Here is a 141,926-nt window from a genome sequence, read left to right as displayed (position 1 = left end):
ATAAGGAGGGGGGGAGGGGCAGGTAGAAGAGCTTTCGATGGTCTTTTGTTAGATGCTAAAAGAAGGCCATTGGTTTGACCCTTAATATTGCACCAATCCTTGTTTGATTTGAACTCCATTTATTGTCAATGACGAATGGTCTTAACCTCTTCATCAAAACCACTTCTATTTGTATTTCTCTTTTGACATTTCACCCTTTGCTTTCTTTAAACTAAGTCCCTGTTTGGCTTGTGGCTTTCCAAGAAACTATATGTCTATACAACCACACAGAACTTTCCTTTTGGTGCAACAAACAAGAAAAAGAGGAAAACGAAGAAGCGCAATTTCTTGGAATAGTTTTGTGGGATTGAGGGCACATGCACGCACAAATGGGTGAGTAAGAAGGCCTTTTTGTCTAGAGGTAGTTTGCCAAACACAGCCTCAGCCAGTTGTGTGTGAAAAGCATGATAGTGAGGGCGTAGAAAGTGGGACTCTCTTATGTCATTCGACCCCCAAAAAGGAACTCTCCCCTTCTTCACGTATATAAGGGCCCCATGAAAAACAATGCATGGCCATATCAAAATCAAACAGTTTCTCTCTCTCTTCCTCTCTCTCTCTCTCTCTCTCCCTCTCTCTCTCTGTGAGTGAACAGTTGAGGGGAACGCTGTCTGGTTCGAGATCACTCGCTTCAAGTACAGACATAATCTGAATGATCTCGGACCAGGCTTCATTCCCCCCAACTCAACAGTCTTCTACCTCTATATGCAGTAAGCCCATTCTGTTGGCAAACCTTCATGCTTTTCATTGATCAATGGCTCAACTTCTCAACCTTCCCATGTCTGATCTTTCCTTCCTCAATTGGGTTTTTATTCCTTTTTCTCCTAAGAACTCCAATCCAAAGTTCCCGACGAACATATGCTCATACTGAGCTAAGGGAGGAGGCAATCTGCAGCGATTTGAGCAGGTACATGTTTTAGTTTATTTTGACGCAAATTCAATTAGAATTTATGCCTCATACAAGTTCCCAATGTGATTTTCTTCTTGTTCAGAAGAGTTTATACCCCCCAAAAGGCAACCTGAAAAACCTTGATCACAGAGGATATATTCCATGAGAATTTGTCCATCAACAGATTTAAACTGAGTTCTAATTTCAAGCAGATTAAGAAAAAACTATTGGTGTAATGTAATTTTTTCTTGTCGGTTGTTACTGGGTGCTTTATCATGCAAGTTGCTTAAGAATATTGACTGTAGAACAAATTTGTTATGAAAAGCTAAATAGGACTGTTTCAAAAGAGTATCTGGTGGAAGTTATTTTCATCAAGCTTCACTTTTTGGTCAGAGAAAAACCCCATTAAAAATAATTTTTTTCCTGAAGTTTGTTTCCAGCTACATCCATAGTCCACACTCTCTTTCGTCCTTTCCACCAAATTCTTTGAAAAACAGGGATGGGTTAGTGTGAAAATATGACTGAGAAATTCTGTAACAAGAAAAACTAATGTCAATCAAACCCATATCGAATCTTTTTGGGGTTGAATTTTTGGTGAATGGTCTTTGCTTGTGGGGAGTTACAAAGAATATAAGTTAGGAGCTTTCACTTTTCTCTCTTTTTTTGGTTGGTTTCATTTCATGAGAGAGGAGATATTCTCGGGGGGTACCCATCAAAGGTGATCTTTGATTTCTACTCCTTTTTCACCTTAAGACTGCCATCATAACAATCTCCCTTAGTCTTAGCCCATTCCACACTCTTTACCACCATGTGGGTCTGTTCTAGTAGACATCTTTGTTGGTTGCCCATACCCCACTTGCTGCTACTATGTGGTTCAGATCTCTAGTCCCAGCCCCCATGTGGGCCACATCTTCATGGGCATCTTCATGCTTCCATGTGGGGTTCAGCCCTAAATTTTGCTAGTAGTGCAGATAGAGGGGACTTGAAGATGGTGTCTACATTTTTGGTTAGCTCTTGTGAATTTGATGCCCAAAGTTGGGTTGACAAAATGGTACTTCCGTCTTTGGTTTGATAAGACTGGACAAATGGAGAAGAAGTCATTTGAAAGCTAATTACAATTTCACATAGAAAACTACAAGGAAAGGGAATATTTGCATGTAGAAATACAAGAGTTTTGTGTCCATGACTCTATCACTTTATCTATATAGAAGATGAGGGCATCTTATTCACAATAATGGTTTAGTATTTACTTGCTCTAAAATTATAATTTTTTAAAAATAATACTAATATTAGAAGTTTTTATCAATCATAAAATAATCTTTTATATAAGATAAAATAACGCTTTCGTATGTCTGTTTTATTAGGATTATTTTTCAATTATAAGCTATTTTGACAAAGTGTATGAAATAAGCATATACATAAATATAAACATGTGCATGTATACAAGGTAAAAGATGAGATTGTAATCATCATTTAATAACATATATGCCATGATTCCACAATCATACAAAATTGCATTATCACGAAATTTTATATGAAGCTCTTAGAACTATATATATAAAGCAAAGGGTAAATATGCCGGGGTTGTAATTGCACTTTAGCATTGTGGAAAATAAAGGTCCCAAAGGCTCAATCCAACACCCAAGACACAACTTTTTTCACCCTTTTCATTGAATTTTGAACCAAGAATGGTCCGTACAAGAATATAGAATGGATTGGCATCATTATGCTTACATAAGATGCCAATGAGGGGGGAGAGATATGGGGTATGGTACAGTACTTTGTGATCCTGGAAGGGTCAAAAGAGAGGAGAGACAGCTTGAGTATGTATGACAAAAAAGTAATTCCTAGGCTCGATAAAGCCACCCTGAATTCCTTCTCCATATAGTAAATGGATTCCCAAATAACTTTTGGGTACTTTTCTTTTGGGGACTTGAGCAATTTGAAAACTCTAAAAAGCATTTAAGAGCAAATTACAAAAGAAAAGCTTAGAAAAGTCCATTTAAAAGAGTGAAAGATGAGATTTGTTGGGCATCACAACCACAAAGGTATTGCAAAAACATAAAAGTTGTTTTAGCCTAAGAGCATCTCCTTTTCTTTGTTGCATTTAATATTCAATTGTCAAATCACATTGGTGGGTAGAGACTTTGGGGACAGACGTTCATCTTTAGTGTCAAATTACCTCTCTTTTATATGATTCCAGTATTCATGTAGAATCAAAATTCAATACTTTCCTTTGTGGCACGTGGAATTAGAGTTGTATTTGCTAATAATTTTGAATTCAATCTTATTTTCCTCCATTTGTTTGTGGGATCTTACCACCTTAGACTTCCTACGAATGCTTGAACCCTGTGGTCATCATTATCCTATGAGTCCACAATCAATTGCCAAAGCTTAAAAGGTAGCATTTAAGATTATTGTGGACTTATAATATATGCTACCTTTTAATTATGGACTAATGTCATATATATCTTCATAATAGATTTTTTTGCTCTTGGAGCTTAGGAGTGTTACTGACATTGTAATTGTATGCACCAGACCAAAAAGAAAAATGGTATGGATACCCTCTTCAAAATAGCAAAAACTTGAATAGAATGTTGGATAAATTAAATTTGAAAATCCAACCTAAGAAATAAAAAAGGTAGGCAAGTGTAGCAAAACAACAACCATTGTTCTTTTCAAGAATAAACTCCTTTCTACATTCGAACTTTATCATTTACTCACCAAGAAGTCACCAACATCTCTAGATAGTATGTTCACTTAGGCTAGGAGCTACATCATGTTGGAAGAAGATCTAAGGGTAATGGCACCAAAGGTCATTATCATCGAAAGTACGATGACATGTAAATCAATTAAAGGAGGAGAACCTTATGCCAAAAGAAGAGAGGGCACAAAGCATGGGTGATGAGATAGGGATTGAGAGTGGAGATATGGCCATTCTAGGAAGCAACATTGAGAGAAAGGAAAACACATGAAAGATAATTAGATAGAATAAATTCTTCTCACCAAGCTTTATAGAAAGATTTTGCAACAAATGTGGAAGAAGGATATGTCAAACTTACTCCCCTCCCTAAAGTTTCTAAGTACCAAGCCTTTAGTCATTACCAAGAAAAGGCATTGGACTAATGATGACCAACACTTGAAAAGGTTGGTGGAAAACCTCTTGAAGCAAGGGCAACTACAAGAATTTGTTAAGTAGAAAGTGAAGTAAGGAAGTTAAGGGTCATCATAATTGTTGGGATAGATCCCTTAAAAGTAAGAAATGATGTAACAAGTTAGACTTGAGTTTCTATTATTCTATCCATTAATTACATTAAGATTTATTTAAGCATTCAAGCTTACTTCACTTGTATCATTCATGATTTGGGTGCATTAGAAATTGCACTTAAGGTCTAAGTAATAGGTTCCTTATAAGTTGATGAGTTGTTTATAAATGATTTATGGATTTAGGCAATCCATCTAAGATTGTAGTGTACTATCTCCTAATTGAATAGATACTAGTCTTGGGCATTGAGTTCCCATAGTGAGTGCATTAGTGTGTATGGTTACATATTGGATAAAACCTATGATGAATCATGACATTGACTATTGGATAGTCACAATTTCACCAAGCTACTATGGTGCATATACTCTCAACTTTGAAAGAATATTGAGCTAGTATTAAGGCCTTCAATGACTTTGACCTATAGATGAGACTCTAAGGTGGCCATAGATTACCTATAGATTGGGTCATTATTGATTAAGATGAGTAACAATGGGTATTATCAAAATAGATACCATGATATCACATGGGTTTAAGACATTATGTCCCTTGGGTGATTCTAAGGATTGGTGATCATAAAATTTGTGGTGTTGTAGTAATTCCTTTAGTGGAATTTGACATATACTTTTGATATGCTATAATATATTTGTTGATCACATAATATAGAAATTTGAGGCTTAAGGATTATAGAAGTAATCTTGAGATATTAATAGCATCTACCTCGTTACATTATGGACACTAGTTCATGAGGAATTTACATGCAGTGAATGGTATTATCATGGATCGAAGGAATTAATTAAATTAGATTTAATCAATTTTTATCTTGATGATATGGGATATTAGAGTGTAGTTGAATCTTTTTAGTGGAATGTTGATTCAACTTTATAATTAGATCATGAGGGAGTCAATATTTTCATATGGTTCCCAATAGTCCCCACTTGAACTCATATTCTTTGTTGGCACAAAGGTTTTAAGGATTTATAAATAATTAATCATTTATGTATAGGAAAATACTTTGGTAAAAGTGCAAGGTTGCACAAAATTTTATGATTAATTGATTTTGACTTTTTTATTAGGCTAATTAATTAATTAGAGCTGATTAGGGTTAACTAACTAATTATGACCCATTGAGTTAGATTAAGTGACCTAAGCCTAAGTTGGATCAAAATCACTTAAGCTCATAAAAGAGTTTATATAAACCCCATTAATTTTAGGATTAGATTCTTAACTTTTCAAACTATTAGTTTTCTACATACCTAGTCTTCTCTTCTCTCTTTTCTCAAGATGTGTAACCACTTTACACATGTGCTAAGGACCAAAAAATGGGCCATTAGGTGGAAGATTGCCAAATTTTAAGATCTTTTCTATGAAAGGATATGGGTTGGAAACAATCAAACCCCAATTATGATTTCTAACACACCCTATGAGAGCAAAGTTTTTATTTTTATCATTTCTATTACACTTAGGATCATAGACACATGTACCTGAAAGCCCAAACGGATATCATATCCCTACCAACCAGCCTATTCAGACGGATAAATGCATTAGAAGAGTATGGTAGACAAGACCAAAGGACCCTGAGGTAGCAAACCATGATGGTCAGGAAAGTTCTTACCATGGTCAAGAAAGTAGGTGCCTTTGTACATCATGAATTTTTCCTCATTATTTCTTTATTTATTGGATTTCATGCAAGAAAAACCAAAAACGTAGATGATATTAGCACATTTTTCTACAAATGAACTATTTAAACAATTTTCTACAAATTCTTAATAAACACATTAAAAATTAGAAAATATCAAGTAACTAGGATATAATTTATTTTCTCACTATTTTAAAAAAATTATTTAACTTCAACTCAATCTAATTTAAGAAAGTTATTCCTATCTAATAGAAGATGATTAAGCTAAGTTGAATTAGTTCATTATGATTTATATATCTTTTTGCCTAACTCCAAAATTGAAGCTTGAAAAAAATCCTCAAAAAAAGGCTAATTACTCATATTTTTTTAGCAATCATAGGCTTTTATAAAACTTCTTAATTATGTGGTTGGTAATTTTTCAATGTAGGATGGTTTCTTGGGTATCTTTGCTATTGAGCACCAAAAACCTTTACTAAAGTAAGGATGGAGATAGGAGTCATCTAATGGTGGCATGTAAATATTAAATGTTTTTTTTTTTTTTATGATTTTTGAATTTAATCCTCTACATCTACTAGTTTGTCATTAAGCTTCTTATAATTGTCACTTTAATTTATAAGGTTCCACATGGCAAGAGAGGTCTTACATGTCCACAATTTCCTCATTTTCTATATTGCTTGGAGTTCTATATGCAATAAAAGTTTTTAATTTTGTTGTCACTAATAGTTACCTCGTGGTACCTTCTTCAATTATTCTTTTTCTTTGAAAAAAAACAAGGGTGTTGTAATTAAAACTTGTCTTTTCCTTTTTCTATTTTCTACCTTGCACTATTTTTGTTCTTGTCTACTTGAGAGTCTTATCTTCTTAATATTTTAAAAGGTTTTTCTTCTATTCTTCTTTTTTATCTATTTATAGCCAACAATCTAAATAAAACTTCATAAGTTAAGAAACTAATATTTAGCCCTCAATGCAAGGGTGAAAAAAAATTGTCTTTCAGTTGCCAAATGTTGATAAGGATTGGGAAGGTAAAAATGTATCTTCTCCTATTAAGAGGTTGAAATTGTTTTGAACATATGAGCCAACAACAGTGGGTCCCTTATATACTGATAGGCAAGGTATTATTATCTAAATCTTTTTGTTGTTATTTCTCATATTTTTGGTTTTATTTTATACTATGTCTTCTTTTTTCTATGTGATAGTAACTTACAAATTACAAGTATGGTACCTTTCCCCAAATTGTTTTTTATCAACTAAGAAAGATTATTCACCTAATTAAATCCCTTTCTTGCACCTCTTACTTAAAAGAACATATGCTTTTCAAGGCGATTTAGAGGCCTTAGATTTAGGAATTGGTTTTGGTCATCATCTACCATGTGGTATTCTCTTGAGTTCAAAAGCCTCTTATTATCTCAAATTTTCTTTAAATGGTTTTTAGAAAGATAGCAAAAGGTAAATTCATCACTTAGCAAAAAGTCATTCTTCATTTTAACCAATAAGATCACACCCACCAACAATTATAAAGTACCCAAACATTCCTTCATACCTAGTCCTAAATCTCCCTCTTTTTGAGTTATAAGATAAGGATGAAAAGACAATCAAAGAGGATTTAAAGCATTTTAAATCACAAAAAAGACTCCTACAAAAGGTGGTCTTTTGGAATTTGGGATTATTTCCTTAATACAAATGTTTTACTAGAGCATTAGGGAAAAACTAGTTGGCTAACTGTTTGGTATCATAGATGATATAGTAAGATTCTTGTTCTTCTTCTTATTAGCTGTTTTTTTTTCCTTTTTAGAATTTTTTTTTTCTTTTCTCAAAGTGTACCCATGTTGTATTGTAGTTGCCAAATAATGTTACTTGGCTAGATGGTATATATAGTGTATAAAGGCAACTATTATAGGTAAGGATATCACGCTTCAACAACTATAAGTGACATCGATGCTTACTACTTTGATTTAGCAAACTTGGAATCAATATACACCATTTTGGAAAGGCATTCCTAAAAAAAGGCAATGATTTTCATCGAGAGATTCAACTCGAGGATTGTGTATCGAGCTATGTTGAATGTGGATAGGTTTCTATTGGCAGATCGAAGAGTTGATTGTGTCCATCAACTCCCCATGTGTTCGCAAAGGGCATTTGGGTGAATGCAATATAAGATTAGAGTATGCACCTTTCCTAACAGCAATTGCTTTTAGGAGAGTTGGTAGCGTCTAAGGTCCTACAAGTGGTATCAAAGTTGAGGCACTGGTTCGAACCCCAAGGGTATCGCTAGGGGGAGATTGTTGGCAGATCGAAGAGTTGGTTGTGTCCATCAACTCCCCTTGTGTTTGTCGTGGGTGCTTGGGTGAATGCACTATAAGGCTAGGGTAGGGAGTTGGTAGCGCATGAGGTCCTACAGTTTCAAATTTATGAAAAAGTAGAGAAGACAATAAAGTATAAAGGGTCATTCTAAATGTGTTATAATGACTATGCAAGGCAAATAGGGAGAAAGTCAAGGCCCTCTTATTAGATGATGAGTTGTCTTGCCTATATAGTAAGGTTGAAGAAATAAAAAGTGTTTTCCAAAGTTAAAAGTTCAAGAGCCAATGAATGTTGGAAGAACAAGAGGTTGCATTTTCCAATATCAAGGAGAAAAAAACTGCTTTCTTCCAATGGTAGGTGAACCATATTTATAAAATAGAGAATTAATCCATTGTGGTTTAAGTTGATGTCGATAAAGGATAGACAACATTGACTTTAATGCTATTTTTCAAACCTTAGGGAACAATCATATAGATAGGAACAATGTTGATGGCTTAAAGGTTGCACCAAATTCTTAATGGTTCTTGTATTTCGATTTTTTTTTAATATTTTTGTAAATAGTAAATGAATGCCATGATATTTTTTGTATAGTTTTTATGCTATTTCTTTCTCTTTCTACATTTTTTTTTCTTTTAAAATTCTTTTAAGGGAGACTTCAATTCAAGGAAGCCTCTATTTCATGGTCATAGGATGGAGTTTTCCAAGCTTAAACACCTTGGAGTGATTTAAAGCATAGGAAAATCTTGTTAAAGGAAGCCTTTAGTCTAGGGCTATGAGACCGACCCTTCCAAACATTTATGCTTTAAGATAATAAAAACAACAATTTCTAGTTAGGAGAAGTCCTCAATATGGAGCCAAGGGTTAAACTTATTCAGTTTTTTTTTCATTAAGATAATATAAGGAAAGGTTCAATTACAAGAAGTCTTCAATCCAAAGGCATGGCTATAACTAGTCCAAACCTTCATGCTTTAAGATAATGTGGGGCAAGAGGGGTTCTAATTAGGGAAAACTTCCAATTTAAAGTATGAGTAGACTCATTCAAGCCCTCAAGCCTTAGGAGAATGTAAAGCAAAAGAGATTCTCACCTACAATCAACCTTAGTTATAGAGTTGTGAGGTAGGCCCTACCAAACCCTTGTGTTGTAGGATAATTTAAGGCAAGTGAGGTTTCAACTAAGGAAAGCTTAAAGTGCAAAACCATAGGGTAGGCTTATCCAAACCTTGTGCCTTGGGATAAGGGGGATTTATTTTGAGGAAGCCTTCAATCTAAAGTTATAAGGCACACTCATCTAACCTTTATGCCATACATAATGTGAGGAAAAAAATATTTTAGTTTTCTCAAAAGAAAAAAGCTTCATTATCTTAGAAAAATGGTTGTAGAGTTTTGTTTTGTCCTTTAGTGGAAATATTTTCTCATCTTATAGGCATCCTAGAATTAGGGCATCTCTATACCCTAATACATCTATGTTGAGCATGTACTCTTAGTTCCTTAATTTCTAGTGAATTGATAGGGATTTTCTTATTATGTAACTTCCCATTGTCTAAGATCTCACATGTTGTCAAAGATGGCCCAAGGAACCAAGTCACTTTATGGAAATCTTACCTTCACATTCTTATTGTAGTTTTTTGTTATTTCACTTTGGTAACCTATCTTCAAATGGATTTCATTTTTCTTCATTTTTCAAAGAGGTCAAGGAGACAAGATATGTTTTACTAATTAGCTTATCTTTTGGCTTTTAAAGTCATTTGAGTAGGGATTTCGATTTCCGTTAGTATCAAAACTTTCATGCTAATGGCTAGCATATAGGTTGTTTCTTGAATTGGTATATTTTAGGTGGTCTTTTAGACTAATAGGATAGTTGATACATGTTAAACCTAATATTGTTAGATTTTTATAGTCTCTTTTTCAATTTATCCAATAGGGTTTTATTAGTGCCCTCCACTTGATCATTGCCTTTAAGATACCAAGAAGTTGAATAGAGGTTTGGGATTTTTATATCTTTACAAAAAATTTAAAAGTTTTCAACATTGAATTGTAGTACCACTATTAGATATTAGGGCTTTGGTATCTTAATCCAATAAACTATATGTTTCTATAGAAACCTTTTAATATTTATAGTAGTCAACATTGGATATTTTTTTCATCTAAACCAACTTTTGAAGCAATTGATTATCACCAGAAGGTGGCTTTTTTGTACATAAATCCACTTGTAATGGTCTTATGATGTCTAAGCCTCATTCTTCCAAGGATTGTGTGCTACTTTATAATAAGAGTTCTCTCTTGGAACCTCTAGCATTTATTACGTTTTTTTAACATCCTTTTGTATTTGAGGTTAGTAGTATCCTTGAGTAAGCATGCGGTTTGCCAAGGTCCTCCTCCTTAGTATGACTTTTGCAAGTTCTTTTATGGATATTTTTTAGTATGTAGGTTACCCTTTTTGGGTTAAGACATTTTAAGTTTGGACCATCAAAAAATTTTTAATATATATTTCCTTTAATTATGGTAAAACAAGTGGTCTTCTGCCTTAGTCTTTTTGCCTCTTGCTTGTATTTGGGTTTTCCCCAATTTATAGGAATCTTATAATAGGGTTTCCACATATTTGAATGGTTTCTTTAGATGGTGGATCATGACATCTCATTTTGGTAGCTCCTAGCTAGGATTTGACAGGGCTTCCATTGGTGTTATGAATCCCTTGGTGGCTTCCCAAGTTAAGACATTGACTTCTTCATTTAATCCTCAAAGGTTTGAATTCATAATTACCTTTGTGGCATGGATGATTGCTATATGTTTTTCCAATGCATGGGTCTTTAGCTTTAAGCTATCTTACATTAAGTATCAAGTCATAATTAACTTCAATTTTATGCACCTCTATTCTTGCTCCTAAATGCATTCCAACAAGCAAGGTTTTCTATCTTGTTTCATTATTTATGTGGCTAGTTTAATCGAATGAATTAGTCTAACTTAATTATATTTTTTACTACCAATACTACTTCTATTATGGATCCTTTAGCTTTTATTGGTCCCTAACCAATAAGACTTGGACCATACTTGACATATTTTTCATTAAGGTTAGAAACAACATGGTGCTAGAAGAACACTAAAAAACCTAATGAAAACAACTTTGCAACAACCATCTACTTATGCAATCTTTAGTTAAAATAGAAAAATGTAACCCTTTCAAGGATCATCTAGTGTTTTTTTTTTTTTTGTTTTTTTATTTTAGAGAGCATGTCTAGGCTTTTCTTTTGCTTAGTCAAATACATGTATTAACATAAATAAAAATTTAAGCAATCAAAATCTCTCACATTGTTTGAGGGTAAGTGATGAAACTAAGTGAAAACAAAACATTATAGGTTGGACTAGAATAACTCATAAGTCGATCATTGTCTTCATACAAATATACAATTATCAAGAGTAAATGAGATGGTCAATGGTGTAAAAAATCCATGGATCTCTCCATTCCCAACCTTTGACCATTTAGGATCATGCTATTAGTCCGTGGCTCTCTAGATCTAATTGTAGTGGAAAAACATGGTAATAAAAACCATAAATAATATAGATCTAGAGAGAATTGAGATCATATCTATGATTTGGATATCCCCATATCATTTCCAATTCAATGAATTGTGTAAAGTGAATCATAAGCCTCACTAATCAAGCAATTTTCCTTCCAATCACTCTTTCTTATGGATCTACACACTAGAGAAAGGTGGTTTTCTCTTTAGAGGAGAGGGTTAGGGTTTCTATTTAGGTTATCGAAGTGAAGATCACAAAAACTAAAGCCCTAAACCTCTAAGAAGGTTTATATAAGTATCCATATGGGCATAAGTGATAAGTCCAACTTGGGCGATCACTTAATTTAACCTACTTGAGTCCTAATTAATTAATTAGCTCTATTTGGTTATAATTAATTAATTAGCCTAGTCTAAAAAGACCATATATCTCATGATAAATAAATATCATCACAATAAAATTTGTTATTTTTGTATTGATGAAAGACAAAACTTAGAAAAATTTAAAAATTGATTTCTCATTTAACATGAACAATTTTATTTTGAAATTTAAAATTTTCTTTTCTTTAGCTTTTTTTTAAAATATAATAATGTTTATATTCAAATAAGAATTGATAATTTTATAAAGTTTGATTTGAAATCTTTAATTTTTTTTCTCAACCTTATATTATTCCATTGATATGACATAATTCGATATTAGTATAAAGATAGTTATTTTAATTAGAAGTATAGGATACCTTTTTAATCATCAATTGGTTTGTAGATGAAATAGCAAAAAAAAGTACTTTTAGAGTGAAAAACCATGAGTTTGAATCACAAGAATTGGCAAGTTAATATTATAATTATTAAAAAATTCCCAAATAATGAACCATTAAAGATACCTCTTTTATGATGAAAGCCTTAGTTCTAAAAAATATGTATTTGGTGACGAAATTGCATTTTTTTTTTTCACAAAAAATATATCTTTTAGTGATGAAATGGCAGGATCTAGTGACAATTTTTGTAATTTTCTATGATGATGTTTTCCACATAAAATGTGATTATGCAATGATAATTCCAATTTCATTACCAACGCTTAATTTTTCATGATGAAACAAAAGATTCATAGATTATGACTTTCAGTGATAGACTTATGTCTACAAACCTCATGACGGAATTTTTTCATTACAATGCACTAATAGTAACAAATTATTGTTTATCTATGACGAATACTTTTGTGGCAAAAACTACTATTTGTTGTAATGTAAGGTGATCATATATTCCTTATGAATTGGGTCATTGTTGGTTAAGATAAGTGTCAATAGGGATTCTCAAGATAGACATCATGATATCTTATGTGTTTGAGGGAGTATGTCCTTTGTGTGATCCTAAGTACATATAATCATAAAATCTATCACACCATGATAATTCCTTTAGTGAAATTTGAGATATGCTCTTAGTGAACTACAATATGTTAATTGATTACATAATCAGAAGATCTTAGGCTCAAATATTATAGAGAAAATCTTAAAAGGTCTATAACATCTACTTATTTAGATCACAAACACTAGTTCATGAGGAGTCTACTTGTTGTAGATAATAGATCACAAACTAGAGAAATTTATTTAAATTGAATTTAATAAATTTTTATCTTGATGTAATGACATAAGATACTAGAGTACAATTGATTTTCTTTAAAAGAATATTGAGTCAACTTCAAAATTGGATGATAAGAGAGCTAGTATTTTCCTATGGATTTCAGTGGTCACCGCTTAAGCTCATATTTTTTTCTTGACACAAAGGTCTTGAGGATTTATGGAAAATTAATCATATATGTGCATAAGAGCATTTTTTTAAAAAAACCACAAGGTTGCATAGGGTATTATGAATAATTAATTTTATTTTTTTAATTAAGCTAATTAATTAATTATGGTCTACTAGATTAGATTAAGTAACCTAAGTCCAAATTGGGTTAAGCCACTTAAGCCCATTGAAGAGTATGTATAAATCTCATGAGTTTTAGGGTTAGACTTTAACTTTTCATACTATTAGTCTTCTATATACCTACCCTCCTCCTCTCTCCCTCATCTCAAGATATATAGCTACTCTACATGTGTGCCAAAGACCAAAGGAGTCATTGGATGGAAGATCACTAGATTTTAAGATCTTTTGTATGAAAGGATTTGGGTTTTGGAAACAATCAAATTCTAAGTATGATTTCCAACAAACCCTATGAAACCAAAATTTTTATTTTTATTACTTTGTTATGCTTAGAATCTTAGATGCAAGCATCTCAAAGTCTAAACAGATATCAAATCCCCAACAACAATCCATGTTCCTTGTGAAGCTTCTCCAAGTTTACATTCCCTTGTGTTAGCTGCTTACTTTCTTTGAACAACTCCTCCATTTGCCAATTATCCATCATCATTCCTTACTCAAATGGCAACCAATCGGTCTTACTAGGAGATTATTAGTGGAAAGTCCACTTCCACTCCCTTGTTAATTTAACTTCGCACCATCTTTTACCTTAGGTTTTTCTTAGGTTCCTACAAGCAACACTTTCTTGTTGGAAGCTTTATCTATACCTCTAGATATCCAACCCAACATCCACAATAGTAGACAATTGTCAAGTCCTAATGGGTGAAGGTCAATGCATATTTGATGCTAAGTAAACGATTGTGTTTTTGGAGAATAGTATGTCAGAAAATCAAGTATATAAAATCTTTTATTTATAGTATGATGAACCAAAATAAATCCACAAAACTTACCTTCTATGACAAAGATAACCATACATAAAGTATTTATGAAATTATGTCATTTTAACAGTGCTTTTTTGCCTTACAACCTTAGGTTAAATGAAGAGATGAACTAAAAACCCTATCAAATGACCTTATCCATCAAGAGTCACAAATTAATGCTTCATCCTAGATTTTATAGGAATCCACCTCTTCCACTCTCATGTAATTTTCATTATATATGAAGATTTAACGTGGGTATATGATTTTGGCCATTATACCTTATATATAATTTGCTAGATCCATAACTATAGTCATGATACCTTATATTTTCTATATACATTATAATCTTCCCATATATATATATATATATGTAATATTAAAAAGTAAATACATTAGATTTAGGGCTTTGGTCACGAACCCTTGAAATATAGGAGATATAATTTCATTCGGTAGTGTTTGTTTTTTTTGCTTTTTACTAAAAACAATTTGTTTTAAGAATTTAAGTTTTTTGTTTTTTTACTTTTTACTAAATAGAAAAAATCAAACTATTTAGTTTTTTCTAAATATAAAAAATAACATATTGATTTTTCTTTACTTTTTAATACTTAATAAAAATAAAATACTATAAAAACAAACAACCTAATATTTAACACTATTAAGCATTAAGGTTCTATTTAAAATTAAGTAAAAAAACAAACACCATCATAGTCATAAAAGCTAAAACAATTTTCGGCCATAGTATACTTAGCAGCAAAACACTAGAGTTGGCTACTTACTTTCCCTTGCACTGTGTTGGGCTTTTAATTTACAAGGCCCCTCTTGGGTAGTTGGTACTCGGTAAGTGTATGTTGGCTTTAGATTCCAAACCAATGCAGATTTGTCATCATGGCTTCCCACAATTGTGCCTTTGTAGTTCCATATAATAAGTGGGCCATAAGCTTATTTATACATGGGTATGCCTTGTGAAATTACGATATTTTGACTTATGATACTTCTTGCTCAAATAAAAAAGAGTGTCTCTTGCGTCCAATCCTAGATAACATTTTCGCCTTGACATAAGGTCTTCAAATTTATATGGTTGGTGGGTCAAACTATTTCTTGAAACACATCCAATTAATATCCATAATAATAGTATATAAAATCTCCATAATTTTCTTCATGAATTAATATTAGGGATGAGAGTTGGGTAGGTTCTAAACGAGTCAACTTTATCTATATTTCCTTCAATTTTTTTTTTAAAAATAAACATGATATGTCCCATTTTCTTCATGTATTAATATCAGGGATGAGAATTGGACGATTTGTGATAAGTCAACTTTATTTATATTTCCTCCGATTTATTTATAGTTATATCCTTGATAAAATAAATAAATAAACATGATAGGTGTTACAAGTCTAAATAAGATATATTTTTACTAGTCTTGTCTCATTCTCTCAAATTTTTAAAATTTTAAAACTTTTAATTATATTAAAAATAAATATAATTTATAAATAAATATTATAAATTCGTATAAGTTATTTTTATGATTTTTTTTTTTTTTTGCTTTATATATGTTAAAAAGAGGTGACAAAAAATTAGTTTAAATATTTATTTTTATCTTATATTATATATAATTGGGGTAAAACGGGACGATGTCATTCTCAAACCCATTCAACTTTACTCTAAACTCATTTTATTAAAGATGAAGTAGAGCATATACCTTTAAAAACTCGTCTTATTACCATTTCTAATTAATATATAAATGGATAAGTGAAGTTACCTATTAATCTTCACCTCCAACAAATACCATTCCTCTAATTTAAGCTAGTGATGGAGTCCACCATTATAATCTAGATAGGAGCTAAACATTTTATTGTTAGTGTCGAGAAAATTCTAAGATACCAAATTGGTAAATATTAAATTTGTAATCTCATAAAAAATATAAATGTATAAATATATGGGAATATGGTAGAAATAAATATAATAAAAATAAAGATATACACAATCAAGGTATAAAATAATAAAATCTAAATCATACATAAAATAATAAGGCATGTTTGATTAAAAGGGTTAAAATACTTATAAAATTGGAAAATAAATTTCTTCTTCCTTCTTTAGAAAAATGATCTATTTTGGACATTTTTATCCCTCTTTTTTGTTTCCTTGCCATTTTTAGTACTTAGCTCTTTCATTCTCTAAGTTTACGTTGTCCCCCTTTTTTTCATTAAAGTCTAAGCCCTATAAAAAGATGAATAAATAAAGAAAGATAAAAGGGATACAAATGAAAGGGAGGTCATTTTTACAATTTTATAGCGGAAATACCAAATTACCCACGCAATAAGACAAAATTTTACACAGACTAAATGAGATTTACGGTTTTTTTTTTCAACGTATACTCGGCTGATCTCAAAAGGACGGCTGATCTCAAAAGGAGACTTTGGTTTTGTCTCAAAAGAACGCGACAATTCACGATGACCTGGAGAGAAAATAAAATAGAAAGAAAAACTAACCTGCTTTTGGAGCACGCAATAGCCGTGAACCCGTTCCTTATCTCACACTTGTGTTTTGCTTCCGCCATTATTTTACCCGGTTTTGCTAGATGATTGGTTGAAAATCCTGCAGCCGGGTGCACCTGATCCATTATCCGACCAAGGGAATATCAACCCTCACGGGGTCTAAATAATCCAAACACCATCTCGTCACGCTCACCTTTCAATGCGTGTATTCCACCTCCAATGGCACAGTAATATTTCGAACAATACTAATTCTTTTTATTGATATTTCAGATATCACAAATAGTTCTCAATTTATTTTCAAGCAAAATATAATGATAATAAATAATAATTTTAAAAATTAATATCATCTTAAAACCTCCGAGTAGAAATGTTAATGACGCGCCGTTGATTCGCGTGGGGGAAGATTTTATCTTAAGAAATAAAATATAAATGAGCGGTAAAAAATTAGCCACGTCGTATTTCCGTACGCAGAAGGCAAACAGGCCAACACCACCACCCACCGCTACTGTCCTTTTCTCTCTCTTTTCTTTCTTTCTTTCTCTCTCTAGAGGCCTTCCTCTCCCTTCAGGCACCGAGCCTCTTGGATCTATCGGCTGGTCCATGTAGATCGATTGCTTGAAAGAAAAAAATAACCCCTTATTTTCTAGGGCTTTTTCTCTGGGAATCCTACTAGGAGAAAAAATGGAGGACATCTTCTTTGATTTCATGGACTTCATGAAGAAGCCATCAGTCATCGAAACGCTCCTTGACATTTTGCTGTGCGCAGTACCGATTTGGGTGGCGGTGATGATCGGTCTGGTCATTGGGTGGTCATGGAGGCCGCGGTGGACTGGCCTGGTCTACCTTGGCCTCCGGAGCAAGTTTCGCTTCCTCTGGACGGCACCGCCTGGGTTCGGGGCTCGCCGCCTCTGGTTGGCTTTCACAGCGCTCTCCGCGTTCTCGGTTGGTAGGACGATTTGGTCCAATTTTAAAGTGAAGAGGAAAGGGCCGACTGCTGCGGCGGCTTCGAGTTCGCCGGCGGGGACGGCGCGATTGGTGGAGGGAAATGGAGGCGATGTTAGGTGAGTCTTTTTTTTTTTTTCTGAATTTTTTATTCTCTATCTGCTTCCTCCGTTTGTTAGTGAGAAAATGTAGGAAGGGGAAGGAAATTGAAATTCATAAATGGTATATATATATTTATTTATTTTATAGGTAATTTTTTTGTCCCCACTGCGACTTGAACCTGGAACCTCCCACAAACCCTCCCCAAACCTTTACCACTTGAGCCAGGCCTCAAGGGCCATAAATGGTAGATTCTTCATTGCTTGTGACGTAGGAAAATAAAAGCAGAAATCGTGTAAGGTGGGATTTTCAGTTTTTTTGTTTCTTTTGCATGATAAAAACACCAGAAAACGTGAGAATTCAGTTTTTTTTTGTCTCTTGGCATCTAAAGAGAGTTTGGGTCTGCTATTAAAGTCGTTTGGTCACTGTAGGTAAATTCACACCATTTGATCTCAAAATTATTCCTTCTGAGTTTCATAATTTAATGCATTGATCTTTTTACTTTTTTAATTCATAATTATCTGTCAATTAATAGTATTTTCTCAATCTATTGAATGTATTTAGAATATTTTTAACTATAATATGTCATTGTTTCAAAATGAAAAGCCGAATGATTCAAGCCAAAGTAACAATGGATGGCTCTTGCGTTTGTTACAGCTCAATAGTCGCAATAGAAATATTGATACCATCTTCAGATAAATTTGATTGCTAAACATCACAAAGCATGCCTACAAAGATTTCCTAGAAGCCTTAGTTATAATCCAAACTATCATAAAAATCTTACGCAAAATTGTGAAATTCTTTAGTAAAAATATTAAGAAAAATCTTACGGCATGGTCTAGCCTCCACAGGATGCTGTAAGGAGAGCTAAAACAAGAGTAGCATTTTTCCTTTTGTCTTGTTATAGTGGACCACCAGAAAGCCTGTTAGATTGCTGAAACATTTGCTTTTTATAGGAATCATAAACAACAATAGGGTAGATATGCTTTGGGCATATGAAATAAGAGAAAGATTTTATAGTCTTGTGTAGTACTTGCTGAATTATGTGATTGGCTACAAGACAGAATAGATAGGCAAGCATCCAAGTTCACAAGAAGAGCTCAGCAGGTGAGAGGTTAGAGAGGGTTTGGAGGGTATAAGTGCCCGTCTCAAGAACGTCTAATGGAGATGCCATGGAAATTTTTGAATAATTCTGAGGGTGATCTTAAGAAGAAAGTTTCTAACTTCTTGTATTATGAATTATTGGGCCTTTATATATTTTTCAATCTTAGCTATGCTACAAGCCTATGAACCAATAGGTTGACTATACCATTGCAGCCAGTTTGGCTTTTCAACATGAAATTCGATGAAGACAACATCTATGCCATGGATATTAGTGGCTCCTTTCCTTTTCAGTCCAACCAAAGGCTTGCCACTGTTTGGGTTGTTTACACCTTGAAAAATCTCCAACTTTAGATGCTAAACCAAGAGGCTTGTGGATGTTCAAGCCAATCATGGAGGTGCATCAAGTTCATGTTGAGTTCTCTACCTTGGCTTACGACTTGGATAGGGGTGAAGCATCTTGGTATTGTACAACTAAGCATCGTCAAGGGAAGCAAGTAAAGGTAACCTCTTGACATGATTAAAACATCTTTAGATGAGTTTGATCTTGACTTGAATGAAACTTCTTCAATTGACTACCCTCTTTGAGGAATGCAGTGATGCTGAGAGTAAAGGTACCCTTTTGACCTTCTTCAAGAGTTGATATAGGTGACTAACTAGCTACCTTTCAAAGGTTCTTTTTGATGAGTTGAGTAGATGGTTATTGCTATTGACCTCCTTGGAAAGGATGTTGATGTAGCTGAGCGCTTTCTTGGAGGAGTGTGGAGAGGAAGTCATTAAAAGTGGCTTTCCATGTTGGTAGGTGTTGGTGCCAATTAGAGCTTACAAGTGAAAGTGAAAAAGTGAGCCTCCTGCGTAGGCTTATAACCCTATGTTACAACATCCTGTATCTAAACTGACATTTAAAATTGTAACCAACAAAAGGCAAAAAACCAAATAGTTGGGGAGTACAAAAGTTACAATTGAATCACATACTATTCAAAAGTTAAAATCCTTTGTGTGATTTATGTAACAAATCGGTCAAAGAGAAAACCTTATCAATAGCCAAAATGAGGAAAGGAAGGAAAAAAAAAGCTTGTAATTATTTTTAATATTGGTGCTTATTTTTATGCTATGGATCACATATTATTGAAAAATTAAAATCCTTTGTCAGATTTGTGTTTGACATCTGTTGGTCAAGGGAAAACCTTATCAGTAGCCAAAATCAGGAAATGAAGGATAAAAAGCTAGTGATTATTTTTAACGTGGGTGTTTGTTTTTGATGTGATGGTTTTAGAAGGATAATTAATTATTTTTTTTTGTTTTGTTGTTGTTCTTTCTTTTTTCTCTAGGAGGATAATTAAATTTGGCTTATAAAGCTGTGCCCTTAATTTGAAGGTCTTTTGCACTTGACTTCTTGTTGATGTTGTAACATGCTGATACCCAATATGACCTTCGACATTATACTGATTTTCTCACCTGATGCATCACTAAGAGTATCATATATGCATGGACCAAGATTATATGTTTTCACGGTCATTTAAAACCATTTATGGAAGGATTGACATAAGTAATTGCTTCTTGTCATGTCATGCCTTCTGAGCGAAGTTGCAAGAAGCAGTAGGATTTCTTTTTCTTCTGACTTAATAAGCAATTGAAATTTAAAATCTCTTTTAAATGACTTTGGGTCTCAAACAACAAACCATAATTCTATATAAACATGGGTGAATAGGTTACAATCACTTACTCTAGATTTTATGCTGGTCAATATACATACCAGAATACTTAATTGTAAGTACATCTGTAGAATAGTCCTATATACCTGTCATCTTGAATTGTTAATTTGAGTTCTCAGGGATGCTGTAAAAACATTTACTGAAATTGTATTGATCACAACTGCTGGATCAGTGGAGTTCTCTCATTCATGGATGAATTAATTTGTGTTACCTCCACTTTTCTGCAGTCTTGATACTAGACCTGCAGAAATAGAGCAGGATATTGTCACAGAAAATGACTTGGATCACCTTTTGCATCTTCTCGAAAGGAAGGATGGAGAAATGTCATGGCAAGGTATGATGGAACGGTCAACCCCAAATATGTCATACCAAGCCTGGCGCCATGATCCCGAGGTAGGTTTTTACTTTGTCTTTGACAAATATGTAAATGCTAGCTTTAACATGCGGACAATGTGTTAGGGCAAATTATTAGCTTGTACAGTATAATTCATTGATGAATATTCTTACCAATGAGGGATGCTTGATTTGTATGGTATTTGCATTGTATATTCAGCTTTACTGGTTTCAATTGAACCCAGGGATGAGAAATTTTGGCAGGTTTGGCCAAGGTCCGAATAGTATAAATCAACTATTTGTGAAATGGGCTGGCTTCTAAAGGGTTCATTTGGCCTGGGCTTTATTTTGAGCTAGAGAGGGAGTTCAAACTTGTGTTTGGGCCAAAATAAAGCCCAGGCCAAGGGACATCCAACATTTGTATGAGCCTATTGGAATTTTGGATCAAGCCTCTCAGATTTTGCTGCTACACTAATTACCATAAACATATTTTTATTGGCTCTCTCCCGTATTCTAATACTGTGTAAGACCACCAGCCTGAGCTGTTTGGGATTGACTGGGTTCTATCTATATTGTTATAAACCTATGAGCTAGAAATGTTGTTTTAATTTCTGAACAACCAATAGGTGGGGAAAAAGATCTACATGATCACTGTTTTCTCCACTTTTAAATGCTATTGAACCCTTGTCTATGCTTTTGTCATATTCTGTATTATATGTCATCCTCATATACCCATTAAAATTTTATAAAAACACTATTTGCAAGTGTGGAAAAGAATGATTTTTTATTCATGAATTTTGGACAAAATGATGGAGTATTTATAGTATACGATTCTAGAAAATTAGGAACTAAATTACTCAAATAAGGGAGTTGAGTAATTCCTTGAAATCCTCTATAGTCTACCCTATAAATCAGAAAAATGAAACTAGAATGCATATTGTCGTGTAAGCGAAAGCTTTAATGCAAACAATGTTAGTTCAAAAATACAAAGATAAAACAATCAACACAAAGATATACAAGGTTTTAGCGTGGTTTGGCTAGCCATGCATACATCCATAGATGTAAGAGAATCATTTCACTATACCATAGAGAATATTACAAAGGATGTATATCAGATACAACTATTGGATTCCTGAAACATCCCATATTTCCGCATTCTTTATATTTACATCTTGAACCACAAGCCCCTCGTTCCACTAAGTGTCTTTCATTCTTCGTTACATTTCTATCCACCCCGTACGGTCTTTACAATCCCATCCTCATCTCATAACCTTTTCCTCTCATGACCTAGAATATTTGTAGAGATATTCCTAAGAATTTTCCTTATTTTATAAGGAAACCTAATATTACAATGACTTATGAATATATGAAATATTTCATACGATATTCTTCACAAAAAAGGAATCTATACTTATTAGGAATTTGAGACATTTTTCAACAATCTCTATCCTAGATCACATTCCATTTAGTCAATATTTCATCTCTCCATTATACACGTTTTTTTTTTCTTTATGTGGGTTAGGGTGTATATAGGCGATGGGTATACGCATATGGTTGACTTCATAGATTGGTTGGGCCTTGGATGAGGGTGGGAGTATTTTTTTTCATGTTTCCTCCTTCCTATTTTTTGACCTAGTGCACTTTGTATACGTCCTGTGTACTCTTATATGCTTTTAGCACTTATTAATTCATTCTCTTACTTATATATATAAAAAAAATTACATATTTTTTTGTATCATACCCCGACGAGAGAACAATCGACTTTACCTTTGACTAAAACTTAGTTTGTCATATTATTGTGTGCTTTATTCCTTTTTGCCATTTCAGAAATCTTCATCTTGAGCTCTGATACCAGTTTGTTGTGTCGTGGAAGCTTTAATGCAAACATTGTTAGTTTAAGAACACAATCAGAAATTTTCATCTTGAGCTTTGATACCAGTTTGTTATGTCACGAAAGCTTTAATGCAAATAATGTTAGTTTAAGAACACAAAGATATATGAGGTTTTAACGTGATTCAGCTAACCATGCCTACATTTACAGATATGAGAAAATCATTTCTCTATACCATAGAGAATAACACAAAGGACATAAACCAGATACAACTATTGGGTTACCGAAACATCCAATGTTTCCCCACTCTTTATATCTATACCCTGAACCACAAACCCCCTCTTATTCTTCCTCACATCTCTATCCATCACATAAAGTCTTTACAATCCCATTTTCATCTCATAACTTTTTCCCTTCATAACCTAGAATATTTATAGGGATATCCTTAAGAACTTTCCTTATTCTATAAGGAAATCTGATATTACAATGACATGAATATAGAAAATATTCCATACAATATTCTTCACACAAAAAGTATCTATACTTTAGACATTTTCCAACACATACAATTATACAATTTGGGAAATTAGGGAATTAATTCCATACAGTTAGACAATCTTGGAAATCAGGTGATTAATTCCCTGGTATTTTCAATCAGATTGTCAATATCACCAATCCACTGAATCAATCCATCATATCTTCCTGAAGTTGACATTTAATCTGTTTATTTAATGCTACTTAACTGAACATCAAAAGAAAAAAGGTTGTACCAACTCTCCCAATCTCCGTACCAGCTCTCACTTTTTCTGTTCAAATTCCTAAATTGCATCATAGATAAATGATTTGTTTTAAGAGTATGATTCTATCTATCAACACAAGTTATATTACTAATTATTCTCCATCTTGGTTTGTATTATAGTGTATGATGTCATGAATTTTCTCCAAGTCATACTAACTCTTCCATATCTCTCCCTCCAATCTCTGTATTTACCAAATCTCAATTTTTCTGTCCAAGTTCGTACATTGCATCATAGGTGAATGACCTGTTATAAGATGTTCTCATGGGATGGGCCTATACATTCTAAACTTTGGATATCATTCAAGACTATTTTGTATTGGAAACTGCAAGCCACCATGGTTTCTTGAAATTTCTGGTGCTTGGTTTAGACATGGATTTATGCATTCAGGCTACATGGTTGCCTAGCAACATGTTTCTTCATTTCTTAATGTGGATACTAGTCTATTTTATTAGGTCAATACGTATTACTATGTGTTATCTATGTATATGTGCGTGTGTGTGTGTGCGTGTGTGTATTGTGCATAATTTTCAATTCTCATTGTAGACTGAAGATAAAATTCATTAGTAACCGATAATGGTGTTTCTTTATCAGAATGGCCCCACTGTGTATCGTAGCAGAACTGTATTTGAGGATGCAACTCCCGAGGTGGTTAGAGATTTCTTCTGGGATGATGAGTTTAGACCTAAATGGGACCCTATGCTTGCTTATTTTAAAATCTTGGAGGAATTCCCTCATACAGCGACAATGATTGTCCACTGGATAAAAAAGGTTTGTTGAACGTAAAATTTGAACACATGTACTAGTGATGTATTGGCTTAATACTTGTTCCCACAATTCTGAGTTGATATCTCAACTCTCTGTTTATTCTGTTTGCAGTTCCCTTTCTTCTGCAGTGATAGAGAATATATCATTGGTCGAAGAATTTGGGAGGCTGGGAAGACATATTATTGTGTGACAAAGGTATGGGTTAAGACATTATTTGCCTTGGGCTCATAATAGCTTCTCAGGCTCTGTTAACTTTTTTTGCGTCTCATCCTACTTTTACAAAGTGGCTTCTATAGCAGTTAGAAAGGTCTATTGACTCACTACAGGTAAGAAAGTAAGAATGGGTACTCAAATAACCGGCAGATCAAAATTTCTCTGGCTTGAAAGCCCCCAGGGTATTATTGTTCAATAAATAGAAGAATCTAAATTTTTAACTTTGTTTTATACTCTAAGCATGTTGACCCGTATCAGACCTGATCTTGATTTATGTCTAACTTGAAACTGAAAAAAATCAAATGTATGAAGTCAAGCTTGCCTGGTTTCAATTTGAATCTTTTTATTTTTATTTTTGGTCTTATCATATTTTTTCAATCAAGCTTAAGGGTGAAATAATTTAAGCTTCGAGGATCAAAAAACTCTATGTTCATGCATTAGTCGTTCCTGTGTGTTGGAGCTGCATTAATATTTACTTCTGATCACCTGTGATCAGCCTCCAATAAGTCTTTATGATTGTTGACACTAAGGGTTCATTTGATTACCTACTAACTGATACGTGTAGTCTAAAATGCATTAGCACAAACATGTCATTGCATTGTCTTTGCTGTCCTGCTCACTTGAGCCTACCTAAAGACATCTGAACTCCACAAGCACACCAAAAATGAATAAATAACTAAAATAAATAAAATAAGGTAAAATAAAATAGAATAAATCTTGAGATGATTTCTTCCTTGTAGCTTGTTCTTGTATGAGCATGGGTTAAACCTTCCTTCCAATTTCTTCTCTGCTCGACTAAGAAATAAAAAAATGCTACCAATATTACTCATAAGCAGTGGTTTTAAGATGGAAAAGACACTTAAGAGTATCAAGAACTTAAGTTTGGTTATCTGCTGCTTTTTATCATGCCTGCCCTATTCCATCTTGTACAATATTAGTTTTTCGAATTAGCTATATTTTCTACTAATCTCTGTTTTCTTTTTAACCCATTGTTAATTCAAAGTATAATCTGCTGCTATTTTGTTATTTTATTTATTTCTGTAATGAATTTACACAAAGATAATACATATGTCAAGCATAGGAATATAAATCGGTAGTTAATGGTGTAACCTATAATATTGCAGGGGGTGCCATATCCAGGGTTGCCCAAGCGTGACAAACCACGGCGTGTGGAGCTCTATTTCTCAAGCTGGATCATCAGGGCTGGTGAGTAATGCCAGTTAACCTTTTAATTTTACTTCATTTTTTTCCTTTTGAGTGTGTGCACAATTTGGTAGTGGACATCAATTAACGGAATTTCTTGGTTATCAAATGAATGTAGTGGAATCCAGTAAAGGAGAAGGAATGTCTGCATGCGAGGTGATCCTTGTACACTATGAAGACATGGGGATCCCCAAGGATGTAGCAAAGCTGGGTGTCCGCCATGGGATGTGGGGAACAGTCAAGAAACTGCATTCAGGTATGAGAGCATATCAAAATGCAAGGAAAACAGAGGCACCCTTGTCCAGAAGTGCACTGATGGCAAGAATCACCACAAAAATTTCTTTTGATGAAACTAGTGATTCCTTAGAGCCCGCTTCTGGTGAAGAAGAAAAAGGTCAAGTGGTGGATATCCAAAGAAAGAAAGATAAGGGCATTGATTGGAAATGGATAGTTATTGGTGGAACTGTAGCTCTGGTCTGTGGACTTCATACGGGTACAATTGGGAAAGCCTTATTAATTGGTGCAGGGCAAAGGTTTAGGCGGAGGTGAGACTCATTTAGCACACACTCGTCCTAGTTCTATCCACAACATTTATACGGATCCTAGCAAACCTAAGCCTCATTTATCAATGCATCAATTGTTATCATTCAAGATTGATTGTATTTTAATTTTTTTTTTTTATCAGTTTTGAGTGAATTTAGTCTCTTTTTCTTGAATATTATTCTCTTTTTCTATTTCTTCTTTACATAAAATACTTGAATTTCATTTAAAAACAAATACTTTACATACACTTGCACCTGAACCCAGCTCTTTTATTTGGCTCCTATGGGCAAAAGCATGAAAACATGAGCCAGGAGGATCCACGTACACACTATGCTTACCACCTCACAGAATTCTTTTCCTGAGAGCCCAAATTGGAATCGCAAAGCCCTTTTTCCTTATCCGCTCCCGGCCATCTTTCCAGTTCCTTCCGGAAGGGAAAAAAATAAAAATAAAAAGGTGAAAGATACCTTAAGCACTTGGAGATTAATCTGCTATGCTCCACCATTCGGGAGCCAGGTTGGGGGTTACAAGTTGAAGGATATATTTCTATATAAGTATAAATATACAAGGAAGATTGGATTGTTTGGAGTGTGGCATTACGAGTTAAGTTGAAATAGAGCATTGAGGTAACAGTGAGAGCTGGCTCTATGAGATTCAGAAGAAGTAACAGGTGGTCTTACCCCATGGACAAAGAAAGAAAGGGAAAGGGACAAAGCCATCGTCTTTTTGGTGGGCTCAAAGGGATGGTCCTGTTTATTCCTCTTTTTCCAACCAAAATCGGATGAGTCTTTCAATCCAACTCACTCACGGGTGGAATATTTATTCTTTACCAACCAATTGGTTGGTTATTTCCCAACTCTTAAGCTTTTTAAGCACAAGGTTCCTGCCCCTGGTGTAAATTGTAATGTGCAAATCCTTTAGCCATTTTCACTTTTTGATTGAAAGGGATATCGTAGCATTCTTGGGTCTCGGGTTCCACTCTGCAACTAGGCTGATTTGCATGGTTGGAGGCAATACATGGACACAATTCAAGATCTCACCTCCTCCACAAATCCACTGGGTGGGTCCTCTGGATGCACATACACTTGAAGCATTTAAATAAAAATAATTTTATTCACCTCCTTCAAATTTTTAATATTTTCCTCTGATAATTTTTACTCATCTCTTTTCCCACTCAAAATCAAATGAATAAGGCTAAGCTTAAAGAACCTTTAAAAAAAATTAAAATAAATAAATAAATAAACCCTTACTGCTGAAAATAGTATACTGCACTACCTTTTTTCTTAATTCAAATTGCTCAGTTCTTTCCACCCCTCAAAAGCCGGTGGTAGATACAAATTTTCTTGGTGATAACAGTATAGTTGGGTTTGGATTTCGCTGAACTCCCATTATTAAATGTGATGTTGAGGGTATCACTATCCTACTTTATTGACTTTTATAACCCTACATGTCTTGGCAGTCGGCACTAGACCTTGGATTCTAGCCTGATGTTGGTGTTGCTACTTACTACTCTCGCCCTGTGTACATTGCACATTGCACCACAACCAAGATGGGATCTGCACCCTTCAATTATATGCAGTCTGAAATTGATGCGATGGATTAGAATTAGCTTTCATTTGCACGTGCACAATTTCATCCCAATTTCCCATTTTTGTCCTTTCTCATTTTCATTGCTGGTTACTTGAAGACGCCTCTTTTATCACTGAACTCTCCAGAGGCCCCCCCTTCCTCTAAATAAATGAGAGAACAGGTTTAATAATTTGATATGACTCTCTTTATGTTAAGTTATGAGTAAAAGTAGTCAAATTAAAGTAATCATATAAACAATTGATTACCTTGATAGCATTTTGATAGCATTGTGAATGTGGGTCATTATCATTGATAACGTTCATGAATGGGAGTCTTATCAGAGTCTTTATGACGAAAGAAACATTTGGAGTGGATTCTTCCCTAACAACAGGGGAGTGGTGCTTGGCTAAGGCATTAGAGCTCGTGGGTTGCCCTGCCTTTGCGGATAGACATGTTGAAAAAGGCTACCCCACTTTGATTTGCTGATCTAAATGTATTGTTAGTGATGGTAGATGGTCCAGCCCCTCAAATGGTGGTTGGTCTCTTATTTGTTATGGCTGTCTGTTAAGCCCATTTCCCACAAACCCAAAAACCCTAAACAACAAATCTGACATGGGTTTTGTGGAATCTGTGGTCCACCCTTGACAGTGACTAGAATTCAACATCATTCAAATTGTCAAATTGCCTACTTCTACTGTTTTTTCCATTTTCCCTTTGGTGTTTTTTCTCCTTCCTATTGTTTAAGGTTCCTCATTCACAATAAGTAAATAAATAATGGGAGATTTTATAGTTTTCAATATTCCACCCTAACCATCCTCTTCTACATCTAATTGGACAAGTCTCATCAATGGTGATCATGATTTTTGTAATTGCATGACTAATATGAGACAGACGCCATTGATGAGGGTGGCCATTCTTGTTAAATCAATTCCACTAATTCAGGTTCACACATAGTTTTCACACCAAAAATTAGGTTCATAAGATGCAAATATACACTAATAAGATCAGCCAAAATGGAAGAAGGGTTATAAATTATAAAGGGTATTTGTTTGAAGAACCTGTCAAGCTCACTTTAATTTCCCACACCCTAAAATGCAGAAGCCTACTTGCCTTAAAACGTGGGTCCAAGTAAAGGCTAGGGCATTCTAGACTTAAATTGAGTGGTGTAGAGAGATTCCCAGAGACCAATTTTATGTTAGGATAAGGATAATTTCTGGACACAACTACAAAATTGATTGGTCTAGATTCCCTTTTCCTCATTTTCCCTTCTTCTTCTTCCTTTTACTTTTATTTTATTTTATTTTTCTAATTTTTTTTTATCAATTTCCTGATGCTCCAGAAGAAGAATAATTACAAAAGAAATTTATTGGGAAGCCACATTTATTTTTTAAATAGAGGATTGCATAATATATAGTTGAACTGACCAAAAGTAAAACCAGAAAGATGGATTGCTTTGAAATTATTTTCAATGAGGTGAGAGTGGGAAGTTGGAGTTATTCTTGTTGCTCTCAGGGTCCCAAGGAATCAGCCTTTTCAATGTGTGCCAATTGTGTGAGGATGAGGCCTTTATCATATATATAATATATCTAATTCCTCATTCTAAAGATTATAATGCTTTTTTAAGTATTATTTGAGGATTATATATTCTGAAAAAAAGGATCACGGACATGCCAATCTCATATCTTTATTGTATAATAAGAGATTTAAGAGGACAAGACAGAAGAAGAGTGAGTTTGGTTATGGATTTTGACTCCAAAGTTGGAAAAGGCTGCAATGTTTGACGGAGCTTTTTATATTTTATCAGAGGGAATGGAGCTATAACTCTGACTTACTGCTCCTTTGTCCACGTGGCTGCTTCTTCACCTCAAACACCATAAACTTTTGGAATTGTGGTGCTTCATGTAACTGTTGCATCAGAGATCATTGCAGATTTGCAGGCGACTTACACTGTTACTGACCTTTCTTCTTTTTCTCTACTCTGTTTTTCTCCCTCTCTCTCTCTCTCTCTCTCTCTCTCTCTTTCCTCTGTTGGTTTGGGTTGATTCGTATTTTGTTTGTAGACTAGCTGTATCTGATAATAAGGGAAGAGGATGGCTGGTGACGATGGAAAGCACCTTTCATGAATTTTGAGGGGTATGAGGTATGTGGGTCTCCGTGAATCATGTTTTTCTTCAGTGGGTATGGATTATTTTCGAAGTGTTCTATGATCTTCTTGCTCTTATCATGGGTTACTTCGGAAACTTGAATGATAATGGTGTTGGTTTACAATATTTCCCTAATTGCTGAATGCTAGTTTTACTGGATTCTTGTGGGGTTTTTCTATTTTTCTTTTTCTTTTATTAATTGTGTTGCAATTTGTGGTTTGGTAAATGAGAGTGGCTTTTGCTTTGTGTGAACTGCAAATTGTACAGGAACATATTAGGGATTTTCTTTCTTTCTTTTTTTTTTTTTTTTTGGGAATAGTTTTCTAGGATGGTTAAGTATGAATTCATTGAGAACATCTCTACCAGAAACCATGTGAGGGAATAACTCATTCTAGAATTGGTTGCTATCAGGAAATCATGGACTTGGTGCTAATTTTGTTTAGAAGTCATGTTCTGTTTTTTGCCTCTTATATATAATATATGAGTGCATATTTTGATTAGCTGATCCTAGTTGATAAATCTAAGAAAATTTGTGGATATTTATCATAAATTCAAGGTTTAGATATGGCAGTATGGCAGGTAGGCTCCTCATATTGTTTACAGGAGTTATATGGAAGAGTTAAAGAGTTTTAATCAACCTTTTCAAATGCATAGAAATCCGGTATCCAGTTGCTGTGTGTGGTATAGCATATTGAAGGAGCTTGTTGTTTTCAATAGGATCAGGTCTTTTGATTTGTGAATATTTTATGACTGAAGTAGTGAGAGAGTTCCTTGTATTTGTGGATTCAGTTGCTTTCCAGTGTAACTTTAAAGTTCTATATTGCATAAAGAATAAAAAGAAAATTTTAAAAAATACTGGGTCCCGCCAAAAACATAAGTTATATTTTAAGTAGTCTTGCAAGTAATTTGTGTGTTGCATTTATAATGTGGTGAGAATCAAAAGGAAAAAAAAGGTTCACCAAATGGGAATTTTAAAACATGGGAGAAAAATTATGGGTTTAACATGCAAATTTCTATGGCTGAAAAAAAATCCTGAATTGATTGTAGTGTGCGTATAATGATTAAGCATGATGGATTAAGTGTTTCAAATGTACCATATTGATGCCTGCATCTTGCGCAGATGGTGCCTTAAATTCCTGGGTACCGGGTAATGCTAGCTGATAGGATTGTTGAATTCATCTATTCCTAGTAGCCTGTGTGGCTGGTTTTAAAGAGGGAAATGGATTATATCAGTTTTTTGGTTGCAAATGACCATTTATTTGTCTATTTATTTTATTCTTTTCTTAACTTTTTCCCCTTATAATCCATTTTCACAGACTGTTTTTGGACCTTGTTCAGTCTTTATTTAACAAAATTCCAATTGATTTTGTGTTGTAAATGTGCAGTTTCCTCAGCATATACAATTAGTTACTCAAAATTTTTGGCAGCCTGGCCTAGGACTGGCATAATATTCAGAACCATCCAAATGCTTATTTGTATTGCTTTTAAGATTATTTTGTGTCTCTGTGGTTGTCATTGTTTCTGACTGTTTGCGAGGGGAGGAGGCATCCTCTTTTTCTCTCTTTTATTTTATTTTATTTCATTTCATTTTTATTTTTATTGTTTTGCATTTATAATTTAAATCAGAAAGAAAAAAATTGATTTCATGTCTCCCTTTTTGTTGACATTTAAATCTTCCTAAGAACATGGCTATAGGCATCAGAAATTACCTTTACTTTTCCTCGGTTTATGTTTCAAATTCATTTCTTGTTCTTCCTGAAAAGTTAATCCTTCCTCACACCATATATCAAGTTGAGAACATTTCCCTTTCTTGGTGTCTTTTATTACTTGAACAATATGATTAGGTTAAGTACACATGTATGTGCATGGTGTGCACATATTTATACATGTGCATCTATTTATGGAATACCTAAGGACAATGGCTTTGAATAAAGACTTATGAGAAGGTATCACAATAGATAAAGTGGAATGGTCAAAAGGTGGAGCAATAATATTGGTAAGCAATTTAATAATGCTAACACAAGCCATTATGCTCTTTGTTGTCATTAATTTAATTATATATATATATATGAACCTTTAACCTTAAAACTCACTTTTCTTTTATAATGCGATGACAAAGGAACAATGCACTCTCAACTTTCATATGACTGCTGAATCAATTATTTTTTCTTTCAGTATGGAAGTTGAATAGTTTCCACTGCTTTACAACTCTTGACATTGACTAGGATGTAAATCTGAATAAGTAACCCTTTGAACCTAGCAGTTGGGGATAGACATGATCAATGGTAATAAAATGCAGAATTCATTTAGATTTTTACCATTTATTAGGTATGGTTTACATATGCATCAACTAAGAAGAGAGCTAGTAGCTGATGAAGCAGTTGATTTAGTGGGTTCTAGCTAGGTGGTATCAGCAGAAGGAAAAAAAAAAGAGGTATTTAATATGTTTCATATACCTGCTCTTGGAAAAAAATTTAAATCTTAATGCAGAGTGACTTAAGGTATAAGTACTACAAGAGCCACTTCGGAATTCAACAATCATTTCACTTGATTGGTGTTACTTCTGTATGTTTTTGGAAATAATTTTAATTCTCACATGGCTTTAAAATTTGCACCCCATATTTATGCAACTTATGTGCCAATTGATGAAATTAGTTTGGTTATGTTTGTTCAAGACAAGGTTGGCATGTTTAGGATTGTCCGGGACTCGGATAATATTTCAGGGCTGCCTATTGAAGAGATTATCCAGCCAAAGATGAATGCAGACAATGACAACAAGGAACAGTTGTTTGATTTAGGACTTGCTCTGGGTTATTCTAGTCAGTGCATTGGGAAAGCATTGAACAATGATTCAGGTGCAGGTGCAAATGCAGGTTCAAGGGTAGACATGACACTTGTAGCCACTGATCCCCTGTCTGAACTAGTTTGGTCTCCTCATAACGGTTTGAGTCTCAAGTGTGCTGAAAACAGTACGAATGAGAAGAGGCCCTCTCTTTTATGGGGTGCAGGACCGAGCAATATGATTTATTCACCACCACAAGGCATTACAGCCAGGAAAACTATTTCTGATGAGCCTATGGGTGAGGGAAATTTGGTTACCTCACAAGCAACACTTCATGTGAAGAATGAAATGGGTGAAACAGAGATTTTGACCTGTTCTCCTAGGAGCAATGCTGGCATCATGACAGTACATGGATCAAGTCATGAACCCAATGCAGGTATGATGATTCTTATGGAGATTTCCAGCTAAATAATGTTGAAGGTGCAAGCTACAGTTTTAATCAGTATACTTCTTGTTTCAAGTTCTCTTGTAGGGAATCTTTTTCCTGTAGTTTGGGAATTCCAATGCTGAAAGATTCTTCATTTGACAGGTACTAGAGATAACAATGACAAAATGATGGTGGCAGTGAAAGTATCTGCCCTAGATGTTAATCAAGAGCGGGATCAAGGAGACAATGAAGAAAAAGGCATATATGTTCCTGTCCATATTCCAATGGATGTTACTTCTGAGGCCAGAGGGAAAAAGGTTTCAGGTTTCTCAGGTATGTGATGTTGACTTTCAACTGTGTTTGACACTAAGATAAGTAGATCTTGGAGATGTTTTAGAGAACTTCCATGCTTTATCTCTGGAGAATGATTAAATGCTTCTGTGCATGTGGGCGTGAAGGAGTTCTCACGAATATGGGCCTGGTGACATGTTTCTTTATACCATCTTAATTATTTAAAAAATGATATTAAATCATTAACAACAGCTTCAACACTCACTAGCCATGTTTGGTATATCATGCATACATATTCAGAAAATGGTTCCGTATTGTGGGGTTGGGAAGGAGGGGAGGGGGAAGGGGAGTGGGGGTTGGTGGGGTGGTGTTTGGTTGGTCTTTGTTTTAGCTCTGGGTGTGGGTAGCCGAGTGGAACTTCTTTCAAATAATTAATTTGGACATGAGTATTTGGAGGATTCTGAAATCATTTCCATCATCTATTTTCCTCTCACTGAGGGAGAATCTCCTGAGTCTATTTTTCATTACAACAACTGAATCTCTCATTTTATTTGTAATGTATGGCATCCCAATAAAATGATGGGTTTCTGCAGGAATGGAACTTGGATGTATGGCGGACTCTCTATCATTCAAAATGAATGAAACTGAACCTGATATGGCACAAATTGAACCCTTGCCTATGCAGCTCAAGAAAATGATAAGCTCTAATCCCAATGGTGGAATTGAAGATGATGGTAGCGGTAATCAAACATTGGGAATGGAAGTTGTTTTGACTACTGAAGTTCCTCTGGTGAAACGGTGTAAAACTCCTGATACTCCAGTGCTGAATTCAACATCTCCATTCAGAAGAGATGAGGGTTTATCTTTAGCTATTAAAGAAGAGAGCAATAATGAAATGAAGACACCTGGTTCTACTAGTACCCCTCTTGAGAAACTAGAGTCAGCTGCTGAAAATGATTTACGAACTCAGACTGGTGAAAATGCTTGTGGTGCAGTGAGTAAGATAATGGCATCATCATCTGACCATGATGTTAAAATCATCTCTCAGCAAGATGAAGGGTTGCGTCCTAAGGCCAAGGCTCTTCCTGTTAATAATTCTCCAAATGAGAGTGGAATGTATAGGCATCGAAGGAAAGGAAAAGGAAAAGGAAAAGCTTTATCTGATGATTATCGTAGTGGAAGAAAGTCAAACAAAGAAGATGACAGTGATGAGAGTGTTGAAAGTTGTAATAGTGCTGCTTTATTTTCAACAGGAAAAAAACGGTGGGGCTATGAACAACAGTTGATAACTGGCAGTAAAAGAATCCGAAAACAAATTAATGGAAGTCCTGGCTCCACATCCTTTGTCAGACAAGACAGCTCTTTTATGAGCTGGATATCAAACATGATGAAAGGGCTATCCAAATCTAATCAAGACGAGACACCTTCTCTTGCTCTAACCCTTGCACGTCCTAATCATGATAATTATGATCAGAAGCTTGTAACATGTAACAAAAACCAAGACCCTGGGTGCAGAAATATAGGTTTCCAATCTATTTTTCAGTCCCTATATTGTCCAATCACAAAGGTACAGGAATCAAGAACCTTGAATGCTGATAACCAAACAGGGGAAGGATCCAAAGAATTTTGTCTGGCTAACAAGCTATGTGATGTCAATATTACTCCAATAGCTTGTCATGGGGAGAATAAAAGCTTCAAAAATGCACTCCTATCAAATGAGAAGTTTAACCAATCCACATTTGGAAACAGAGCAGGCCCTTCAACCCAGCCTAAAGTTCTGTCTGCCAAATTTGCTGCCAGTCAAGAGAACTACAAGACCAGCTCTTTTGAGAATAGAAGTGCATCCAATCCAGTGTGCAGTACAAAGAAAGATGGAGTGAGCTCCTCCAGTTCCTCTCTGGGTAAACGAAAGGCCAACAGTGCTGAGAATAATGACTCTGATCCACCATCTGAAGGAAAGACAATTCATAATTTTGGTTATAAAAGTGATCTTCTGGGAAGCCTGTGGGTAACTCGGTTTTCTCCTAAAACTTCAAGCCCCACTTTTAAAGTAGACCACTGCAACCAGAATACAGGTGGAGCTACTGAATTGTCCACTGATTGCATGGGGCTTATTCCTTATTCTCAGAATCGTTTTGATTCTTGTAAGGGCCTGAAAATTTTAGGGACCAGGGAGTATTGCACTGAAGAACCATTGACTATTGTTGGTGCAGAATTACAGAATTGTTCTGGAGGTACTGAGGTTTCCTTTGGGTTCAAAAAAAATAATGTGCATAACAATCAGAATTCCATATATAAACTGAACCCTAATTCACCTTCGCAAAGATTCAAAAGTTCAGAGGCAATGGCTTCCCTCTTTGCTAGGAGATTTAATGCCCTCAAAAACATTATAACATTGAATCAAACAGATACCGAAGCTCGGGCAACTCCAACCTGTTTCTTTTGTGGCATAAGAGGTCACAGTATACATGACTGCTCAGAAATAAAGGAAACCGAGCTGGAGGATCTTCTAAGAAATAACAATTTAAATCTTGGGGCAGAAGAACCACCCTGTTTTTGCATTAGATGTTTTCAGCTCAATCATTGGGCTGTTGCATGTCCCAGTGTCTTGAAAAGGCAAAATCAATCAGAATGTGGTGCTTCTTTGGTTAACCGATGTAGTTCTGGTATGATGCTGCATGATACTGGAGACAAAAGAAATGGGAAGCTGCTGGGAAGTAAGGAAAATCCACCCCAAGTTGCTGCTGCATTTGGAGTTTGCAGTGGGAGAAAGCCTACAATGCAAATTGGCTGTAGTTTGAACAAGAAGGGGAATGGAAATATGACCGCTGTCAAATTGTTTTCGAATTCAAATCTGGTACAAAAATATACCGCTTCAAGTTCTGGGGAAATTGAGTCAAAAGAACATCAGATAATTCCTTTGTGCAATTTTGTCAATCCACAGATTTCAGATGTACCAAAAGGAATCTTTGATGCAATAAAGAGGCTTCGTTTGTCTCGCGGGGATATACTCAAGTAAGTAGAGCATACTAATCATCCTACCTGTAAGTTAGTGCTGTCTTGCCTTTTTAGCCTGTTTTTTCGTTGCATATAGCATGTAGCTTGCTCAAGTAGGCATCATGTGAGATCTGATAATCACAAATACATCTTAGCACACATCAAAACTAATAATTGTCATAAGGATCTTTAGATTATGCAAATTTGAATAGAAATGTTTGTCTAGTATCTTTATGCCATATCGATTTTGGAAGTCCTTGCCCTATTTTAAATCCTCAAGTTCATAGGCAACATCCTGTGGGTACTTCTATACCTGGAAACTGTGCCTACACTCATGAGAACATATTTCCTAGAGGGGAATGTAAAAGACGGTTAAATTTCATATCTTCTCAAATTGCTGCTGAAGAGTTGCTTCAACTTTGGAATTCTTCTGGAACTCTGGGTGATAATTGTAGCAGCTACATACCATTTGCTCCCATTTCTTTATTATTTCATTCTGACATATCTTGATGAAACTCCTTATTTCCATAGCATAATTTTAGTTTCTAGGTAGTACTTCCAAGGGTTGACTTTGTCCAAAAAAAAATGACGGTGATGTGCATATAAGGTCCCATGTCAATTCAAAAACACAGCTTCTTTATTTTGTGCAAAAGCTTTTGCTAAAGCTTCATTTGCTTACTGTAACCGAATCAAGGTACTTCTTAATTTCTCATTTTTTATCAGAGGAGTAATACATATATATATATATATATATACAATTGAGAGACCTGATTAGGAAGGTGTTATCCCTAAGGAAACAACCACATTATGGTATGTACAGATATATACAGCTAACACTCCCCCTCAAGCTGGAGCATAGATGTTGATCATGCCCAGCTTGTTACAAAAGTACTCAACTCGAGTTCCATTTAGAGCTTTTGTAAAAATATCCCCAAGTTGCTCTCCAGTCTTCACATAGCCAGTAGAGATTAGATTTTCCTCAATCTTTTCACGAATGAAGTGACAATCAACTTCAATGTGTTTGGTTCTTTCATGATAGACTGGGTTCGCAGCAATATGAAGAGCGGCTTGATTGTCACACCAAAGCTTTGCTGGCATTGTGCACTTCAATCCCACTTCACATAAGAGTTGATGTATCCATATGATTTCACAAGTAGCCTATGCCATGGCCCTATACTCAGATTCTGCACTCGAACGGGATACAACACTCTGCTTCTTACTTTTCCAAGCCACTAGATTCCCGCCGAAGAACACACAATAACCTGTAGTAGATCTTCTATCAAACTTAGAACCTGCCCAATCCGCATCAGAAAAACACTCAATACGAGTGTGTCCCTGACTACTATATAGTATGCCTAGACCAGGAGCCTTCTTTAGATAGCACAAAATCTGCTCTAAAGCCGCCCAATGCTTTATTGTAGGCGCAGATGTGAACTGACTAACAACACTTACTGCATATGCAATATCTGGTCGCGTCACGGTGAGATAATTTAGCTTCCCAACCACTCTCCGATACCTTTCAGGGTTGTAGAAGGGATCTCCATCATCCTTCATAAGTTGTACATTAGGCACCATCGGGGTAGTACATGGCTTTGCTTCTATCTTACCGGTCTCTTTAAGCAGATCAAGCACATACTTCCTCTGTGATAAGAACATCCCTTTCTTGCTCCTTGATACTTCTATTCCCAGGAAATACTTCAGTTCACCCAAGTCCTTTGTATGAAACTTGGAATGCATGAATGTCTTAAGATCAGAGATTCCTGCATGATCATTTCCTGTAATAACTATATCATCGACATAGACCACAAGAAGTATGATACCAGCAGCTGTTTTCTTGTAGAAAACGGAGTGATCTTTCTCACTCTTGTTCATGCCAAATGCTTAAATCTCCTTACTGAATTTTCCAAACCAAGCACGGGGACTCTGCTTCAATCCATAGAGAGCTTTTTTCAGACAACAAACCTTCCCATACTCCCCCTGAGCAACAAACCCAGGAGGTTGCTCCAGATAGACCTCTTCCTCTAGATCACCATGAAGAAAAGCATTCTTGATGTCTAACTGATGTATCATCCACTGTTGGGAAGCAGCAATAGAAATAAATAGTCGAACTGAATTGAGTTTGGCAACAGGAGAGAAAGTATCAGAATAGTCTACTCCATATGTCTGAGCATATCCTCTAGCTACAAGTCTGGCTTTCAGTCATGCCACAGAGCCATCAGGATTAACTTTTACCACAAAGACCCACTTGCAGCCAACAACTTTCTTTCCTGGAGGCGAATCAACAAGTTTCCATGTATGATTATCCTCCAATGCACAGATTTCTTCAAGCATTGCATTCTTCCACCCAGGATGATTCAAGGCCTCTGTAACAGTTTTAGGTACTGAAATAGAATCTATAGAGGCTACAAGGACACTTGAGGAAGATGACAGGTGATCATAAGACACAAAGTTAGCAATGGAATAGATAGATTTGCAGTGTCGCTTACCTTTTCGAAGGCTAATAGGAAGGTCGAGATCACTGGAAGGATCAGATGACTAAGGAGCTGGTGCAGGACATGTATCTGTTGTCACTGGGCGCCGAGAGTACACCTGGACAATGGGTGGTTTGTCTGGAGCAGGAGGAATATTAACAACAGGACCCAAATGAGCAAGAGACGCATCAGAATCAACCACACTTGATTGTCCAGCAATTGGTCTTGAATGAACCACTTGATACACGAGCCATTCTTCATCCTCCTCACTTGCAGAACTTGTGGGTGAAGAGAAGAAGGATGTGTCTTCGGAAAACACAACATTCGTTGAAATTAGATACTTATTGAGATCAGGCGAGAAACATCTATAGCCCTTTTGCAGTCTTGAGTACCCCAAGAAAACACACCGTAACGCCTTAGGATCAAGTTTAGTAACAAAAGGCCTTGTATCTCTAACATAGCATGTACATCCAAAAATTCTTGGTTCTAGGGGAAAAGGTGATTTCTGTGGATGTATTACTTTGTACGGAATATCACCTTTAAGCACTACAGTGGGCATACGGTTGATCAGAAAGCAAGCTGTGGAAACGGCATCAGCCCAAAACTGTTTCGGAACCTTCATCTGGAACATGAGTGCACGAGCTGTCTCAAGTAAATGCCTGTTTTTTCTTTCAGCAACCCCATTTTGAGAAGGAGTATCAACACATGATGTTTGATGAAGAATCCCATGGTGACTCATGTAATTTTGAAATGAGTTAGACACATATTCTTTTCCATTATCGCTTCTTAATATTTTCACAGACACATCATATTGGGTTTTAATCTCAGCAGAGAAAGCACAAAAATGGGAAAACACTTCTGAACGATTCTTCATAAAATAAATCCAAGTCATTCGAGAAAAATCATCCACAAAGGTAACAAAATATCGAAACCCAGTTTGAGAAGTAACAGGGCACGGACCCCAAACATCAGAATGTACTAACTCAAACAAAGACTCAGCCCGTTTATTAATCCTTGGGCCTAAAGAACTACGATGATGTTTCGCAAAATGACACGACTCACAATCTAATGAAGGTAAAGTATCAAACTGAGGACATAATTTCTTCAACACCGATAGAGAAGGATGTCCTAACCGACAATGAGCTTCAACAGGAGAGGCAGTACTGACACACGCAACTGGTCGAGGTACCCACTCGTCAAGAATATAGAGCCCATCAGATACATGTCCTTTACCAAATGTCCGTTTCGTCATAAGATCCTGAAACACACAATGATCAGGGAAAAATGAGACACTACAATTCAGATTTTTGGTAAGTTTACTGACAGAGATTAGGTTAAAGGCCAAATTTGGTAAGTTTAACACAGACGATAACGTAATAGAAGATGTTGGTTTCACAGTCCCAGACCCTTTAATCTCATAGGTAGAACCATCAGCAACAGTAACAGGGGGAGCAGAATGTGTTCTGAAGGTAGAGAAAGTTTTATGATTACCTGTCATATGATCTGTGGCACCTGAATCAATTATCCATTTGTTTGAGGAGGAGACAAGACATGTTTTACCTGACTCTGCCAGAGCACTAACAGGAGTAGATGCTTTCAGTGCGTCTTGATACTGTGAATATTTGGCAAACTCTTCTGCTGTCATAGTGATGATCTTGTCTGAGGAGTCTGAAAACGTAGCAGTATCAGATGTAGCAACATTGGCAGTTTGAATCCTCCGATTTCGATTTTGCAATTTCCTGCAGTTTCTCTTGGTATGGCCAGCCTCATGGCAGTAAAAACACACAATAGTACTTGAATCATTGCCACGATTTTCGAATGCCCTGTTTCCGCCCCTATTATTCACCCTTCTTGTATTTTCTGCATTTCCTCCTTTGGCAACAAGAACATTGGTGTGCTGAGAAGATGAGACATTCTCAGTTCGTAGAACTCTACTGAAAACTTCCTGAAGGGAACCAATGTCAGAACCAGAAAGAATCTGAGATTTGGCAGTCTCAAACTCAGATGGGAGACCGGATAAGAAGCTCATAACAGCCATCTGTTCCCGTTGAGCCTGTTGGACTCTAACATCCGGACTGAAAGGCATAAGTGCATTCAATTCCTCATATACCTTCTTGAAGTCCATAAAATATGCATTGAGGGATTTAGCTCCCTTTTCAGGACAATGGAAGGCATTCCATACATCATACATCCGAGAGACATTTCCTTTTCCAGAGTACAGAAAATCAAGATAATCCATTAGCTCTTTAACAAATTCACAATGGCTCAGCAGACCAACAATATCACTATTAATAGAGTTTTTCATCTGCAGAAATAACCGTGCATCATCTTGCAACCAAAGTTTTCTAGTGATATCAGTAGGAGGTTCCTCAGTCAAGTGATCATCTTTAGCAACACTTCTCAAATAAATTTTGATAGTCTTGCTCCATTCAATATAATTAGACCCATTTAATTTGTGTTCAGTTATTTTTGACACAATGGGCACTATATCAGCAACAAAATTCTTATTCTCTTCCATGATAATAAAATTCAATCTCCAAAGTAATCAGCCCAGACCAGAAATTACAATTCACCACACAGCAAGAAGAAAGAGACAAGTACCTCTCTTACACGAAGGCGTCAAAAGCGTCAAAGCTTGCGTCAAAAGCAACTATAAAACCCCTTGACAAAATGGATTGCTGTCGTGACTGCCAAGGTGGGCGGAAGGAGACTCACAACTGTCGGTTTCCGGCGACTGTGATGTATAGGGAACAGCCGGCCAGATTCGGAGCAAAGTGCGAATCTAGGGTTGCGGCGGAGCAGGAGGAACGCCGGTGATCAGCGTCGAAGAGAAGGCGTGAGAGGGTGTCGGGATCTGAGACCGGGGTTCGAATCCTGGAAGAAGAAATTAAGAGAGCAGTGAGGTTTGATTTTCGCTAAACTCGTGATGGCTGGGTCTCATCACCAACGTCTGATGTATCGGACGACAATACGCGCATCTGAGAAGAAGGCGTCTCAAGAAGGTGGATCGAGGGGCAGGGTGGATCGAGGGGCAAGGTTCCGGCGATGGTGACAAATCTGACCAATCTCCGTCGACGCGTCCCAATGGCAGAATCTCAACACTATCCACAAATCTCTCTCTTTCTTTCTCGAGGATTGCAGCGATGACTCGCGGTAACCAGAGAGATCGGGATCGGGAAAGGGTTCAGTCACGGAACCCCAAGGGCAGAATCTCAAAGAACAAGAGCGGAGCGAGATCACCTTGGCCAGAGAACGGGATTGCGACACCCACGCAACTGATCCTTGGCCAGAGAACGGGATTGCGACACCCACACAACTGATCGGAGGTCAACAGAAGCTGCTACGCTCCTCCACGCGCCGGCGCGTGAGTTGATGCGTCCTGCTTCTCACGCGTTCAGCTTCAGGTCGCCGGACTTCGGGTACCGGCCGATCTTGACACCTCCCAGACTTTGAGCCAATGGCTCTGATACCATGTAACCGAATCAAGGTACTTCTTAATTTCTCATTTTTTATCAGAGGAGTCATACATATATATATATACAATTGAGAGACCTGATTAGGAAGGTGTTATCCCTAAGGAAACAACCACATTATGGTATGTACAGATATATACAGCTAACACTTACCAATTTCCAGAAGGTTAAAATTCATTGAGATTCAAGAATAACTTCTAAGGGGGGCAAATTTTTTGAGGTGATGTTTAGCTGCTTGGAATGGTAATTGGATTATGATTTTATCGAACAACTGTTTAAAACATATGTAGCAAGGTTAGGGTGGATCCAAGAGCCAATTAAATGTTAGATGCCACATTCTAAGAAAAGCAGGACCAGCAATAGGAGGAGATGGCATAGAAGGCTTCAGTTATTGGTAAATAACTTCTTGTTTTTAAGTTGGTATTATTCTGGTTGAAATAACCCTAAATCACACAGTTATCGCTAGAGAAGGTAAGAAAGCGGATTAGCTACCTATTTCTCGCATATTGTCCCAGGCTAGAGTGAATGATCAGAGAGGACCCAACTATGAGATGATAAAGTGGTATAATATTGTCTACTAAGTCTATAAATGCAGAGACTGGACTAATATGAAATAGCTAGCTGCCATCATCCATGCTGGCTCTTGACCTGATCAAACCAGAGTACTTGTGGGAATCTGTGATGGAACTTGGTTGAAAAACTTCCTCTCTACCTGTATGATGGTCTTCCTTCTGAACTTTTAGACAACAATGCATCCATACAGCAAAAGGATGCATGGGGTTGTCAATAGATACATTTTGTAAATTTAAATAACAATTCCTTATCTTCCAGTGGTATTGCATATGTGAAGTTTATGATCTAATCAGTTGTTTGCTACAAGCCTACAATGTTATTGCTATTAAAAAAAATGGTACAGCCAACATGATAGATCATATGGTTAGTCACTGTACATTTTTGTTTTTCTGGTATCATATGCCATTTTATGATTTATTTGCTTCATATCTGTGAAACAAACACCCAACTATTACCCTTTATTTCCATGTAGCTATCAAGTTGGATTTTAGAAACCGTTCAACATATAGGCAATTCTTCTGACAGTGTCCTCATTTCAGATTCACATGCATGTGTGGCCATGTAAATTATGGCAGCATCATGTCACGGACTTAGTCGTTCACTAAGCTCGTGCGGCACTTAGACAAGCCAAGACACTTGATCTTGCTAAGTCAGCCTTGCTCCCCCAATGCTTAGCTTGCTCGGCTAAGACACTTGCGACTCGAAAGCTCAAGAAGCTTGGTAAGCAACCCTTGAAAGAATGGAAGCTCTTTATTACTCAAAGAAGCCTTTACAAGTGCTTGGATGCTCACTTGCTTGGTTAGGAAGTGATTTGGGTGGTGCCTTGGCCAAATGAGGCCTTCACCTATTTATAGGCACCAAGGGAACTCTCTGGAACGTTGGAGGGTTCCTTACAAATCAAGAATATTCTAGAACATCCTATCCTATTCTATGTACAACCCTATGTACAAGAATATACAAGAGATTCCTAGAAGTCTCTAGAAAGCCTTGGACTCCTCCCATGCCTTCCTCCATAGTGTAGAGATGTGTGGACATCTCTAGGCATTTCTAGAACCTTCCACACTCTTCCCACCAATGGATTAGTGTAGATGGCTCCAGGAGTCTCTAGAAGCTTCCCTCCTCCTATATAAGCCCATGGGGAGGGTTATTTAAAGCATCCTGTGACAATCAGCTGTAGATCCCTAGTTTCTTTTTTTCTTGTTAGACATGGCATATTTTCTTGATGAAAATGGTAAAATTTTCAATCACAACAGAAATTAATCTGAGTAGCTGTCACCAGGATGAACGTAAAATTGTAAGTCTTCATTCTTTTGGATCCTGTATTGACGAAGAAGGAAAAATTGGGGAAATGGAGTAAAGAACTGGAATATCTGAAAATTACTGGAAGTGAAATGTATGCTATCTTAGTCCTATTACTATACCAATTGCAATATGTCCCATAAGTCTCAAATCAATGCTTAATCACTGATCAAAGCAGTCACGATGTCAATTAAGAAGTTCAATAATGATTGATGGTAGACCTAAATTGGCTGCAGCTTTTGCTGCATCCGCTCTACGTTGGTATATATGAGCAGCTGCAACCAGAAGTATATTGGAAAGAGCCGCCTATATTTATGATGATCATGAAGCTTAAAAGTGGGATTTTGAACTCATTGCAAAGGTCAAATGGATACACTTTAACAATCAGATTGCATTGTTGGGTTTTCACAATTTTTATCAGATGTGTTTTCTTAATTTTTAACTTTAAAGCTTCCCTCTGTTCCAATTTTTGACTTTCTGCATAACTGATTGCTTCTATTTTACATGATTCTCAGATGGATGAATTCCGTTTTCCCATTCTCACATCTCAATGGTTTTTTCCTGCGCTTGCGGCTTGGGAAGTGGGAAGAAGGGCTAGGGGGAACAGGCTATTATGTGGCTTGTATATCTGGTATAATTAGAATTGTCCATTCCTGCTTATGGACTTGTTTATACTGAATTTGTTTTGATGCATTTCTTCAATGAACAATTTCTTCCATGTTCCTTTTTCTTTGCTTAATTTACAGGGGCACAAAAAGAAATACCTTCACAAAGTTCCAAAAATCTAATCGCTGTGAACATCGGGGGTGTCAAGTGCTTGGTCCAAAGTCAATACATCTCTAATCATGATTTCCTTGAGGTAGGTCATGACTTTATTTTCTAACCTTCTGGGCCCACAGTTTGTTCTATATGTTTATGAATCTAAGCAATAATCAACGTCCTCACCTCCGCATTTCCACGATTTTAGAATGTGAACATGGCTATTTAAACCTTTTCTCCCTCATTGAGTCATGTGAGCACATGCCTCATAGAAGCATGTGAGAATTAGTGGTAATGGTAATGCATCTTATGAAATCACAGGGATTTGGTGTGATCTGAGTTGGTTAAGTGGAGAAGTAGTGTTGTCTGGTAAACCAACCCAACTCAATGACCAATCTCATGTAGGTATAAAAGGATTATATATTATATAATTTAGTTTCTTTGATAACGATCTCCATATATTTTATCAATGAGCAAACCTAGTAGACTAAATGGGAAATTCCTTTGTTAACAGAAATGAGTAGAATCATAGCCTCCTTGATTGTGAATTGATGTAAGTTGATCTCTTTGATATGGTTCCATTTGCAATCTGTAGATCATTCCTTTGGCTATAGTAGAGTGGTTGTATGGAAATCTTCTTCTCATATACTTCTTGATCATGATATCATTGAAATTGGAAAGTAGGAAATGATTTGAATGGGCAATGAGTTCAACATCTTACAAACTACAGCTGGGGGGCTGGCTAATCCTACTATCTTTCACTGACCCTCTTGCCATGTTTTGGTTTTTCAGGATGAGCTTATGGCGTGGTGGGGCGCAACCACCAGAGCTGGTGGCAAGATTCCATCTGAAGAAGATCTGAAAGTGAAACTTGAAGAGAGAAAGAAGTTTGGCTTTTAGGCATTTGGGATGGGTGTCCCCAATTTCTGCTGGCATAAACCATTTAAAAATATAAAGAAAATAACATCTGTGAATAGAATTTTTGAAGTTATCTAATTTGCTTGTATAGTTCAGTGATATTCAAGAATTTAGAAAATCATTTCCAATATAGCAACAATTTTTTTTTTCTTTTTTGAAAAAAAAAAAAATGATTATAGGGGTGTATTGGTTTTCCACGAATTGGTTGAATTTGAGATTGGAATATTGCTTGTTGTGTGTCCTTTAGATATTGTAATGAACAAATACTTTTGGACTGAAGAAATTGACTTGAGGAGTTGTTTTGTTTGGTAAATCAATTTAACAATCTTATATGATTTTTAATAATTTAATTTAAGTTTTTAAATAAATTAAATGTGTTTTATAAAATAATTTAATATCATAATTTAAAAATTAAAAGTAATTTTAGTTATTAAATTAAAATAATTAATTTATTCTTTGTCTTTTTTATTGATATATGACATGGGTATATTTTGTATTCATGATTTATTTTTTATAATAAATATTTGTGATTATTTTATGAATTTATAATATTTTATAAATGAATTTATTGTTTAAAATTAATAGAATAAATATCAATCAAAATTATTGACCGTAAATATTAATTAAAATTGGTAAGGAAAAATATATCAATTTAATAATCAAGAATAACTTTTATGTTAATTTCAAAAAAATAAGTTAAAAATATAAAAAATAAGTTTAAAATCTTTCAAATTCTCAAATAAATTTTTATTCTAAGAAAACATGAGGGGATTTTTTTATTTTAATAATAGTTTCTCAAACAAACCCTAACCTTTTATATGATTTTGAAAAATGTTTTCATTTCTAAAAATAGTTTTTATTTTCTATTTTTCTTTTCTTCAAAATGCATTTAATTAAGTAAAATGAAAAGTATTTTTATAATATTTATCCTAATATGAAAGAAAATACATATTCATTTAAAATATTTAAAAATATAATAAATAAATAAAATAATTAAATGAAACATTTAAGATAATATTTTATTTAAAAAATGTATGATGTAATATTTTATTTATATTAATATTTATTTCACATAAATAATATTCATCTTCCTTTCTTATTATCATTGTAAGTCCTACAAGACTTTTTTAATGTAATTTTATTTTTCTTTTTTATTTTAAAACTTTTAAAAAGGAATTTCATTTAAAAAAAAAATCATCTCAATTTTCTATAAAATAATTTTTTTTAAAAAATAAATAAATAAAACTTCGTCCAAACAATTATTACTTTGAAAATGAAAATAAAAGCTAGGCTATACAAAAGAGGCCTAGATGTGTCATAATTCCGCAAATGCCCCTACCACGAAGCGAATCCCTCATCCCTGTATTATTCTCTCCATTTCCGCAGATTCCTCTGGTCACCCTTTCCTACCCTTCCAATTGTAAATTCCAATTCCTTGTCACCTACTTCTTGGACAGGTCAGGTCATCCGGAACCTGCTGGCTTCACGTCTAATTACTTAATCATTCCTAGTCATTATTAGCAGATTATTTTTTTTAATTTAATTTCAAATATTGTTATTTTAATGCCTAGAATATATAAATTTTTGTTAACACACTATTTATTTTGGTTCATTTAACTGTTTAAAAAAATTATTCTAAAAAATAAATTTTAAAAATTGTTGTCTAATTTTTATAAAACAAAATTATATTTGAAAACCTAAAATATTTTTATATGTTTTTAATATTTTTTATAAATAAATTTTATATTTGATGTTTTATTTTTAATTATTTTATACATTTGTATAATTATTTTAGTCCTTAAAAATATTATTTGAAAACATTATATTTTCTATTTTTAAGAATGAAAACTAAAAAACCATTTTTAATTATCAAACATGTTTTCTGTATTTTTTGTTTTGAAAAACAGAATATTGTTATAAAAAACAGTTTTCTAACCTAAAAAATTTTTAAATATTTTTATTTTAATAGATAATATTTTGTTAAGACACATGTTTCACAACAAGGAAAAAATAAAAATAAAAAATTTAAGAATGGTGGCAAAGATAGAGAGAAGACACAAATCTAGAGGGAGAATGGTAGGTATAAATTATCTTGTTATAGAGTAAAAATGGTATAAACCCCCTTTGCTTTGAAGTGAAACAAATTGTTTTATTATCCTTGTTTAGAACAAACTCTTTCTTTCTATACATATTTTAAATAAGTGCATATAAGGTCTGCACCAAATGAAAAGGAAGTTTAATTTATAAAATGTGGATGAGGATGATGATCCACATCCCTTTAAAATATGGCTGAAAGAATAGAATATTAGATATACTCTCTCTCTCTCTCTCTCTCTCTCTCTCTCTCTCTCTCTCTCTCTCTCTCTCTCTCTCTCTCTCTCTCTCTCTCTCTCTCTCTCTCTCTCTCTCTCTCTCAATATAATATTAAAATGTCATACATAAATGATCTTTCCACGATTCAATATAGCATCTACTCTCTCTCTCTCTCAATATAATATTAAAAGGTCATACATAAATGATCTTTCTACGATTCAATATAGCATCCATATTATTAAAAGATCATACCTAAATGATGGAAGGTAGTACATTTGACCAAAAAATATATGAAATACTAATTATTTTTAGATAACGGTTTAAAATTTGTATTTCATAAATTTGAGTTTTTTATTTTATTTATTTTATGAGTATATGAAAATACATTTTTTCTAATTTGAATGGAATTTTCAAACCATGGCTAAAAATAATATATTGTTTGGAAAAAGGGTCATATTGACCCAAATTGGAGAAATGAAGGGTGTATATGGTAAATATCTTGTCTTCTATAAAATTCTAGAGATTATTGTATACAAAAGCTAAGCTTAATGTTGGCCCATACGCCTATAAATGAAACCAAATCCTCACATCTTCCTTCCGTCTGGCATCCTCTCTTTCAGGAAAAAATGCAGCACCCAGCTGGTAACCCGTCCTCTCCACCTCTTTCTCTCAAGGCGGTAACGTTTTCCGTACTCAACTTCTTTTTTTTTTTTTTTTTTTTCCTTTTTTGCAGAGGGCCATGGCAAAGTCAACCTCACACTTCTCTTGGCTACGACTCTTGGATTCATGGCGCCCATGGCCGCCACCCTTTACCGCCGGTGCCGAAAGAATAAGCCGGAGAATGATCCGAGTATTGCTCCAGGGCTGGAGAGAACGGAGTCCGGCTATGCCGCAAAGCTGGAAAAGTTCTCCCATTACGTAGGTAAAGAAAACCACATCTCCGTCAGTCTGAAGATTTGACTTTGTTAAATATACACTTGTTTTAATGATTAACAAGCTTAGACCCTGGTGCACAGCAAGGCAAATGGGATTTGCAGATCCGGATGAGTGTCCCCAGTTATGCAATTTAGCTTATGATTATCTCAAGAAATCAAAGGGGTGTGATGAAAACATGTATGAGTATTTTTCAAGTCAACCAGACGCCGACTCGCTCTATATAAAACTGGTGGAGGAGCTTGACAGGTGCACCCTCAGCTATTTTGGCTTTCACTGGACCCAGGCTTCTCTTATGATCAATCAGGTACATACATGTATATTCAAAACAAAGAGAGACGGAGCATCAATTTCTTTTTGCTGCCTTCGTAAAGAATTAATCTGAGCAGTTTTTGTGGTATGAGTTGCAGGTGTTGAGTGTGGAGTCTGATAAGCAGAAAACGAAGCTCAAGAACTTTGTGATGGCCGCTACAAGGTACTAATTAACCTGCGAATTCAATTTGCCTTTCTTCTATGTCTTGGTTTCGGAGAAGATGACTGGTAGATGTTAGTATATCATATGAACTTAATTTGTGAAGAGGGTGTCGTTTATTCCCTGCAGTTTATTCAGCCACTTGTTCGTGCTATATTCTACGCTTTATAAAAGTATTTGACACTTTTTAAAAGATTTCTCATGATGCATGTTGAGCTAGCTGTAATTACACCTACTTTTACGTTGAATTTGTCATTTCTATTATAATAATTTATAATTATTTTAGAATTATGGTGCTTGTTTTGTGATGGAAGGAAAAAAAAAGTTTAAATATTTCCCTTTGACCGAATAAATTATATTGATAGTGTTGACTTTTGTGAAACGATTTCCATGAAAAATTAGGGAAAAATGAAAATAAAAACACATAGATTTAACGTGATACGACAAATTATCTATGTTCACGAGAATAGGGAAGAAAACTAACCCTCATATAATAAAATTCAAAAAATACTCATGAACAGTATCGTGGGGAGCGTTGCTCCCTACATCCCCAATCTATTGTTCGCCCTCAATAATAAAAATACAAACTTAAATGATAAATATCATCATTGTTCCGATATTTATCCATTTTTCTTCATATGTATTTTACTCAATATGAGTCACATATTACAACATATAGATATCAATATATTATTTTTAATAGAATAGAAAATTCTAAATTTTTTTTTTTTAATGTCATTTTGTTGGAACGTCCTTCTTAGCTAACATGCCACTTTTTAAATCCAACGGGAATCTATTAAAATTGGTAATAATTATTGACACATTATCTAAATATCCATGTGTTGCCATTTTCATAAGTCAATATCAACCATTATCTCTAGACATGGTTTTTTTTTAGTGGTCCTCTCCTTCCTTTTTAAAGGGTGGGAACTTGGTTCTCCTCTCCTTGGAGTACTCTTTAATTAGAGGTATGTTTGATAAGGAACGAAAAATAATAATAATAAATGAATTTTTTTTTTACATATTAAAGAAAATTAAATAAAAGAAATTGTGAAAAATATGAAAAATGTAAAAACAATGATATATTATTATCAGACAGGTCATATCACAACTCATCTCATTTTATTATTTAAGTATATCCATATCAATAATTGGGTACAACAAAGTCAAAAGGGTCATTTAAATACTTCTCCTAAATTCTGACTACTCTACCATTAATATTGAGTTGATTTTGTGTGGGTTAACAGGAAGCAGAGATTTGAGAAGGTAACAAAGGACTTGAAGGTGACAAGGGTGTTCAATACATTGGTGGAGGAGATGAAAGCCATAGGGGTGGCGCCGTCCGGTGGTTGCACAGAGGTGATGATGCCAGTGGCCCTCAGTAAGAGGAGTCCTGTGCTCCTCCTCATGGGCGGTGGTATGGGTGCCGGCAAGAGCACTGTCCTCAAGGAGATCATGAAAGAGTACACTCACTTCCACTCTTTTATTTATTATTTTCTCACTCTACATTAATAATGATCCCTGAGCTTATCTTGGATACGTGGCTGGCAGAGCATTCTGGTCAGAGGCAGCAGCAGACGCTGTGGTAGTGGAGGCAGATGCTTTCAAAGAGACCGATGTCATTTACAGAGCCCTTAGCTCTCATCACCATGACATGCTTCAAACTGCTGAGCTGGTAACTCTCTTTCACACGCACATTTTACTTTATTCATATATTTTTATCTATATCACATCTTTCCATTATGCCAATATCCTGAAAATTTTGACAAATTTACTCGAAAATAGGTGCACCAGTCATCCACCGATGCAGCATCATCACTCCTTGTGACTGCCCTGAATGAAGGCCGGGATGTAATCATGGATGGAACCTTATCATGGGAGCCCTTTGTCCAGCAAACAATTGCCATGGCTAGGAATGTCCATAAATGCCGTTATCGAATGGGGGTAGGCTACAAGGTGGCAGAGGATGGAACTGTCACTGAAAATTACTGGGAACAGATACCACCAGAAGAAGAAGAGGAAGAGCAACAAAACGAAAATGGACACGTAGAAAGGAAACCATACAGAATAGAGTTGGTTGGAGTGATCTGTGATCCTTATCTAGCAGTTGTTAGAGGCATCAGGTAAAATTTTGTGTGAACTTCAACATTTTTATGTTAAGAGGAACAGGATTGTCTGGATGAGATACATTAAATATGCCATTTTTCAGTTTGAGATGCTACTAAGGCAACTTAAGCTAGTGTGCAAATCATTCAAAACTGATAGGGTCATATATTTTATACTTGAAACAGGAGAGCTATAATGACAAAACGAGCAGTGAGGGTGAACTCACAGTTGAAATCCCACAAGAGATTTGCAAGTGCGTTTCAGAGATACTGCCAACTTGTTGATAATGCCAGGCTCTATTGCACCAATGCCATGGGCGGCCCACCCAGCGTAATAATGCTTAATCTTGTGCCTAGCTTTTTAGTTTAATGTGGAATAGACTCTACTGCTGAATGCTTATACTCTTTTGGTACATACTCCTTTGTTGTTTGTAACTGTCATTTACTAACTTTATTAGTATAAATTAATACAGTTGATAGGATGGAAAGATGGAGACAACAAGCTACTGGTTGATCCTGAACAAATCAAATGTTTGACAGTAGTCAGCACTCTGAAGGATGATGCAGACAACGTCTACGAGCTTTACACGGAGCCAAAAATTTTATATGAAGAGGGTTCAGTTTGGAAAGACATTGTTCTGACACCTTCCAGGGCGAGCCTTCATCTGGACCTGAGGACGTCAATTCAGAAAATAGAAAATGCAAAAAAGTAAACGCCGTATGATCAATGGTGGTCGAACGAACTTTGATTTTACTGCTTCACTCCAATATTTGTTTGTACGTTTGGTATTATCCAATGATTTGTGCTGAGTACATCCTGGTTGATTCCTCAAAAGTAGTCTTTTCCCACATCTTCACCTGATTGTTGTGTCTTGTACCATATACAGTTAAATGATCCAAAATGCTGCATTGGCTCTCAATGATCCTCAACACTTACTAAAGGGCATGTGCTGATTGATTGATTTCCATAATCCCATTACACTCTGCAAAAGATAGTTGAAAGAGGTTTAGTTGTTGCCAAACGGATTCATATCAATGTATATGAATGAGTGGTTTGAGTATGAAGACAACAACGGAAGCTCAGTTGAGAGTTCAGCCTTCTTTGTTTGCCTTTCTTTATATATATTGTAGGGATACTAGAGGTGACATTCGCTACCTCTACTATCTCTGGCAACAAAACCATAAAAATGGGGATTGCCCTTGTTATAGGAATTTTGTTGGTGAATACGGTTTGAAATTGATTTCATTACCGTACTCACTAACTATGATTTCAAATTTAAGTTTAAAATTGTAGTTGATACCTACACTTTTGAACTTGATTTTAAAGTTATAATCATCAATTACGATTTGAAACTTAAATTTAAAATCGTAGTTGCTAATTTTGAACTTGATTTAATTGCATTCAAATTTTATATATATATATATATATATATATATATATATATATATATATATATATATATATATATATATATAAACAACTTATTATATATTAAAATGAAAATACGGTAGATTTTAAACTTAAATTAAACTTTCATATATAAGATATTATATATCACTTATATTATAGTATATAAAATTAATTAATTAATTAATATAAAATATATGATAATTCTAAAGTTGCTTTGCACACCAGTTTTTTCAATATCTTATCCTTAAATCAGGTAATAAAATTTCTGTTAAGACTGAAACCAATTAAGATAAACATCACTCATTATAGTCATAATGCCTAGATCTCGATTTGATATAACACTAAATCTCCTCCTTTAAGTTAATCTAATTATAATAAATGTCAAAAATCATTCCCAAGTATCATCATTTTTACCTTCTATTAAAGTTAAAGTTAGTGGGAATAACTAATTATTTTTATCACAACTTATTATTTCTATTACAACTTATAACGATCATTAAGGTACTTTTATGCTTTCCATACATAAGAATGGCAATGGGACGGGGTTTTTTAAGTACCTGTCTGCCCCTTCCCTAATGGGACAGATTTCAATTTTAACTAAACAAGTTTAGGACGAGTTTGAGAATTTTTTTAAAACCCGGGGCGGGTTTGGGTATTGTCTTGTTCTGCCCCACCCCGATTATATATAAAATTAATTTTTAAAATTAAATTAAATTCATTTTTATTTTACTATTTTTAATATATAGATAATAATAAAATATTTTTTAATAAAATAAGTTATAAAAAATATAATAATTTAATTATTTATAAAATATATTTATTTTAATATAATTAAAATTTTTTAAAATAATTTTTTTTAAAAAAAAGTTAAATGGGGTGGGGATGGGATGGGGTGGGGCTGGTATGAGAAATTCTCGTACCCGTCCCACCCCATTTAATTTTTTAAATGGAATATGAATGAAAATTATTTTGAATAAACGCCTCTGTCCCAATTCTGCCTCGTTGTCATCCTTATCCATACAAATATGTCCATCAATACTAAAAATGCGTTTGTGAGTGATTTTAAAAAGTGTTTTTAGAATTTTTAACACTTAAATAATAAAAATTTTAAAGTAATAAACCAAATTGTCTCTAAGTGCAGGGAGACAATGTTTAAAGCTTTCTAAGGCAATGAGAAAACATGTTGGCCACTAACTCACAGCGAAGGAGGAAGTGGAGCACATCCATATGCCACCTCCCACACCAATTGTCCACCCCTAAGTTTGATTCTTATTGGCGTTGGATCAGCTTTTTATTCTGAAAAACATTTTTTAAAAAATAAATGAAATATTGCTAGAAAAAAAAATCTAATTAGTTAATGTTAAGTATAGAGACTTGAAAAATAGGATTGTGTGTGTGTGTTTTGGTCTTTTAAAAACTTTGAATGAAGTGTACTTTTCTAAATTTTTGTTTTTCAAAGATCTTAGTGGATAAATGCACATGAATTTAACAAAAATAATATCATACTCTAATAACCCCAAATAGCTTGGTGTGATATTTTCACTTTTTTAAATTAGAAAATAATTATAATGTCAATTTTTAAGCTTGGATTACTAGAATCTTGAAATAATAATAAAAATAGAAAAGGAAAAAGCAAACTAACTTAAGTTAAAAAAAATTTAATTGTTTAATAAATAAAAAAAAGTAGGAGAAAATGAAAGATTAATCTTCATAAAAATTTCTAAAAAAAAAGTACTGAGGAAAAAAAATTTAAGCTAAAATTTACATTTTACTTTTCCTTTTTTTTCTATTTTTTTCCTCCTCTTTAAGAAAATATAATTTCCAAAAAATAATTTTTGAATAATATAAGATATATTTATAATAATTTCATAATGAAAAATATCAAAATTAAATTAATTCTTGTTACACATAATTAGCTTGGAGAATTCATAAAAAGAGAAGGACTTGGATAACAATTCATGACTTCTCATTTTCAACTTTCAAAATCATTTTCTCACATTCCAATATTGGGCCATAGCCACAATTATTAAGATCCAATGGTACCATGTTTCCATGCTTAATAATTATTTTTGGGTAACTATAAGATGGTTGACAAATTGATTGTGATATCTTTGATGTTTGCTTCATGCCTATCTTAATTTGACTATTTTATATTTAAGCACAAGATTGAAATACATATAATTTAAAAAGCTTCAATATTTTTTATATATGAAATCCCCAAAAAAGTTTTAAATTTTTTCTTTTCAATATCTAGGATTATTTTTTCAAAAAAAAAAAATCACGCGATAAATAAACTCCAACTCAAGCGAGATTCTTTCACATGTACATTAATTTTCAAAAATTCTTCAAAATATGAAAACTAAGCCGTTTAACACCGGAATATCTTGGAACAAAACTATTCAAGAATAATTGTATTAGTTTCTCTTCGAAACCAATTTTGGTGCATGGAATTTTGATATTAATTGTCTTAGTTTTTGCATTCCAAATTATTTTTAAAAATTGATATATTTGTGAAAGAATCCGATAAGTTTCATTTTATCAAAGTTGGTTTATCTAGTGAAAAAAATTGAGAAAATTTAAGAAAATGTATGGAAGTGTGCTACTCTTTATTTACACATGTATCAACCCTTATTTAAGCCCGTGTCACCCCATATTTAGAAATGTACTATTCATTCTATCGGAAAAAAATGTAATTCGTCCAATGAGTTCGTAAAATTTTTTAAATTTTCTTATTAGGTAAAAGGACTCCAAATGAAAGAAGATTTAATATATTGAATTTTTAAAATGTGTAATAATTTTTAAAAATAATTTAAAACTCAAAATTTGAACCAATTAATACTAAAATTTGTCGAATCAAAATTAATCCAAAATGATTATATCAATTTTTCCTCTACATACAATAATATTTCTTCTAGTTTTTCAACAAGGCAAACAAACTTAAAATCTTATAAAGCTTAATATATTTGATTCATTAATGATTTTAATAATTTTTAAAAATAATTCAAAACTAAAAAGGTATACCAATAATTTAGAGAATTTAAACAAAACCAGTCTTAAATATCATGATAGTAATTGAGGACTTATTTATACATGCAACGAAAAAAAAAATTATTTTTTAAAAGAATTACACTTATTTTCATTGTTTTAAAAATCGGATCGGACGACCGGTAGGAGAACCGGTGAACCGAATGACCAGATCAATTTCGGGTGAACCGAGCTGTTCTCCTCCCCCATCCAATTCAACCCACTTCAGCGCTGCCACCCCCTACAACCCGTCCTTCTTCGTAGCCCCTCGTAATGCCCCCACCCAGATTTTTTTCTTTTTTGGGGCAAAAATGTAGGAAAATCTCGTATCTTCTGATTCTGGTTTTAATTTAAATTTCTAATTTGAAATTAATTTTCTGATTTTTCAAATAAAATTTTAATTTTTAAATAACATATAAATGATTATTATTATTATTATTATTATTATTATTTTAATAATATATAAATTATATATTTTATGACAAGTGTCCGTTCGAACATTGAACCGTAACTTTTCTAATTCAATGATTAGTATGATTTGAAAACATTACTTATTTTATAATAAATTAAAATAAAATATCTTTAATATTTATAAAAATATTATTATTTATATTTAAATAACAAACATGACTTATAAATGCATTAAAATAGTCATATTTATTTTTTATATTTTGACTAAAAATATTATCTTTTTAAAAAAAATTATATTTTTTTCATTATGCATAAAATTTATCATGACATTAATTATTGAAACAATCATCATCCATTTATTTTATATTTATCCTATAGTATATAAATAAAAACATAGTTTAATAATGATATAGAATTTGAATTTATATTATTTACATGATCATCATTCATAAAAGATGAATAGAACTACGTAGTAGAACATTTAGATTTTGACACGCTCTAATACGAGCCATCTACATAGACTGTCATCACCATCGGGTGCGTTGGTGCACTTAAGCCCATATTCCCATGTCTTTCTTCCGATTTCCTTTTATTCCTGGTAACATTTTTCCTTTCCTATCAAATCCTTGTTCGTCATGTGATTATCCTTGTCCGCATCGAAATGCTACCATCCAAACAGATCCTAGTTGATTGATTTTTTCGATTTAGTCGTACGATTCTTGCTTTATGATTTAACAATAAATAATAATTAATGAACCTTACAAATTCATCTTCACTATTTATAATATATGAATCCTCTTAATAAATCAAATGATTTGACTTTTTTATAGTTAAAAAATATTTTTAAAAATTTGAGAATAAAATTTTTTTAATCAATTTTTAAAAAGTCATTATATTTTTAATATAAAATAAAATAAAATAATTATATTATATATTGAAATTATTAGAAAATAAAAATCAAGAAATTTATGGAGACCCATAATTTTTTATATTTTTTATAATGAGATTTTTTTAATAAGAATAGAAATCTTCACTATTAAATTGTTGATTTCTCATCTTCAGTAGGTGAAGCTAGCTGTCTTCACGTCTTGACTTATATATAGAAAGGTCATTCATTATCACTATTTGCATTTTATTTTATTTTATTTTTTAATTTGAAATCTTCATATTTTAACGTCACGTGATTCGATCACTTCCTTGATATCGAAAAAATTGATTGTCGGTGGCATGATACCTTTTCCTTTCTTTCATCGTTTGGTCAAAATTATATTTGATTTTCTTCAAATTTAGTAATTTTTTTTTTTAAGAAAATACCCAATTTTCTCCTCGTGTTAAATAATAATAAAAAAATTAAATTTAATTGCTGTTTTAAATGAGAAGCAACCAAAGCTAAAGAATATGATATAAGTTATAAAATATTGAAAAGGTCAAAAATAAAGTCGGAATAATTACATGGTTGGTCCACTCAATAAAGAAAAAGGTGATTCAATAAATAAAATGAGTTGGATGATTCTTTATAACATGGCTTGTGGGTGTAATGATCTGAACTTTGAATATGGTTTGGGTTTGCAACGGTGACGTTTTGGGACCTACGTCATTGGAATCGGATTTTTTATAAAAGTATGGCAATTTTTAAAAATAATTTTTAAATTACCGTAGTAGGAAAAATGATTCTGAATCTATCTAATTTTGTTCAAATAGAAAAGAGAAAATAATTTGTGAGTGAAAATCGTCTTTTCAAGAGACGACAACAAAAGTGAGAAATTCTCACTTAAAATAAAATAATAGTAATAAATCAAAAAAGCCTAAGTGAAAAATCATCTCTTGAAGAGATAATTTCTTTTAAAAGTGAAAATTTCTTACTTCAAAAAAAAAACCCTTCAAAAATCCATTTTTTTATTATTTATTCTATTTATACAATAATATAATTATTATAAATATATATTATAAAATTAATTAATTTTATTTACTAAATTTAATAAATAAATAACATACTAAATTTAATATAAAATAAATAATCTATTATTTTTTTCTATTACTTTGGAATTAAAAAAAAAACTATTATGTAGTATATTATTTTAAAAATAATTGTTTTTAATTTATTAAATAATTATGTAGTATATTATTTTTAAAAAGCCCAAGACGATATCCACACCACCTTTTAAAAGTGAGAAATCCTAAAGAAGTGCGTGGAGGGAGGGAAATGTATTATTTAAAAAAAAAGTGAAGATGGGATTTGGTTGTAATTTATAATAGAAGGGTGGGGCATGTATGAAAATATCTAACAATTTCCTACTTGGGCTTTTTTTAAATAATATATTAAATAATTATTTAATAAATTAATAACTATTTTTTTTAAAACTCATTTTTCACATATAATAATTTTTTTTTAATTCCAAAGTAAGATAAAAAAAAAACAGATTATTTATCTTATATTAAATTTAGTATGTTATTTATATATTAAATTTAATAAACAAAATTAATTAATTTTATAATATATATTTATAATAATTATATTATTATATAAATAAAATAAAGAATAAAAAAATAGATTTTTTGTGGGTTTTTTTTTGTTTGAAGTGCGAATTTCTCACTTTTAAAAGAAATGTCGTCTCTTAAGTGACAATTTTCCATTTGGGCTTTTTTTAAATAATATACTAAATTATTATTTAATAAATTAATAACAAATGTTTTTAAAACTCATTTTTCACTGGATAATAGTTTTTTTTATTTCAAAGTAAGATAAAAATAATAATAGATTATTTATTTTATATTAAATTTAGTATGTTATTTATATATTAAATTTAGTAAATAAAATTAATTAATTTTATAATATATATTTATAATAATTGTATTATATAAATATAATAAAGGATGAAAAAATGGATTTTTGAATTTTTTTTTTTTTAAGTGAGAATTTCTCAATTTCTTCCCGAGAAGATTTCCCACTTAGGCTTTTTTGATTTATTATTATTTTATTTTAAGTGAGAGATGTGTGGAAATCGTCTCTTGAAGAGACGATTTCCCACTTAGGTGTTTTTTTTTTTTTTGAAGTGAGAATTTCTCACTTTTAAAATAAATCGTTTCTTCAAGAGACGATTTTTCACTTGGGCTTTTTTGATTTATTATTATTTTATTTTAAGTAAGAATTTCTCGCTTTTATGTGGAAATCGCATCTTCTATAAATGATTTCCCACTTAGGTGTTTTTTTTCTCAATTTAAGTGAGAATTTCTCACTTTTGTTGCTATCTCTAAAAGATACGATTTCCCACTTGATTTTTTTTTTCTTTAAAGTGAGAATTTCTCACATATATATATTTTTTGTGTGGAAATAGTCTCTCGAAGAGACGATTTTTCACTTCTTAATTTTTTTATTTTTTACTTTTTTGTAAAAATTGTATTTTGAAGAGACGATTTTTCACTTACAAGTTATTTTCTCTTTTCTATTTGGACAAATCTACGGTAAATTTGGAATTATTTTTCCTACTACTGTGATTTAGAAATTATTTTTTATAATTGTTGTACTCTTATCAAAAATCTCATTAAAATCTCATCTCATTTATTAAGTTAATTCTTATGTTCATTAACAAAAAAAAAAATTGAATAAAAATGAGACAGATATGAGAAATTCTCATACATGTGGTGTTGTGTCGGTTTAATTATTTTAATTTTTTTTTCAATTTGTATATTTTTTAAAAAGTTTACTTTTAAAATATTAAATTTTATTAAAATAAGTATAATTCATAACTAAATAAATATTATATATATTAAAAAATACTTAAAATAAATTTTTATTTAATATTATATATAATTTGAACAAGTTAAAGTCATACATGACTAAACCTTTTAAAAGAATTCTCAAACTTATTCCAAACCTATTTATATTTATCCTAACGTCATCGGTGAACAAAAATAAAATTATACCTGAATCCATCCCGAGTCCTAACAAATTTTTCAAACTTGTATTAAACCCATTTATATTTATCCCAACCTTATCCTAAAACAAATATATGGAAAAACTGTTTTATTACCATTCCAAAGTTTGAATCAACAGTAATAATGTCAGATATGACATCATGAGCTAAGAATCGGATTCTGTCCTTACTATACTCAACCGCATAATTAAAGTGTCGGGGTGTAGGTTCCCATTTTCTTTTCAAATTGAAGTCTGGTGGATAGCGGAGTAGGAGTTGGAGTAAAAAGGAGAGGATGGTGGTTGATATTTATGGTCAGACTTTTCTTTTCCATGGGTGATGTTTGTTGAAACCTTAATTGGTGAAAGGGATGAGCGTATGGGATAATCATCTTTCCTGATATTTCTTGTACACAAGTTGATAAATTTCTTTATTTTTTATGGATTTTCCTAAATTGTGTATAGGTAGTTGAGTTGGGAGGGGCTGCTTCTCACAGTAGGTGAATCAAGGCCCCTTGAGAGACCAAAAAGTAATGTTGGGCTATAAATGAAACCAAAGCCTCATACCTTCCTTCAATATCCTCCCCTCAGAATCCTTTTCAAGATGCAGCAGCTAGGTAATCCGACCTCTCCAGCTCTGTCTCTCTCTCTCTCTCTCTCTTTGAGTCCATCTGATCTTAAACCACTGACAGTGACCTTAACTTCTTTACTTGTTGCAGATGTTCACGGCAAAGTTATTCTCACACTCCTTTTGGCTTCATCTCTGGGATTCATGGTCAAGGCAGCCATCCATTACCGCCGGCGGAAGATTAACCCGGAGAACGATCTGAGTTTTGCTCCACGCCTGGAGAGAACCGGGTCCGGCCGTGTCGGAAAGATTGAAAGGTTCGCCCATTACGCAGGTAAAGATAAAGATAAAAACCACAACTACCTTAGCCTGAAGAAGCTTACTTAATTTGTCAAATACACATAACCGTCTGGTATGCAGCTAGGCAAATGGGATTTGCAGACCCAGATGAGTGTCCCCGGTTCTGCAAATTAGCTTATGATTATCTCAAGAAATCAAAAGGGTGCGATCAAAACATCTATGAGTACTTTTCAAGCCTACCAGACGCAAAGTCTCTCTACATAAAACTGGTAGAGGAGTTTGAGAGGTGTATCCTTAGTTATTTTGCATTTCACTGGACCCAAGCTTCTTTTATGATCAATCAGGTGCATAATTCAAAACAAAGACAGACAGAGCATCAATTTTTTTTTTCTGGGCTTCCTCTTATGGATTCTGAGCAGTGATTGTTGTTGTTGTTTTGGGGGGTGAGTTGCAGGTGCTGAGTGTAGAGTCTGATGAGCAGAAGACGAAGCTCAAGGACTTTGTGATGGCAGCTACAAGGTAAAGGTACTAATCAACCAGCTAGTTCAATTCAATTTGTCTTCTTTAAAGATGGGTTGGTGGTCTTCGTCTCTTGAAGAAGATGACATGTGGATATTATAATTGAGCTAAAGTTACGTGAGGACCATGATGACCATTGCATTTATCCTTTTCTTTCTTTTAGCTAAAGCATCTTCTCGAGGGCATTCTTTATTCCTTGTTTAGTCCTCCCCTTTATGGTGAATCCTTTACACATGTCTGAGCAGCATTTTAATTTCCAAAACACTTTTAGACGAAGTTTCAGATGTGCTACTTTTTTTTTTTTTTTCAATTATTCGTAATTATTTTTTAAAAAACAAGTAAAAATAAATAAATAAAAATTCTCTAAAACATCATGTTTTTCTATTTTATATTTATCACAAAAATATTCTTTCATTTTGTTTTTTTTTCTAAAAATCAAAAAAATTGTTTTTAAAAATAATTGACAATTTTTGAAACCTTGAGGTTGATTTGGGAATGCTTTTAATTTGTTTTTAATATATTTTAAAAATATAATTTATATGGGATGCTTTATTTTTAATTATTTTATATATTATAATTAAATTAAAATAATTAAAAGATAATATATAAAAATATTTTGTTTTCTATTTTTAAAAACTGAAAACACTATATTTTGTTTTTTGAAACAAAAACTAGAAAACGATGTTTTGATTTTCAAAAGTGTTTTCAAATTTTATATTTTTTTTATGAAAGCACTTTCAATTATTGACATCCACACAAGTTATTTTTAGTTAAATAATTTGCTTTCTTACAAATTTTCTGACATTGACAAATACTTGTGAATCATATTTCAAATATTCTTTATTAATATTATAAAAGAATTAAAAAAATATGGCTTCCCCATTTATTAAAATTATGAAAAATATGTAATTTTTTATGAAAGCATTTTCTTTTCTTTTCTTTTCTTTTCTTTTTTTCTTTTTTGGTAAAGAGTCACAGAGCCCAGGTCATATCTCAACTCACCTGATTGTTAGGTGGACAAATCTATCATTTCAAATTATTCCATGTCAATAATTGCAAAATTAAGAGTCATTTATACACCTCTCCTACCCACTCTACTGTTTCCATACATTATTATTGTTGTTATCTTTCTTTGTATGGGTTGTCGACAGGAAACAGAGGTTTGAGAAGGTGACAAAGGACTTGAAAGTGAAGAGGGTGTTCCATACACTGTTGGAGGAGATGAGAGCCATACGGGTGGCGCCATCTAGTGGTTGCACAGAGGTGATGATGCCGGTGGCCCTCAGTGAGAGGAGCCCTGTGCTCCTCCTCATGGGTGGTGGGATGGGTGCCGGCAAGAGCACCGTCCTCAAGGAGATTATGAAAGAGTACTCTCACTTCCACTCTTTTATTATATTCTCAGTTTTACAACAATGATCCCTGAGCTTATATTGGATGTATGATTGGCAGCGCATTCTGGTCAGGAGCAGAAGCAAACTGTGTGGTAGTGGAGGCAGATGCTTTCAAAGAGACCGATGTCGTTTACAGAGCCCTTAGCTCTCATCACCATGACATGCTTCAAACTGCTGAGCTGGTACTCTCTTTAATTAATTCACACACACATTCTTATATAAAAGAGCCCATTGCCTACAAATTTTACCTATGCAGTCATATGTACTTTGAGTCTAGATCACAATATTCTGAAACATTGACAAATTTACTCAAAAATAGGTGCACCAATCGTCTACTAATGCAGCATCATCACTCCTTGTGGCTGCACTGAATGAAGGCCGTGATGTAGTCATGGATGGCACCTTATCATGGGAACCCTTTGTCCAGCAAACAATTGCCATGGCTAGGAATGTTCATAAACGCCGTTATCGAATGGGGGTTGGCTACGACGTGGCGGAGGATGGAACTGTCACTGAAAATTATTGGGAAGAGGTACCACTTGAAGAAGAAGAGGAGCAACAAAAAGAAAATGGACAAGTAGCAAGGAAACCATACAGAATAGAGTTGGTTGGAGTGGTCTGTGATCCTTTTCTAGCAGTTGTCAGAGGCATCAGGTAAAATTTCTTGTAACATTTTTATGTTAAGAGGAACAGGGTTGTGTAGGTAATATTGAAAGAGTAATAATGTCAACTAATAGGAGAGCCATAGAGACAAGAAGAGCAGTGAGGGTGAATGAGCAAGTGAAATCCCACAAGAGATTTGCAAGCAACTTTCAGAGTTACTGCCAACTTGTCGATAATGTCAGGCTATATTGCTCCAATGCCATGGGCAGGCCACCCGCGGTAATGCTTGATCTCATACTTTTTTGGTTACCATACAAGCATCGGTTTTAATACATATCTACCAGTGCTTGAATTCGTGATTGTCTGTAGTGTGGTCTACTAACTTGATTAGTATGATAAATGCAGTTGATAGCATGGAAAGAGGGAGGCAACAAGCTACTGGTTGATCCTGAAGCAATCAAATGTTTGACAGTAATCAGCACTTCAAATGAAGATGCAGAGAACATCTATGAGCTTTACAAGCAGCCAAACCTCGTACATGAAGAGGGTTCGGTTTGGAAAGACATTGTTCTGTCACCTTCCAGAGTGAGCCTTCAACTGGAACTCAGAACATCTATTCAGAAAATCGAAAACTTGAAAGTAAATGGTAGTACCAAGGCAAGTAATACGACCATGGCCCAGCTCATCGAACCAACTTTCTGATTTTGGCCATGGTTGTGATCAGGCTGCAAACTGGTTAATTCCTCTGTTTTGAAAAATGCCTTGATATGGTTTTCTTTCACTGACAGCAAAATCATGTAATGGAGTTTGAACAACCCAATGGCTGCTGGAGTTTGGATCTTATGAGATGAATATAAATATGTACATACAGATCTATGTGAAATTTCTGTTGGTATTTTGCAAATAACTTGAGGGTATACTTCTAATTAAACACATCGATGATACAAAATTACAAAATAAAAAGCGGATTATACCCATTACATGTAGCCTACCGTTTAAAATGGCTATGTACCCGGTCATAATTAATGGTTCAAATAACTTGTCTGTTTCAAGCGCCTATCATTAAGACCCGAATTCACTGCTCTCCCTTTCCAAACCAACTACTTGAAATGCCCCCCCTATCCACCATCGTTCTTTCTTTCTTTTCCTGATGAAAGAAAGGAGTAACCATGGCAACAAAGCCCTTCTTCCAACTCTCATTTCTCGTCCTTTGTCTCTCCTTCTTGACAAAATCACAAGCCAAACATGTTGCAGCTTTGTACATATTTGGCGACTCCGATCTGGACAATGGCAACAACAACGACAAAGACACAATCGCAAAAGCCAATTATCCACCATATGGTATTGATTACCCAAAGGGAACCACAGGCAGATTCACAAACGGCCTCACCATTGCTGATTACTTGGGTATGTTCAAGGTGGACGGTTTAATATATTGACACTCTGGTAAAATTAAATTAATGATTTGAAATGCAGCTCAATTTCTCAATATAAATCAACCACCTCCATTCTTGGGGCCAATGGCAGCTACCGGAAAAAGGCCCAGAGGATATAACTATGCCTCAGCCTCAGCTGGCATCCTTCCTGAGACAGGCACCATTGTGGTAACACAGCATTTGCTTTCAACCTTGTTTGTGTTTTCAAATTTCCTACCTGCAAAATTGTGAATGAAAATCCATGCAGGGCTCCAACTTGAACTTGACAGAGCAGGTGAGGTTGTTCAGAAAAACCGTGGATACAATCCTTCCTCAGCACCTGAAAACCCCAGAAGCAATCTCACGTCACTTGTCAAGCTCTATTTTCTTGGTTCTCATTGGCAGTAATGACTATGCAATGAATTATCTTCTGCCTCAATTCTCCAACAGCAGTCGCTTATACAATCCTGAGCAATTTGCTGAACTCCTCCTGAACGAATTGGGAAATCATTTGCGGGTAATCTAAAGCCATCTTCCGGTTTAGACATATAATTGTAAAAAAAAAAAAAAAAAAAAAGGTTGATATCTAAAAAACTATAATGCATTTGCTGAGATTTTCAGGAGATGTACCGTCTGGGTGGCAGGAATTTTGTAGTGTTTGAGATCGGTCCAATTGGTTGTTTGCCAACTGTTGCACTAGAAAATGCTGGAACAAAGACCCGATGCGTAGAGAAACCAAATGATTTAGTATCCATCTTCAATGCAAAGCTTGCTTCTAACATCAATCAGCTCACTTCCTCACTCCAACACTCCACCTTTGTTCTTGTGAAAACCTTCAACTTAGTGCATGGCCTTGTGGAAAATCCTTCTCGCAATGGTGGATCTCAGACATTGATCAAATTCTTTAGATTGGTCTTTCATGAAAAGTAATGGTAATAATCATTTCATTTTGTTGCTTATTTTTTGATACAGGGTTCAATGATTCAAGAAATCCATGTTGTGTTATTAGCGATAAAACTGGAACTTGCATTCCAAATAAAACCCCGTGCCAGGACAGAAACGGCCATGTATTTTGGGATGGAGCTCACCACACCGATGCAGTAAACAGGTTTGCAGCAAGGGAAATCTTCAATGGGACAAGCTTTTGCACTCCCATCAATGTCCAAAACCTTGTCCATAAACATGCCCTGTAACCTTTTCTATTAATATCCATCACTCACCCCTGAATTATAGCTATAGATAATCCAATTTCAATCCATCTATTTTGCGCGTTGCACTAAGATTCTTCTACTTTCTTGTTTGATGACGGAAGATGCGTTAACAAACCCTAGTTTATCCACAAGTTTACAGAAACCCACCTACCAAACGAATCGATCCCTCACTTCTTGGCCTTGTTCACCGGCGGTCTTATGCTCTTTGGCTTCTTCGAAGCGTTAACAGGAGCTTTCTTCACAGCCTTAGCCGGAGCATTCTTCGCAGACTTCGACGGTCCCTCCACTTTCTTTCTCGCCGACGTTACAGTCGAAGTTTTGGCCGCGGTCTAGCCTTGGCTTTGGCCTCCATGGGAGCTGTCCTGTGCGATTTTGATTTGTTTTTGGTTTTGGGGTTTCACTATACTACTTATGTCAATGTATTTTCATTTTGAACACTTTCAATTCGTGTATGAATTTACACTAAATTTTTTATTTATTTCATAAAGGAATTCAATTTTTACTCTCATATGATTCTTTTTAATTAATGGTTAAATTTGACTCGCCTTCCTTCAAGTTTATCTAACATCGTTACTTTAAAATTTTATCAAATATCTTCATTATTTTGAGTAAAAATAATAAAAAATGAAATCGATAGAAAAGTTATTTAACAAAATTTTAAATTAGTAGTGGTTATATATATATATTAGTTCAAAAATCAAAGGATGCCAATAAAATACCATTTTAAGTAATCTAGGTAATTGTCACAAATAAAAATAAGAAAATAAAATTAATTTTAAATATTAAATTACTTATAAATTTTATTAGTGTATAAAAACTATTTTTTGTTGAGTGGAAAGTTACTATTTACACATTACTTTATGGTATTAGGACTATGAATTGATTGTAAGTTTATAATTTTGTTCCATTTTATTTTTTAGTTCAAAAAACTTTTTAAATAATGACTTTTTCTCTATTGAAAATTCAAGATTGTTGCTCGTTCAACCGAAATGTTACAAATAAATCTAAAATGCTTAGATTATAGCAAGTTAGGTGTAGGTGTTTAAAAGGGTTAAAGTGGATCAACTTATTTTTATTGAATTAAAAATGTTTAAATTATAAGATAAAGTAGCCTATGTGGATCTTAATTTAATTATATGATTATTCCTAATATCCCACGAACTAGAAACTTTTAATAGTGTAATAGAAAATTTTAATTCATCTATAATAAACTAAGGAATTGACCAATTGTACAAATTTTGATTTATTAAATTAAATTACTTTCTAATATAAAAATATAAGATTATTAGTAAAAAAATAGAAAGAAAATAAAAATATTATAATATTATTGGTAAATATTCATATTCTTTTTATAAATTTTAAATTATTTTAATCATCTCTCTTAAAAAAAAATTGAAAACACCAAATTTTGAACATAATTTTCTAAACAATAAAAATAGAAAAATAAGTACCCAAGTATATTCTTCAACTTATTTTCTATTTTCGTTCAAAATAAAAACAAAATACAGAATAAACAAACATGGCCTAATTCCCAAATTCATTTTTGTCAACCATAGCCCTAAAAACCATCAGGAGGGGGTGAATTGGCTATTAATCACTTTGTTATTCTTTTTTTAATAAATTTTAATATATATATATATATATATATATATATATATATATATATATATATAAACTTTGATAAACACAAGAGACAATTTAACCAATTATATAGAAAATAATAATAATAAAATAATTGCTTATAAAATAAATAGAATAGAGAAGATAAAATGGAAACTCTAAATTTTATAATAGGTCCTTCAACCCTCGATAAGATTTTTCCCATCAAGTTTTCAAACCGTTATATTTGAATTATGATTAATGTATTTTTCACAATTTCCTTCAAAAGATATTTTATTCTTGAAAATCCCTTAATGATACACCACCGAGAATCCTTAAGTGATTTCTTATACTTGAAAATAAATAAGGGATACACTTAGATTATTTTCCCAATGATACAAGATTAAATTGACAACAATAAAAACTTTTAGTTTATAATCTTTTTTTTAACCCTTTATGCAATTTTATAAGATTTATAAGATTACACTTCAAATTGCGCATGTATTTGAAAATCCTTTTAAGTTATATAAAAATAATAATAAAAAAATAACTTAAGATTATTTGTTTTCAAAACTTTGGAGATGAATACTTTAAAATGATATTTTTCATAAAAAGTTCAATTTAGGTCTATTTATATTGATGTTAGGAATTCTTATAGGTGGAGCTATAGTGTATTTAGTTCGAGTCCAACTCACTCCTCGATATGGTATATAATTATCAAATTCAAATTTAAATGGTATTTGTTTTTGCCATGAATTGAACAAGTTAAAACATTTGGTTTTATCCATTCAAAGTAATATGTTCATATCAATCAATTTAACTAAAATGAACTTTTTAAAAATAAAATAACAATCTTAATTGTTTTTAAAATTATTATCTCTTTTATTTTATTTTTAAAAACTATTTTCAAACAATAATATCATATTTAAACAAAAGGATAAAACTAATAATCTTATGTTGAGCTATCATTTTAGTTGTTTCTCGTGATAAGCACTATATTTATAAAATATTATAAGAAAATAAAATTATGAGTGCAATCTCAATCCAAAACATGGAAATAAATATTATAGACTTTATTGTTCGTAATGTATATGTCAATAATATTATCCTTCAAATGATTCATTTATTATAATCTGGGATAATCATTAAAATCAAATAAAATATAGAATTCTTTTTACTAATATTATTCATAAATAAAAATAAACAAATTGTCACTAAAATTCCATATAAATTGATAAAATAAAATAAATTAGAGGACATCAAACGTCCATCACTCGATTTTCATGGTTCAAATAACTTAATTGAGCTAAAATTAGCCCCCATCCTACAACGTGGGATGTCCGAGTGGTTAAAACCAACTTCCCATGTGGGACGAAGTCTGCAACTGTGTTTCCAGAACAACCCTATAAAATGCCCATCGTTTCTTTTCATTCTTGTGCCATCCTGAAAACAAAAATTCCATACGCAAAGAAGAAAAAGGATGGCAACAACGCCTCTCCACCTCTCATTCCTCCTCCTCTGTCTCTCCTTTCTGATTAAATCACAGGCTAAGCATGTTCCGGCTCTGTACATATTTGGTGACTCCCTTGTGGACAGTGGCAACAATAATGAGCAGAAAACGCTTGCAAAAGCCGACTATGCACCCTATGGCATTGATTATGTGGTAGGAACCACCGGCAGGTTCACGAATGGCTTCACCGTTGCTGATTACTTTTGTAAGTTCAAAGCTCAAGTAGGTAGTTTTCCCTTGTAATGAAAATCTATTAATGATTTGAACTGAATTGAATTGCAGCTGAATCGCTCAACTTACAACATTTACCTCCATTCTTGGACCACACAAATATTATCGAGCCAAGCTCCGCAGGATATAACTTTGCGTCTGCGTCTGCCGGCATCCTTCCTGAGACAGGCACTACTGCGGTAACAAACTAGTCTTTTTTTGTTTTTTTTTTTCCTTTGTTGTTGAAACCCATATATGAATAAAATTGAGCGTAAAATTATGCAGGGCAAAAACTTGAACTTGAGAATGCAGGTGGGGTTTTTCAGAAGAATTGTTAGTACGATCTTGAAATCGCGCTTTAAAACCCCAGGGAGGATGTCGCGTCACTTGTCAAGGTCTATCTTCTTGGTTTCCATTGGTAGTAATGACTATGCAGTCAATTATCTGGTGCCCCGATTCTACAACAGCAGTCGCGTGTACAATCCTGAACAATTTGCTCAGCTCCTCGTCAACGAATTGGGCAATCATTTGCAGGAGATGTACAGGCTGGGTGGGAGGAAATTTGTGGTGTTCGAGGTGGGTCCAATCGGCTGTTTACCAGCTATTGCACTGAAAAGGGCTGGGCCCAAAACCCCTTGTGTGGAGGAAATAAACGATGTGGTATCCATCTTCAACGCCAAGCTTGCTCTGAAGATCAATCATCTCTCTTCCACACTCCGAAATTCCACTTTTGTTCTTGTGAAAAACTTCAATTTAATGCATGACATGGTGAAAAATCCTTCTCGTTACGGTGAGTAGTCTCGGAGATCATTTGGTATTCATTTATTGGTTATAAAAATGAGCAATTGGAAATCATTATCATTCCCTTTTATTTTAATACAGGATTCAAGGATTCAAGGAACCCGTGTTGCATTGTTAGCGAAGCAAATGGGGCTTGCATTCCAGATAAGACCCCCTGCAATGACAGAGACGGTCATGTGTTTTGGGACGCAGCTCACCCCAGCTCTGCAGCTAACAGGATTGTTGCAAATGAAATCTTCAATGGGACAAGCCTATGTACTCCAATGAATGTTCGTAAACTCATCAACGCACATAAATTGTAATATTTTCCAAAATCAAAGAGAATCGCTCAGCCCTGAATCTGGATGATGTGTATCGATGATTCAATTTCATTCAATCTGCATAATTGTAGGCTCTGGCAATTAAGATATCATGAGGAATCCATAAAGAAGGGAAAACGCTGATCTTTACACCTAAAGATTAACTAAAATTATGTTTCTTTGGAGAGAAATAGAAAAGCACAAATCCTAACACCCACAGATTTACAGAACCTTCCCCTCCCCAATACACATCCCTCACTACTTCGCCTTCTTCACCGGAGACTTTATGCTCTTCGGCTTCTTTGGAGCTTTAACAGGACCTTTCTTCACAGCCTTAACCGGAGTCTTCTTAAGAGACTTTGCCGTTCCCACAGCCTTCTTTCCTGGTGACTTTGCCGTCGAAGTCTTCTTGGCCGCTTTTGACGGTCTCCCCTTGGGCTTTGGCTTAACCACAGCCTTCGCTTTAATGGGAGTGGATTTTACCTTTACAGAAGCAGACTTAGTTTTAGTCACAGCCTTCGGCCTCGCAGCAGGCTTCTTCTTCGCCGGCGCTTTCGCTGCTTCCGACTTCGCTGACGCCACCGACTTCTTAGCGGCGGCAGACGAGAGCTTATATGAATTCTTCACCTTCACAAGCTTTTCAGAAGCCACAAGCTTCTTCAACTGAACGAGCAAAAGCTTCTTAAAATTGGCCGGAAGACCCGATTTTTGCTTCTCTTCAATGAATTTCGCGATGGCGATCTGGCTCGAACCAGTCCTCTCCTTCAGCGCGATTATAGCCTCGTTTATCATCTACAATTTCGCAAAATCCAACCAAAACAGATCAGAACTTACGTAACTCATTATACAGATCAAAAAGCACAAAAACAATTCAAATGACAAAGAATTGACCATTCCCAATCAATTACCATCTCACTGTACGGCGGATGTGCCGGAGAAGCCTTAGGCTTCTTCGTTCCAGCAGACGCCTTCTTAACATTCTTCTTCCCGACCGGGACTACGAGAACAGTCTCTTGCACAGAAGCCATGATCCCAACAAGTGACGGAGATAGAGAAAAAACGATAAGTAGCACGATAAGGATGCAACGTTTAAATACTTAACAGGGTGCTCTCTGATTGGTCCAGAGCGTTGTCACTCGGATCGACCCTCCAGAAAGTTTTTAAATTTGAGGCGTTGGATTAAGCGCTATCGACGGTTAGCAAGGCTTGTTTGAACTGGACGTGGATCGGGAAATGAAAGGAGATTAAGGTTGGGGAAAAAGGGGAGTTATGGGGTGTGCTTTTGAGGTAATTTTAAATCATCATAAATTAGGGAATGTGATATGGATTTTTGAGAGGGCTTGGATGGAATTGTAGCTTATGAATTCAGGATTCTAATGAGTGGTAATATGGTTAAAACCGTGGAGGCATGTGAGAGAATTTTTAATTTCAATTTTATATATCTACATCTTTGGTCGACATTCTATAGGTTCATGTGAGCATATATTAAGGGATAATAAAAATATTAGAAATTCAATTTTAAAAAACCATAGGCATTTAGATAGTATACATTACATTATTCCAAATTGCATTTGATAAACAAGATAATAATGAGATAAAAATTAATTTAAATTATTGTATCTAAAACTTATCAAATTTTAAAATATTATTTACCATTTAGTTTATATAAATATAAATATTACAATTTTTTATTTTTATTTTTTTGCATACCCTTTTACAAACTAAATATTTTGATCACATTTGTTTTTATCCTAATAACATCATTCCTCTTCAAATATTTTTCATAACTTCATTTTTTTGTCACACTTGTCGTATTTTGCATATTATAATCATAACTTAGTTACATTTTTTGTACTTTAGTAGAATTCATCATACTCTATTCATATTTGTGCATCTCAACATGTTTAAAACTACGACATTTGTCCATGCATGGTTTGGTCCCTCGTGATAAATAAATTGCTTCCATTAATCTTCTTTTGTCGAATCCTAGGTCATAACTCTTTAAAATTTTGATATTAAAGCATATTTAGTGTTGTGACCACTAGTGCATCTTTTTTCCTAACCATTTTAAAACATCTATGGTCTTACCCTTCTTCATCTTATCATCCATGTTTCACTTGATTATCTTTAAAGCTCTTTATTATTAGTCTATCGAATCTAGTTTTGAAATATAACACTTCTTTTATGATTAATAATGTTGTATCTTCTTTTGAAGTTGTATGTTTATGTATCATACTTAAGTGGTGTTTGTTTTTTTGGCTTTTTGCTGAAAGCAATCTAGTTTTAGAATTTAGGTTGTTTATTTTTTTACTTTTTCATGACTTATTATAAACTTTTTACTAAATAGAAAAAGCCAAAATATGTATTTTTTTCTAAATAGAAAAAATAACATATTGGTTTTTTTTACTTTTTAATACTTAATAAAAATAAAATATTATAAAAACAAACAACCTAATATTTAATATTATTAAGCATTAAGGTTCTATTTAGAATTAAGTAAAAAAAACAAACACTACCTTAGACACCGAAGGAAACAAATCAAAGCAAACTAATAGTCTTTTCTAAAAAGTCATCATCATTATGGTACTATTATAGTCTTCTACTTGCAACATAGTTGAATTTAGCCTTCATATATTTAAAATTAAACAAAGAATTAAATCTTATTTTTTGTTGGGTAGAACAAGTTGAACAAAGTTTAGGTAAAGAAGATACTTTATATCGTTTTCTAGGACATTATTTACCCTTTGAATAGATTTGTCTTTTAACTTTTCCAATTTTTTTTCAAAGGAATACATGTTGACTGTGCTAAAATTTGTACTCTTCATAAAACCTTACCTCCCATGGAATAGATTTGTTATATTTTGCCAAATAAGGGTCTAGGTCATTTTTTTGATAGAAGGGAGCTTCAATTTTATGACTCGGCCACATATTAGAATCCTAGATGTCGAACTTATTTTTTAACACTTGAGAAATAAAAATATTTTTTTTACTTGAGATGATTTTCTTTCTATATCGTACATGTACAAAGTGACTATAAAGATATTAAAATAATGGTATTGGTACTTAAGCCAAATCAAAAAAATAATGGAAGATGATTAAGAATGTATTTGACAATGATTTTAGAAAGTGTTTTTAATTTTTTTATACTTGAAAAATAAAAATTTTCAAATATTAGAAATAATATAAACACTTCCTAAAATTACTATCAAACACACTCTAAGTGTTATGGAATAAATGTATAATATAATGTAAAAAAAATATTATATGTAAATGAAAGGAATGGGCCTTGTTTGATAATTATTTTCGAAAATGAGTTTTTATTCTTAAAAATTGTTTTGGAAACCAAAGAACATCATTTGATTGTTTTCACTTATTTTTATTAAATTTCTGAGGATTATTTTTTAAAATATATAAATACAAAGAATGATAAAAAAATAAAACCCTAAAAGTTATTTTTGAAAACATAGAGATAGATTAAAAATATTTCAAATTCTCAAACGAACTTTTATTTTACAAAATATTAGAAAATGGTATTCAAAAATTATTTTAAAAAACTGTCTTTTAAAATTATTTTTTAAAACACTTCTCAAATAGAGCTTATGAAGGAAAATAAAGTATCATAGGGTATAAGTGTCAAAATAAATATTTTATGTACAAAAGGTGTGATGACCTTCTCCAAATTGACCATGTAGATATTGTTTGTTCAAAGATGCAAATAGTTTTCATAACTTTAAAATGTGTTTACAAGGTTGAAACGAAAGCATACATATATAATGTTAAGAACTTTTTTCTATATTTGATGTGGGATATCCTAATGACCCCTTCTCCTAAGCAAACATTGTTATGATAAAACCCTTAAAAATATAACATGATATAAAGTTTTATGTATTTAGTATCTATTTAATTTAATAAGATTCCAATTTCTCATTCTATATGTTTGTTCTATGTATTATACTTTATAAACATTTTGACATAATATATTTTGCATTGTACATAATTTAGGTGCATTAAAAGTTGCACACAAAATCTAAGTCATGAATTTCTTACAAATAGATGATTTGTTCAGAATCAATTCATGGACTTAGACAATCTATTTGAGATTGTAGTGCGCTATATCTTAATTTGAGGAATGATTGGTCTTAGTCATCGAGATAGGTTTCCCATGGTGAGTGTGCTAGTGTGTATGGTTATACATTGGACATGACATATTGTGAGTCATGATGTAAGGTTATTGGGTAGTCATGACGTAAGGATATCGGGTAATCGTGACCTTACTAAAATGTTATATTGTATGATTTCTCAACTTTGAGAGAATATTGAACTTATGTCAAAAGTTTATAATGGTTTTAACCTAAAAGTAAGACTATAAGGTGAACATTTATTCCCTATAAATTGTGTCATCCTTGATAGAGATTTGTGAAACCAAGGTTTGGTTAATTTTGATTTTGATGATAACAAAATAAGGTTTAGGATTAATGATCATATTTCAAGTGTGATTAGGCAAAACGACTTCCAAAGTGGCAATTCAAAGACAAATCAAGGCAATGAGAAATCATGAAGAAGAAGACCATCTCAAAGAGAAGAGTTTTTCAAAACCAAAAGTTTCTTAAGATCTCTTTGTCAGGTTGTTGGTGTACTAGGACTTTTATGCATTTCATTCTTTATTTATGCACCAAAATCATCCAAGAGTAATATTGTTTTAAATATCTTAAGAATTGGATGATTTCATGTTTTCAACTAAAACCTTGTGTTAAATGATTTTCAAACTTGTGTTAAAAGGTTTTAAGTTGAAAAATGTTAAGTGTTGAGCCAAAAAAATGGCTCAACCGGTACAACCGATCGACCGGTTGTGCTCATCCGGTCGATGACCGATTGAGGGAGGCAAAAAAGTTTATCTCTCTCCCAGTGGTCTTCTCTTCCCAGTCAAAGTTGAACCTCAACCGGTCGAGGTCCGGTTGAGGCCCAACGGTCACTTTTCCTAACAACTAATCAACCAGTTGAACCCCCAACAGCTAGTTTGACTTTTTTCTTCTATAAAAATGCTCTAATCTTCATTGTTTCACAAGCTTAACCTTCCCAAATCATTCTTAATTATATTTGAGCCTTGGAAGAGTGTTTTTGAGTGCAATGTTGTTTCATAACTTGCATATCTTTAGTGCACCATTCAATCCTAGTGTTTCTTGTATCTTTGAGCCTAAAGTTCTATTACTAGGATTTTGAGAGATCATTATTTGTATATCTTTGTGAGGAATTTTCTCAAGTGTGGGGTATCACTTGAGGGATTGTTCAAGAGTGAGATATCTCTTCAGAAGTGTAAAGGGTGCTTGGAGCCAAAAATCTAAGAGGGTGAATTGGAATCATAATCCAATTGTAAATAAATTGGAAGCTTGGTTGAAGCTTCAAGATAGTGGAACCCTTACTCGGTTAGAAGGTTGAGGAGAGTGGATGTAGGCAAGGAAGTGTCGAACCACTATAAACTCTCGTGTTTGCACTCTCTCTTCCCTAACTTTTTTAAATTATATGCAATTGTCTTTATTTTGTTTAGTATATACTTGCATATAATTGTTTCTTATTTTTGCATAGTTTAAATTGTGAAAAAGAGATCATCACCCTATTTACCCCCCCTCCTCTAGGGTGATTACCATAGTTTGGATTAGCATCAAATTCCTAACAAGATTGATAACAACAGGTATTTCAATATAGACATCATAATATCTTGTAAAAATTGAGATAGTGTGTCCTATTGGGTAATTCTAATGACGCATGTTTAAGAAATCTATGGTCATAACAATTCCTTAATTCGAAATTTAACATATGCATTTTGTGATCTAGGGTATATTATTGATTACACAATAAGAGAATTTGAGACTCAAAAATAGTAGAAGTAATCTTAAGAAGTTGATAATAGTCACCTTCTTAGATTACAAGCATCAGTTCATAGGGAGCTCACATACAATGAATAGTTAGTCACGAACTCAAACACTTGTGTCTTGTTGTAATTACATAGGATACTAGAATATAGTTGATTCTTTGTAAATGAATGTTGAGTTAACTTTAAAATTGGATTATAAGCGAGTTAGTATTTACCAATAGGTCTTAGTGGTCCCCACTCTAGCTTAGTTTCCATAATGACAGAGTTCATAAAGGTTAGTTGTGTTATTTGTTTACTTATGTGTATAAGGACGTTTTGGTAAATATGCAAGGTTACATAGAAGCTTGTGAACACTTTTACTGGATTGAGATGATTGATTAATTGGAATCAAAATGACTGATTAATCAATTAGGACCCATGTGGGCTAGTTTAAGTAATCTAAGCTTAGGATGAGTTTAAATCACTTAAGCTCACCGAAAGACTATTAAGTTTATGTTACTAATAGAAATTGATCTAGGAACATCCAAATCTAAGGTAAACACTTCAATACTAAATCCTAGAATATTTAATATGTAAATATGCTTTCATTACTAGGATCTAAAGGCATAGGAAGAATAACATGCACCTTAATTGGTCTTGAATAAGGAGTGGAGTAATCTAGATATTCTCAACAGATACAATGTCCTTCTTGTGTCACATAAGATTGTAGGGTCGAATAGGTAAACATTATTTGCAGGGTCAAACAAACTCTCATACAATGTTCAATGATTGACTTTCCTTTCGTTCTTTTTTTTAGCTTTCTTTTTAGCTTTCTTTATGATTAGAAAATTGAAGAGCTCCTTAGTTATTATGTAATAACTTGCTTTCTACTATATAAATATTATTTGCTTTATGCCTAAAGATAAGAACCTTCAACGGCAAATGAAGTAGAACATGCCCAATCCTACCATGTCATATTTTGTTAAGCCAAACTAGGGTGTGCCCTAGCTATCCATCTCATCTAATCATCTGTTATAGAATTAACTAAATCCATTGCTACTCTAGCTACCCCTGCTCTAGCCATTTCAGAATTTCATACAAGTACAACTCTTATTTGAATAAAGTGAAAAAAAATACAATTTGTGTTGTCCATTACAACAAACACTTGACTGGTTCCAAAAGTAGCTTGGAAGAGTTGGATTAGTAATGGATCCTTGAAATTACTATTTTCCAACAAGCAAGATGATATACTAATCGAAGTTGGATCTACAGTTGGACTGCTATTCATGGTTTAAAAACACGTTTATATTGTTAAGAGAAGCTATTTATATATATATACACACACATATAGACATGAATTTTTTTCCCCTATCCAATGTGAGATATCACAATTACCTTTTTATGACACAACGAAAGGATTATGGAGTCAAATAAACTCCCACATTGGGGTTGAGGATCAGTTCTGACACCATTTGTAACGATATGATTCTAATCATGTAAATTTTTTCTATTTTGGGCCCAAAGGACCTTGACGACTTTAAAATGCGTAGACAATAAAGAAAAGCTCATACATATATAATTGTGATAACTTACATTAGATAAAGGGAAAATTTTCTAAAGTTACATATGTACGAACTCCTCTTAATTGTATAGACACATTTTAAAGATATGAGGGTCTTTAGGTTTAGAGTGGATAATATTTACAAAGTTAGGAGTGAGTTGGTGTAAATGACATTAGAGTCGATCTCTAATCCTGGTGTGGGAGTTTGTTTAACCCCTTAAAGGGAGTTTATCCATTTAGTTCTACAATCTTGTGAGACATGATGAGGATGTCGTATTTGCATGGGAGGAGGAATAAGGGAATTGATGATTATGATATTTTATATTGGATAGAAGAAAAAGTTTCTAAAGCTATATATGTACAAACTCCTCTTAACTGTATAAACGCGTTTTAAAATCATGAAAGTCCCTTAAATTTAGAGCGAATAATATCTACTTGGTTATGAAAAGTTTATTACAAAAGAAATATAAAAGAAGTTGAAATGAAGGTATTAGTCATATAAACAAAATGATGAATTTGAAAAGGAATGAATGTAATTAAGTACTAATTTGCATATTAAAACATTCGGTACCCATCCTGCCCCACCCTTGATGGGATGAGGCTGTAATAAATATAAACTAGTTTGGAATGAGTTTGAGAGTTTTTTTAAAACCTGGGATGAGTCAAGGTGGGTTCGGCTATAATTTTGTCCCATCATATCCTATTTATATAAAATATTAAATAAAATTTATTTTAATTTTTTTTTTCATTTACAACCTTTTGATATATATAAAATATTGTTTTTTTAATAAATATTTTAATATTTATTTTATTATAAATTATGTTTATTTTTAATATAAATTAATATTTTAAAAGTAAATTTTTTTTTTTAAATTTAAAATTTTAAAAAATTAATGGGGTGGTGGGGCAAGACGAGTATGAGAATACCTTACCTGCCCTATTTAACTCTTTTTTTTTTTTGTTGGTGAGAATATAAATTGATTTAAATAAACAAGACGAGAATGGGATGAGGATGATCCATCTTGAACTTGTTGTATTGTCATCCTAGCCTAAGTCTAATTCTCAACCAGACCTTACTCAAAAGTCATAACAACTCAAAACATAGGTGTGGGCACGATTTTGCCAAGTTGTACCCTTATTTTAAACTATTTAATAAATAGGTTGAATTTGATTTTATCTAAATTGATATGAACAACACAATAACATAAAAACATAATCTTAATCTATTAACACATTTATAACTCATTAACATGATTAATCTCTTAAAAATTTTAAATTTATAAAAGATTACTTTTATCAAATTTTACTTTAATTTAGATACATTTTCTACTTTTTATTTTTAAAATAAGAAACTTCTATATATAAAAATATATAGATTTAGCTTATATATTTAAAAATCACTTTAAAACCAAAATTTTTCAATGCAAACTTCTAACAATTCTTATATCCACATCAAAATGGATAATAAGTTATTTAATTTTTATTTATATGATATTCATCATTCGAAAAGGCATTTTAAACTTTTGTAAATTTTAAATTAAATATATAAAATAAATAAATTTATTGGGTTAAATGGATGACAAATAAATTGTATTATTTTGACATAATTAAATAAACAAATTTAAATAGATTGAACAACAAATGTCTTTGGAAATTCTTGCTCCCTTTGAATCATTGTATCTATATCGATCGATCTCGATTAATGGACCTTCTGGTTTGAAAAATAAGCATAGGATAATTGATTCGATGACATTAGTTGTCTGTATAATTTGCCTATAAAAGGAAAAAAAAAAGAGTGAATTGAAGCTAGACTGGATCCCATCCCGGATCGAGTGCACCAATGTCTAACCCGGATCCCTTACAATTTGTTTAATTTTCGTTTGGGCCTGACGAGAGGCAAACTGATCTTGTGAGTGGGTTTGGGCCCGAAACCAAGGACCAGTTAAACAAGCACCCGACTCTCCACATCGGCAGGGACCTTACCGCAATTTCCAAGATTCACAGGACCCTCCATGCAAACATAAACATTTCTCTCTCACACAACGCTACCCTATATAAATACTAATTCCCTTAGGATTCACAAAACCCTAGCGGCGCGACATCAGAGCCTCTTACGATTAGGGTTTCAGACTCCCATCTCCAGATTCTTCAAGCATGGTGAGTCCAAAGCCACAGTGCATCTGCTGATTAAGCATTTTTCTGTTTCTGACGTTCTTTATCTGCCTTCTGTTTAGGCGGATGTCGAAGTTGATGTGGCCCCAGGAGTGCCGAAGAAGAGAACGTTCAAGAAGTTCAGCTTCAGGGGTGTCGATTTGGATGCACTTCTCGACATGTCCACTGATGAGCTTGTCAAGCTCTTTCCCGCCCGTGCTAGAAGAAGGTAATGCTTAATGGGGATAAATCTGTTTTTAAATCTTTTATTCGGTTTTTATAAAGCAGTGGTTCTGAATCGTTTCTGTCAATTCTGGAATGGTAGGTTCCAGAGGGGACTGAAGCGAAAGCCCATGGCCTTGATCAAGAAGCTTCGCAAGGCGGTAATTGTTTTCTCCTTTTTTTTCATTTTTTCTTTACTATCAGTGGATCTTGCAATTGTGGACTTGATGATAGGGTTCTATCAGTCTCATATTTTAATTCTTTTGAGTTTCTAAAAACAATTCACTCTTATATTTTGCCTTTATTTCATAGAATTTAAGATTTCAATGCTGTGGGGGAGAATTTAGTTTGAAGGGAAACTGAGAACCGAACCTTTTTTTTCAGCATTTCCCTCACCCTGATCTCTTTTTCTGAACCAGGACTGGATCCTGAGTTGTTTGGTGATGCAGTTAGAATGTGTGTATGATTTGAGTGGTTGAGATATCTGAACAAGTATGTTGTTGCCTTTGATTTGAAGAAGGATGGTGGTGTAAAGGGGATATTTCAAAGTTGGAAGCTGTGATATATTGCTCGGTTTAGTTCTTTTATATATATATATGGTATTAGAAATAAACTAAATTAGATGGGTTTCTTTTGGGCAGCCCTCATAGTTAGTTGTTGTGTCATTTATACTGTTAGTATACTGTGTTAGAACCACTCTATTTCCTGTATAGTCTGTTCATTATTAGATATGACTGTTGCGCTGGATATAAGATAAATGTAGTCAAAACATGCAAGACAAAGGTAAAGTAGTGTGCTAGTGAAATTCTGAGAACTATGGAATAGTTCTTGAACTCAAATGATAAAGTGAAAGTTTGGAAGGTAGAATGTGGGTTTGTGTAGTACACAGGCTGATCCTCTGTTTTTTGAAGTTAATGTGTGGAGTGTTGGCCTATGTACGTCTGGAGAGTGTGCATCAAATTCAGTGGACTGTTTTGGTACTTATGGAGCATATGTGGGCAGATCTTATTTGAGGTAATGTTGAAGCATTTTAAGGCAGGATGTTACAGATTGGTGAATTGTTCTCATGAGAACTTTTAGGTGATCAGAAGCTTGAATGATATGCTCTTTGTATTCTGTGCCAAGATGCTTGGGAGATATGTTTGTGAAAATATGCTCAAAAAGAACATGGATGATTTTGGTTCCGATCGAAGTATTCATGTTGGGCATGAGCACTATTTTCATATTTATATTAGTATGCCTACAGTTGTGGAGTGGAGACATCCCAAGCCTTGGATCCTTAGGACAATGAAATTACCGGATAGAAGAAAATATACTATAAAGAGTGCTGTTAATTTTTATTTTTTTTTTGTCTTTGTGAATGTGAAGAGCAATGTGTGAGTAATACGCTTGTGGCTTATGAACAAGGTTCTGTTTATTATCATCATTATTATTATTATGTTGGTGTGTAATTGTGAAGTTAAATGTGTGTGATACATTTGAAACTTAGAAAAGAGGTCTTGTTTGGAGGGGGGATGAGGCATTGATTGGTATTGTGAAGTAAAAGGGCTCTTTAGAATTGCCCTTGCTGGTGGATTTGAAGAGAACACGATCTACATTCCATGCTGAACAGGAGGCTAAATTTGTGAAGAATATCTTCAATAGATATTATTAGAATCTAAATGAATTCATATGTAAAGAGAAATCCTTTACATCATTACAGTCTCTCTTGACTCAATGCTTCATGTTTCTGAGAGGGAGAACTTGGAATGTTCATATAATTTCAGGTGGTAAAGAAATAGTGATGAGCTTTGCTAAGCTAGGATTCATTTCCAAAAGACAATATTTGATATGCAGAATCTAGAAGACTATGAATCTTAATGCTATCTATCTTTTGAAAATCCATTTGAGCTATGTTTCTGTTAACTCTCTTGAATTGTCTTTATTCCCATCGCCACATGGTTGGCATATATGTTAGAATCCTTTGATTCAAAACTCAGTAGGTGCTTTATGGCCTTAATTCAATACCTGGGAAAATGTGCAATGTAGTCTCGATATGACAGTGCTCTTCCATTGTTGCTAGAGATGATAAGGGATGAAATTTTTGTATGTAAGATCCTCAATTTTTGCCTCTTTTAGATAAATTCTTTTTTGATATTATCTTTTAGTATGATTTCTTGCAATCAAATTCACAGAAGTATCATGATTTGGCTTGACTGTTTTTCAGGAGCATCAACAATTTTCTGTAGTATTTTGTTAATAGTCAATTATGAGTTACGAGGGTTATAGAAACTTGCTTCAGCCTTGACTAATTTTTGTGGTAATGTTTTGAATCAGAAACGTGAGGCACCACCTGGTGAGAAGCCAGAACCAGTCAGAACCCATCTGCGCAATATGATCATTGTACCTGAAATGATTGGAAGCATTACAGGCGTGTACAATGGGAAGACCTTCAATCAGGTTGAAATCAAACCGGAAATGATTGGGCATTATTTGGCTGAGTTCTCAATCTCATACAAGCCAGTGAAGCACGGAAGACCTGGTATTGGTGCCACCCACTCATCTAGGTTCATTCCTCTCAAGTGAGATCTTTACCAGCAACCTAGACATTTAAGTTTGTCATTTTCAAGAAGCAGCTTTGTTGATCAAACTTTTACAGGTCCCTGCCAGTTTTGCTTGTTTAGTATTTTTGCAATGGAACTCGTTATTTAGATGATGCTTATTTCAAAGATTTCATAGTTTTGAGAATGTGACGCTGATGATGGATCAATTTTTGATTTGGTCATTGTTTAAATGAGTGCACAAGGATATTATTTGTTTGCCCTATATAAGGTTAGGCTTGGATCCCATCAATCTCTAGTAGGCTTTTACTGCATGTTCTTGAAACCAATTTATAATTACAAATATCCTGTGATAAGTGTCAGGGTGGGGATTCCATTGGTATCGTGCAGTTCAAATTAAACTTGCATTAGAATTTTTTTTCTGGGAATTCTTTTTCCCTCTTTGGGAGCAGTCAGGCAATTGTTGAATGAACCATTTGAATGGCCTGGAACGGGCTTCTAATTTTTGAACAGTCGAGCAATTAAGAAGGGATTATATGGGAGTGATTTTGGTGGCTCGTAGTGCTTTTTGTTGGCAGTGTTTTTATTAGAAACTCCTCTTCCAAAAATCAATTAGCATCCATTTTTAAGTGATTCTGACTACGAGGTGTCATATGAAAATAGGGTGTTTGTAAAAGTTCTAAAAATTAGTTTTGAAGTCTCTTTAATCACTAAAATGATTTTCAAGCATTTATTAATGAATCTGGTGATACTTGTTTCAAATTTCATTTTGTTATTATATAAAATATTACCAATTTTTTTATTTTATTTTATTTTTTTTATATTTCTATTCGGATATTAATTGATTTTTTTTAAGTATTTTCAAAATCCATCTAATATCATCTTTAGTCTTTACTTAGAAAAATATGATGACAATTTGGGAGTGAAGGAGTAAGATAGTTCGATTCTTATCTTTATGTTAGAAAAATATGATTGACAATTTGTTCATTAATTTTTTTTCTGTTTCCAACATTAAAAAAAAAGGTTCCATTTTGCTACCAAACGATCTATTTTCAATAATTATTTTTTAAAAAAAGGAAAATATGTTGCAAATCATCTTTAAACTAGTCAAGAATCAAGAATAGAAATTTCGGATTTTATTTTTGAATTTTGACTAACGGAAAGTACAATAAAAACAAAAATAGAGAAAAGGAAAAGAAAGGAAAAAGTTGTAGAAAATAGAAAAAATACCTTTAAATTAAATTTTTTTTTCTCTTGTTTAAAATTATATAAATATTTAATAATTTTCAATATATTTGATTTTTTTTTCTCTTCTAAGTGCAATGCAAATAAAAGAATTTGAATTCCTTGGAACTCGTGCTTCTAAACAAAACTTCAATGGATTTTGTTATCAATAATACAAAAGGCATAAAACAAAATATCTTTTATATTGTTCTTAATTTCTCTTTTCCGATTCTGAAAGTTTGTGATAATGGAATTACAGGGGGGTGAATAAGTATTCTTTTTTTAATTTTCATTCTAATTTTTTTTTTAATTTTTATATGTTCTTATATCATATTTTTATATATAAAGTGTGCTTGAACACTTATTTAGCGCAAATCCTCAAGGTTAGTGTAAATCTCAAAAAGTACATAGAGTTTATCCAATAACATATGGAATAAAATTGTCAACTAAACTAATTAATCTAATGCACTAACAATTTCCCTCTTTGACAATTTTTGACAAAATAATTCATACATGAACGCCGTAATACTCCTAAATGAAGTTTATATATCATTCAATAATGCTAAGTCTAAACCAAAGATTCTAACCATTAATCTTTAATCATCCAATTTGAATCCTAAAAAGTCTTGAAAACCTATAACCTACATACACTTAAACAACTATACCCATAAAAAATAGTATGTAAGAAAAATAAGTCTTATGATAAAGAGTAAAAGCAACGATCCAACAATCAAATATCAAGAATCTCAATCTAACATCATTAATCAAATATCAATTGTAAGGATAGAACATTTAAAAGCATGACATGATGTAACATTTATTGGATTTATTATTTTACAATATGATTCCAATTTCTCGATTTATATCTATCTTATTCCACACGTTACATTTTATGAGCATTTTGGCATAACATCTTTTGCATTGTACATGACTTAAATACATTAAGATGTACAAAGAAGATTTAAGTTATGAGTTTCTTACAAGTAGATGATTGGTTCATGAACTTATGTAATTCATTTAAGGTTATGGTACACTACTTCCTAATTAGAGAAATGACTGATCTTGGTTATTGAGATGGGTTTCTAATGATGAGTATATTAGTATGTATGGTTATACATTGGACACGAGTTACAGTCAGTCATGACGTAAGACTATCAAGTAATAATAATTTTATCAAACTACTATATTGTATAGTCTTTTAACCTTGAGATAATATTAAGTTTGTGTCAAAATTTGTAGTGACTTTAACCTATAAGTAAAATCTTAAGGCTGTCATATATTTTCTCTAGATTTAGGTTACTATTAGTAGAAGTTAGTGATTACAAATATTCTCAATAAAGACACCATGATATTTTATAAAAATTGAGACGATATGTTTCCTTAAGTGATCATAAGAAAGCATGTTCAAGAAATCATGATCGTAATAATTTCTTAATTGAAACTTAACATAATCTCATTATGAACTAGAATTAGTCATTTAATTAAACAATAGAATGATTTGAGACTTCAGAGGTTAATAACATTTACTTTATTAAATTACTAATACCAATTCATGGAAAACCTACATAATAGGTCACAGATTCTAACACTTTTATTTTATTGTAATTACATATGAAATCTTACCCAAATTTATCAAAATTTTCAACAATTTAATAATTGGATGTGTCTTTTTTTTTTTTTTTTTTTGTAAGTTAAGTCTCTTTTTCATCTTTTCAATTTCAAGGGTTGAAACTTTAATTTTTATTAATTATATTATTATATTTAGCCTCTAGAAACTTTACCTTCTTAGAAAATTCTTCTTTTTCAAATTCTAAGGTTGCAAAGGTCATTGACAAGGTTTAACATTTTTAGTTTTAAGCGATTAAATCAAATTATTTACTTTCACACTTTCAACTTTAATTTTTGGACTTTCTTCAAATGAGACTTCATAAGCACCATGGATACTATCAAAATTGCATTCACTATCACCATCAAACTTTAAATTATGTATATAATCAAAATTAGAATTAATTGGCACAATAAACACTATAAAGTGATTATTTGGATGATTCCAAGTTTTTGTTTGACATTTTTATTTTTTATTTTTTCTTTTGGACTAAAACTTTTTCCTTACTTAAAGAGCGAATGATGTAGGGAATTAAACCGAATTCCCAACCCGTGAGAAACAAAATTAAAGAAAACACACGCCAAAGAAAAGATAATCACACGCACAAGACAGTATTTACGTGGTTCGGCAATTTGCCTACGTCCACGGAGTTGCAGGGATATCACTATTATTAGGGAAATAATTCAGAGTACAACTTGGCGGCTACAATATTCTCTCTATATATATAACATGACAACCCCACCACACTAAAAAACCCTAATTACAAAAGGTGGTTCCACAATGGGCTAAACAGGCCCAACAGGCCCCAATAAATCTCCCATTAAAAAGCCATGCAATATTATTCGGGTTGGGTCGTCAAACCGGATCAAACAAAACTAAGCTCCACAAAGCCCAACAAATCTCCCACTTGGAGACTAGTCCAATCACCAACATCAAACCGCTATCCTCCAAGAAACAATCCCTTATCCCTACAACTCATCCTCCTGTCCTCAAACTAGAAAACCAATTGAAGCTGCGCACAGCTTCAACTTCTCAATAGTGACACCCTTAGTCAACATGTCTGCAGGGTTCTTAGATCCACAAATCTTCTCAAGTATTACCAGTTTATCCTCAACAAGATAACGGATAAAGTGGTATTTTGTTTGTATATGTTTCGACTTTGAATGAAAAGCCGAATTTTTGGCAAGAAAAATTGCACTCTGACTGTCACTGTGTAGAATGCCCATCTCCTGCTTCTTACCCAATTCATCTAAGAAACCATGTAGCCAAATCATCTCCTTTCCAGCTTCAGTTGCTGCAACATACTCAGCTTCTGTAGTAGACAAAGTAACAATCTTCTGTAGATTTGAAACCCATGATATAGCTGTACCACCTAGAGTAAAAACAAACCCAGTAGTACTCTTTCTACTATCAATATCACCAGCAAAATCAGCATCTACATAACCCTGCAATTTCAAACTTGCACCTGTGAAGCAAAGACATGTATCTAATGAACCCTTCAGATATCTTAGAATCCACTTGACTGCCTCCCAATGCTGCTTTCCAGGCCTACTCATGAATCTGCTCACAACTCCCACTGCATGTGCAATGTCTGGCCTTGTACACACCATAGCATACATCAAGCTACCAATAGCTGAGGCATAGGGCACCTTGCTCATATGGTCCCTTTCTTCTTCTGTCTTCGGTGACTGTTCTTTGCTTAGTTTGAAATGACTACCCAATGGTGTGCTCACTGGTTTAGCTTCATTCATGTTGAACCTGCTGAGAACTTTCTTCACATACTCTGACTGTGAAAGTTTCAATGTACCATTAGTCTTGTCTCTAATGATTCTCATACCAAGGATTTGCTTTGCAGCTCCCAAATCCTTCATTGCAAACTGTTTGGACAATTGCTTTTTCAGATTATTAATCTTCTCAATGTTAGACCCTGCAATAAGCATATCATCCACATACAACAGTAATATGATGTAAGAATTTTCAAATGACTTAACATAGCAACAGTGATCAGCTTCACATCTCTTGAACCCAATTCTATGCATAAAACTGTCAAACTTCTTGTACCACTGTCTAGGAGCTTGTTTAAGGCCATACAAGCTTTTTCTCAGTTTGTAGACTAGATTCTCTTGTCCCTGAACAATGAACCCTTTTGGCTGAATCATGTAAAGGTCTTCCTCCAAGTCACCATGAAGGAATGCTGTCTTCACATCTAACTACTCAAGATGTAAGTTTTCTGCAGCCACCATTCCTAGTACAAGTCTGATCGTTGACATTTTCAGAACTAGAGAAAATATCTCTGTGTAGTCAATGCCCTCCTTCTGCTGGAACCCTTTAACAACTAATCTGGCCTTGTAACGTTTACTACCATCATGCTCATTCTTTATTCTGTATACCCACTTGTTGTGCAAAGCCTTCTTTCCTACTGGCAATTCAGTCAATTCCCATGTCTGATTCCCTAACAAGGAATCCATCTCATCCTTCATGGCTAACTCCCACTTGCTTGAATTCTCATCTTGCAAGGCTTCATCATAACACTCTGGCTCACCGCCATCAGTCAACAGGAGATAATTTAAAACAGGTGAATAACGCTGCGGAGGTCTAATGTTCCTGGAAGATCTGCGAACTTCAACTACAGGTGTACTCAGATCTACCTGTGAATTTACATTCTCCTTATCTTCTTCACCCCCCTTCTGGACAGTACTTTCAGTCAATTCATCTAAGTTGACAAACTTAGATTTCTTTTGATCTATCTCTGTAACATCTGACACTACAGTTGACCTGTCCTTGTACATAACCTGTTCATTAAATATCACATTTCTACTTCTGATGATTTTCCTGTTTTGTTCATCCCAAAACCTATAGCCAAATTTCTCATCACCATAGCCAATGAAAAAACATATTTTTGACTTTGCATCAAGTTTGCTACGAGCATCAGAATCAATATGAACATAAGAAACACAACCAAAAACTTTTAAATGTGAAAACTTCACCTCTTTACCGCTCCAAACCTCCTCAGGAAGTCTGAACTCCATGTGAACTGATGGTCCTCGGTTTATCAGGTAAGCTGCAATGCTAACAGCATCAGCCCAAAAAGTTTTTGGTAGTCCAGCATGCAATCTCATACTTCTAGCACGCTCATTGAGAGTTCTGTTCATGCGCTCAGCCACACCATTCTGCTGTGGTGTCCCAGGAATGGTCTTCTCCATCCTAATTCCCTGTGTAGCACAATACTCATTGAACCCTCCATCTATGTACTCTCCTCCATTATCTGACCTCAAACATTTTACTTTCAAACCTGTTTCTGTCTCAACCATGGCCTTCCACTTCTTAAAAGTTTCAAATACATCAGATTTATTTTTTAGAAAATAAACTCATACCTTTCTACTTGAGTCATCAATAAAAGTGATGTAGTACCTTGAACCTCCTAGGGATGCAACCGGAGAAGGCCCCCACAAATCAGTGTGTACTAGTTCCAATTTTTCAGCCTTCGGTGTCCTACCAGTTTTCAAGAAGCTTACCTTTTTTTGTTTTCCTAAGATGCAACTTTCACATATGTCAAAATCAATGGATTTCAATTCTGGTAGTTTTCCTTTTGACAACAGCATCTTCATCCCTTTCTCACTCATGTGACCAAGTCTACGATGCCATAGGCTTGTATCAGTACTTGCATCAGCAACTGCAATTGTGTCTCTTGGACATGAGGTCATATACAAAGTACCAGTCTTCTTTCCACGAGCCAATACCCTAACTCCCTTTGTAACCTTCCAAGTACCACCAACAAATAGTATTGCATGTCCTTCATCATCAAGTTGTCCAACAGAAATTAGATTCCTCCTCAGGTCAGGAATATGTCGAACCTTCTCTAGTAACCAAACAGACCCATTGGGCAACGATATCCGGACGTCTCCCAGACCCACAACATCCAAGGCTGAACCATCAGCCAAATACACCTTACCAAAATCACCTGCAACATAATTCTGTATGATTTCTCAGTGTGGAGTGGTATGAAACGAAGCTCCTGAATCCAAAACCCAATCATCAAGTGGACTGTCTACTGCAAGAAGTAATGCATCACGTACCTCTTCTGTTACAACATTAGCAGAATCATCTTCATTCTTCTTCTTAGGGCTTTTGCATTGCCTTTTAAAGTGACCTGTTTTCCCACAATTCCAGCATTGTACTTGTTGGCCTGATCTAGATTTGCTTCTGTTCCGATTAGAATTTCTGGAATTTGATCTACCCCGATTTGAATATCTGTCATTACCTTTGCCTCTTGTCTCAAGGTTTAGGGCAGAACCAGATCCTGAGGTTTCACCTGCATCTCTTCGGCGAATCTCCTCAGCCAGAATTAAATCTCGTATATCATTGTACTTGAGCTTTTCCTTTCCTGTAGAATTGCTTACTGCCATCCTCATTGCCTCCCAACTGTTTGGCAAAGAAGCCAAGACGATCAAAGCACGAATCTCATCATCAAAATCAATTTCTACAGACGACAATTGATTTGTGATTGTATTAAATTCATTCAGATGTTGTGCTACTGATGCATTCTCTGTCATCTTCAAATTGAACAACTTCTTCATCAGATGCACCTTATTGTTTGCGGACGGCTTTTCATACATACCGGACAAAGCCTTCATCAAATCTGTTGTGGTCTTCTCCTTTACAACATTATGTGCAACAGACCTAGACAGAGTTAACCTAATAACTCCTAGAACCTGTCTGTCAAGAAGCGCCCATTCCTCAGCCTTCATACTCTCAGGTTTTGTCCCCAAAAGAGGCAGATGCAATTTCCTCCCATAGAGATAATCTTCAATCTGCATCCTCCAATACGCAAAGTCTATGCCATCAAACTTTTCTATTCCAGACGCCTTTCCTGCTTCCTCTGCCATTGCTCCTACTCAAACCTAACCCTAGGCTCTGATACCAGTTGTAGGGAATTAAACCGAATTCCCAACCCATGAGAAACAAAATTAAAGAAAACACACGCCAAAGAAAAGATAATCACACGCACAAGACAGTATTTACGTGGTTCGGCAATTTGCCTACGTCCACGGAGTTGCAGGGATATCACTATTATCAGGGAAGAATTCAGAGTACAACTTGGCGGCTACAATATTCTCTCTATATATATAACATGACAACCCCACCACACTAAAAAACCCTAATTACAAAAGGTGGTTCCACAATGGGCTAAACAGGCCCAGCAGGCCCCAATAAATCTCCCATTAAAAAGTCATGCAATATTATTCGGGTTGGGTCGTCAAACCGGATCAAACAAAACTAAGCTCCACAAAGCCCAACAAATGATTCTTTATTTTTATGACATTTAATAAATTCTTTTTCGAAGATGACAATTTTATTGGAAATTATAATTTCTCTTTATTCAATTTGTCAATAATTATCATGAAACTAATTTGAGGGAGTAAATAGATAATCCTTTTAATTCTCATCTACAAAATAAATTTAATTTTTATATATTCTTTAATTAATAAATATTAATTAATAAAATAAAAAACAATCAATCCCACGCTAAACATGCAAAACATGTGATGCACGTGAAAAACCACTTCCATATTCTCTAAAAAAATTTTGAGAGTTAACAACTATAGAATAAATAAAATAATTATAGAAAATCAAGTACGTGCAGATTTACTTAGATAAAAACAAAATCTCTAAATTAAAATTTTTTAAGGCTATGTTTGGTTGTCATAAATTTTGAAGGAAATAAAATAGAAAAAAATGGAAGAAAATAAAAAATAAATTTAAAATTAATAAATTATTTTTATATGTTTTTTCAAAGTCATTTCACTTAATTTTCTTTATTATATAAAAATTAAATAATTTTAAAATATATAAATTTCTAACTAATTTTAATTATATTTAATTTTTTAAAATTTTTTATAATGAAATTAAACTTAAGAAAATTATTTTTTTTTACATTGTTTTTTCTTTTCTTGTTATTTTCCGAACCAAACATAACCTAAATAAAATATGTTTTAATTACAAGTACTTTACTCCAAACAAGTAAGCTATAAAAAATGTTCTAATATACAAATTCTTTACCTCAAAGTTCAAACAAGTTACCTAGCAATAGTGTAGTGATGACACATGAGAGGGATTGGTCGGCGTTGGAGTGTGGGTTTTAGGGTTTTAGTGGGACCCATGCCCTAATATCAACCACATAGAATTTAACATAAGGTCCTCGTGCTCCATTACATTAAAATAATGAGTTTTTGTTTGGGTCAATTGCCCAAAAAATGTAAAAAGCCAAAAGGGTGAGTCCTTTAGAAAGCGCGTTAATTTGGAAAAAAAAAAATGCTTAGCATATGGTTCCCATGGGGGATTGGAGTGAAAAAATAATGTAGGGTGTTGACTTGTAAACCTTAATGAGAGAAATTATTAAATTAAATTAGAAAAGGAAGCTTCATCTTCCATGCACGTGACGTTACTCAGATCACATAACTTAGGGGAAAGGGTGGGTCAAAAGTGGCCAATCTTCTTGGTGATGGAGTCATGGGCTTCACCTTTTCTTCGAGGGCTTGACATTTTTAGCCAAACCATCCTTCCCGGAAATTGGAGTTGAGGTTCCTCTTAACTTCATGTAGGGTTCCAGCTCCATTCTAATCGTGATCACAAGAGGAATAAAATAAATTTAAATAAATTGCCAAAAGTAATATTTCATTCAAAGAAATGGGATAATACTTATAAATTTATGAGGTGTTTTTTTTTTTTTTTTAATTTTAAATAAAACTTAAAATTTAATAATTAAGTGTTAAGTTGTTTGTTTTTATAATATTTTATTTTTATTATGAAAGTAAGAAAAAACTAATATATTACTTTTTTTTTTATAATAAGTCTTAAAAAAATAAAAAAATAAACTATTTAAGGTATGTTTGATCATATTTTCTTAAATTTGTTTTTAAAAACTGTATAAAAAAAATAATTTTTAAAAACAAGTTTTAGAAAACATGATTAAATGGGTCTATATTTTCTTTTTATTTTTTAAAAATGGATAAAAATAACTCTTATTTATTTTCTAAAAATTATTTTTTATTTTACTTTGTTTTTAAAATTTATTATTAAAGAACAACAACCAAACAATGTTAAAAAATTTTAAAAATCGATTTTTGTTTTTAAAAATAAAAAATTGTTTTTAAATCATAGTACCAAACAATCTCTTAAAGTTTGAAATCAAATTGATTTTAGTAAAACACTAAAAAAACAAACACCCTCTAAAAAAATTGAAAAATTTGCAATTTATTTATTTTCTTTTGATAGAAAATGAAAAGTTTCCAAATATGCAAATTTCTTTCATCATATTCATCCTAAAAAATGCATATACTTGACATTAAAAAAATTTAAAAATGAAACAAATAGCTCTCTTGCATCTTGGATTTGTTTTGCTTTTATTTTCCACTCATTCACACATAGGATCATGAAGAAAATTGAAAAGAACAAAAATAAATAAAAATCGAATTTTATTTGTCATTATTCTCTAAAAAACAATGTTTTTATCATTTTTGAGTCCACAGAAATTCAAAAAGAATCCACTTTTCTTCCCTTTTTTTTCTTGTGGACTTGTTTGGATTTCAGGTTGGTCTCCCCTGGTTTTTCTTTTTCTTTATTTTTTTTTAAATAAAAAATCTATTTGAGCTACCTAGAGAAAGAGGACGTAGAAGAAAAAAATATATTATAATTACATCTATCAGCATCTTGGAATTTCTTTCTCTATCCATTTTGAAAGCTTTTTCTATCTGAGGAGAAGGAGAATAGAAAATGAAAGGAAGAAAAGAAAAGAAAAGAAAAGAAAAGAGGGGAAAATTGAAAGAGAGAAGTACCTGGGTTTGTATCTTGACAGCTGCTGAAATTTGCTGAGGAGAAAATTGGGACTGGATGGAAGTTGTTTTCAAGTCCATATTTTTGAGGCATTTCAGAACTTCCTCCATTGAATCAATCCCAGAAGAAGGATTCCCGACCTTTAATCCTATATTGAGCACCATTGTTCCCTCCCTTAATTTCGCATTGAGCTCCTGATTCCGCCTCTTCAGCTCCTCCTTGGAGCTCTGCAGCTTCTGGATTTCATGCTTCGCCATTTCAATGATCGAATTCTTATCACTCTGCAAAAGAGGGAGCCACAGAAAAGGATATCAGATGATCAGATTCAAGAAATACACGAATCTTGATCCAAAACTAGGGATTTCATCAATCAAATACCTTGGTCCCATGGGGCAACAGAGAATGCAGAGCCAAGTAACTCTGCTTCTGATTCTCTCGCCTGGCTCGCTCTCTCATCATGTGCCTGTAAGACCGCCCTCGATCGGATTCTCCGGAATTTCTGATCGCGCTCCAATTGCCTCTCAACAACTCCATCATCCTACTGTTCATGTTCCTCCGATTACTCCCTCCAACCCCTCCGTCTCCTGGAATGGGTTGGCTCCTGTATGGTGCAAAAGCACTGTTTTCTGAATGGAATTCTTGAGTGGGTGGATTAGAGTTCATCGGTGGATACTCAAACCAGAACATCTCATGTTGGTGCCCGTAATCGAAGAAGTGATCCATCATTTTCTGGCTTGGGTGCTGAGAATTTCAAATTTTGGTTTCAACGGCTATATATATATATATGGAAGCTGATCCGTAGTGGGCATAGAAATATTAAACAAGAGAAGAAAGGGAAGAAGGTGTATGGTGTTTAAAACATTTAAAACGTGGTCAATGAATGTGGTATTGGTCCAGATCCAATACAACTTGCAGTGGTCACTGTCTTCTTCCTTGGGCGTGTGTAGTGCATTGGACCCCACACGGCCACACCTCTATACTTTGTCACTCATGTCCAATGAGTGAGCCTTATTCATCTCAACATTTGGGTTTTGAGGACAGTACTAAAGTCAACAAACACTGCAATAGCATGAAGTCAATTTGTTTCAATTTACGTTTGACAAAAGGATTAAAAAGAGAAGAAAAAAAAGAGAGAGAGAGAGAGAGAGAATTAAGCGCATGCTTGTTAACTGTTTTTAAAAATAATTTTTAAAAATTATTTTATGATTTTTTAGAATAAAAATATGTTTGAAAATTAAAAATCTATTTAACTTGTTTTTAATAATTTATACATTTCGTATTTTATTTTTAATCATTTTAAATATTTATATACAATATTTCTTAAAACAATTCTTATAAAACAAGTGAAAATAATATAAAATAATAGAAAAATAATAAAAGATATTCTTTTATTATCAAACTATTTTTTTTTTTGTGTTTTTTATTCTAAAGAATAGAAACCAATTCTCAAAAATAGTTATCAAACATGTTCTAAATTTCAAAATCTTCTCCTTTAAAAAAAATAGAAATGTGCTATAAATATCTCTTAATGATAAAAAAAAAAAAATCCACTAAGAAGTCATTTAAGGGGTGTTTGGTACACGGGAATAGGGAGTGGGAATAGACATCTCATTCCTTTTCTCCCTTATTCCTATATTTGGATAAATGTTAAGAAGGCGGAAATGAAATAAAAAATTATTCCAGCAGAAATCAAATCCAATTTATGAGTCGGATTTGCATTAAAATAACCTAAATTACTATTTTACCCTCTTATCTTGTTCTTCAAACCCGATGTTTATCTTCTTTGTAAAGGTAGAGATCCATTCATCATCCACTTCTTATCTTCTTTGCAAAGCTAAAGACCCATTCATCATCCAATTCTCTGCAATAAGTGATTCTTCCAAATTGAATCAATTAAACCTTCCATGATATTTAAAAAAAAAAAAATCAATTTCTAATTTATAGGGTTTTGGATGTTCATTTTGATTGTTGGATCTAGGATTCGTCATTGTTTGCTGCAACTAGGTTCTGAAAACTCCCTTCTACATCTTCGATCAGGTTTACCTTATTTTCTCTTTCTTCTTATACTTCTTTATATGTGTTTCTTCTTCTCTATAAATCGATTAATTTTTTTTTATTAATTTATGTTTGGAATCTTTTATGTTTCTTTATCTTGTATTAATAGAAACTGGAGAGAAAATTTGAAATGGTTGGAAAAAGATTTTTCGATTTCACGTGTTTACAATATTGAAAATTTTTAATGGTTAGGAAAAAAATAAAAAGAAAAAAACAAACAAAAACAAAACTTTTGGTTTTTTTTCCCCTTTGTTTATTATTATCGGCATCTTCCTTTCCTAGTTAAAGCTATGGATTCTGGCATCTTCCTTTCCTAGTTAAAGCTATGGATTCTGGCATCTTCCTTTCCTAGTTAAAGCTATGGATTCTGCTGTCTCGTAGAAAATCTACTGCGTTTTCGGGTTAAAAATTATTCAAATTTTTAATAAAAATAATAATTGAATATTTGTGCATTAGGGTTATACGATTTTTTATGGTTAATTTTTTATTTATTGAGTATATATATATTTTTTAGTCTTATTATTTAATAACAAAAAACCTCTCAAATTTTATTTTTTTAAAATAAAAGTAAAAATAAAAAAATATTTTAAATTATATGTAAGGATATTATTGTAAATTTATTTCTTTTTCATTTCCATTCCTATTATTATCAAACATTGGAATGAAAACAAATAATCATTCCAATCTTGCATTCCTAAGTTCATCCAAATGCTAGAAATGGAATCATCAAATTCATTCAATTCCACTAAGAAATAGGAAAGGAAACAAAATATTATTTCCATTCCCTATTCCGACGTACCAAACACCCCCTTAGTATGCTGTAATAGAACTAGGGAAAATTCTACAATACCATTTCGGTACCTACCGAAAAAACATTTTTGGCCATTGGATAAAGATGGTTCAATGCGGACCGTCCAACTGCTTATATATATATATTTTTTTTTCAAAAAAAAGGGAATTAAGGTCCTGTGGCTGTTTATCAAGTTGATAAGGTCCTTCTCCCAGGAGCAATCTTTGGCACCGACATTCCTCCTACCCCAGCTCCAGCACCAGCTCCGGACATTAGCCCTGCTGCAGATGCTCCAACTGCCTTAGATGAGACTGGGTCTCCTCGAGCATCTTCAACCCCATCTTCTTCCTATAGGATAATCGGCTTGGGTGTGTGGAGCCAGTTGGTTTTGGCCATTTCAGGTGGGCTGGTCTTGTTCTTATAAGAGAGGATTTGTCAAGTCTTTAATTTATATGAAGAGGATATATCCATTGCTTTGGTTTCAAGCCATTTTTTTATTACATATGTTACTGAAACTATGAGAATCTAATAGTATTACAAGAGTCTGGACACAGGTTCCATACTTGGGGACGAAGACAAAGATTTTGGTTAAAGGGGGCAAAGTTGAAATATATAGGGACAATCGGTTTTGACTCATTAATTTAAAAAAATATAAAAATTAATTTTATCTTCATTCATTTTAAAATATTTTAATATACATACACTTCACAATAAAGATAATTATTTTCTAAAATGATCTTTTACCTGTGAGGTTAATAACACCATTTGGCAATTTTTATTTTTATTTTTATTATGAGAATTGAGATAAATAAAATAAGAAATACCTACAACAATTATATTTAAATGAAAAAAAAAAAATCAAATGTTACCTTTTAATACTTGTAATCACTTGACATCCTTCATATAATGTCTTCTTCAAGACATAAAACTATCTTCAAATTTAATCTCTAAACACAAAAAAAAAAAAAAAGATATAAAAATATTAATAACAATTTGATAACAAAATTTAATAACAAACTCATAAAAACTTCTAAAATCGTAATTTAACATCACATTTCTACGTACAAAATTTATATTTAAATAAAAAAATATCAAATATGACCTTTGACACTTGTAATCATTTGAAATCCTTCATCTTCTTCATATAATACAAATTTTAAATTTTCTCCCTCAAAAAGTTTTAAACTTGATCTTCAGATTTGATTCATCAAAATACATCTTACATATTTTGTAATATGGTAGTTGTTGAAATTATTTAATTTTTATGTTAAATTACTATCCCATTTTATATATATGAATAATGAGAGTATAAGGGTAGTTGATAGGATTTCCTTTTTTAGATAAAGTTAGGTAATTCATTAAATAACAAATTATATTTGATATTTAATAATAAATTATAAAAAAGTTGTAATATTTAGATATGTATGAAATGTATGTGATTATTTCTCATCAATAAGTCATTTTTACCGATATGTTTTTTTTAATGACATGTACTTTGCACATGTCATTTTATCATTGGGGTCAAATGTGGGTAGATACCCCCAAAATGAAGAGTGGGTACCTAAGAACAACCCTAAAACCGGACACAATATCATGTGAAAAAAACAAAAAGGAATAAACATCTTAGTGATAGTAGTTTTTAAATTCCATAAGGATGAATTCTAGTTCTTATTTCTATTTTTAATAAATAATTTCAAAAATCACAAATGAAATAAATTTCTTATTCCCATTTCTTATTTGAAATTTTCAGACATGCCCATGAATACTAATTAAATATCCTAGAATACTAGTAAAACTACTAAGAAAAGTAGCCCAATGGCTGAGTAGCTCACAATGACTGCATGGAGTGGTGGCTTGAATTTGAAGCAGTCTACAAAAGGGGCATAATATTTGACTCTTCACTACCCTATCTTTCTCTCAAACTGTGTTCTAATTTCTAGGGATGTCAAAAGCTGGTCAGTGAAATGCATGGTTGCTTATAATATCAGAAAGAAATGTACATCTCTCATGTATTCACACAACTTTAAATTGATACGCCACACTTCTGCAAGAAGATTCCTACACCAATTTCCCAAACCCAAACTAAAACATGAGGAGTAAACTCTGCATGGGTTCAGAAAAATGATTTCCAGTCAAGGGTGCTGGCTGAGGATCTCTCCAGTCTTCCTCCTCAGCATAATTTGTATCCCTTTTCTTCTCACTTCTCAGTAGTTCAATCATTGTAAGCTAGCATCTTCTGCCTCTAATCTATCAGTTCTGAGGCCCCCGTCACCTGACCACGACATATGCATATGGGGCTTAGGCGCCTCAGGTTCTGTTTCAGACTCCTCATCTTGCACAGCAGCTTCTGTTTCAAACTCCTCATCTTAGATATCATAAGGGAAATTCGTTTCTATGTGGTGATTGTGAATTGAGTTGTCGCTTTCATGTTCGCCATCATTTTCGTCAGCATAGGTTTCAAGATATGCCTCATCTCCTTCCTCCTAACAAAGGAGAACAAGATAAGGACCTAGATCAACAACTTTAAAAAAAGAAAGAAAGAACATTGGGAACATCAGATGAAATACGAACCTCGGTGTGCTCGTCCTCAGTAGCGTATGCAGAATCTAATTTGTCATACAGCTCCTCATCTCCATGGTCTTTCACTATGTCCATTTGCTCCTATCATTGCGAGACATAAGAAAATAACACGAGTGACAATTTAAAAAATGAGGCAGTATTTTTTAAACTCTGCTGTCTTTCAACTCAGCTGAGTCAAAGAATACTTAAAGTTAAAATATGATAGAGCTCGTACAATTTCAGATCTTAGCTTCTCCACATTTCTTTGCAGAGCTGAAATATGATTATACAGAGCCTGTTTGTCAAAACAATGAAAATGTTAGCCAAGATCCCGTGTTTGTGCCAAAATTTCAAGTAATACATCAAGATATTGCATCTACAAAGGGAATCCATGACTGGGACCAAAGATAACACACATAACATGCACAACATGCATATACAAACCCTCACACATGAACACACATATATAAAATCAAGTTAGAAAGGGAGGATAAAGGTGCCCCTTATTCAGGGAAATTGAATTTTGGGGCTGAATTCTCTCACAGATCAAATGGATGATCCCAACCTGGTATCCCGCCAATCAACTGGTTACCAATGAATAAAATTTCACATGTATACAATATCAAGGAGATACCTCTCGCCTTTGAAGCTCAATTGAACGTGCCAATGCCTTCCTCTTTGTTAAAAGATTCTTTGGCCTCAATGTGGAGGGTCGCTGATAGTCCTTTCCGCGGAATACAACTATGGCAAAGCCTTTGGAGACTTTGTCTACTGAAACCAAGACCCCTCCACTCTCAGATTCAAGGGCTAATGCAGTTTTTTTAACCTGGTCAAAGGTTTTGGCCTTCACAATGATCTTAACCAGCTCCCGGTACTTCCAATGCAAATGCATATTCTCCACTGTCCCAGAAAAAACTCCACGCCTACCTGAAATAAGAATTACACCTCCATAGTTACTATACTCTGAAAGACAAAGCATGACAAATTTGACAAGTGGACAGTATTTTACCAAGAAGTAAGAAAGCTTTCATTCTCAAACCAAGCTTGCGGAACATAAACCTCTCCTCATCAGTTATACTTTCTGGGTCAGCTGGCCGGTTTGCAGGTTTCAAGAATTCCTCTACCTTAGATAAGGCATTTTCTGCTTTCATTAGCTTTCTTTCAGCCTGTGACATCATCACAAACATTTCCAGCTATAGAGATTCCGGGATAGAAAATATATAATATGTATGACACTAAGTAATTTGATCTTAAAATACAATTAAAAAGACTTAATGACAGAAACATGATAAGAATTTGGGTGCCAACTCATGTCATTTGAGAATTGCACATTAAAGAGAGTGTTCAAAGTGACAGCAACTTAAAAGAAACAGTGCCAAACAAAAAGCTAATATTGAGGCCATTGAGCAAAGTGAGTAGTGTAAATACTTTAACATCAATCAGAATGTAGTGTCCAAGTTTTCGTAACTTACAAGAGCAAGCCTCCGCTCAAGCTTTCTAACAAGGTTAGCATGCCTTGCTACTTCCGCTTTTTTTAACATCTTTTGTTTATCATGGTCATCCAACCTCTTTCCCCATCGAGCATCTGCCTCCAGAGTTTCCCCAAGTGTACCAGCACTGCCAACTTGTTCAGTTATTCCAACAGTTGGTGTAATCAAGGTTGATGCTCTCAACCGTGCTTGCTCCTCTTCATCTTGCAGAGCCTTCGCCAATCTCTCCCTTTCCAGTAGGGCTTCAGTAACATCTGATGATAAAAAATTCTTTCCCCTATAGAAGACCAAGAAGTCCTTGTTTCTAGAGAGAAGCACACCCCCCGTCAGTTTCTGCATCAAATGTTCAACATGGAGTCTTTAAATATCGAAACTTGAATTCTTTATTAATTCTAAGAATGGTATAGAACAAAAATTAACTGGGAACCTCAATCTGATTCATTTGATTTTTCAAATTATCACATATCTGAACAAGAAAAAAATTTCAATCTTTGATTTTTTTGACTTTATTTTTTCTTTCAAGGAAGAATATATTCTATTCACCATCAGAATGCAGCTTGCAGTTTTCTACTTGTAAGATGATCATGAAACTGGCTTACCATGCAACTGGCTTAGCCATTTGTTTAAGTGATTCCTCTAGGAAGAAAGAACTAACTACTGGTTCGTAGAAAATTCAAAAGAAACACCTCAAATTGATGACAATTATTTATTAGAAATTTCATTTCTAACCACTATATTCGTACTTTCACAATTATCTTTAAAGAAATCCCAGAGAAGAGAGCATCCCCTGCCCCACCCCCCTCCTGGGCCCTTTCTTGCAATTGTAGTTTCAACACTTTAGCTCAGAGGGATTAGTACTATGAATTCAAAGGAAAGATCAGACATGCTTTGTTGGCAACTGCAGGAATCCTTTTTCCAGAAAGGCAAAAAGTCACTGAGTCTGGGGATATGCACCCCAAATAAGGTGCTGAAAATACTTCAGGTATGCTCAAAAATTATTTTCCCTAATGTTGTATTTAACAAGAATAAACAATGAGAATATATAATATCACATAGTGAGAAAAAAATCTGGGAGTTAGGTTCTCAGAAATCTCAAAAACGAAAATAAAAATAACATAGTTTCTTCAGATTCTAGTTCATGGAAGCAAAACATAAGCAAGGTACTGGAGATACATTAAGTCCATTATTGCAAAATTGATTGCCCAGGTGACGGTGAAGAAGTTAGTATTAAATGCGGAATGTGATAAGAATTGTGTCCACTACAACTTGAAAGTACAACAAGCCCACATTCCCAGCTGTGAATAACCTATTATTGTACATACACTGGTATGTTAAGACACTTCTTTCTCCAAGTTTGATGCATCAAACTTTGTCATCATAATACTCATGTCCAACCCAGTCCATCTTTGTTTGGAAACTTATAAAAAACTCCAGCTAAAAGCTTAAAAATGTGTAGAATAACAAGTAAATTATGTCTTTTATTCTCTTGAAACCTATTTTAAAGTTTTTATGTTGTTGATTTTTCTCTGGTAATTGTCTGCATGCATCCACAAGCTTAATCACATACTGTTTGATATGGTAAATTCACAAAAAAGAGACATAAATAGATACATCCCCACTTCTAGATTTTAGGGATTTTTTTTCTGCACCCCTTGTGTCAATTGTGAAAGGAATGCATTACGTTCATGTCACAAATCACAGTACAAGTATGAAACATGGTAATAGGCCCACAACTGTTTCATTTTATTAAGTCAGAAGTTTGTGTTGGTTTTTGTGTCTCTTAATTAAGAGTTAGTCATTGGAAATTGTTATGAGGATTTTTAAATCAGGTCTACCAAGATATTATAATTTCTATCTTCAAGATTATGAATTTTTTAAGTAGCTGTAGAATCGATGAATCATTAAGATGATTAGCACGTACATCAGAAACTGAATTATGAGTCTGAGTGTTTTTTTTGATAAGTAATTATAAGTATGAGCGTTGGATCTGTTTGAACCCCAACCTTAGCCAATAAGGAAACAGAAGAGCTGTTCAGGTGTCCAAGAAATGGTGAACAGGTTTAGAAGGATGTCTCCTTTATCCTTTTTGGCCACAGCAGCTGGGCATAAGATAGCCTTACCATATACATATCAAATACTCATATTAGAAGGGTTTGATTCTACAAGTTTCTAGAGACTTAAAAGCTTGAGTCGCATAAACTTCATGTTGCATCCAAAAAGGAATGTTGGGTACAACCATGAACTCTAATCCTGAAATTGATGTGAAATTTTAATTTGGAAAGATTTTTGCTTCCTTTAATACACGTAGATGCCTGGAATCCTTTAAGTTTTACTGAACAAAAGCCAAAGGAAAATGCACAAGAAGAATTAGAATGGGAAATGAAAACTCATATTTGATTTGTAGGTTGTTCACTTACATGGACCATAATCCATACTTCCTTTTGACAACAAATAAAATTGATTAAAAGGTCCAAGATCTTGGATGCGACATGCATTTATAATCAAACCATCAACCATGAAATGGCTAGCCATCCCTTGAAAAGATCATGAAAAACAAATAGCTGATTACAACCTTGAGGGTGATAGCAAAGAGTATCAAATGGATCGACAAAAAACCAAGCAAGTGGAAAAGCAAGCACACTACGTTGGTAACCAAATCTGATATTTGATAGGAAGGTATACATAAACCATAATCCTCGAGTTATTTGTGCTCCAACCAACCTTTATTGTTTAATAGGAAGACCACATAAGAACTTAGGGAATATGATAAAAATTTGACAAGAAAGGGAAGTCTTTTGAATCTTCTGTAGAATATACTACATTCACCATCCATTTTCCAATGGATAGTCATGGCACATAAATTTGTGATATTATGTGCATCCCCTGGTTTAACAATTAGTTTAATCGATTCTTAAAGAACTACCAACAAGAACCTTGAGTGATAGTAAGCAGTGTGACTGTAAGCAATGAGAAACCAGGATTACTTCTGATACTAAATTAACCTTACACTTACGGGGTGTTCTCCAAGAGAAAAGGATATCAACATTCACACTCCTATTATTTCTCAATTTGTTTCAGTAAAGGAAGCCCTAGGTCCTAACTAACAATTACTATTGCACAAATACAATCCAGTCCAGCAAAGCTACTAGCACCAAATGATCTCTGATAAAAGAGTTTTGTCCCAAACCATAAATGCAATTAAGAAAGGTGCTGCTATTAGTGGGAATTATCTTCTTTTCTTTGAATGATGGATGATTTAATCAGAAAGATTGTTCAGTCTTATTCTGAGAAGAGAAGTTCTGTTGTAGTTATTTTCTAATAAGAGTATCTTTTGGTCTCTTGCTTTTGGGGCTCTCCTGCATGAACAACCACCTGATCATAAGGAGTTCCTAATAAACTAAACAAATCCTTTGTTTTTAGCCCTTTTCTTCCTGACAAGAACCTAAAAGCATCCTTGCTGACCAAAAATTCTACAAAAAGTGGAGAAAGGATTGTGACATCAAGATTCAAAATCCAGATGTATTTTGCAAATGCAGAAGCAACCACACTCACAACCATATTCTAACCCAATGCACTTGTTAGCATGAGATGATTTTTTTGTTTTTAGTTTTAGAATCATGTAGAACATTGGTCTAAGTGTGGTTGAGTACCTTGATATCTTCAGCCATTCTCTCACTAGTAGTTAGCTGAACTCCACGTTTCAGTGCAACCTTTGCAATTGAACTTCTTTCCCATAACTTAGTCATGGCCATGGCCAAACCTTCAAGCTGCCTACTTCTACCTGTGGATGAAATTTTTTTATGTCACAACAAAAATGCCATCATAAAACCATATCAAAGATATGTAAAAGAGTGTCATACCTAAGGCAAAATGGGGAGGAAGAACTCTGGCAAGTCTTCGCAAAGCTGTTGCTTCCTTTAGTCCAAGAGAAGATCTCACCCCATAAGGAAGTATTCTGAAGGGAGGTTGGTAACCATGAATTTTACCTGGAAGCAGATCTGCATCTATCGGCAAGGGATCACATCCTGGCCAATCTGTGTACCTAGGCCCCAGACCATCTAAAAGCTTGTCTATTTCATCCTCATACTTTACTTCTGATTCTGTGTCTTTGTTCTCCCCATCAGTAATTTTCAAGGTTGCTTGAGAGGCATGCACATTTTGATTTGAACCCACTGCTGGAGCATTCCCACTAGTTTTATTAGAAGAAATTGCAAAGGAATTAGGGGTGATAGAGGAAAAGGAGCTGTGGGAAGTCTCATTTTTTTTATACACCCTTTTGTTCAGTTGGACTGGAACCTCATAGCTCACACCTCTATATAGAGAAACAGAAGTGCCAGATCTCCATATCACCAAACCACCAGTTTTTCTCTGAACATAATGGAAAAGGCAGAATCAACTTACAGATGATTAAAGCCATTTATTGGAATATATTAACAACCAAATTCTTTTTCACTAGGGTAATGTATTGAATGACGCCTCTCTTTTTTCTTCCTTTCAAATCAGCTAAACCAGATGTATAAAATTATCTGTAACACAGTGAACAATACACAGACGAAAGAATGGAAACATGGAGATTCATAATTGCTTTATTACAATAATATGAATATGATGCTGAAAAATAATTTTGGACACAACTAATGAAGAAAGATGTACCATTTAGTATCTATGATATTTATCTTCCTCTTCATCTTCCCACCCCCCCAAAAAAAAACAATAATAAATATATTGAGAATTTTATATTATTCTTTTCATGGAAGTAAGAATTATTACCAACTTTGCAGCAGATTTTGATGACAGGCTTGTTCAACAGTTATACCTACAATTCTCATGCCAGTCCAAATTAAGCTACTTATCCTTAACTTCTGGAAGCAGGTGATTGCTATTTGCAGCAGGGCTTCTAATTCTGTTGATCATCTTAACATCGACCCTCCATGAATACAACCTATTTGAGCTTTATTTAATCTTCAGATTCAATATGTTTGCAAAGCATCTGCTTCTTGGAACATTTGAGAATCAATAATTAAGCCTATACCTAGAGGTACCAAAACATGTAAAGTGGACCAAACATCAAAACTACAGTTGGAGAGGTACTTGATTGTTGGCCTTTGTTCCCCAAACATAAAAGGGATCATGGGGTTCCCATCCCAGGTTCTCATTGGGGATTGAAACTCTTTGCTTTATTTTTTTCCGAATATCTAGAGTATGGGTTCATTGAAAATTACTTTAATGTGTTAATCATGTGCGTTTTGCATTCCTTTTATATCATTTTGCATCAGGCAAAAGAATTTAACCTGAAAAAGAAATGATGATATACATAAAGTAGAAACCAGTTTGATAGGAAGCAAACCTCCAATATCTCATGTATCCTCCTCATGTTAAGTGCAGCAGCCCCCTCACATTTCAGCTTCACAATCTCTGATGTTTTCCACTTTTCACGAATCATATCCACCACTGCTTGAGTAACACCCCCACCTCCAATCTTGGTCTTATTCTTTGTTCTCATGGTCAAATTCCTCAACCTCCTCAGCTCAGACTCTGGAAGTGTTAATTCCGCCAATGAAGTTCTACTCTTTATCCTCACAGAACCTTCCTCCACCTTTGGTCTCTCCCATGGAAACCGAACCTCCCCATTGCCGTCACCCTTATTTTCAACCCCCAATGGCGAGTCCAGCGAAAAACCACCTTGTGGGTTGGGTAAAATTCCCTCTTCAATATAAAAAATATCCTCAATAGATCCTTTCTCAATGATTCTCTCCTGTACATTCTCTTTCGTCTCCTTAACATCATCCATATACCCAAATTTCTTCAATTTCTCCACAATCTTCTCCATTGTACTCCCACCACCACTGCCACCATCACTCCTCGAAACAGTCTCACTATTTCGATAATTCATCACTGGCCGAGGCTCTTTGGGGTGGCTTTTCTGGTGGGGTCCATTCCATTTATCAATCCAATTGCCGCCAGACGAACTTACACCCCCGGAATCATATTGGGAGACCGGTGTATTTGTGAAAACAATATTCGATTTCCTTTGTGGGTTAGTTGAATTAGAGGCAATAGTGTTCCGGGTAACATAAGAACTGTGCGTTCTGAAACGATTAGAAGAACCGTACCTAAAGAATTGCAGGCGGGTGCTGTGGAACGAGTCGAGGAAGGAGGTTGTTGTCGGGTAGAACTGACGACTGGGCAAGAGAGCCATGGAAAATCGAGAGAGGAAGTGATTGAAAACTGTGGCAAAACTCAACTGAACAAACGGTAATGAGAGGGTTTTGGGTTTAAATCCTCACAAATCCGACGCTGAACTACACTTCTTCCTCTGGCTCATCATCCGTTGGCGGGGAGGAATATCTAAGGTGCATGCGTATTTTATCCTCACCACACACGAAAATTCTACATTGCGCGGAGGTTTATTTGAGTTTAGGCGAGTTTTTTTGGTTAACCGTATCACCTGAGTAGAGTTTGAAATTTAAATGGGTTAAGGATGAGTTTGATTTTTTTTTATTCATTTTAAAATCCACGACGATTCGAGTATTTTCTTGTTCCATTCCATCCCACTCTAATTATATATAAAATTAATTTAATTTAATTTTTATTATATATATATATATAATATTTTTCAACCTTACTCACTATTTAAAATTTTTAATGGACAAAAATAAAAATTATTTTAAAAAATAAAGACAATGTTAAATTGGAAGTGACTTATCTCGAACCCATCCTCTCGCGATTGTATTTTAAGTTCACTTATTTTTACTTAAAAAAATGTGTAAATATTTTATAAACCTACAATTTGGAGAACACAAAATTAAAAAATATTAAAATATTGTATTTCAATGGTGTGAAAATACTAGAATTTCTTATTCGAAGCTACCGTTTCTTGAAGTGAATGGAGTTCTTTAATCAATTTTAGGCTCTATTATTAATAAAATCATTTATCAAGAAATTACTAGCAAATGAAAATCCAATGAAAATATTCCCTTATTTGTATTTCAATTCACTTCAATGAAAATATTCCCTAGTTTGTATAATTCATGTCATTGTCTTATTTTAATACTGTCACTACCTCCAATCTACAATTATGTTATTTTTGGAATTCAATAATAATAATTCAAAATAATAAAAATAGAGTTGAAACACAATGACCAAATATAGATTTAAAATTGTAGTATGGTGTTTGATAAATCAACTCAATAACTTAAAGTAATTTAATATTTTAATTTAAATTATTAAATAAATTAAGTATGTTTTGTAAAATAATTTAACAGTATGATTTAAAGTCTTTTACAATTTTAAATTCTAAGTAAAAACAATTAATTTATTATTAAATTTACATCTATATATATTTTTTTACCTTCGGTTTCCTTTATTACTGTATGACCTCTATTATTACTTAACCTCTTTTACTTTAATTATAATTTAAAAAAATAAATATGTCAATTTGATGATTTGAAATAAGTTTTAAGTTAATTTTGTCAAATAATTTTAATATTTAAAATAAAAATTAAATAATAAATTTTAAGTCAATAATTTAACTTAAAGTTAATTTAAATCATTAAGTAATAAGTATTAAGTTCTATTAAACACTCCTTAAGTTTATGTCTAAAATTTTAAAATTTGAAATATAAATTTTATACCTTAATTTTTTTTAAAGAGTTTTTACAATTATTATTTTTTAATAAAAATATTTAAGAATTCATGTTTATGTATAAAAATTATTATTATTTTCGATTTTAAAAATGAAAAACAATAAATACATACAAACAACACTAATAATAATAATTTTTGAAAATAAATAAATCTCAAATTTTCCTTCTAAAATTAATTCCAAAGATTCTTTATTTGAGTGGTTGGACCACTGTACGAAAAGCAGAAGAACAAACGGAGAGGAGCTCAAGCCTGGCCTTCCCCTACGGTATCTGCAAAAGAGACCAAAATACAACTCACTCACTCTTTCTCTGCTAAGGCCAGAGCCCGAGTCACGACTCGACAAATCTCCTCCGACTCGGAGCCTCTCCTTGTAAGGTTTAACCTTCTTCTTCTTCTTCTTGTTTTCTTTTTTCTTTTATGAGATATGAATTTATGGTTATTTTTAAGTTTGATTGCTGAAATGTTCTGTTTATTTCCTTTGTGTTTTGGGAATATTAACATGCATTGAGAATTTATCTTGTGGATTTTTGGGTTTTGGGGTTATTGTTGCTTTTAGGGTTTTGGATGGTCATGGTAGTTTTATGATAAAACGTTCAAGGTTTATGTCTTTTTGGTGGATTTAGTGGAGGGTTCTCGGCATTGTAAAGGGTTTCTCGTTGATGATATGTTCTCTGGCTTTAGCCATTGTTTTGCTTTTTGGGATTTTAGGAGTTTTGTGGGTTTCACTGCTGTAGCATCCTTTTTTTTTTTCTTTAATTTTTCTTTTCTGCTTTCATTCCTTTTCCTCCTTGGTGTGTTCTTTTATGTCATGCTTTTGAGTGAATTCGAATGAAAATCTAATTTCTGAAAGGCTACAAACAGGAGAAAAAAAAAAAGAAGAAAAGAAAAAAAGCACAAAATGGGACTTCAGACGGGTAATGTAAGAGATTGAGAATGATTTTATCTTGAAGCGTGGTGGTAAAATTTTCAAAATCCCCTAAATTAGTGTCCTGTGATGCAGGCATTTGTGTTTTTCAGTGGAGTTTTATGAGAAATGGAATGGTTCTTGGTCAGGTTTTTCTTGGAACCAATTAACACAATGGACTGTTGGAATTTGTGGAGTGTTGTATTAATTGTGCATGGTCTTTGGTCAAAACTTTTTGTTACCAATTAAAATGATGATACAATTATTCAGTTTGTGGTATTTTCTATGGATAAATATTAGTTTGAACTTTTGTTTATGGCTTTTAATCAATGGATAACTACCAATTTGAGTACTTGGTTTCCACCTGTTAATCCATAAATATTAGTTTGAGTATTTGGTTTCTGGCTACTAATCTATGGATAACCATGAGTGTGAGTATTCAGTCTATGTGGCTGTTGATATATGGACAACTATCAGTTTGAGTATTGTAGGTTTATTTGGGACTACTGATCATGGACGCGAACTATTGGCTTAAATATTCTAGGTTTATTTGGGATTTTTGATTCCTTTAAATGGTTTACTAGAAATACTTTGAGGGACCATTGTTGATTTATGAGATTCATATTAGGATGAAAGACAAGCCTTGAGAAGAATTGAATTCCTTGCATCAAGCTTTGGTTAGATGTTTGAATTTTGTTCTTGTCATTGTTTTTGGTGAAGTTATTCTTTCTATCATAGTTTGTTTTTATTTTTATTTTTGTGTAACATTACATGGTGATTTGTTATTGCTATGAAAAATATTACTTGAGTTGAAAGCTAAGGTTGGTTTAGTCTTGTCTATATTTGCTTCTCAAAGCCAAAAACTCTTTTTTAAGTTCACTAAGAGTTTGTATCCCTGTTTTAGTAATGCTATTAGAAGATTTTGGCTTAGACAATAGCTTAATATGGAAGTATAAAATGTTGTTTCTCATGAAGCCCTTTTTTTGCCTTATTCAATAAGCTATTTAGCTTCCAACTGAAGCCAATGACGAAAAAAAAAAAAAAAACCACACCCTATACCAAATAAAGCTTGTCTTTATGGAAAGCTGGTATTAAAAAAGATTATAAGGACCGCATACAAAGTTTAGGGAAGAATTAAAGACACTTATGAGAAGATTGTATGAATCACCCTAAGAGGCTTTAGGACCGTTTTGGATAACTTTTAACTTATGCCTTTTGGGAGCAAATAAATAAAAGCAGAAGTAACTATTTTTGCTGTCTCAATTTTAAGAGTTTAATTGAATAAAAATTTGTTTCAACATAGGAAAGTGTTGGGGCACATTGAGAATTCTATGCAAGCTACCTGCTCTTTTAGCATTCAAAAAGCTTTCCCAAATAGGGCTTAAGAAACATTATGCAGAAGTAGGAGAAGCATGGAAAATATGTTTCTCATTGAGAGTTGACTGATTCCTTGTTGCCTCTATACAAAGCAACACCAACTATCTAGAGGTCTTCTTCTTCTTCTCAATCAATCTAGTGCTAAGATCTTCTCCCAAGTTGCTTTTGATGCAAAAAAACTCACTTTTATTAGGGTTGTTGAACACTATTCTTATTTTCCTGGGAAATTTTTTTCCATCAGCTGCTTCTAAGGAGCTAAAAGATGTTTTGACAGAGAAGTTCCTGTACTTTGGATCCTTTGCACACCAACCTGTGCTCTAGTCACAACAATTTCTTGAATTTGTGATAGAAAAGACTCCATAATAGCCAACTCCAATCTTGGAAGTTCCTTAAAAAAACCAGGATTCCAATACACCCACCGTCACCCTTGTAGAATCTTTTGACCTTGCAGTAGAAAATAATGAGGGAAAGGATTCTTTTAAAGTGGTTCCACCACACCAAATTTATCATCAAAACTTCACTCTCTTGTCATCACTTGCATCAAAGGTAGTTCTTTTTTGATTGGTAATAAACTTTATGTTCATTATATGAACTACCCCTAACAAAAGGGCATGCTAAAGCATACGAGGTGTATACAAGGGCCACCAAAACTTGACACCAAGTTGAAGGATATGTAAAAAACAACTCCCATCCATACATAGAGCTTAGCCGATCAATAAAGTCCAACATGGACAAAGAGTAATCACATACATATACATCGACTCACTCCAAAGGATTATACATAAATAATTGTTTAATTGCTTGATCTGTTATTTTCAGTATTTTTAAATACTCTCCTATTTCTCCCTTTCCATATAGTCTAAAATAGACATAAAGGAGCAACTCTCTAAGCTTTCTTCCCTTTTTTCCCAACAAAGGATTCATGCTAGTGGAGGAGTGCTTTCCTTCTTGAGGAGTGCATTACCCACTCCATTCCAAACAGAGTATACATGTTGTACCACAGGATGGCTGCTTTCAAGTAGTGAAGAAGAATGTGATCAACTGATTCTTCTTCTCTTTTACATGTATAGCATTTATCCAACATCTTCCATCTCCTTCTTTTGAGTTGATCCAACATCTATATCCTTCTCCATGCAGCTTCCTAAGCAAAAAAACTGGCTCTCGATGGGATCTAAGGATTCCAAACAAGACTAAAAGGGAAAACCTCCCACACTTCCATTAAACCAAGAATGGTATAGAGATTTGACTGAAAAAAATACCACCCTTGGAGTTCATCCAAATCATTTTAATCTTCTCCATCTTTGTCAAACATTTGCCTAAGATAAGGGATGGAGGACTCGTATCACATTAGTAAATAAGCAGAATAAATTGAAAGTGCTTGCAAAAAGGCACAACAAAGTACACATGGAGTATGCAAATATGGCTAAAAGGCAAGCTAGGGAAAAATAGAGTGAAACTAATACCCACCACCCTACCAACACCCAACCCCCAAGGAGGGTAGGAAACCCCTAAAAGTAAACCTAAAAGAAAATAAGAAAAAAAACCACCTACACACCTCACTGGAGAAACCCCTTTCGGGGATAGAAACTTGCAAAGACCACCTATGATCCCTTCTGTTAATTCCCAACACCCCTCTCCTTTCCCTTTACGGCGGATAGAGTGCTACTATAATTGACTAAACACTCAAGCTTTCAGATTTCCCTCTCAAACCGAAAAGAAGCCAAGGGTTTCCTTTTTCCCCCTGACACCTTAACCCCATGCATTTTTTTCGAATCCAATTTCCTAAGAAGAAACCCGATTTCCTTTTCCAAAGCCACTACTGGCATCCCTAAACAATTACTCAGCTTGACAAAATCATTAGGGGGGCTACAAAATCCTCCTCCTCCACAACACCTCCCACGTCCAAGTCTCTAGGAGAAACCGCCTCCTCAACCTTTACCTCCAACTCCCCACCTGAAGACCCTTTCACCTTCCCTAAAAGCTCCAACAAAGTACCATCATGAAGCATTTCTTCAAAGGATCAAAAGTCCTGTGGAAGAGAGTCAAGAAGGCTGAGGATGTCTATTTGACTCCACCAAGAGGGCTTCATCGGTGATCACTACTTGAGTCTCCACCATTGACGCTAGGAAGGGGCCTCACCTCTCGTCCACGATACCCACTCTGCACCCCTCACTCCTCACAGCTGCCACAAGGGTTTTAACTATGGACCAACACCAGAAGGCTCCGACATGAGCTTTGGGAATGTATATGCCTCTTAGCCACATCCCCACCTTGCCCCACTCTCGCCTCTTAGCCGTTGCTTCATCACCACCCTCTTGCATCGGCACTGCAGCCTCATGAGAGAGGAAAAACCCTAACAAGCCCACAGGACCTCCAGCCAAATCCTTACAGGGGCATACCTCCCTTGAGGCCGCCTCCTTTTTAAAGCTTAAGGAAACCTGGGGCCGACCTATAATTAAAAAATCCTCCACTCTGCAGCCTGATTTCAACCGGGCCAAGCCCCCATGTCTTTTGGACCTGGGGCCTCCCCCAAGCCTTGACTGCCCAACAACTGAGATTCAAACCCAAGCCCACCAGAGAAACTTTTAAAACCCGTCTCTTCCAAACACGTCATTCCTTTGCCAGTTGTTCCCCTCTCAATACCACTTAGAAAATCCCCCCCTTCTGCAGCTTTCTCAACTACTGCAGCCTCACCTGTCTTCTCCTTGGTGTACGGACACGGGGCGTCCATATCTACAGATGGTAGAGGCTGCACCCCTTTCCCACCCCTGTGGTGGTGCATGAGCCACCCACCGCATCAGCCCTAACCTCCATCTCACCATGCTTGCTGCTACATTTTCTTGGCACAACTAGCCAAAAACAGGGTGGCACTTTCCACCACAACTGAAAGGAGAAGCTGGAACTACCTACTACAACTTGCAGTGCACCAGGCAGAGCTCTTCCAAGTGATTTAACCAGGATCCTAGCCCACTGAAGATTGGACAAATGAGCAGTGTTTTCATCCACGGTGATAAAACTACCACAACAGTTCCTAATCTTCTTAAACACCTCCTGACTCCACATATGCAAAGGAAGGCCCAACACCCTCACCCACACATCCTTGAACATCCCCCTCTTGAGCAAACAACCCACCTCTGGAGTCCACCTAACCAGATGCAAAAAATTCTTCTTAAACCTTCTTGAGCCTCTTGCAAGCACCCTCTTTGCCTCAGAGGTATCCTCAAACTCAAACAAAAGAAGTGCTCCCTTGAAAGCAGAAATCTTCAGCCCCCCTTGCATGGACCAAAGATTTTTCACAAAATTATTTAAAGAGGAAAACTCGGGAGAGGAAACAGAACCCTCCCCAAACCGCCCAACCAAACACTGCCTCAACTGCTCCTCCCTACCGCACACCTCATTTTCCTCAAGCTGAATCCAAACAGCATCTCTCACCACTCCCATGTCCTTCCTGAGGGCATCGGCAAAATAAGAAAATTTATAACTTTTTGACTTCAAAGTTCGCCAAACCAAAATTTGGACCATATGGTGCATTCTTCTATGCATTTGGTAAACTTTTATAGGTGGTGGCTTCTACTCTTCTCCATCAGTCTAACTTTTGCCCTTACCCACTCCTTCCACACACTCCTATACCCAACACACCCATGCCCCTACTGTATACCATGTTAGATAAGCTAGGCTCTTTCCTTTGTGGTGTTGACATGGTGATTGATTTTAGATAGCATATTAAATCTGTCTTAGGATTATAGTGATGGATAGAAATCAAACGAATTGGCACAGAGCTGTCTATTTAGCAACTAACAATAGCCAATGAGATCGACGTGCATTAAACAGAAAATTTCTTCTATTTCTTGTACAAATGATTAATAACTCGGCCTTTTGGTCATTATGACAGGTAGAAAACAGAAATGTTTCTTAAAGTACAATTGCCATGGAATGTGATAATTCCTGCTGAATGTCTGGATGCAAAAGGCCTGATGCTACAAAGGTCAATCATAATTCGCCTGTTGGATGCCTTCTCAAATAAGAAAGCCACCCAAGAGCTGGGTTACTTCCTTGCTGTGACAACTTTGGAGAACATAGGGGAAGGAAAAGTTAGACAACACTCTGGGGATGTTCTATTTCCTGTAGTTTTTAGCTGTGTCACTTTTAAGCTTTTCAGGGGAGAGATTTTAGATGGAGTAGTTCACAAGGTGTTGAAGCATGGGGTGATCCTGAGATGCGGACCAGTTGAAAATATTTATCTCTCTTGTCAAAAAATGCCGGATTATCGCTATGTGCCAGGGGAAAATCCAGTTTTCTTGAATGAGAAACTGTCAAAGATAGAAAAAGATGTTGTGGTTCGTTTCATTGTGATGGGGACAAAGTGGCTTGAGGCTGAACGGGAATTTCAGGCATTGGTGAGCTTGGAGGGTGATTACCTAGGCCCTCTTTCTGATTGAAGCTCCCCCTCACTTTTTATATCTTTCATGTTATCTGGGTAGCATGTATAGACAATGTTTGAAACTCCATTTTGCTAGACCTGTGAGGTTATCTACATGTGTAAATGTTGTTTGCTGTTCATTTTTATTCTATGATCATCTTTTGGATTTGAGGTTCAGTGTAAATTCTGCTTGAATCATGTTTAGGACAAGTAGAAAATAAATATGTTATCGGTTACGGAAACAGGAGGAAGAATAGAGTTTATCCAAGATACCTGCCCCGAAGGACTAAAATTTAAAAAGAAAGTCTAGCTTAGACCTTGGGAGTGGGGTGGGAGTCAGCATTTTTATCCCTTGGTAAGCGGAGTGATATCTTCTTTGCTAGTTGAGGGACCTTAGCTGCCTGTTTCGCCAAGAGGGGACAAACAAGATAAAAAAGGCTGAAGTTGAGGGACAAAATGAGAGCAGCGAGGGTGACAAAAGCCCCAGAACGGTTGAATAGCACAGCACATGCAGCCATAGCGAATGCAGCTAGCATAGCTCCCATGCCAAACAGAGTGGAATAAGAAGCCAACTTCAACATGCGATAAAGCTGTTCCTGGTCTTCGTGTAGCGTCATGAAGAAGTGGATGACAACTGCCACGGTGGATAAGAGCATTGCCATGCCGTCTGTTATATAGAAAGCAATGAAAGTTGCCTTATTAGCTAGAACGGCCATGCCACGGTGAGACCCCTTTTCCCCCTTGTAACCACCTGGCAAAGTAAAACCTGCAGCATAGGCAACGGTTGCTATGAGTGCCGCCACTATCAAATGAGTTTTACTTGCCTTTCTAATTTCCGACACCGTGTCTTTGGCACCACGATCATGATCATCACCATGATCATTTGTTACACTCGGCCGAGCAGGAGTAGGGTCGTAGATTTTGAGCACCAATCGGACAAGTCCCTGCAAATTGTTCCTTAAATCATTTTCGGAAATAAAGGATGGGTTTAGGGATTACAATTGGAATGATCAACGCAGTTTTTACCTTTAGCAGTGGAGCTTGGGTGTTGGATGACAGGATGTCCGCAGCAGTCAAGCCTTTGTTGTTCACAGCCATTTTATCCACTCTTGGGTGACTTAGCATTAAAGTTGGCACGAAACTGAGGGAGCTAGCAAACATATGAAAAGGTGTATTTCCATCCGCATCCTTGTCATTAATAAGATTGCTGCCCCAAGAATTCTTTAGTATAAGTTCCATGGCTTCCCTACCCCTCGTCTGCACGGCCAAGTGTAACACGTTACGCCTTTTCTTGTCAACCATTTCACTGCAATCTGGGCAGTATGATATAAGTTTTTTCATTATTTGTGCGTGATTGCGACTTGCTGCAATGTGGAGAGGTGTCTTCCCAACTTTGTCTGCTATGTACGCTGCAGACACATCCCTTTTTAGTAACGCTTCCGCCTGTGAGACTTTACCGAAGTATGCAGCATAGTGAAGGGGAGTCCATCCATTGTCATCTGTTTTTGTAGCCAGATCTGGCATTTTTTCCAGTATGTTTCTTCCCACTTCACCTGCAAAATAAATATAGTGATGAAAAGTTTCAAGGGCACCCTTCTCTTTTAGCTCCAAAGTTGTCGTGTGTCCATTTTTCCCCGCATTCATTCATTTGTCGTCATCTCATTTGTTAGGATTAAGGACTAAGCCATCTCATTTGAACATTGATTTGTTGTCAATAAGTTAATCCTCTTTATGTGGTTTGATGTCACACTCATATTAGGATTTAACCATCGGAAAGTACTAAATGAAACTTGACCCCATCCTATATCATGCACCTATCTTGGTGCCTTACTCATCATGGGACTTTTAGTAGCACTTAACCATCTTTGGCTTCACACACTCATCCTAGGGGCAACATTGTTGCATGCCTAACAACATGCAACTTTTGTGATTCAAAACTTATGACTTGACAATTAAAGACTTAGTAGTCTTATTTGAAAACCAATTTGCTGTTGTTGAGGTTAAGTCGATCATTTTTATATGGTTCAATGTTACACTTGTTGTAGAGCTTAACTATTTAGAGATACACAATGATGCTTAACTCATCCCATGCTATGCACTCATCTTGAGATCTTGACTCATTCCAAGACTTATAGTTGGATCTAACTATTTTTAGCCTTACACATTCATCTTGGGGTCATTTTTCAACTATTATTTTCTAAGTGAAAAACATCTTTACACATATAACACCATTCTAATTGTAATTATTTAGTAGAAGTGAGGGAAAAAAATCGTAAGGCAAAAGAAAAATCAATCATGAGTAACTACCATTCCTCTTGTATAGTTTAATGGGATTGCCGAAGTTAAGACACTGAGCCTTAGAACCCTATGATTTCCTTTTGACACATTATTGAGAAGGTTTTAAAGTACACATCATTGTTAGTGCATTAGGTTGTTTAGCTTAAGTTGACAATTTTGTTCCATTCATCACAGTTTAGGGTTTTTCTAGATTATATTCTATAAATGTCATTCCATAAAGTTTTTTTACTTTTTTAAGTGATGCAAATTTCATAAAAAACAAACTGTTAGCCTTTCTTGCATCCCCAACACTCTTGTTTGTAATCCTTATTCTTAGGTTTACAAGAGAATTCCACATCCACTCAAAGAATTGAGATGTCCACTGAGAGCATCCATGGTATTAAATCGACTAATGAGTATATACGAAGCCCAATTTCGGTATTTAAATGATCTGAGAAGAGAAGAAATGAAGAACGGGGGGACGAACCTTCGGCATCGCTGCAAATGATTGCCTGGTGCAAAGCAGTCAGACCATTGGGGCCCTGATAATGAGCTGGAGATCTGCAAGTCTTTAAGATTTCATCCACAAACTCGTCAAATCCTCTTTTTACAGCCATGTAAAGTGGAGTCTCGCCTGCCTTGTTACTACGGTATTCAAACTCAGGACCTTCTCCGATCAACAACTTCACCACATCCAGTCGACGGTATCGCACCGCCTCGTGCAAGGCCGTCTCTCCCTCCTCATTTGTCATCTCTACCATTTCCCTCACAGTTAGTTTTATCCCGCTTTCCAGATCTGCATGATCAGCATGCAGAGCTTTTACCTGATCAACCGGAGCTTTCACCTGATCAACCAGAGCTTTCACTATCTCAGTCAACCCTTCCCTGGCCGCCATGTGCAGCGGTGTTTCACCTTTTTTATTCTCCTTTTGAAGGAGCGACCGACACTTGTGGACCATGGCTATCACGCAGTCCTTTCTCGCCATGCCACCCCTGATGTGTATATGAAGTACAGTGTTTTTATTCGGGGTTAGTTCCTTGTCAAGACGCTCTATACTCTGGAGGATATCCATTTTGCCTTCCACAGCGGCTTTATACACATTACAACTCATCCTCGTTGCAGCAACCTGGTTCGAAGCAGAGTGTGTCGGCATAATTTCTTGGTGGTTAATGCTGGTTGAAGCGGACCGACCGACGTCCATCTAATTAAGCAGGAGGCGTTGCTGCTCTATTCTCTCCAATGCTCTGTAATAATTCTAACTGCTGGAGCAGATGAGCAATGGGCTTCGTAGCTTAATTCAGAATAGAACATGAAAGCAATTAATTAGGTGCCGAATATCATCACACCACAAGCCCCTCCGTCTGACTCCGGCGAAGACATCAAACTGACATGGGCTCAGTATCCTCACAAAGAAAATTGCTTGATAAGATATTGCTCACTCGAGTATAGCGCCACAAGATGACCTTTACTCTCTCCCATGGCCTTAGGGGTCATCAGGTCCAGGTCAACACCATGTCGACTGTAGGCACCATCATCTATCCTGATCAAAGATAACCGTTAGATGTCAATCACACGCTCAGAGGTGGTCCCATGTAGCCTGTGGTTCTGCGACTTTTCAAAGGCCTCTCTTGTTTTTTTTTTTTTTTTTTTTGAATTTTTAAATAACTTTCAATGGCCTCCAGCCAAATACCTAAAGCACACAACTAAACCTAATCCAAAAATAATTGGAATGTTTTTAGTCTACCCACAATTATATTTTTCTAGATCCTCACTACGTAAATTAATTCTTAATCAAATGAGATTTAATACTTTACACTAATTAACATGTCTAGCAGATAACTTGGAGTTAAAAAAACTAAACCAATCAATACAAAAAATTAACTATTTAAAATTCCATCAGAATGGCTCTACTAGGTTTTTTTCTAATTTCTTTCAAAATTGTACAAATCATTACTTGTCGTTGTTAAAACCATGTTGTCAATATAATATTTGTAATTTTATTTAATAAAATAAAATATAACATTTTATGAAGATATATTAAAAATTAATAAAATTATACATTTTATCATTTTATTATTTAAAAAAATTTTACCTTCAATTTTTAAAATATTATTTTTCTTATAAAGATTTATATTTTGTTTTATATTCTAAAAGAATAAAATAAGTGACTATTTCAAATAAATAATTAAAATCATTTTCTTCTACTACGGACATTCCACCATTGTAGGGCTAAAGTTCACAACATCATCAAAATTTTGGGATACTTGGAAGAAATATCATCAAAGTATCAATGTCTTCTATGATTGCTATTATGAGACACGCAGGAGAAATCTTAGTGGGATTGTTTTTAAGAAAATTGTCGAAAAATCATTGATTTCTTTGCATTAAGTAAGATAGGAAAAAAAAAATCGAAGGCTCACATGCATTTATTTTAGAAAAAAATTGCAAAAAATCACCAATAAATTCATGTGGTAGCCATATATATGGTAGCAAGCAGTCAACCCATTCCTACATCTGCATGTCCTCACTTGCCATGCCACCCCTGTTGTGTACATGAAGTACAGTGTTCTTATTAGGAGTTAGCTGGGCTTCAAGGTCTCCTCGAGGACATCCACTTTGCCTTTCACAGCAGCTTCATATACTTCACAACTCATCCTCCTCGACGTTGTTGCTGCATGCAACCTAGCTGGAACTGGAAGCTAAATTTGTGCTGCGCGTGTTGCCCGTGGGACCTGATGCTCCGTTGAAATGGGTCGATCAACGTCCTCTTATGCAAGATGTATTGCTGCTCTACTCTAATCCTTTTGTTCTTACTTCTAGAGCAATGGATTTATAGGTTTCAGAGTGGGAAACGGTTCAAAAATGGTAACAAACTGAAGTTGGTCCGGGTCGACGGGTGAAATCAGTTCCAATCATTGATTCGGTCCGGTTTTCAAAACCTTCTATACATTATTATTATAAAAGAAGGTTATCCAAATGGATATTTTGAGTTTTATTTTTTAATTTTATTTTATATTCTAAAAAAAATAAAATAAATGACCATTCCAAATAAAATTAATTTTTAAAATAAATAATTAAAATCATTTTCTATTACAAATAATAATTGTTTTCAATGAAAAAACAAAAAATAGATAAAAAATAAAAGTGACATTGCATCATCACATGCTAAAGTTCACAATATCATTAAAATTTTGGGATTTCTTCTAAGAAATATCATCAAAATATCAATATGTTTGGTGATCACTAGCCATCATGGAACATGCTGGAGAAATCTCAATAGAGTTGTTTTTAAAGAAAATCATGAAAAAAAAAAAAAACTGATTTATTGGCAATAAATAAGAGAGCCAAAAAATTGGAGGCTCACATACATCTAGTCTAGTAAAAAATCACCAATAAATTGATAAATTTCCTAATAGTTTTAACTCCTTCTCGAGTTGCTTAAAAATGATAGAATAAGGTAATAAAAAGGCTTCCTATGATTAAAGGTTTAGTTATATTTTAAATTAATATGAACCGAAGTCTAAAACAATACTTATTTTATTTTAACATACATAAATATCGGAGAGTTTATAATATATTATTAACTTACTTTTGTTTGCAGCTAAAAGTTGAATTTTTAACCACCAAAAGCAAATGTCAATCCTCCTTGTTTAGTGCTCCTATCAAAGTAGAATATCACAAAAGGTTCTTAGAAGTTCTTAAAAAGCTTGATGAAAACTTAAAAGATTATGATACAAAAGAAGTTGTCTGGTCTGATAATTCATATGTTGAACTAGAGTTCCTCTTGTATGGTGGACTTATGAGTCATTAATAATAATAATAATAATAATAAATACTATTCATGCTACAATATCATAGTGTCTATGAATTTCATTATTCTTTAAGTCCGATTGGATTCCAAATGATTTCAATTCAATTCAAGATCATGGATTTTACTAAGGTGAAGTTAGTAGAAATTCCCTATATAAGGAGTCATTTCCTGCATTACAGAGCAAAACAAAATTTAGATCCTTCTAATTGATCATCTTGTTCCTCTATCCTCTTCATCCTATTTTTTTTCTTTTCTTGTAGTAAATACTTTGTTGTTGTAACCAAATCCTCTATCCATTTGTCCAAGATTCTTGTTCTAACATAAGGTATTATTGTAATAATAAAATTTTATTTCAATTTAAATTATTGTATTTATTGTTTAATATCATTTATTATATTTTTAATTATTGTCTTTATTGTTTTATTTTAATTTCAATTTCTATCCTTAATATATATCGTATGAGTGACATCAAATTATTAACTTAATAAAATGATGATGACAACCAATGCTTATGAAATAAAAACAAAAGATACAACTCATCAAGCTGATGACAAACCAATGCTTATGAAATAAAAACAAAAAATTACAGCTCATCAAGCTGCTAATGCTTTTGTCATATGATTCACTGGTTTACTTAAAAGGCTGTTGGGATCATTATGTTTCTCAAAATGAAAGAGAATATATATTAATTGTCAAGAAAATTTTAATAAAAAAAAAACGAAGAAATGTCTACTCAAATTTATGAAGAGATTTGTAAATACTTTAATATTTGCATAATCAAACATTTTATAGGAGATCTAGTTTGTAGAAAAAAAAAGTTGGACAAAGAGTTAGAAACACACGTAATAGAAGAATTTATTATAAGTTATTAACCTATGGAGAATTAATTATCTTTATCGACAATGAAGGATTAGCCTTGTATACAGGTCATAAACTTAAAAGTCCAATGAAAACAAGATAACAAAAAAGAATTAGGAAAATTTTATTCACACTATAGATATGATATTATAATAACCCTTTCAAAAAAGAAAAAGAAAAAGAAAAATAAATTTTAATAGAAATAAAAAAAAAAAACAATCAACAAATGAATCAAAATTTCCAAAGAAAAAAAAAAAACCAAGTCAAAACCCTTAAACAAACCAAACACAAAGAGGAAATTAATAGTGTGCTACAAATGCAGAAAAGTGGAACATCATACAAAAAATTGTCAATTAAAAAATAAAATAAATGTTTTAGAAATAAATGACAAATTTAAAGAACAAACGATGGGTTTAATGATTAACAACAATTTCGAAGAACACCATATAATTAAATACTCTGAATATAATCAAATATTTAATTGCATTGTCATTACTTTGTAGTATATTTTTTATATTATGGCTATTGTTTGAGCTTGCTCCACAAGGTTATCAAAACTTGACTCTAATATCATTCCAAACGTAAGTATTATAAAGATATAATAAAAGACAATAATGATTGAAATTATCTATAATTAAAGATAGAAATTGAAATTAATTAGATATTAATAAAAACCTCAAATTACAATTTTTTTTTTTATAAAACAAAACTATAAAAATTATTTTTAAAAATATACAAAAATTTTCATTGAACTTTTTTTATTTTTTCGTCTCCACAAATAACTTATTAAACACCTTTGTTCTAATAAATTTTAATAAAACAACCAAGCATAAAGACAATATTAACTAGTATTAGCTAGTTATTTTTTTAGATAAAATAAACTTTGATTATTTTTAATTTCACTTTAAATAAAATAATATTACCTAGTGCTATTTTCAAAATTTTATTTTACATTTTTAACAAAATCAATTATGTTTAACATGTAGATCAATATTTTAGTGTACATTAAAATAGTATCATTTTTTTAAATAAAATATTTATTTTTTAATTTATTTATAACTTTGAAACTATTTTTATTTTTAATCAGACTTGAATTAAATTTAATTAATATTATATAAATTGAACTTATAAATCCTTTATAAAGTCAAAATAGAAAAAATATTTTTGAAAATAATTATAATTTATTTATAATTTATAAATTGAAGTTATAAATCCTTTATATTTTTAATTATAATTATAATTTATTTAGGGAGAAAAAGAAAACGTTGTTTTGGTTTGAGAATAAAAATAAAATTGTTTCATACATAATCCCTCTCAAAAAACACCGATCCGAATTCAGCAACTCGTTGGTCCACGCAGTGAAGTTCACGGCATTGTGTCTCGGTTTCTCCCCAATACGGCACAATGTCCTCCGCATCCCCTTACGGCTACATGTCACCGCCGTCCACTTCCGCCGCCGGCTTCCTCTCCGCCGCTAGAGAGAAAACCCAGTCTGTAATGGCCGGCTGTCGACCGTGGGGAGAGCTCCTTGATCTCTCCACCCTCAGCCTCCCCTTCAGCCTCGGCGAAGCAACGGCCCGGATCAAGCGAAGCCTTGCCTATTTCCGTGTAAATTACACGCTCATCGTCTTGCTCGTGCTATTCGTCAGCCTGCTGTGGCATCCCATCTCCATGATCGTTTTCTTGGTTGTATTCGTTGCCTGGCTCTTCCTCTACTTCCTTCGAGATGACCCCGTTTTGATCTTCAACCGAATTGTGGACGACCGCGTTGTTCTTGTGGGGCTTGGCGTGGTTACAATCGTTGCATTGGTTCTCACTCATGTGTGGCTGAATGTTTTTGTTTCGCTTGTAATTGGCTCCTTCTTGGTTTGTTTACATGGGGCTTTTAGGGCTTCTGATAATCTGGATGATCAAGAGTCCCCTTACGGAGCATTGCTTACGGTGGTCGATAGTCCCAGGGGATCGTATAGTCTTGTTTGAATGTTCATTTACGGATAATTTTGACGATTTGGACGCCAATTGTTTGATGATTGTAGTGTAGCTTGATGATATTGTCTCGATCTGATATAATTTACCTTTATTTGATATATTTGCTTTCTGGTTGTGTTTGTGACTGCGAAATTGGGAATAGAGCATTCTCACTGGTATATATGGCCGTGCATATTGGGGTGGATTGAGGAAATTAGTGTCTTAATCGTTGGGGGTTGTTCTGAAACTGAAATTTATTGAAATAGTGATGGCCCGTTTGGATGTAGCATTTCAAATCAAATGGGTAATTGTTTCTACAAAGCATTCGGAATTAGTTACTCGGGGCTTTTGCTAGCAATACATTAACATATTTTGTATGGAAACCTTAAAATTTGATAAACTAATCTTGTTACAGTGTTTTTATGAACTTTTGTGACCTGCTTTCATTTTTTTTTTTTTTTTTTGGAAACACTCGTTTGATTTTCGAGGGGTATACAAAGAGTAGTGTCTTTTATATATTGTAGCATGATGATTCATTCAGCTACTCCGTACTCGTGCTTAAACTGCTTGTATCTATGTTGCTCGTCTTTAAAGTTCTGTGATCAACCTTTGGCAGTTTGCGGTATTTCTGCCATTTGTTACTTGTTCAGGTAGTTGTTTGGTTGTCATTCCGAATCTGTTTAGACGTGCATCCTGTTTTAAAATAAATTGTTTCATGATGGATTCTTTGCTTTCATAAGACTTGATCTTTCTATAAGTCAAGCATATTGCCTGTGATTCAATGTATTCAGTGCACATTGTCTGTATATGGGTACATATTCTCGTTAATATGGATAAAGGCGCATACACATATTAAAGATAGTAACTATTTTGTAATATTTGTACCTTCTACACCCATTTTTTGTATTTGGCAATTACTTTTGAGATTATATTTAATAATTCCCGTGGGTACATGCAATATATTCTCTTTCTCTGATTTTAAGTAATATTTAGCCTTTTACAATTCTATTTATTATTTCGAGTGTAAAGAAATTAGAATGACAGTTGGGAACTTTTCTTGCCTGACAGTTAGGGAACATTTTCTGGCACCTTAAAATGTATTCTATAACATGCAGATTTTTAGTGTCTCGAACTATCTCAGTGATCAAGCATGTCCATCTGCAGCGTTGCTTTTGGTGGTCATTAGTCCATGGCTGTGTTTGAATGATCTTTTGCAGAGAATTTTCAATTATCTAAGACCAAAATTGTTTGATGGTAGTAATATAGTTTGATTGCATTCACTTGATTAAGTTTGTCCTAGTGTTTTATGTTGAACAGGTATAAATATTGTTATGCATGTTCATTGTGGTATGAGGAAATTGATGTCTTAATTGTTGGGGATATTGCAAAACTGGAAGGAAATTATAAAAAAACTTGTGATGGGGCATTCCAACATGGCCTTGAAAACTGAGTTGTTCTGTTTTGTTTCTCAAAACATTGGGAATGGTGATGTTGGATTTCATAGTTGTTGAGGGTGTGCCTTATGTGCACCTAAGCCATTTTTTTTTTTTTTTTTTTGATAAGAAAACACAAATATATTAGCAAAGGCAAACGCCGCAAAGTACACAGGGAGTATACGAGGCGACGAGACCTCACAACAAAGGACCAAAAAACAAACAAAAAAACCCACCAGCCCTCAACTGGAGGCTAGCCACTCCAGGAAACCTATAAGGGAGCGGGACTCCGCACCATTATACAACTTTGCCCACCCCCACATATTACAAACAAAAGAATATTTAATTTTCTGTATAGCTAGCTCCCCCCCCCTAAACGCTAATCTATTCCTTTCTTTCCACACCGTCCAAAAAATAAATAACGATATGGGTCTCCAAATTCTCTTCCTCTTTTTACCTACAAAAGAACCCTTCCAGCTGATAATCACCTCCTTTACAGTTTCTGGAAAGACCCACTGGGCTCCAAACAGGCTAAGAACCATCCCCCACAACACACCAGCCACTGTACAATGAATAAGAAGATGATTTACATTTTCCTCCTCACTACCACAAAGGTAACACCGGTTAGGCATTTGCCATCCTCTCTTTTGAAGCCTATCAATAGTAAGAACCCTCCCCCAAGTAGCTTCCCATGCAAAAAACGCTAACTTGGAAGGCACGTTCTCCACCCAAACTCCCTTTTTGGGAAACCTAGGGGTACTATGGCTGGTCACCAGCCCATACGCATCCTTGACTACATACTTCCCATTTCTTCCCCCCTTCCATACGGCCAAGTCTTCCTCCAAGGTAATTCTTTGACTCCTTAGGATTTGTAGCAATTCGTCAACCAAGGACAACTCCCAATCATTGAAGCTTCTAATAAACCTTAGGTTCCAGCCTCCTTGGCCAGCAAACTGGTCCCATAACTCCCCCACAGTGGCACTTTTTTGGGCAGCCACATTAAAGAGATTAGGGAATCTCCGGGCCAGCCCCACATCCCCACACCAAGTGTCCTTCCAAAACCTGATTTTGGTGCCTTTTCCAACCTTAAAACTCATATTGTTCCAACACCAATCTGCTTCTTTCATAATCTCCTTCCATAGCCCAACACCAAACGCCCTATTTGCCTTTTTAGTTCTCCACCCAAATTCCTCTTGCCCATATTTTGCCACAAGAACACGTTTCCACATCTCCTCCTTGGCACGAGCAAACCTCCATACCCATTTTCCAAGAAGGGCTTTGTTCAAAAGGACTAGTTTCCTCAAGCCAAGCCCCCCCTTCTCTTTGCTCACACACACCCTCTCCCAACTGACAAGGTGAGCTTTCCTTTCCATACTTCCCCCTCCCCACAAGAAGTCTCTTTGCAACTTTTCTAGTCTTCTCGCCACTGCCTTAGGCATACGGAATAGGGACAGTTGGTATAATGGCATGCTAGCCAGTGTACTCTTTATGAGGGTGATTCTACCACCCTTAGAGAGATATTGCCGCTTCCAAAGGGCTAATTTCCACCTCATCCGCTCTTCCACCCCATCCCACACGTAGCCATAGGTACAATGATTCCTTAGATATAATACCTCACTCATCGAGGTGCACCTCTTCTTAAAGAGGCACTCCTCGCCTATTTTCTCTCTTTTTAAACCTTTAATCTTGAATTCTCTCATTGTTTATATTGAAATTTTATATAATTACATTAATTTTTTGTTGTGTACTAAACTTAAATGCTTGAAATAATGAGTTTTTTGTTGCTTGGATTGGAATTTTGGATCATATTGGTGATACGAGTGAATGATAAATGTTTGTATAATCTAAATTTACAAAATTTTATACAATTGACATATGCCCTTTGTTGGGTCTCAATTTTGTTAGGCCATGCATTAAGATGTGCTTTGCCCTAGGCCCTAAGATACCTTTGGGCCTTAGGTGCACCTTGTGCTTTTCAGAATGCATTGTAGAACATACTCATAACATGTGATTTTAGGATTCAATTAAATAACTTACAGTACTCCTCTATTTTTTGTGATGAGTCCTCCATTATTTTAGAAGGTTTTCATTTTAGAGGTGGGTTTTTATGCCTTTCAATATGGTATAGCAAAATGGACTTTATAAATTTTCATGGGATATCCAAATACGCGTTGATGTGATGTATTAGTTTATATTTTAAACTGTGATGAGCATGCTTGTATATTTCTATTCTGTAGCTTGAACCGGGACGTTGATTGACTCTGTTACTTGTGCAAAAAAGCTTGTATTTATGTTGTTTGACATCAGAGAATCTATTGACCCCTCTTTGTATTTCTCCTTGTGGCATTGTTGAATAATTGCTTGGTTGTTCTCTTCAAACCCTTTGGAATTCCATTTTTGACTACCTTGTTTCATAATTGATTCTGTCTACTATTACCTTTCTAATCGTTATTGAGTTGAACGATGTACTGTCTTAGTTGGTTTCATTTTTCTAGTATCACTACTTTTTTAAAGGTTGATCATATCCAATTCATTAAGGGGAGTTGTTCTTTCAGTGATTTTAAAGGTGGAAGAGTGACAGTAAAAAGATGTTATTTAACTTACTTTGTACTAACAAGCATGCCTGCTTGTATCTTGGAAATAGTAAATAGGACATGCTAGTGAATTAACACCAAGAACACTTAGAGTGGATCAGATGAGAAAAAACACATGGTCTTTATATGGGTCAAGCTTATTGCACTTAACACATGGTGCACATTCACGTTAGGTAATATTTGCACCTTGTCTAATATTCATCTGTTGTTTGGTGATTCATATCGTATGTACAGGCACATGATTGTTTTCTTTGTTATATTCATTGCTGGCTCTTCATCTACTTCCTTCAAGATGTCCCGTTTTGATCTTTAACTGAATTGTGGACAATTACATTGTTCTTGTGTTGCTTGGCATCGTTACAATTGTTGCATTGGTTCTGGCTCATGTGGTTGAATGTTTTTGTTTAACTTGTAATTGGGTCTTGGTTTGTTTACGTGGTACTTTTGGGGCTTCTGATAATATGGCATTGCTTTCAGTGGCCAATGGTCCGACAAGATCTTATAGTTGTGTTTGAATGTTAATTTGTGGATCATTTTGGCAATTAGGATGTTAATTGTGTGATGATAATAGTATAGTCTGATATAATTTACTTTTATTTGATTTATGTGCTTTCTGGTTGTCTTTATGAATGTGAAATTGGGAATCACATTCACTGGTATTTATATATGATTGTGCATGTTCGGGTGGAATGAGGATATTGATTATTGGGGATTTGTGAAACCAAAATTTTTTAAAAATTGCTATTGGCATTTGAATGTTGCATTTGGAATCAAATGGGTTCTTTGTTTTTACAAAGCATTTGGAACAGTTACATTGGGATTTTGCTAGCATTCAATGATATGTTTATTATATGGAACTTTAGAACTTCATAAAATAACTTTGTTTTTCAGTGTTTTCACTATTGTTTGTGATGATGCTTCCATTTATTTGTCTGTCTATTTTTTTGGAAAGGTTAGGTTAATTTCCATGGGGCATATTAGTTTCTTCCTTGAGACGATGTAAAATGGTGATTCATTCAGGCACTTATGCTTAAAGCAGTTATTTAATTTTTCTCTTCAAACCTGCTTAGATTTGTAGATCTATATTTGAATAGCTTTTTTTATGATTGGTTCTTTGTTTTCAGATAGTAGATTTAATCTTTCTTTGAGTCAGGCATATTGTTTGTGATCTAACACATCAATGCCAACAGCTTATTTATTTATAGGCATATGGGTAGATATTTTCATTATGATGGATAAAGGCACAGTTACCTCATTAGTAACTATTTTATGTAAATTTGCACCTTGTCCAACACCCTATTCAGTAAGTGCTTTGAGATTATATCTAATAATCTCTGTGGGTATGTTAAATAATGCTGTTTTTCTGATTAAATTAATTTTTGTCATTTACTTCTCTAATTATTATTTCAAGTTTACAGTAATTAGAATGATAGTTGGAAACATTCTTGCCAGGCAGTTAAAGAACATTTTCTGTTGCCTTAAAACGTTTTCCATAAAATGCAAGTCTCAGACAATCTCAATGATTAAGAATCTCCATTTGGGGCATTGCTTTTAGTGGTCATTAATTCCATGGCTGTGTTTGAACAATCATTTATGGATAATTTCAATGATTTAGAACTGCTATTGTTTGATGATAATAATCTAGTTTGATTGCATTGACTAGATCAGATGTGGGTTAATCTTTTGATTGGCTGAGAACTGATCTTTCTATTTGTGTGTGTTATTCTGGTTGTATTTGTGATTATGAAATTTAGAATTAAGCATGTCCTAGTGATTTATGTTGGAAAGGTAGTAAATACGGTTGTTAGGGGAAAGGAGCAAGGGAGTTGGTGTTCCAAGGAAGTGAGGGGTGGGTATGGTGTGGGGTTGTGGAAAGCAATTAGGAGGGAGTGACATGTTGTAAGTAGTAGACTCTTTTTTGTGGTGGGGAATGGACAAAGGGTGAATTTTTGGAAAGATAGATGGTGTGGGGATTCACCTCTTTGTGTCTCTTTCCCCACTTTATTTGCTTTAGCTGTCTATATCTGTTTCACTAATTTTGTTTAAAGAACTCATGACTTGAAAAAAAAGGTCTTAAGATGGAAGTTAAGAAAATATTACTCTTCGTAGAAGCACTATTTAGGCTTTATGCAAAAAGTTTTTTCATGTTCGGTCAAACCTTTACAATCCTTACATTATCCTTAAAAAAATGTGACTTTGGCTTGGTTAAAACAAAAAACATGAAACTACCCCAAACAAGGCCTAACTACATTTTTGCCACTTGTTACATAGTTGCATTTTTCCTCTGCAAATTCTTTTGAATTTGGAATTGTGTGTTTGAATACTTTGTTTTTTGATTGATTCCATCTTCAGAACCTGGACTCTTGAAACACTTCTTCGAACACTGAATCTTTTTAGGAACAAGCTTATTGCACTTAAAATGGAAAACATACTCATTATGAAAGAAGATGGTAATACTCTGTGTAAGATAATTTGAACCTTCTCTGATGCCTATTCGGTATCTGGGTATCTGCTGATTAATTTGAGATTGTATTATATTATCTCTTACGTGAATGTTTATTCAGTGATTATGGTATCTTTCAAGTACACAACAACTGCAGAATATGCATATAGCTGCAACATCTTGTACACTCTGAGACAGACGAAAGCTTACAGCACTATCATAAAAAAAGTGAACTCAGCTGTGTTCCAATTTGACACACAGATGCTGTGTCATCACTCATGAGTCATCACTTACTATTGGTTGGGGTGTTCTCTGCACCCCTGTTGATGAAATGATCGAATTCAAGAAGGTTGATTTTTATCCCATCAGTGGACTTGTAGCAACTGAATCACAAGTAAAAACATCTTAAAAAAACATATTTTCTTAAAACACCCTCATCATTTTTTTATTTATTTTTTCTGTTTTTAAAAACAGATTAGTATTTTCTGTTTTCTTAAAAGGTTTACCAATTGTTTAAGGTAACCATGCAAATCTGGAAGGCTCTCATAGGAAACGACAACTCGAAAGATTACCCAGATGGTGAGATTCATAGAATAGTCAACAGAGGGTACCTGGTTTGTTATGTTAATCATATATATTGCCACAACAGACAATTTCTGAAAATACATGAATGTTGCAGAGATAGGGACCCTGCTTCCAACTGCAACTTCAATATTTAGTGTCCTGTACCATACTGCATCACCATCAATATGCATAAAATAGTTTCTTCACTGTCCCACCGGTCACCACCTCCAATAATTTATTCACATTAATGAAGCCCAAACCAAGGACAATATCACCAAAGAAAAGAATTTTTTTTTCTTTTTATTCTTAGAAATTTATGCATAATGTAAAACTCTACATGCAGGGGGAGAGAGAAGCTAAATAAAACAGTCACACCACAGCATGTGGGGACACAATTAAACAAATTGAACATCAAAATTTCCTAGGAAGAACAATGGTGTATCAGATTGGAATCTGACTGCTTGTATTTTTACTTTTGAGACAGAATGGGAATGTAGAGACACTTAATTATGGGGTCTTAGGTTTGCGACCATATGACAGCACCATCACAAACTCCTTGGCTGAGCTGCCAATGGGTGGCTGTGTTGCTTCTGATGTTGTTGGTGCTGTTGCTTGGAACCACAAATCTACTAAGCTCTGCAGCTGCAATGTGGGAACAACCGGTTGACCCCGCAGTGTGATCTCCACCTGTGACAAATTCCATATCTCAAAAGTCAACTCATAAAGGCCCATCCTACATTCCTCAAGTTGAAGGGAATAAAGGGGAAGTTGAAGTTACCTCAGATTCACTATTAAGATGCAGTTTTTGGACAAGGTACTTCTGGAGAAATGAAACAGGCAAATGACCATCCCTGCAACAAATAAAAAGGAAAAAATTGAATTAATAATTCAGAAAATATTTTTTCACAATAAACTGCAAGAAGCATCGCTGCAAAAGGGTGGAGCATCATCATATTATAGTTGTTTGACTCCTCTTCATCATGTAATAGTAAACTCTTGTTTCAAATAGATGGAAAATCCTAATGATTGGAGAAAACAATAAAGCATATACACTGAGAAACTAACCATGAATAAATACAAAAATAAATAAATTGAGTGACCTTAGAATAAAAATGTTCCACATAATATTCAATGAATGAACTCCTTAAAGGTAGCAGAGACATCAGTAGAAATATCAATCCACCTTTAAGATTGCAATCAAGTTGTTTCAATTTTTTTTACAATACGGTAATGAATTTAATTTACACAGCAACTCTATTCTACTGAATGGATTTCTATCTTCCAGTGCTGTGGAAAAATGAAATCTTACTGCTCTGTTTTCATGGGACACCCCTAACCAAGTATGGTCTTCCCGATAATGAAAGATTTGTGAAGAAACAAGAACCCCAAGAACAGCATAATCCAGAAGAAGTAAATATCCATAAGGAGAGAAAGAAAACAAAGACAGAAGGATCAAGATGTCTATGAGCTTTGAAGTTACCTTCAATTCTGCAAGTTTCACTCTGAATCCCTATCATATGTAAAATTGCCTAATTTCAAATACTATATGAACTGAGTTATTTCTACTCTTTGGATCAAAGTTCTTTGAAAGCTCATAAAAATACCTTGGGTAGTACATGCAACTAATAAAGTTTATGGGAAAATTTTGTAGTTGTAGTTGTAGCTCAAAAATCATAAAAGGAAAATATCCTAGCCTTTTACCATGGCAAGCATAAGGGAACGTTAGTATCATGAGAAGGTAGGAGATCAAACAGGTTCAAAGCTTGGCTAATTCATCATAAGAGAAGAGAAAGAGCAAAAAAATTATAAAACCTAGCAGTTCAAATGATTCCAGATGTGTGTTCCAAGGGCTAGTTTGTCAGGGTTTTGCAAGCAAATAGCAACAATGCTGATACAATGAAGTATAAAGTTTGTAGATGCAGTCAGGTAATCAACCCAATATTCTTTTTCTCCATCCTTGTTAGTTCAATTCTTTATTCATTGTACTGAGGTTGCATAGTATTATGGCTAGGCTTGGAACATCCTGTTCAACCTTGGTCCAGGTCAGATTGGCTTTGTTGTTAAGGTTGATAGGGACAGAATTGTTTTTGTTCATATTATAGTTTGTTTTTTCATATTATATAAGAAACAATTTGGTCAAAGTGTTTCAAAGTTTTTAGTAGATAATATCTTAAATTCTGGAGAACAATACCATATATAACCCCATAATGATGTAAGCATGCATTAGATCAAGATGGGTTTGGGTCAAGTTGAGCCATGACCTTAACCATCCCTAGGTTGCACAAAGTTGGGTTGGAATTTTTTAATCTAAGCCTACCGATTCATGGCAATGACTTTGTATTAATCAAGTTCACCTCAGCCACATTCTAGTTCACTAATATGGACAATTGAATTAGCTACTTGGTACAATAATATTTAGTTTATCCTACTAAATAGGTCAAGGGATACAATAAAAGTAAAAGTAAAAACTTACTCAGCATCTACAGTTATTGAACACACCTTCATAGCTGCACACTCTCACTAGTATTTATATCAGGGCCTACTGCTGAGAAAACTACGTAAGGCACTTAGTGGGATTTGTCAGAGAGAATTGGAAAGTTCCAGAAGCTTGTAGTGGTGCCTGGAGTTCACTAAAAGTCATGTGGGTCTATCCAAAGTTGGATGGAAATATGAGGGGGTATATCCAAAGCTAGATGAAAGAATCTAGAACATTATAAAAGACTATGGATCTAGACCCTAAAGTTAGAAGGAAGCATTTGGAACATTATGAAATGCTGGATCATTGCAAGTAATACTCTCCACAACATTGTAAATAATTGTACAGATCCTAGCATTTGTAAAAACTTTATAGAGGGATTTTAGAAACATCAAGATACCAAAAAGTTCCAAATGAACTTATAAAGTAAGAGCTGCATACATTAAAGTGTCAAACATTAAGGATTCCAAAAAGCTCCAAATGAGCTTATAAATAAAGAGCTAACTTGACAAGAATTCCAAAAAGTTCTAAATGAGCCCATAAATAGGTAAAGGCTTACTTTGTCCTACAGGAATATCTGAAGTCTATAGAAACATCAAAATTCCAAAAAACTTCAAATGAATCTACACATAGGTAAAGGTCCACCTTGTCATAGATTCCAAAAACTTCCAAATGAGCTTTATAAATAGGTAAAGGCACATTGTGGCCAAGTCACTCAATATTTGAGAGCAAAACTTGTATAACTTTCTTTTTGAACAATACACTTGCACTCTTTCAAGCTTCCAAGTGTGGTGTCTTCCTTTGCCTGGTGTTTGTTTTTCCTATCTAAAGAGTTAACTTTACTTAATAAATTTATAGCAGGATCCTATTTAGCTTTTTTACTGGCAAAACAATTATGTGAACTAAAAATATTGTGGTTATCCTCCATAATACTAAGTAATAAGTACACTCACTCTCTTCCTAATCCAGTAACTATCTAAAGATGAAATTATTAAAAATAAAAATGAAAAATTAGAATTCATCTTTAGACTCTTTCCAAACAGAATCCATTTTTCCCACTTCCATAATTATTCTAAAATTTGATACACAAGGGGCTCTAGTGTAATGAATGTAACTGATCAAGAAATAGGATGATCTTAATGCCAAATTACGGGGCATGATGTAAGAGGCCACACAGTGTATTGACTAGAGGAGAACGAGGATCTTTTCACTGGTGCATCCTCCCCCTTCTTTACTCTATACATATTACTTAGTTATCAAGACAAAAGAATAGTACTAATGAATGAATTGAAATTGAAACGTTAGGTAAATTACTCGTATCAGACAAGGTTTGAAAAGTATGAAAAGAAAACCAAAATTGAAAGCAGGCCCAAGTGTCAAAATCTGCAACATAGTAGTTTGCCGGAAAAAGATGTTGTATATGTGTATGTGTGCATATGTATGTACACACCACATACAAATGAGAACTAATGAGGCATCAATATAATGAGGAATACCGATAAAACATATTGAAAAATCTACTTATGTCTCATACTGCTATGGTATTTCTATCAAAACCTAAAAAATTCGGTGAACTGAAATTTAACCGTGAGATTTTCTTTTTCAAAACAAAAACATGAATAAGAAGGCTAAAGGAACTCACCTCATCCTCAAGTAGCTTGAAGGTATCTGTGGCAAGGGTGCATCACCTTCCCTGAAAAACATTATCATGAAGTCACACAATTAACACATGATAATGATATGAAGAACTTAAACTTAAGATCAATTCTTCAAAATGCCAAGAAACAGAATCTCACTGGTTATCAGAAGCAACTAATGAGAACCAAACTGGACAAGCCCTTATATTACATTTGCTGTTTCCATCATTCTCAGCTAGTGCTGGAATACTAAACCCCTCTGGAGTAGCTGCCTTTTTTTGTCGACCACCACGGATTCTCGGTTTCACTGAACCAGATGGCACATGAGTTGTGCCATTTTCTTCATCCTGAAATTTTAACTTGCCACGTTCTTTAAGTTTTGCTTTAGGGACATGCGCTTCTTTGTCATCAACATGTGAAGGTGTTGATTTGGCCAAAGAACCTTGCAAATTTAACTTATTAGACTTTGTTCCACTACAAGCTTCCACCAGGCAATTTAAGGGTTTCCACATATCATCTTTTTCTTTCAGTGTTTCAGAATTTTCCTCCTTACCTTTATTAATGTGTTGCTTAGACGACTCAGCACTAGAATAATTCTGCACCAATAAGAGAATTATGCAGGAAACTGTTACTAATTAAAGCTACAACATCATCTTCCTTCATAGTTTAAAAAGCAGAAAGAATCCATAATAAGCAAAAGCAGAAACAAATCCAAACCTCCTTTAGATTCTTTTTATTTTGTGCTCTCTTATTTAGAATTTCAGGTGAGCTCGGGTTCTCTGGATAATCCTCCTCTTTCTTAATGGGCTCCTCAACAGGAAAAGTGGATTCTCGTGCAGCAGAAAGCCTTCTTGCAGCAGATTTTGTTCTTTTTCCTGTCATAACAGTCTGGGATGACACTCTAGGTGTGCTAACCCCTAATGAGGACAGAGATCTCTCCTTTCTTCTAGCTGGCAATGGAACTGAGGCCACTTCTTCAGGTGCAATGACCTTTGATTTTTCTGAAGGGAAGATTTTGGCCGTTAAATCTTGCAAATTGTGGTCTGGCCTGCGGATTGGCAAATTTTAAATAAATTTTGACAAATATTAATCCGCATTTAGATCAAAAGCTTATATATATATATATATATATACACAATAAAAAAGAAAAGAGTATGTCTTTTTCCAGAAAAAAAGTCAGTAAGCTCATTCTTTTGCACAAAATTGACAGAATTTTTTTTTCTCCAGGTCCTATCACACAATCAATCAAATGCATGATTCTACACCGTAAAAATAGAGATAGGTCTGCTGGACAATTCATCAGCTAGATAGTGAACGTACTTTCTAATCTATGTGAAATGCTAGTGGTTGCCCCATAGGTGAACCTAAGGAACAATTCCTTGCCATTAGTTGTGAATCTTCCATTTATTTTTAGCATGTAAGCTTGTAACAATCCAACCAGATAAGCAGAAATTATCACTTGGGCAGAGCATGCAGAGTTGTTGTAAGCATGAAGCAAGTATCCAATATGTAAAGCACTAGATTCAGAGGAGAATGAGAAGCAGACCTTAGTTTCTCAAGTGGAGCACAGCCTAGATTTGTATTGCATACAGGACAATAATCCAACTCATCTTCTGTTATCTTGTCAAATATGCACTTCCTGCAAACTGTTTGGTAATTCAAAAGATAAATCCAAGATGTCAGTAGTAGATTAAATGCAATCCATACAACATCAAAATTCTTTCTTTCTATTAAACTCACATTATACATGAACTTATCCAAAGAAAAAACACCCAATACACATGAGAGTGTGCATTCAATATGGCTCTTCAGGGAAAATGAGAATGAAGCAAGAGAACAAGGGGGAAATAAGAATTGTGAATGAAAATTTTGGAACCAGCTTTCTAATCAACAAAGCTTTGTCAAAAGGGATTTAAGCATAGCAAATTACATTCCAAGAATGTTACCAGTGGGGCTTGCTAATCAAAATTATGAAATAAAGAATAAGTTGCTGCCACTGGAAAATGGAAATTAGACAGTTGAACAGAAATCCTCCCATACAAAATTGGTAACTTAGCAAAGAAGCTTCTCTTCTTTGGTATCTGTCCTGGGTGGAAAGGAATTATGAACTCAAAGAACATGCAATCACACAGAAGCTTCAAAAGAAGTCCCCAGCAACATCAAGTAGAAATTCACATCTTCAAGGAAGGTACATGAATTATAGAAACTACAGTAGCATCCAAAGAACTAATAGAAGTGACATTCAATCCACTAGCAGTGTGAAATTCCAAAGCTCTAGCACACAAGAAAAGGAAATGCAATCATAAGTGTAATACTTCAAAGGACAGCTACTAAACTAATAAAAATGTCATCCTCCGCCAAAAATAGAATAATGCAAATGAACTTGCAATTATCCCACAAACGTGTCTATTTTCCATAATATCATCACAAAATTAGGATTTAACACCGACAATATGCCAAAATATGAAAATATATATCTTGGATTTTGATAAGTGTGCTCATTACGACTTGGCAAGTTCAACTCTACCATTACCTGGAAATGAAAAAAGCCGACCTATATATCAGGGTCAAGAAAAAGGCAAATAACCACTAATCAAGTTTGAATTTTTTCTTTCTTTCAAGCTAAGTAACAATCTATTGAGGACAACATGCAAGAATAGTGTAAATGCAAAACAAAGACAACCCAGATCATGGAAACGTAAAATTATGAGATGCCCAGATCACAAAAATGCTTAGAAGCAATTGAGTTGAAACACATAGATTAAAGACAACGTAAACTGCAACAAACCCACATCAAAGAACGAAAAAACAGGCAGAATCGGATGGAAAATGATCAGAAAGAAACGAAATTGAAAAAGACACGAAGAAAACAGAGACTGAGAAACTCACAGGTGTGGAGACATTCAGATATGGTGGTGGCGTCATCGAAGAGCTTGTTGCAGATACGACATGTCATGCATGCGGCGAGCCTCTCCCGGGGAACCTTGGCCACCGGGCCCGACATCATCCAAACCCCAAAACCTCACACTGACGCTCTCCAATCACTGCGTTTACCAACGTACCCACACGGTGCATGTAAGCAATAGCCAGGAAATCATGAGATTATCCATCACTTTGAACGAGAACCCACAAGAATCACGAAGAAAATCATAGAGAAAACGAAGGCAATGAAGGTATTCGCACTTAGTATCTAGAGTCTCTTGGATCTGTTTGGTGGGCGAGAAAAAAAAAGTGAGAGAAAGAGCGGGATTTGAGGTGTGATTTGTGAGAAGGGGTTTGGATTATTCGGCAAAAAACTGACGTGGGTTTTGTTGGATTCGGAGAATGGAGAGAGGGGTGGGGCTCTGGCGATGATGATCTGTTCGAGGTTCGATTATGGAAAATCCCACGAAAACTAAAGACCATGAAACTATGTTTTTACGAAGGCGAAGAGAGAGAAACAACACGCCCCCCTGTCTCTGTCTCTGTCTCTCTCTCTATATATATACTAATATTAAACAGGGGGGGATCTTCGCGTTAGCGTGCGCTGCTGGGGTTCCTCCATCTAACCTACGCACTTGCAGCCCCGAGTTTTTTGCCTCTGTATTTCTCGTGTGTAACGAGTCCTCTGCGGCGCACATTGTGTGAGCTTAGGTAACCGCTTGCTATCCTGCGCCAGGAGGCCCCACCAACTGAAAATCGGAAAAAAGTTTTTCAGGACTCAGCAGTTGCTGCCAATGTTTGGAACCCACTGCATGATCTGCTCTTTACAGGACATCCGTTAGATTGCGAGTCAACGGTTGTTGATGCCTACTCACACTGAAACCTATTCGTATGACTGAGCACACACAGCCGCAAGTATACAGATGGTAATTCATGCGATTCATATGGCAGTAAAAATAAAAATAAAAAAATGATAAATAAATAAAAGGAAAAAGTCAAATTAATAAATTAATTTGCAGATTTTGAAAGTAGGTGGGTAGGTAACTCAAATTTAAAATAATTTCCTTGCTATGATTGAAGGTCTTAATATTTTCGTACTTTGGATGTGTCCAAATTAATTCCTACTTCCAAGTTAATAATAATAATAATAATAATAATAATTTTAAATCTTAATTTCGTAACGTGACCCACACTTCATTTTTTTTTAATAAAAAAAAAACCCGTGAGCCAAAGAAAACTTTCGGTTTTATTATTTTGATTACTCTTTTAAAAAATAATTAAAAATAAAATATTACGGATAAAAGTTATTTTTATTGAACATGTTTATTTTTGTTATAAAAAATATTAAAAAAATATTCTAAGCAAATCCTTGACATTTTATTCGGGACTTTCTTATTTAAGTTAGCCATTATTACTATTATTTTAAATAATAATTAAAAATAAAATATACTAAGAAAAATTATTTTAAAAAATGTTTAAAACTACAACAAACAAGTTTTTAAACATACTTTTCTTATAGAAAATATTTTAAAATAAATCCTTAATTTTTTATTCGGACTTTCTCATTAGATAACGTTGTTTTAAAAAAAAAATTAGAAAGAAAATATTCTTAAAAAAGTAAATTTATAAATATGAAAAATGATTGAAAATAAAGCATAATAGATAAAGATTATTTTTTAAAAATATTTGAAAACATAAAAAATAGATTAAAAATATTTCAAGTTTCTAAATAGACTTTAGTTATAAATAAAATAATAAAATAAAATAAAAGTTAGAGAATAATGTTGAAAAACTATTCTAATAAAATCAATCATACAGACTCTTTGAGTATTTAACAATAATTTAAAATTATTTTTATAAATTTTTAAAACAGTCCATTGATTTTTGGATTAGTACTTGCAAGTGTTTTTTCTAACAATCAAATTATTATTATTTAATTTTGTTAATTAGAACTGCTCGGGAGTGATTTAGAAACTCTTTATTATAGAAATGAGGTGCTTCCACAATTTTTAAAAAATCTAGAAAATCACTTGTTATGCAATTCATAAAAGAATAAAATTTAAAATAAAAAACATGAAAAAATATTGGTTTCTCACTCAAAATCCATCACTCCATCATTACTTTTTGTTATATCTTTATCCATGTATCATTCCTCCATTGAATTTTGTTAATGGAGTAGACGAGTATGAAAGATATTTAAATTCTTTCCAAATGCTAATTCTTCTTGTCCTTATTTTAAAACGAAAAAAAAAAATTGTTTTTCTTTAATTTTATTTCTTGCATTCTTTTTCGTTCTTTGTTTCATCAATGTTTTATAGATTAAAAAAAAATGTGAAATTAAATATTTAAATGGAGTTGAAGTAAGTAATTAAGTGTGATGGTAAGAGGCATTTTACAATTATGAGTTGTGAAGAGTGATTTATTTGTCATTTATTGAATATATTAGGTTTAATAATTATGAGGAGAAAAGGCAAAAAAAAATAAAAAATAAAAAATAGTATAATTTAATTTCAATCATTTTTCATATTTATAAAATTATTTTTTTAAATAAATAAAAAAATTTATTGAAAAGTGTATCAAATTCTATTTAGAATCCATTAGTAAGTTATTGATTTTTTTATTTTTTATTTAGGAATAGGTATCTTTAATAATTATATAATTTGTTTCTAATATGTAATATACCTATGTAATTAGGAAAATACATAAGAAGATATTTTAACTCAAAGAGACCGTCTCTTTTCAATATAATTGAGACTTTAGGATTTGAAGACTCTAAGATTGTAATATACTTTAACAATAGTAGAAGTTATTTTTCATATTCATTAGTGACGTAAGCTTTGTTAGTGGATGTAAGCTTTAGATCGAATCATGTAAATTGTTTTGTGTTTTGTGTGTCTCATGCTTTTTCACAGAAACCGGTACAAAGTTTGGGTTGTTAGACATTGAATGGTGACAAAACTTGAAATTGAAAAGTTTAATGGAAGAAACAATTTTAGCTTATAGTTCGTTAAGCTGTATATCCTATTGGTTCAACGAAGGTCGTCTAAAGTATTAAAGGATAGGGAAAATCTACCAACAACGATGTCAAATAAAAATAATGATGAACTTACGAAGAAAGCGCATTGTTCTATTGAAGTTGGAAAGCCTATATATGATGAAGTTTTCTTACAAAATCAATTATATTCAAATAACTAGTTGTTCACTCTCTAGATGAAAGAAGGTACATCCATTAAAGACTACCTTGATAAGTTTAATAAAATTATTATGGATACGAAGAATATTTATGTTAGAATTCATGATGAAAGCAAAACCATACTTTTGATATATTCCCTACCATATTCTTATAAAGACTTTATTGATGTCACAATGTATAATAACGATACTCTCTCTATACATGATATTAAGGTAGCTTTGAACACAAAAGAGGTGAAGAAAAAAGTGTCGGAGAGTGGAGAAGGAAACTCAAGTGAAGATTTGGTGATAGAGGGAGTACAAGAAAGAAAAATAATGAGAGGAAAGGTCAATCTTGATCTAAATCAAAGTTCAAGGGAAACAACAAACGTTTTAATTGCAACCAAGAAGATATTATAGATTGGTTACTGAC

At 34.0% G+C, this 141,926-nt stretch overlaps 14 protein-coding genes and 1 pseudogene across 22 annotated transcripts; 10 read left to right on the top strand and 5 right to left on the bottom strand.

Annotated features, from left to right (window-relative positions):
- The first annotated feature begins 17,391 nt into the window (after positions 1-17,391).
- LOC117914650 lies at positions 17,392-26,570 on the top strand. The gene is made up of 6 exons (XM_034830069.1): positions 17,392-17,913; positions 20,937-21,102; positions 24,265-24,441; positions 24,550-24,633; positions 25,776-25,857; positions 25,973-26,570. The coding sequence occupies exons 1-6, from the start codon at positions 17,534-17,536 to the stop codon at positions 26,401-26,403; spliced, it is 1,320 nt and encodes a 439-aa protein (XP_034685960.1). The 5' UTR covers positions 17,392-17,533; the 3' UTR covers positions 26,404-26,570.
- A 3,070-nt stretch (positions 26,571-29,640) lies between these two features.
- On the top strand, positions 29,641-46,348 carry LOC117915469. Of its 6 annotated transcripts, none has more exons than XM_034831069.1 (8): positions 29,647-30,106; positions 32,786-33,328; positions 33,482-33,652; positions 34,204-36,467; positions 36,555-36,625; positions 44,939-45,054; positions 45,170-45,282; positions 45,975-46,348. In XM_034831069.1, the coding sequence occupies exons 2-8, from the start codon at positions 32,797-32,799 to the stop codon at positions 46,080-46,082; spliced, it is 3,375 nt and encodes a 1,124-aa protein (XP_034686960.1). In that variant the 5' UTR covers positions 29,647-30,106; positions 32,786-32,796; the 3' UTR covers positions 46,083-46,348. The 6 variants fall into 6 exon arrangements, with proteins under 6 accessions (XP_034686963.1, XP_034686962.1, XP_034686961.1 ...); XM_034831068.1 differs by adding an exon at positions 32,439-32,544 and having other exon boundaries at positions 29,648-30,106; positions 34,204-36,625; XM_034831072.1 differs by lacking the exons at positions 45,170-45,282; positions 45,975-46,348 and adding an exon at positions 44,660-44,784 and having other exon boundaries at positions 29,641-30,106; positions 44,939-45,028.
- On the top strand, positions 41,972-42,074 carry LOC117915492 (annotated as a pseudogene).
- A 2,635-nt stretch (positions 46,349-48,983) lies between the features above and the next one.
- Positions 48,984-52,843, top strand: LOC117914041. Its single transcript, XM_034829200.1, has 9 exons — positions 48,984-49,055; positions 49,147-49,335; positions 49,430-49,653; positions 49,757-49,821; positions 51,066-51,281; positions 51,370-51,493; positions 51,604-51,941; positions 52,110-52,254; positions 52,397-52,843. Exons 1-9 carry the CDS (start codon positions 49,040-49,042, stop codon positions 52,634-52,636), a joined length of 1,557 nt encoding a protein of 518 aa, XP_034685091.1. The 5' UTR covers positions 48,984-49,039; the 3' UTR covers positions 52,637-52,843.
- An 8,158-nt stretch (positions 52,844-61,001) lies between these two features.
- LOC117914329 lies at positions 61,002-64,946 on the top strand. The gene is made up of 9 exons (XM_034829628.1): positions 61,002-61,299; positions 61,402-61,584; positions 61,671-61,894; positions 62,005-62,069; positions 63,221-63,436; positions 63,519-63,642; positions 63,780-64,114; positions 64,198-64,342; positions 64,469-64,946. Exons 1-9 carry the CDS (start codon positions 61,230-61,232, stop codon positions 64,763-64,765), a joined length of 1,659 nt encoding a protein of 552 aa, XP_034685519.1. The 5' UTR covers positions 61,002-61,229; the 3' UTR covers positions 64,766-64,946.
- A 126-nt stretch (positions 64,947-65,072) lies between these two features.
- On the top strand, positions 65,073-67,173 carry LOC117914330 (GDSL esterase/lipase 7-like). Its single transcript, XM_034829629.1, has 5 exons — positions 65,073-65,470; positions 65,540-65,667; positions 65,747-65,995; positions 66,100-66,355; positions 66,451-67,173. Exons 1-5 carry the CDS (start codon positions 65,233-65,235, stop codon positions 66,669-66,671), a joined length of 1,092 nt encoding a protein of 363 aa, XP_034685520.1. The 5' UTR covers positions 65,073-65,232; the 3' UTR covers positions 66,672-67,173.
- A 2,542-nt stretch (positions 67,174-69,715) lies between these two features.
- On the top strand, positions 69,716-71,266 carry LOC117914331 (GDSL esterase/lipase 7-like). Its single transcript, XM_034829630.1, has 4 exons — positions 69,716-70,003; positions 70,081-70,208; positions 70,294-70,798; positions 70,891-71,266. Exons 1-4 carry the CDS (start codon positions 69,769-69,771, stop codon positions 71,109-71,111), a joined length of 1,089 nt encoding a protein of 362 aa, XP_034685521.1. The 5' UTR covers positions 69,716-69,768; the 3' UTR covers positions 71,112-71,266.
- On the bottom strand, positions 71,200-72,174 carry LOC117914332 (histone H1-like). Its single transcript, XM_034829631.1, has 2 exons — positions 72,017-72,174; positions 71,200-71,897 (listed from the first exon to the last, which is right to left on the bottom strand). The coding sequence occupies exons 1-2, from the start codon at positions 72,134-72,136 to the stop codon at positions 71,367-71,369; spliced, it is 651 nt and encodes a 216-aa protein (XP_034685522.1). The 5' UTR covers positions 72,137-72,174; the 3' UTR covers positions 71,200-71,366.
- An 8,398-nt stretch (positions 72,175-80,572) lies between these two features.
- On the top strand, positions 80,573-83,719 carry LOC117914814 (40S ribosomal protein S15). Its single transcript, XM_034830299.1, has 4 exons — positions 80,573-80,677; positions 80,755-80,900; positions 80,997-81,054; positions 83,210-83,719. The coding sequence occupies exons 1-4, from the start codon at positions 80,675-80,677 to the stop codon at positions 83,456-83,458; spliced, it is 456 nt and encodes a 151-aa protein (XP_034686190.1). The 5' UTR covers positions 80,573-80,674; the 3' UTR covers positions 83,459-83,719.
- Positions 83,720-92,609: 8,890 nt separating this feature from the next.
- Positions 92,610-94,850, bottom strand: LOC117914079 (transcription factor bHLH92). 2 transcript variants are annotated; one of them, XM_034829265.1, is made up of 3 exons: positions 94,475-94,849; positions 94,099-94,377; positions 92,610-92,880 (listed from the first exon to the last, which is right to left on the bottom strand). In XM_034829265.1, the coding sequence occupies exons 1-3, from the start codon at positions 94,820-94,822 to the stop codon at positions 92,809-92,811; spliced, it is 699 nt and encodes a 232-aa protein (XP_034685156.1). In that variant the 5' UTR covers positions 94,823-94,849; the 3' UTR covers positions 92,610-92,808. The 2 variants fall into 2 exon arrangements, with proteins under 2 accessions (XP_034685156.1, XP_034685155.1); XM_034829264.1 differs by lacking the exon at positions 92,610-92,880 and adding an exon at positions 93,885-94,014 and having other exon boundaries at positions 94,475-94,850.
- A 4,044-nt stretch (positions 94,851-98,894) lies between these two features.
- On the bottom strand, positions 98,895-107,363 carry LOC117914728 (CRM-domain containing factor CFM3A, chloroplastic/mitochondrial). The gene is made up of 9 exons (XM_034830184.1): positions 106,338-107,363; positions 104,851-105,358; positions 104,641-104,771; positions 100,973-101,323; positions 100,510-100,666; positions 100,135-100,427; positions 99,736-99,795; positions 99,513-99,602; positions 98,895-99,424 (listed from the first exon to the last, which is right to left on the bottom strand). The coding sequence occupies exons 1-9, from the start codon at positions 107,187-107,189 to the stop codon at positions 99,308-99,310; spliced, it is 2,559 nt and encodes an 852-aa protein (XP_034686075.1). The 5' UTR covers positions 107,190-107,363; the 3' UTR covers positions 98,895-99,307.
- A 1,499-nt stretch (positions 107,364-108,862) lies between these two features.
- LOC117914611 (DNA-directed RNA polymerase V subunit 7-like) lies at positions 108,863-115,504 on the top strand. Of its 2 annotated transcripts, none has more exons than XM_034830006.1 (2): positions 108,863-109,007; positions 114,811-115,504. In XM_034830006.1, the coding sequence occupies exon 2, from the start codon at positions 114,824-114,826 to the stop codon at positions 115,355-115,357; it is 534 nt and encodes a 177-aa protein (XP_034685897.1). In that variant the 5' UTR covers positions 108,863-109,007; positions 114,811-114,823; the 3' UTR covers positions 115,358-115,504. The 2 variants fall into 2 exon arrangements, with proteins under 2 accessions (XP_034685897.1, XP_034685896.1); XM_034830005.1 differs by having other exon boundaries at positions 108,863-109,012.
- Positions 115,505-115,538: 34 nt separating this feature from the next.
- On the bottom strand, positions 115,539-119,138 carry LOC117914610 (protein ACCELERATED CELL DEATH 6-like). The gene is made up of 3 exons (XM_034830003.1): positions 118,103-119,138; positions 116,365-116,891; positions 115,539-116,282 (listed from the first exon to the last, which is right to left on the bottom strand). The coding sequence occupies exons 1-3, from the start codon at positions 118,815-118,817 to the stop codon at positions 115,650-115,652; spliced, it is 1,875 nt and encodes a 624-aa protein (XP_034685894.1). The 5' UTR covers positions 118,818-119,138; the 3' UTR covers positions 115,539-115,649.
- Positions 119,139-123,607: 4,469 nt separating this feature from the next.
- On the top strand, positions 123,608-124,389 carry LOC117914758 (PRA1 family protein E-like). The gene has a single exon (XM_034830216.1). It carries the CDS (start codon positions 123,690-123,692, stop codon positions 124,263-124,265), a length of 576 nt encoding a protein of 191 aa, XP_034686107.1. The 5' UTR covers positions 123,608-123,689; the 3' UTR covers positions 124,266-124,389.
- A 7,167-nt stretch (positions 124,390-131,556) lies between these two features.
- LOC117914047 (E3 ubiquitin protein ligase DRIP2-like) lies at positions 131,557-138,843 on the bottom strand. 2 transcript variants are annotated; one of them, XM_034829207.1, is made up of 8 exons: positions 138,290-138,843; positions 136,947-137,046; positions 136,118-136,448; positions 135,954-135,996; positions 135,560-135,842; positions 135,406-135,456; positions 132,066-132,138; positions 131,557-131,974 (listed from the first exon to the last, which is right to left on the bottom strand). In XM_034829207.1, the coding sequence occupies exons 1-8, from the start codon at positions 138,405-138,407 to the stop codon at positions 131,795-131,797; spliced, it is 1,179 nt and encodes a 392-aa protein (XP_034685098.1). In that variant the 5' UTR covers positions 138,408-138,843; the 3' UTR covers positions 131,557-131,794. The 2 variants fall into 2 exon arrangements, with proteins under 2 accessions (XP_034685098.1, XP_034685097.1); XM_034829206.1 differs by having other exon boundaries at positions 135,560-135,996.
- Positions 138,844-141,926: the final 3,083 nt, after the last annotated feature.

Source organism: Vitis riparia, chromosome 5 (genome assembly GCF_004353265.1).
Source record: "Vitis riparia cultivar Riparia Gloire de Montpellier isolate 1030 chromosome 5, EGFV_Vit.rip_1.0, whole genome shotgun sequence".
NCBI lineage: Eukaryota > Viridiplantae > Streptophyta > Magnoliopsida > Vitales > Vitaceae > Vitis > Vitis riparia.
The sequence above is the reverse complement of the archived record's forward strand: the minus strand, read 5'-3'. Positions and strand labels throughout refer to the sequence as shown.

Excerpts from the sequence above, each read along its gene's own strand:
- LOC117914331 (XM_034829630.1), top strand. The coding sequence starts at position 69,769 with ATGGCAACAACGCCTCTCCACCTCTCATTCCTCCTCCTCTGTCTCTCC. Across the intron at positions 70,004-70,080 it reads CACCGTTGCTGATTACTTTT|CTGAATCGCTCAACTTACAA; the intron begins GTAAGTTCAAAG and ends ATTGAATTGCAG. Across the intron at positions 70,799-70,890 it reads GAAAAATCCTTCTCGTTACG|GATTCAAGGATTCAAGGAAC; the intron begins GTGAGTAGTCTC and ends ATTTTAATACAG.
- LOC117914611 (XM_034830006.1), top strand. The coding sequence starts at position 114,824 with ATGTTTCTTAAAGTACAATTGCCATGGAATGTGATAATTCCTGCTGAA.
- LOC117914728 (XM_034830184.1), bottom strand. The coding sequence starts at position 107,189 with ATGGCTCTCTTGCCCAGTCGTCAGTTCTACCCGACAACAACCTCCTTC. Across the intron at positions 105,359-106,337 it reads GGATACATGAGATATTGGAG|AGAAAAACTGGTGGTTTGGT; the intron begins GTTTGCTTCCTA and ends CATTATGTTCAG. Across the intron at positions 99,603-99,735 it reads AGAAGCTAAGATCTGAAATT|GAGCAAATGGACATAGTGAA; the intron begins GTACGAGCTCTA and ends TCGCAATGATAG.
- LOC117914758 (XM_034830216.1), top strand. The coding sequence starts at position 123,690 with ATGTCCTCCGCATCCCCTTACGGCTACATGTCACCGCCGTCCACTTCC.
- LOC117914330 (XM_034829629.1), top strand. The coding sequence starts at position 65,233 with ATGGCAACAAAGCCCTTCTTCCAACTCTCATTTCTCGTCCTTTGTCTC. Across the intron at positions 65,668-65,746 it reads CTGAGACAGGCACCATTGTG|GGCTCCAACTTGAACTTGAC; the intron begins GTAACACAGCAT and ends AAATCCATGCAG. Across the intron at positions 65,996-66,099 it reads AATTGGGAAATCATTTGCGG|GAGATGTACCGTCTGGGTGG; the intron begins GTAATCTAAAGC and ends TGAGATTTTCAG.
- LOC117914079 (XM_034829264.1), bottom strand. The coding sequence starts at position 94,822 with ATGATGGATCACTTCTTCGATTACGGGCACCAACATGAGATGTTCTGG. Across the intron at positions 94,378-94,474 it reads TGTTGCCCCATGGGACCAAG|AGTGATAAGAATTCGATCAT; the intron begins GTATTTGATTGA and ends CCTCTTTTGCAG. Across the intron at positions 94,015-94,098 it reads CTGTCAAGATACAAACCCAG|ATAGAAAAAGCTTTCAAAAT; the intron begins GTACTTCTCTCT and ends CCTTCTCCTCAG.
- LOC117914329 (XM_034829628.1), top strand. The coding sequence starts at position 61,230 with ATGAAACCAAAGCCTCATACCTTCCTTCAATATCCTCCCCTCAGAATC. Across the intron at positions 61,300-61,401 it reads TTTCAAGATGCAGCAGCTAG|ATGTTCACGGCAAAGTTATT; the intron begins GTAATCCGACCT and ends TACTTGTTGCAG. Across the intron at positions 61,895-62,004 it reads CTTCTTTTATGATCAATCAG|GTGCTGAGTGTAGAGTCTGA; the intron begins GTGCATAATTCA and ends GGTGAGTTGCAG.
- LOC117914610 (XM_034830003.1), bottom strand. The coding sequence starts at position 118,817 with ATGGACGTCGGTCGGTCCGCTTCAACCAGCATTAACCACCAAGAAATT. Across the intron at positions 116,892-118,102 it reads CATTTGCAGCGATGCCGAAG|GTGAAGTGGGAAGAAACATA; the intron begins GTTCGTCCCCCC and ends TTTATTTTGCAG. Across the intron at positions 116,283-116,364 it reads CCCAAGCTCCACTGCTAAAG|GGACTTGTCCGATTGGTGCT; the intron begins GTAAAAACTGCG and ends AACAATTTGCAG.
- LOC117915469 (XM_034831068.1), top strand. The coding sequence starts at position 32,797 with ATGTTTAGGATTGTCCGGGACTCGGATAATATTTCAGGGCTGCCTATT. Across the intron at positions 33,329-33,481 it reads AAGTCATGAACCCAATGCAG|GTACTAGAGATAACAATGAC; the intron begins GTATGATGATTC and ends TTCATTTGACAG. Across the intron at positions 33,653-34,203 it reads AAAGGTTTCAGGTTTCTCAG|GAATGGAACTTGGATGTATG; the intron begins GTATGTGATGTT and ends GGGTTTCTGCAG.
- LOC117914332 (XM_034829631.1), bottom strand. The coding sequence starts at position 72,136 with ATGGCTTCTGTGCAAGAGACTGTTCTCGTAGTCCCGGTCGGGAAGAAG. Across the intron at positions 71,898-72,016 it reads ATCCGCCGTACAGTGAGATG|ATAAACGAGGCTATAATCGC; the intron begins GTAATTGATTGG and ends AAATTGTAGATG.
- LOC117914047 (XM_034829206.1), bottom strand. The coding sequence starts at position 138,407 with ATGATGTCGGGCCCGGTGGCCAAGGTTCCCCGGGAGAGGCTCGCCGCA. Across the intron at positions 137,047-138,289 it reads ATCTGAATGTCTCCACACCT|TTTGCAGGAAGTGCATATTT; the intron begins GTGAGTTTCTCA and ends ATTACCAAACAG. Across the intron at positions 135,457-135,559 it reads TTAGTTGCTTCTGATAACCA|GGAAGGTGATGCACCCTTGC; the intron begins GTGAGATTCTGT and ends AATGTTTTTCAG.
- LOC117914814 (XM_034830299.1), top strand. Across the intron at positions 80,901-80,996 it reads CCCGCCCGTGCTAGAAGAAG|GTTCCAGAGGGGACTGAAGC; the intron begins GTAATGCTTAAT and ends CTGGAATGGTAG. Across the intron at positions 81,055-83,209 it reads TCAAGAAGCTTCGCAAGGCG|AAACGTGAGGCACCACCTGG; the intron begins GTAATTGTTTTC and ends GTTTTGAATCAG.
- LOC117914041 (XM_034829200.1), top strand. Across the intron at positions 49,336-49,429 it reads AAAGTTCTCCCATTACGTAG|CAAGGCAAATGGGATTTGCA; the intron begins GTAAAGAAAACC and ends CCTGGTGCACAG. Across the intron at positions 51,282-51,369 it reads CTCAAGGAGATCATGAAAGA|AGCATTCTGGTCAGAGGCAG; the intron begins GTACACTCACTT and ends CGTGGCTGGCAG.
- LOC117914650 (XM_034830069.1), top strand. The coding sequence starts at position 17,534 with ATGGAGGACATCTTCTTTGATTTCATGGACTTCATGAAGAAGCCATCA. Across the intron at positions 24,442-24,549 it reads TTGTCCACTGGATAAAAAAG|TTCCCTTTCTTCTGCAGTGA; the intron begins GTTTGTTGAACG and ends TTCTGTTTGCAG. Across the intron at positions 24,634-25,775 it reads CATATTATTGTGTGACAAAG|GGGGTGCCATATCCAGGGTT; the intron begins GTATGGGTTAAG and ends ATAATATTGCAG.